This window comes from Eptatretus burgeri, chromosome 5 (genome assembly GCF_056783735.1).
Source record: "Eptatretus burgeri isolate ZD-2024b chromosome 5, Ebu_testis_v1, whole genome shotgun sequence".
Classification (NCBI taxonomy): Eukaryota; Metazoa; Chordata; class Myxini; order Myxiniformes; family Myxinidae; genus Eptatretus; species Eptatretus burgeri.
The window spans coordinates 11,662,898-11,807,076 of NC_140965.1; the positions used below are offsets into that span (position 1 = coordinate 11,662,898).

At 45.3% G+C, this 144,179-nt stretch overlaps 2 protein-coding genes across 25 annotated transcripts in view; both read right to left on the minus strand.

Annotated features, from left to right (window-relative positions):
• Window positions 1-5,947: 5,947 nt before the first annotated feature.
• On the minus strand, window positions 5,948-96,317 carry LOC147025850 (choline kinase alpha-like). Of its 17 annotated transcripts, XR_015058030.1 has the most exons (15): window positions 62,862-63,251; window positions 62,400-62,524; window positions 58,751-59,069; window positions 56,019-56,127; window positions 54,382-54,495; window positions 44,238-44,371; window positions 42,646-42,750; window positions 35,567-35,625; window positions 35,110-35,197; window positions 33,909-34,017; window positions 30,483-30,580; window positions 29,742-29,791; window positions 29,425-29,515; window positions 7,421-7,502; window positions 7,146-7,297 (listed from the first exon to the last, which is right to left on the minus strand). XR_015058030.1 is itself a non-coding variant. In XM_085880756.1 (14 exons), exons 2-14 carry the CDS (start codon window positions 62,443-62,445, stop codon window positions 7,241-7,243), a joined length of 1,212 nt encoding a protein of 403 aa, XP_085736882.1. In that variant the 5' UTR covers window positions 62,446-62,524; window positions 62,862-63,247; the 3' UTR covers window positions 5,948-7,240. The 17 variants fall into 17 exon arrangements, 11 of the variants coding, with proteins under 11 accessions (XP_085736882.1, XP_085736880.1, XP_085736888.1 ...); XR_015058031.1 differs by lacking the exon at window positions 29,425-29,515 and having other exon boundaries at window positions 5,948-7,297; XR_015058032.1 differs by lacking the exons at window positions 29,425-29,515; window positions 29,742-29,791 and adding an exon at window positions 7,861-7,961 and having other exon boundaries at window positions 5,948-7,297; window positions 62,862-63,250.
• A 23,215-nt stretch (window positions 96,318-119,532) lies between these two features.
• Window positions 119,533-144,179, minus strand: part of LOC147025851 (histone-lysine N-methyltransferase KMT5C-like) — a 32,711-nt gene continuing 8,064 nt past the window's right edge. For 2 of the 8 annotated variants that reach the window (XM_085880743.1, XM_085880745.1), the window contains exons 2-10: window positions 134,934-135,073; window positions 134,416-134,581; window positions 134,219-134,328; window positions 133,926-134,092; window positions 130,652-130,671; window positions 130,232-130,368; window positions 124,346-124,542; window positions 123,896-124,159; window positions 119,533-123,758 (exon numbers count right to left, since the gene is read on the minus strand). In XM_085880743.1, coding sequence (XP_085736869.1) covers window positions 122,899-123,758; window positions 123,896-124,159; window positions 124,346-124,542; window positions 130,232-130,368; window positions 130,652-130,671; window positions 133,926-134,092; window positions 134,219-134,328; window positions 134,416-134,581; window positions 134,934-135,073 — 2,061 coding nt within the window. In that variant the 3' untranslated portion in view covers window positions 119,533-122,898. Of the gene's footprint in view, window positions 123,759-123,895; window positions 124,160-124,345; window positions 124,543-130,231; window positions 130,369-130,651; window positions 130,672-133,925; window positions 134,093-134,218; window positions 134,329-134,415; window positions 134,582-134,915; window positions 135,074-144,179 lie in introns of all 8 variants that reach the window. The other 6 variants (XM_085880742.1, XM_085880744.1, XM_085880749.1 and 3 more) reach the window with 5 other exon arrangements.

Sequence of the window (144,179 nt, forward strand, 5' to 3'; positions counted from 1 at the left end):
TCTGGGCAGGGTTTCGGCCGTACCGGGAAGCCCGCCCACTCCACACGTGTTCAAGAAAGGTGGTGGTGATGAAACTGCCTCGAACATCCTCGAGATTCTGCCTCAGAGGGATGTACCTCAATAGGCTTTCGGGTTGGGCGAGCGAAGTGCTCGTTTAGGCGCAGGTTGATGGTGGGTCGTGATGGGGAATGGAATGGTTGTTCCTTGGAGGGTTCGTTGGATGTAAAGATTTAATAACCTAACTAAAAAGAAGTCGCAATGCACGTTTTTTATTGTGCCATAAGACAAAAGAAAGGGAATCTGACTACACATGTACTTAACGGGATAACTGACTTTTGTGACCTGTATGTTGAATGTAAATGGTTTCCAGATCCGTAACAATATCTAGACTTTTAGAAGGCATTTGATAAGGTACCACATCGGAGGTTGTTAGCCAAAGTGAGGGCTTGAGGAGTGGCTGGTCAGGTAGCTAATTGGATTGCAAACTGGCTTAGTGATGGGAAGCAAAGAGTGGCTGTGAGTGGGAGGATGTCTTACTGGGAGGATGTAAGTAGAGCGGTACCTTGGAGATCATTACTATTCATTATTTACATCAACGATTTGGATAATGGGGTGAAGAGTCAGCTTTCCAAATTTGAAGATGACACAAAGCTTGGAGGCAAGGTGGATAGCAGAGGAGGTGGTGATCAGATTCAGGAATGTATTGATACTTGCATAGATTGGGCAAATGATTGGCAGATGGAATTTAACCTGAGCAAGTGTAAGATGTTGGGGATGGGAGAGAACAATGAAAATAGAGATTACAGGATGCAAGGGGTAATTTTGGAGCGTTTCACACAGGAAAAGGATCTGGGGGTGGTAATAGATGTGGGAGGTGAGCAGGCAGCACAGTGCCAGGCAGCTATCCATCCATTGGGACCATATGGGACCAGGCAGCTCTGTACAGAGCGCTGGTGCTGCCGAAGCAGTTTTTTCCCCCCTTGTGGAAGGGGCATGGGCTTGGTTAAAAACACATCAACCACATGATCCCCTTGACAAGATCCCCACAATCACCCATCAATGCTCAAAAATTCTAGGAGTTGGATCTGGATCCGGATCTTCACAAAAATCCAACCAATTCGTCCTTGCCGCACACCCAACCTGCCCACCCAATTTCATCCGAATCCATCCACAACTGAGATATCCTGCACACAGACAGAAAAGGGTGAAAACATAACCTCCTTCACCTTCAGTGGTGGAGGTAATAAATATTGTATAAGCAGCTAAAATTGTGTCCTGGGACTTATGACTGACCCTGTAGAAGTCTTTCAGATGGAGGGGTTTAGCGATGTTGGCAGGACTTCTAGGTAGCCCGAGTATGGATGGGTGATTGTGTTCATCTGTGCGGAGTGTCGTCTGTGGAGGTCTCAATAGGTGGTGTGTGGTTGTTTCTCACCCCAGAACCGCCTTCACCCACTCCCCCTCCACCCCCCAGAACCTACCCAAAAACAATTGCTTTTTAAATTTAAATAATTGAAATAAATACATTTCCCCTTTTCTATTTTGCCACCCTTGGGATATCCCTGGGCATGTGACATTCTCATCCACATAACTCCCCTCATTCCCCCAATGAAATTGCATTGTTTTGAGATACAACTGGGCTGGGTGTTGTAGCACAGGCATGATGGGCCAAATGACCTCCTGCATCTCGTTTTGTTGTGTATCCTTGTGTTGTGAGCGTGATGGAGACGTTGAGATCCACGAGCAGGGCCATTGTTTGCGTGCCCAGCAAGATGAAACAGTGGATGAGCTCGTTAAGTTTAGTTATAGTAAACAAAATGCTGTTGTGAAGCATATATTTAGTTTCCAAGAAACCTAAATTCTGTCTCTTGGATCCTCTTCCCCATGGTGTTCCAAAGGGGTTGGGCTAATCAAGCCATACCCAGCTGAGTAACGGGGGATAATAAAAATATTTTGATGTTCTGAATCATTAATTTTGGGAATCTCATCTGGAATTTGAGGATTTTCAAACATTGGGCCTTGTGTCTGCGCTTAACATGCCGGGCCAAAGTGATCTTGTCTCCTTTGACGACCATGAATAGAATGAAAAGAAACATTCATGAAAACCTGTTCTGAAAATTTTATTAACGTCAAGTGTGTTCTTTTAACAAGAAACTTGCTATCACTTCCGTTAATTCAGTTGGGTGCAGGTGATGTGGTACAGTTAATTCAGCTAGTACAGGTGATGTGGAACAGTCAATTCAGCTAGTACAGGTGACCCTGAGACGGAAGTGTTTACAGACTCGCGAACTGACACCTACGGACACTGCTCGATCACACAAGCTCACTGGACTAAAGTCCAGGTGAGCTAATAAAAAAAACCATGATGGCAGTCTGGCAAACTGTTCTGGTCATGGGAATGAGACATAATACATAACATGCATCTTTGTTCCTTTTGTGCCAGACATTCCAACAGTAATAATCAAGAATTTTCGTTTGTCGGTTTCCAGATTTCATGGAGGTTCAATTCCCGTCACACTGAGAAACTCCATCAGAAACAGATGCAGTTTATTCTTGTTTGTTTAACCCTCCTCCACCCATGCAATGTTTTAAATGTTCAGGTGTTCATTTCTATGTTCTAGATAAATGGGAAAAGTATTATGCAACATCATAAAAGTGTCAGTAACAACACATTATTTCACTTTCCTTTTGCAGGTGTGTATCCAGACCAAGTTCACATAATGGTACCCACAAATATGATTCAAGAGCTCCCTGAAAAAGTGGCAAGATGTGACACGAACTTCTCTCTCAGTCTCCTTTGGCAAACAGAAACTGCCAAGCTGTTAGTGGAGAAGCCTGGTGTTCATGAAAAAGTTCTAAATTGTGTTCGAGAGTGCAATGGTGACGGCGACGGCCGCTAACCAGAGGTAAACAGACGACTTGGTGATGTCACATGAGGATCTGTAATCAAAGTCAGCCACATGGTACAGAAAATGCTCCCAGGACAGGCTTTGCAGCAGGGAAATAATTCGGAATGAAAGGCGAATAACTTCCAAGAGCAGCGGACACGCAATATATCTTCCAGTCACTTATCAAACACATTCACTCGCTTTCAATGAACTCCCTATAACAAGGACCTTTGTTTCTTTTGTGACAATATAGCAACATTCAAAAATCCTCGACATGCTCGTTACAACAAATGCCCGTCACTCACTCAAGGAAGCAATTGAGAAAAGTGGAAATGAGAAGCTTCGTGTTAAGCTCAGCACTTCCATCAACCCGACAGATGCTCATGCTATCGACGTCAAATCCCACAGGTGGTGTGGGGCAACATGTCACCGACATTGGTCACAGAAAAACATATCCATCACAAATGCAATCTTGTGTAACAGCTGAAGTCGCAGCAGAGATCGAGTTCCTGAGTTTGGCTCAATGTCGATTGCTGGATGGTAATGTACCAAACATGGCTGAACTGCAGGGTGTATAGACGAGCATCAGACCTGCAAAAGTCGTAAACCCAACGTGCACTCGCAAGCAACTGAAGAAACTCATCCATGGCGAGGTACCTGGTGAAGAATCCAACAAACCGAAGCGTGTCTATAAACCCAAATATGTGACCATCAAGAGCACAAGGGATGCTGCGATTCACCTGATGGAAGAAACCAATGATGGACTGGACACCGACATGGCCGTCCTCTACAATGCAGCTTCGATGTTGAGAAAAGCCATCATTTGCCACTGGAACTTTACATCTTCTGTCATTGGGTACTCCAAGGACCAAACACCACCCGATCGACTGATGAGAAGTCAGCACATGTCACTGAAACAAGTTACGATGCCAGACAGAAAAACATATACATGTCGCAAAGCAGGCTTCAGTGGTACGGATATTTGTGGACGTTTCGACCTGCATGATGAATGTGACAATGTGGTTCAAGGACACGAGGAGGATGAGCTGTCCATTTTAAGTTACCTCAAAATTTTGTCCTCTACGAGTACCATGAAAGGTACCCTTCCCTCCAGGCTTTCAAAACAGCTGTTCACCACCACCTCTTATCTTCCCCCATCCAAATCCTCGATCTCTTCTACCCCCGATAATCCACCCAAGCCCACTTCCTTCAATTCCCCTGCTTTCCTTCCTGAAAGTCTCTGTAATGTCCATCTTCTCTTCGCCATGTTCCCCATCCCATCCCCATCCCTCTCCCTTCCACAGTTCACCTAATGTGTCTGTTCCCCACTGTTTTGTCCCTTCCACTCCCGCCCCTCTTGTCTCATGCCCCCTTGCTGTGAGTTGTGTGTTAGCTCTCATACAAGCCTCGACATTGTATACAAAAAAAAAAAGATAAAAAAAGGTGTAATTGATGTGCGTGTGTGATTGCATACACACGAGGGGAAGTATATTTGTATTTTTAAATAAATTTGGTTTACTTGTAAATTGTCAAATAAATAAATAACATTCAAACTGATATTTTGGAGGTAAACTAAAATAATTCATTGCAGACCCCAAGACAGTTTTCCAGACTGCCATCATGGACTTTGTATGCTCCTGGACTATGATTGTCAGAATTACCTTTTCCCAAACTACATTTTCCAGATTAAAATACTATCTTTAATCTTTGTTTATTCATCTTCTTATTTATTTTATTCAACCTTGATGTCGGCTTTCCAATAAGGACCAAATACAGGGTGTCCCCAAAAAAAAAAATACAACTTCATCTGCAAAGAGGATGGCCATACATATATTTAAAAAAAAGATATATGGCTGGATAGAAAGCTGAAAGATTGAAGTTTATTGTACCAATGTCAAAATTGCCACCAAAATTTAAATTTTGGTATAGAATCGTCGTTTTCTTTTAGACCACATGTTCGATGTAGGCTCCACGTTGTCCGATCACTGCCTGCAAACGCGGTCATATTCTCCATCACTTTGGGAAACGTTTCCTGAGGAATGTTCTGGATTTGTCAGTGGATGTCGGTGCCCCATCCTGCTGGAACCACTGGGTTCTCATCGGGATCGGGTTGTTTCTCCTACGGGCCTGAGTACGCAGCTCAGGCAGATAGAATTCCTGAATCATTTCGCGATAGTTCCTCTGGTTTACCGTGTAAGTGCGTCCCTGGTCATCTTCAAAGAAGTATGGACCAATTATCCCATACCAACCAACTGCCACCCACATGGTGACTTTGAGAACAGATCGAGGCACCAGTTCCCCAGTACCGAAAGTTTTGCTTGTTTACCTCCCCGGACTAGTAAGCATGGCGTTCGTCCGTCATGTGAAGTTTTTTGAGGAAGTCTGCATCTTCCTCCAACTTTCCTGAGAACTAATTTGCAAAGTCGAGTCGTTTGTGTTTCTGTTGATCAGTAAGCACTGTTTCTGTTTGAATTTTGTATGGAAAGGCATGAATGTCTTAGCAAAGGATCCTCTGAAAGGTGCTCTTATAAATGTTTGTCTCGGCAGAAAGTCGTCGAATCGATTTTTTTGGACTCTGAACGACCGCCTGTCTCACCATTTCCACATTTTCTTCACTACGACCTGTCCTCTTCTGACCACTGTGACCCTTGTGAAGGTCACAGATGGTTCCCACATTGGTAAACTTTGCGATGGTGCACTTTATTGTCCGAAAGTTTGGTGCATGGCGCAAATGGATACCGAAATGTCTCAAGTTAAGACGTTGCACCTGTATGACACTTTTCGTCTGGTGCCAAAGTTCAACAATTTTCGTCCGTTGTTGTACGGTCAGTCTTGGCATTTTTCTGGCCCTTGTTTGGTATCAAAATAAACTTCAGGGTCTCTGCAACAAGAAATGAAGCATTAGTGACAAAATTACTGCTTTTTTAGGATCAAATGAAGCATTTTAAAAGTTGTATATTTTTTGGAGACACCCTATAGATATCTAGCCATCAGGGAATGTCATCATTACTCTTACGAAGATGGTCACACACCTTACAAATCACAGTTGAGGATAGAAAAAAGATAACTGCACTTTATTGTACAACAATCATTTTACAGGCAACAAGCAGATGTACATCTCAAATGAAAACATGGAACTCGGTGAAAGAAATAATAATTATAGTGCTTTTTCTGCAGTGATGCAACATTGATATAGTCATGCGATCAAGTATAAAGTCTGAAAAACTCTACAAAATAAAAATAAAAATAAAAAAATGTGGAAAGTAAATTTGTGTGTTCCTGCAATAGCAGCCATGTTTGTTCCACAGCAAGGACTTAAAACATTAACCATCGATGATGACGGGTCATAGTGACAACAAACAATGTCGATACTCCAAATGGCTTGTCTTGATCTGTTAGCGTTTGCACACCAAGAAACCTGAGCGACTTGACTGTCCAACGGACACTCAAGTCCATCACATCACAGACAAGGCTCGACAAGCAACTTCTTACATGAACAGCAAGCACATGCTATTTGGTAAAGCTGGTTACCCTTTTAGCGTTAATGGAATGAAACCAAAAAAAAAATAAAAAAGGGAGTCCGTTTGGACTTCAAACCAGGGAAAAGAAAGTGGATGCGTCCGTGTCGATCCATTGTATTTCCAATCGTAGACCGAAACAATGCAAACCACCCCTCGGTCACTTTCCTCTCAACAGCAAGAAAACCAGAAAATAATGACCGGAGTACCGACACGGCCTTTGGGAAGGTTGCACCAACAAGCTCATCAGTACCAGCCTCGCGACATCAACGGTCAAATTCACCAGTTTCCCACGACCACCCAGACAGATTCGCTTAAAGGTTTTGCGTTTATTCATCGTGGCGGTCACAAATCGATGCTTAATCGATTGGCTCCTACTATAGTGGGGTGAAAAGTGAAAACGGTAACCTTGTGCTTTCACTGGTCAAGTTTAGTGTATTTCATCAAAAGGCATCACTGCAGGGAGATCATCACAGCCTTATAAAACTTTTCGACTTTAGACATACCACCTGCATGAACACCGATGAATGTTATCCACGACCCCAATGAAGGAACGCGTTATCATTCAAAGGCAAACAAAAGTCTTCTCTTCTGACCTCAATAAGGTAGATATCAATTACATTTGATTGTTGCAAAGTCTCAACTCAAGTAGGTTGGGGGAGTGGAGGTGGTGTGGGGGGGAGGGTAGGGTGAAATTCCTGTGTCTTTTCTTTTCGAAAAAGGTTCAGTTGTGGTATAAAACAACATCAAAAGATGCACGCACGTCTGTTCATAAAGATTCACATCAGGTTGCAGAAGGATGGACTGTGTCCTTCATGTATGTATTTGCTCCTCCTATTCGAAATTCTTCTTGTGCTCAAAATAGGCTTCAAGTCTAGCAATGGCATAATCCTGAATAAAAAAAAAATTTAAAAATGAATGTTTCGGCCAAGAAGAACTTCACTTACAAATCCAACTGAACTAACAAATAATCGAATTGAAACATTCTTCAATTCTGCTGAATGTCCCACTCACCAGGTAGCCAAACTCTATGGTTGACATGCTGGCTTGAAGAAGAGACCATAAACCCCAAAAGAAATGTGATGTCAGAACAAACCTGGAAGAGAGCACAACAGACATTGGGCTTTAAATGACAACATTAGCACAGCATTCCAGAGGCTACAGTACAGCAACGAAAACCAGGAAGGAGATAAAAGAAGATAAATATACAAGGCTCAGGGAATGAGTGAGGCTAGAAAAGTGGTGTGGATAAAAAGGGTGGGGTGGGGAGTAGTGATAAAGATTCAGCCATATTTTACACTGGCAAATACAACCCGTTGCTTCGCTGACGGGTATATCAAGAGGGGGGGGGGAGGGAAGAGAAAGAATGAGGGTAGGGTGAGGAGGGGTGGCTGAATGCCCCAGAATATCCTGAAGATGTACCCTCAAAATGCTAATTGACATCCTGTACCCACCTTTTACCCCATTCATCCCAAAATGTTCCTGACACCATGTAGACCTCTCCCACCAAAGTTGAGAATTTTCTTGCCCAGCTCTACCTCTTCAACAACTGTTCCTGTAGGCACAAGTACTCTAATCCTCAGGAACTCAAATCCTTCAGTCTTATCATACCCTCTCTTCTCTCTCTCTTTCAGAGGTTCTTCTGGATTTCACAAGGCAGTGCGTTTCTCTCTTTCACATTCCCTCCATTTTGAAAACGTTGCAATCATCACTTCTATTCATACGAAAGGTTCCAAACCTGATCCACGAACTTAGACCTAACAGCCTTCTCCCCATAATAAGCAAAGTAATGGAGTCCATCATTGCAACCAACCTTAGGCACAAGTCTTCTGCAATTTGCCAATCTCTGACAACGAGTTTGCTCTCATGGACCTGGCTATCCCACCTTGGATGAGTCACGTCTGACACTGAAGTGTCGGAAGCAAAAGAAAGAAATTAGGCTTCGGGCTATATATATATATATATATATATATATATATATATATATATATATATATATATATATATATATATATATATATATATATATATATATATATATATATATATATATATATATATATATATATATATATAGTTACGGCTGTGGAAATTCACAAACCACCATTCAGGTCCCGTAGGTGAGATATCTCTAAGTACATGTGTAGATAGCCCCAAATCCGTTGTCGAGAGGGATTTGATGTGATTCATTCGGGCTGCGATGCTTTGAGTTAGGCGTTTTTCTGTTCTATCTTAATTTTGAATCAACCGCCACAACCATCAAACCACCACCAAAAACCCTCCACCATCCTCACCTCTCTCCTTCTACGGCCATTCCCGCATCACCTGTGAACCCTGAGCGTCAGACTGTCTTGGGCTCGTTCAAGCGATACGCACCGAGCCGCGAGTGCAAACTGCGGCCTTTCCGAGGGAAAATTCGGATCAAGAATGCTGCACGCCCACTTCTGATCCGTCCAATTAGCAAGCGCGGAGCGGCTTGGCCCCGCCTCCAGGCACGACCGTGTGAAATCGAAATATGCAAATTCTAGGATCATGGGAGGTTCACGCCCCTTTTCCTCCTTCCAATGGGCGAGCATGGCTCCGCCCCCGAGCTCATCCTGATCCGGAAATTTGCATATGGGTTCTCCTGCCGGCCTATAAAGCGCCGAGCGCAAGGCGAATCGGGGCAGAGTCAGTTTTGAGGCAGAGAGTTTTGGCAGTCAAGTCGGGTTGGAGAGCGGAGTGGAGTCGGGAGGCGAAGGCGTCAAGGTGGTTTCTGCAATCGGCTGAGGAGAATTGTGGGAGGAGGCCAAGGAGCTCGGGTCTGAGGCAGGGAGGACGGCGGTTGGCGACGAGGTCGCGGTGGGATCACTCGTCGCGGGACCCAAGCCAGCCAGCCATTCTACTCCCCCAGAGCATCAACAATTTCCCCCTTTCCTCCGCGCTGATAGTGCAAAAAGGGGGCCCCGTTCCCACCCCACTCCAAGCGGTGCCAACGAAACCCGTGAAGGAGCACGAAGTCGGGGCACCGCCGGGCAGCCACATTTTCGGCTCGTCACGAGGACGGGGGTAGGACCCACCCGGTCTCGCGGACCTGACCGCTCCTTCAGGTACCGCGCACACAATGGCCTACGGGCCCGTCTGCCCGCTTGCCTATGAGGGTGGCTTCTTTCCTTTGCTTTTGAGTAAATGTGTGTCGGCGCCGTCTGTGAAGTAAAACTGTACAAGTGTTGCCGTGTGTTCGCGTATTCGGTCGGAGCTCTGCATTGTTGTTTTTGTTTTAAATTGATATATGTGCATTCTGACTGTTTGACTGTATATGTGTGCTTTTCGTGGGCTGGGTAATAAATGTGCATTATGTTGAATTGTTCCCCGTTTCGCTGCGTCCTTTCCTTCGTTTGAATCTCCATCTTGCTTCACGTAAAGGGTTCGTAGTGGGCTTAATACGCCCGATAATTAATCGGAACCGCCGAGGCCGACAATAACACCGCACGGTTATCCCGATAGCACGGAACGTACCGCTTAAGCGGTTCGTGTCCGGAGTCGACCTGCGGCGAGGTACGATGATCGCCCAGTTTACCATCCGCGTGGGTACTTAGGTAGGTCGAGTTTGGCGAACAACCCTATCCTACGCGGGTGGCCGATTGGCACAATCGTGGTGAGGTCAAAAGGCCCACCCGTGACTGGCTCTGGGCGATAGTTCCCGGAGGGTCACGACAGAATTGTCCGTTCCGGTGGGCGAGGCGGCCGCCATTCGAGTCGAGCGGCCGATCGCATGCCGGCAGGCGCGAATGCGCAACACTGGTGTCTGGGAGTGAGATTCGAATCCCTCCCGCCTCCAAGCTAAATTCACGGGGAATCGGCTCAGGGGGGAGAGGAGCGACCCCCGATTCCCTCCAAATTACGAGCGATTTAAATTAACCCCTTACAAGAAATAAGATGGCGCCTCAAGGCGAGCGGGTGCCGGGGGTAGAAATGTATTTGTGTAGAAATGTAGGATCCATGGCCCAGGTCGGTTCTTTTTATCATTATAACCCCACCACTAACTGTGGCAGTGGGAGTGGCTTGAGCACGAACTTTGCCGGCAAACGGAGTCGCACAATGGCAGCGCGATCGCACCTCAGCGCAGCACGGAGCGGGCTGATATTAATAGCACAACTAACGGCACAGCACGAGGCGTGAGCTCCCAGTCACCGGTTCAAGCCACGTGGTCACGGCATGTGCCATGGCAGGCGTGGCAGGATGACTATGCGAGCATTGGCAGGCTTCAGGCACAATTGGGGGATGTCTTGGAAAAGGTGAAGCATTATGAAGAATATATCGAGGAGGTGCAAAGTGGAGTGGACGAGTCGCAACGGCACGCGGACGAGCTTCAGAAAAATTAAATGTACGGGGGGGACACAGCGATTGGATGATTTACTGGAACGAATTCGGTGGCAAAAACATGACTTGGCCAACAGAGTCGACAAACTATGTGGGAAAAAGAATTTGGTAGCATTTTATACCCGTCAGTTGGAATATGCGAAGAGCAAACTGAACAAAAGAATAGAGGAACAGCAGATTGGTATCTCCCAGGATAGGAAACAATGGGAGGAAGAATGGAAAACCGAGCTCGAAAAGAAACAAAAGGAGCACGACTTGGAAGTAAAACAACTAATGGAAAGATTCAAGAACTGGCCAGGGGGTCTTCTACTACTAATGGAAAGATTCAAAGAACTGGAGGGGAGAGTGAGGGAAATACAGTTGGAAAAGAAAAAATGTGAACACGATGGGGAGTTGGAACAATTGAAGGAAGAGATGAGAACAGGCAATCAGGAAAGAGAAAGCCGAGAACGGAAGATAAAAAGAGGAGAGAGACAGCTGGAGGAAAGGACGGAGGAATTGCTGGAAAAGGTCAGAACAGTTCAAGGAACTGCAGGGAGAATTGAGGGAGGAAGGAGAAAGGAAAACAAAGCTAGAAAAGGAAAAACGCAAACAAGATGGGGAATTGGAACTACTGAAGCAAGAGGTAAGGGCAAGCCAGTTTAAAAGAGAAATCCTGGAAGGGGAGATAAGAATGGGAAAGGAATGGCAGAAAAAACTAAATGAATACAGTAAAAAAAAAAGGACGAATTAAGGAGGGAAGCGGTGGAAAGAAGAGATGAAATGAGTGAAGAAGCATGCAAATTGAGAAAGGAATTGGAAAAGAAAGCTTGAGTTACAGAAACACCAAAACAAAGAGACGGAATTACAAAACGAGTTGAGGATGGTGAGAGAAGAAAGAACGACAGCAGAGAATGAAACGTTAAGGAACCACACTGTACAGATCGAACAGCTGGAAGCAAAGGCCAGATTAAAGAATGAGGAACAAGAAAGAGTCCTGAAAGAACAAGGAATGAGACAGGAGAAAGAAATCCGTCAATTAAAGGAAATAATGAGATTGCAGAACGAGGAACAAGAGAGACAGTGGAATAAAAAACTGAAAGAGTATGAATTCGAAACTGAACGACAAAACGAAAAAAAATAGGTTGGAATACGAGGAGAAGTTGAAGGAGCAAGGAATGAAGCAGGAAGGAGAAATCAGGAGATTGAAGGACACAACGAGATTGGAGAGGGAAGAACGAGAGGAACAATGGGATAGAAAACAAAAGGAACATGAAGCCGAGGTTGACCAATTGGAAGAAAAGGCAAGGCTGGAGTGCGAAGAGATAGACAAAGAACAGCGAATGAAACACAAAAGGTAAATTAACCAAATTAAGAAAACCACGAAACTGGAGAAGGAAGGGCAGGAGAAGAAACAAGGAAGAGTAATGAGACAGCAGCAAATGAAACACACGAAGGAGATTAACCAAATGAAGCAAACCATGAAACTGGAGAAGGAAGGACAGGAGAGGAAACAAGGAAGGGTAGTGAGAGAACAGCGAATGAAACACAGGAAGGAAATGAGCCAATTGAAAGAAACGATGAGATTGGAAAATGAAGAGCAGGAGAAACTGTGGGGCAGAAAACAAGAACAATGCGAGTTGGAAATTGAACAACTAAAACGGGGAGCGAGATTGGCGTCCACGGGGATTGAAAAACTCCGGAGGGAGAATGAAGAACTCAGAAAGTTTCGAGAGGAGGAACGGCTCAAAAGGAGCCAAGAAATGGAACAGCACAATGACGTGGGATGTATGACAGCACCACGGGGAATAATGTTCGTAGTGCGGGACTTGATTGACATCACTCGTCGGATGAAACAACAATTAGGGCAAACCCTGAAAATGGAGACAGTGGAAATAATAACGGGAGCCCGGGTGACTGAAACGTGAGATGAGACACGAGGTGACGACGTCCGAAAAAGCAAAAGAGACAAAGATCCAGGAAGAAACTAATAGACACGAGGAGACAATAGAAATAAAATGTATAGAGACTCGGGAGATAGAAAAATAGAGGAGAGACTGCATGATAAAGACGGGGTTAAAGGAACAGAACACACACACACACACGGAGTTAGTGGAGGACGATGAGGGGGGGCTTGGGGAATGTGTCGTGACCCGGTGCGAGCAGCTGGATGGCCTCCTCCAGGAACGAGGGGAGGGAGTTTGCCCCCTCGAAGCTGATCACGACCAGGTGGGTTCGGTCGTGCCAAGCGGAGTTGAGGGGAGGAGTGCTGCGAACGGGTGCACGCCGAGCTTGGGGGTATAGAGGCCCCGGAAACCCTTGGGGTGGCACAAATCCCCAGTGTGGTTGTCCCTGTGTGTTTGGTGCAAGGTGTGAGTGCGCCCCCGTGTGTGGAAGTGACCCCGTGTGTGAGTGGTGTGGTGGCAAGTATGCCGAGATGCGTGCTTCCCAGCATGCCGAGTGGGAGTGAAACACCGCGGGTGAGTGCCCCCACGTGTGTGAGTGAGGCACGGTGTGTGAGTAAGGCATGGTGCGTGAGTGAGCGGCCGAGTGCGAAGGAGACCGCGTGTGTAAGGTCGCTGTGTGTAAGGGAGATGTCGGTCGGCATGCGTGAGCATGCAGCCGCGCCTCCCGGTGTGAATGTAATGGAGAGGTGTGTGTGTCATGGCACACAGGTGTGTGTGGAGTGAATGGCGACGACGACGGCGACAGAGGAACGAGGGCCGAATAGCGGCCGTAGCTATTTTGGGGACTGCGCCGGGTTCACCCAGCAGCGAGCGCGAGGTCCGTGCTGTGCAACGCACGAGGCCCCCACGTGCTCGCTTGCGGGAGTGAAGCCCGGTCCGGAAACGCACGCGGTGGATTTGCCGATCCCGCGGACGGACAAAGTTTAGGCAGGTCAACGGATTTGGACCGGATGGGTTCTCCACGCGGGCGTGTGTTAAGCTCCAACGGGCAAAGCACATATATTCGCGTGGGGAACCCCTCGAGACGTGAGGCTTGCGTTTTTTTTTTTAAGCGCCGGGTGGCGTCATGGCACGTGTGGTTGGAATCCGGCAGGAGGATGAATCCCTGCCGGATGGTACCATCCAAGAGGGACGAGGGACGCGAATGGCTGCCATGACGTCACGCCACAGGTGCGCGGCTGTGAATTGCCGCGGTGGTGCGCAGGTTGCGAGTTGCCGCGCTGGTGCTGCGCGAGGAAGAAGAAAAAAAAAAAAAAAAGCAAACCTCGCTTTTGGGTGAACAGGATTCCCGGAAAAGGGGTGGAAGACCCCCTGGCCAGGGCACAGGATGACACTAGCTAAGGGGAAGGGTTAGCTTAGCTAGACCGACTTCATGGGGCAAGGGGTAAGTCCTCATGGAGTCCATGGAATGGATTAGAGGGATTGTAGTCAGATTTAGGATGGGGAATGGATTTAATGGGATTATTTGGAGACAGAGACAGACTTTGGATGTGTAGTGGGGACGTAGTTTAGCTACGTAGTGTTAAATGGAACGTGCTGTAGTTTAAGGGACGACGTGGGAGCACGAGTTAGTTAGGGGATGTAGTGAGAAGGATGGCAGAATTCAGCGGTGTGCGTGTTGAAGAGTTGGTGAGTTGTGTGGAGTCATGTTGAGTGAGTGAGGCCAGCGGGTCTGTGTGAGTGGAGCGAATGTGGAATGCATGGTGCGATGAGTGATTGGAGGGAGGAGTGATTCCCGCCCAAGGGACCCCGGGGTCAGTGTAAAGTGAGTTAGTGGGTTAGTTAAATTGACAAAATGGAGGTCGTTTTGTTGTTGGTGGGAGTGTAGGCTCGAAACCCATTTGGAGGGGTGCAGGAGCCCTGTTGACGGGCTGGGAGCGTGGCTGCGAAAGGTGAGTATCGCTGAGTGGGTACCCCGGGCACCAGGCTAGTCGGCCGTAGTAGGCCAAGGGCCCATGGGGGGCCGGGATAGCGTAGTGGACATGGGTGCGCCTGCATGGTGCGGGGGCCCGGGAAGCCAGCCTGCCACGTGAGCGTTTCAGGGGAGTCGCCAGGGAGGGCACTCCCGGGTGTTTAGGGAGCTGGTAGGCTCGGAGGCAGTGTAGTGCCCGGGGGTGCCATCGTCGGAGAATCGGCAGAGGGTAGTGCCTGCCAAGGGGAGCCACGCGTCCCAGCCATGAAACCGTGAGGGCACGGAAGGAAAATTGGGGGGCGAGGCCCGAAATTGTGAGGACACCAACACGGGCGACGGGAATCTGGGTTGTTAGAACCAATAGTTTAAGCATGAGGCACTTGTTGAAAGCCCCGGGGTAGTTTAAGAGTTGATGGTTAGGGTAGATTAGGAGATGCACGCCTCCGCACCATCCATCCCTTCGCTCTCGTTGTGGGCCGTTGGACCCACTTTAGGTTAGATCGCTGAAGTCTGGGGAGGCCATCCGGAGGCTTCGTTGGGCCTCGACACAGGAAGCAAGCTCTCCCTTGTTCCTCTCCGGGAAGGGAACGTAGGGGTTGGGAGAAGGCTAGGTGACAGAATAGGTTAGCCGAACAAGGACGATAAAGGGGGTTAGGGGACGAATTATAGTGGGAGGTATAGAAATAAAAAGGGGAAAAAATTTATTAATTGGGGCTAAATTGGGTTTTACAAAATAAGGGAGTGGGTATGGACAGTGACAGGCAAAGGCGATAGGTTGGGAGGGAGACCGTAGGGTAGGTCCGAACCCACCTTCCGAGTGGCCAGCACCACCGCACTCCCTCCACTGACAGGCAAAGGCTGGCCAGCTTCATCTGCTGGCTGCGTTGCTTCAAGGGCTGTGCCGGCCAACTTCATCGGCAGCTGTTGTGTTGCTGCACGGCCTGGGCCGGCCAGCTTCATCTGCTGGCTGTGTTACTTCAAGGCCTGTGACGGCCAGTTCGTCCGCCGGCTGTGTTTGCCTGCAACGGCCTTGTTCTGCAGGCTGTGGTTGCCATGCCATGCCCACTGCCTCTGTTCACCAGCCCCCGTTCTATTTTGCTTTGTCCTCCTCACCCCCCCTTGTTCATTGCCATGTGCGCCAGGATCATCAAGCAACAGTTTGCAAGCTGCAAGAACTGTCCTGTTGGCAGCTACAACACGGGCCTGCAGTGGCGGCCCGTGCACCGGTTTTCTTTTGATTTTTCTGCCTGCAGAGTCCATTGATCCTGGGCCATGGTTTCGTGTAAAATTTGTAAGGTTAAGATGTACTGTAAATATGAGTGCGCCCCCGGCATGTCTGTCTCGCGCCGGCAATTTTATTTAAGTCGTCTGAGTGAGTGGGTTTGTTTAGTTAGTTACTCAGCCCTCAGGTTATTTATTTTGGGGACACGAATACCATGAATGTCGCACTCAGGGATCCGAAGGTAAAACGTACTAGGGGAGAACTACACATGATGGCACACGAGAATTTGACGACTTGGGACAAGTCTGTAAAAAGGGGAGGGGGTAGTGTTACGGCTGTGGAAATTCGCAAACCACCATTCAGGTCCCACAGGTGAGATATCTCTAAGTACATGTGTAGTGAGCCCCAAATCCGTTGTTTAGAGGGAATTTATGTGATTCATTCGGGCTGCGACGCTTTGAGTTAGGCGTTTTTTTTGTTCTATCTTATTTTGAATCAACTGCCATAACCATCAAAGCACCACCAAAAACCCTCCACCGCCCTCACCTCTCTCTCCTTCTACGGCCATTCCCGCATCACCTGTGAACCCTGAGCGTCGGGCTGTCTTGGGCTCGTTCAAGCGATACGCACCGAGCCGCGAGTGCAAACAGCGGCCTTTCCAAGGGAATATTTGGATCAAGAATGCTACACGCCCACTTCTGATCCGTCCAATCTGCAAGTGCGGAGTGGCTTGGCCCCGCCTCCAGGCACGACCGTGTGAAATCGAAATATGCAAATTCTAGGATCAGGGGAGGTTCACGCCGCTTTTCCTCCGTCCAATGGGCGAGCGTGGCTCCACCCCTGAGCTCATCCTGATCCGGAAATTTGCATATGGGTTCTCCTGCCGGCCTATAAAGCGCCGAGCGCAAGGCGAATCGGGGCAGAGTCAGTTTTGAGGCAGAGAGTTTTGGCAGTCAAGTCGGGTTGGAGAGCGGAGTGGAGTCGGGAGGCGAAGGCGTCAAGGTGGTTTCTGCAGTCGGCTGAGGAGAATTGTGGGATTAGGCCAAGGAGCTCGGGTCCGAGGCAGGGAAGACGGCGGTTGGCGACGAGGTCGCGGTGGGATCGCTCGTTGCAGGACCCAAGCCAGCCAGCCATTCTTCTCCCCCAGAGCATCAACAATTTCCCACTTTCCCCCGCGCTGAGATAGTGCAAAAAGGGGGCCCCATTCCCACCCCACTCCAAGCGGTGCCAACGAAACCCGCGAAGGAGCACGAAGTCGGGGCACTGCCGGGCAGCCACATTTGCGGCTCGTCACGAGGACGCGGGTAGGACCCACCCGGTCTCGCGGACCTGACCGCTCCTTCAGGTCCCGCGCACACATTGGCCTACGGTCCCGTCTGCCCCCTTGCCTATGAGGGTGGCTTCTTTCCTTTGCTTTTGAGTAAATGTGTGTCGGCGCCGTCTGTGAAGTAAAACTGTATAAGTGTTGCCGTGTGTTCGCGTATTCGGTCGTAGCTCTGCATTGTTGTTTTTGTTTTAAATTGATATATGTGCATTCTGACTGTTTGACTGTATATGTGTGCTTTTCGTGGGCTGGGTAATAAATGTGCATTATGTTGAATTGTGCCCCGTTTCGCTGCGTCCTTTCCTTCGTTTGAATCTCCATCTTGCTTCACGTAAAGGGTTCGTAGTGGGCTTAATACGCCCGATAATTAATCGGAACCGTCGAGGCCGACGATAACACCGCTCGGTTATCCCGATAGCACGGAATGGACCACTTAAGCGGTTCGTGTCCGGAGTCGACCTGCGGCGAGGTACGATCGCCCGGTTTACCATCCATGTGGGTACTTAGGTAGGTCGAGTTTGGCGAACAACCCTATCCTACGCGGGTGGCCGATTAGCATGATCGTGGTGAGGTTGAAAGGCCACGACAGAATTGTCCGTCCGGTGGGCGAGGCGGCCACCATTCGAGTCGAGCGGCCGATCGCATGCCGGCGGGCGCGAATTCGCAACAATATATATGCCGGTAGGTGACGAGGGATTCGCTTGGATCGAAGCGCTGGAAACGATGCTTTTCATTCTGACCGATCCACCGACGAAGATTCATTACCAAGACGTATTGGTTCACATACAATTGTTCCTCTGCCTGGCAAGATTTTTCCTATTGCATATTTTGCCAACTGGCACTCCTCATAAAAAATGACGGTAAATAGACACCCTATTTTTGAAGGACTTCCATTTGAAAAATAATCGGTTTGCTGGCTTGTGCTGTGGAGCCTCACGTTGCAGATGCGCGCGCGCGCACACACGCACGCACGCACGCACACACACACTTCTCTCAATGTTCTTGTTTGACCACACCTGAGCCACACAATATTTTTCACAAGCCACGCCCACTTTCCTGAACCACTCCCATGAATAATAAATAATTAAAGGTGGTGTGTGGATCGTGGAATTGTTTACGGTAAATAAATAAATAATTGGAGGTAGTGTGTGGGTCGTGGAATCGTTTTCGGTAAATAAATAAATTATTGGAGGTGGTGTGTGGGTAGGGAATCGTTTACGGTAAATAAATAAATAAGGTGGTGTGTGGATTGTGGAATCGTTTACGGTAAATAAATAAATAATTGGAGGCAGTGTGTGGGTCGTGGAATCGTTTTCGGAAAATAAATTATTGGAGGTGGTGTGTGGGTGGGGAATCGTTTACGGAAAATAAATAAATAAATAATTGGAGGTGGTGTGTCAGGAGGAGAATCCGAAATGGTAAATAAATAAATAATTGGAGGTGGTGTGTGGGTGGTGGAATCATTTTCGGTAAATAAATAATTAAAGGTGGTGTGTGGGTCATGGAATCGTTTTCGGAAAATAAATAAATAATTGGAGGTGGTGTGTGGGTCGGGAATCGTTTTCGGTAAATAAATAAATAATCGGTTTGCTGGTTTGTGCTGTGGAGCCTCACGTTGTGCACGCACGCACACACGCACACGCACACAGACACACAGACAAAACCCGATAAACTTCTCCCAATGCTCTCGTTTGACCACACCTCCTGAGCAACACTATTTTTCATAAGCCACGCCCACTTTCCTACACCACTCCCACTTTTCATCAACCACGTCCACTTTCCCGAAGCTCCACCCACTTTCCTAAGCCCCTCATAAAAAATTACGGTGAATAGACACCTGATTTTTGAAGGACTACCATTTGAAAAATAAAACCTCAATCAAAAATCGGCTTGAGTAAAATTTTCTAAATATCTCGAAGTGTTTAATTCCGAAGTCTCGCTTCTCTACATTCAAAACTGAAGGACAAGTATTGAAAATACTGTACACGGTTTTTCGGCCGCTGCACAGCAGCGGATGGTTGCGAGGCAACGAAATTCAAACGCGCACATTCCCAACAAATACTGCACATGTTGGCAAAGTTTCATCGAAATCGGTTCGCTGGTTCATGCTGTGGAGCCTCACGTTGCAGACACACACACACGGAAAACCCGACAATAAGGGATATGTAGCATATATACAGTAGACGAGGTGTAAGTCGGCAGCGTGTAACTCGTCACTTCGCCTAAGTCGGCAGCGTCAAAAAGTCCCGAATTTATCTCATGTTAAATCCCTTTGAATAAAGGGTCATCCCTCTGTAAGTCGTCATCTCTAAGTCGTCACTTCGTCTAAGTTGTCAGATGTTGTCCATTCCCACGTAATGGAAACTCAAGTAAATTACCACTCCTAACTCGTCACACGGAACTGCTGCCTCGTGAGAAGCCCGATTTCATGGAATCGTGATGCTCACTCATTGGTGCACACCGCCAGTGATAGGCTATTTATAACTGTGTACACACGTTGATCGCACTGCAGGCAGGACAATGGCGACTAAGCGTAAGCTTACAACTAAAACCTACCAAGAAAAATACGACATTATCCAGTTTTGTGAGTCAAATCCACTGATGAAGAAAACAGACATAGCTGAGAAGTTGGACATCAAACGGCAGACATTGAACGATATCTTGAAGAATAAGGGCAAGATATTTGGACAAGTGGAGAAGATCGTGAGGCCGGTGGGAAGTGTGAAATGCGTGAAATGTGTGTCCTTTGAAAATGTCGATGACGTGCTCATCATCTGGTTTCGGCAAATGTCGGCTCAGCCAAATATTCGGTTTCGGCCGATTCGGCCGATACTGTCTTTCGGTGGAGGATTGCCCAGCCAACATCATGGAATACAATGACTGGTTTGAATCCTTTCTCATGCATCAGATGCCCAAGTGTTTGAGGCATTCAAACATAACGGATTACTTCACGAAGAAGTAAAGGATCGATCGAGCTTAGTGTTGAAGTCCGATCATGGTTTTATCTTGGTTTGTTTTGTACATTACCGCACTCACTTACACATAGGCATTGAGTGGTAATCATCACCACGATGACTGTGTGTCATGTAATTTGTCACCATACCATCACCGATGGTATACGAGTTGTCTTAGAGTTGTTCATTATCTTTACTTTTGATAAACTGATTCATGAATTCCATCTTTGCTTGATCACTTTCCAACTCACCAACTCACCCCCACCTATGCCCCGAGGATTGCGTTTTCCTTTTGGTACAATAGCCGGCTCTCACACATACGTGTCCAGGCCACGCGCGACTTCATCCTTCACCCAACAGCCATCATGAATGTTCGCATACGCGCAAGTCGTCACATTTCTAAGTCGTCACTTTTTTCTCGGTCCCGATGGTGACAACTTACGCTTAGTCTACTGTCTTGTGAATCCAATATATATATATATATATATATATATATATATATATATATATATATATATATATATATATATATATATATATATATATATATCCTTTGAAACGAATTGACATCCAGCAATGATTTTCAACTCATCTTCCCTTGGTATTCAGGGTCCCCTGCCCAATAGGTTATTTGGTTTCCTTCAAGAGTAGAAACAGAGGGTGGCCCTTGATAGTGTCCTTTCTGATTATTTGACATTTCATGCTGGGCTTTCAGAAGGCAGAGTCTTTGGACTTATGTTATTCTTGGTCTATGTCAATGATCTTTGGGGAAAAAAAATAAAAATAAAAAAAAATTAAAAAAAATCAACAACCATCTTGCTGACGAGTCCACCCTGTGTAAAATGATACCCATAAAAGGCTGGCCGTTTCAAAATCACTTTTGTCAGACCTGGACAAAATAAGCCACTTATTAATATACTTGTAACACAATGTTCAACACCGGCAATTCACACACATTCTAAATCTGCAATTGAACTATCGAATGCACTTTGCTGGACAGCCACTGGAAGAGCTGCAGTCCCTGGAATTATTTGGCCCCTCCATCTGTAATTATGCTTTGTGAGAGGATCATCCTCCTATTAATTTTCCATTAGTCACTGGCTTTAACACCAATCCAAATTTTTATTACAGACCCTACGCACCAAAAGCATGGCCTGCTATAGCTGCCCGTGCACCCCCCGCCCCCCCCTCACCACAACACCCCACAAAAAACCTGACTATTTTTCTGATGCCCCAGAGTATCCTGAACATGAAATCAAATGTCAACATTGCATAAGTTGGGATGAACTCATTGTGGCTCGATATGTAGAGGTACCCTCAAAATGCGACCGTGGTCAATTCACGTCGCAATCTATTTCCATGTTTCATACTTTGGTCATTTGTGGGGTCATTATAGGAGTAATACACAGAAATGAGGAAGCGAATGAAAGCTTAGCTTCTGCTGGTTCTTCTGAAATCAATATTATTGAGTTTCAGAAATATTTCATGCGAGTTAGTGGACCACATATGCCCGCACTCTGCATACATATCCGATACGTAACAAAAATGATCAAATTTCTACATTTACTCTTGCTTGACGTGCACATGTACGACGTTATTCATCCAAGTCATACTTTTAAAAATAAACTGTGTCCATATAGTTAACATTTGATACCACAACGATGATTCTGTTGACAAACTGATAAAGTTATGGCAGTTCCAGCACAAGAATTGTTGCGCTGAATAATTATTAGATACGTTTGTAAGTTTTAAAGACAGGGATTGTTTTAAAGACAGGGAAGATCAGGATGTGATTGTGGTCATGGTTGATGGTTGATCTCCTCATTCAATTTATTCCTTCCTACCCACCAATATGGAACAATCCTGATCAGTATAAGAAGTTGATGAGTTGATGGGCACCTTCCACCTCGTTTGCACTCATCTCAAGATGGGAGGCAAGAATATGGATGGTTCTGGGTTGTCTGATATCCTCCGAGAAGCAAGGTTCATTGCCTCTGGTTCGCAGCAAGGTGTAATGTCAGGAAAGCATGACAACATGGCGATGAATTGTCATAAAGTTATGCTGGAGTGCCTGGAAAGGTTGTTATTGGAACGATACATGGCTGACCAAGGTGAGCAGGATCTGCTCTCTTCCCTCCCAGCAGACTCGGTGAAGAAGTTGGCTGATAAGTTACAATCGCTCACAGCAACAAATTATGATGCAGTCAATAACTACATCCAGGATTACTTGCAATATAGAGTGGATGTCAGTGGATGTAGTCTCAGAAAAACTGGTCCACCATGGGCTTCCTACATGAATCATATATGGCAAGTACTGTCTCATGCACGCAGTGAAGTACGATGACTTGCTTACATATGCTCACCGTTTGCATCTCATGGGGAGACCGATGCTTCGCATTCAGTGGTCATAAATATGCACGCGACCTCACTTGCTTCTCTACCTTCTTGGCTACCATCGAGGAATCACAACCAGGAGAAATTCATTTGATCAGGAGAGGAGCGATGAGTGCGGATCATTTGTTCATTCCTGGAAACCAGTGCTGTCGCTAAAAAGATGGAGGAAACATTCACAAGACATGTCAAATCTCATGCTGGTGGTGGTGGGGGTGGTGTTAGTGATTCTGGGATTCTCAGCAACCATGCCACGTACGAAAGATGGGTGAGAACAACACACACTTGATCCAAATATGTCAACAACACACTGAACATAGCCAACATGCTGACAGACAACCTCAATGGAACAATGCATCATGATGTATTGTTGTGGAGCCGGGTATTGGCTGCGAGCACGACCGCGAAGTGGAGCAGTAGGGTCGACTCGACCGAACACCCGGAATCTAGATCGTACCGTTCAGAAAATTCCGAGGGTACGGGTCCCTTACAGGACCGTGAATCGTCAATAATTCCACTCCAATAATAATTGTATTCCAATAGTAATAATAATTCCGTCAATAATGGGACAGGGTTATTTGCCAAACTTCAAAATACCTAGGGAGCCACGTGGCGAGCTACCGAGTATTCACACCCTCGACGGGACTCGAACAGGACGAGTCGTTTCCGTGCTCGACCCGTGCGTACCCCGAGCGGATGGTTACCGAGGTCCCGTCGGTCCGAATGCACACAGCTACGGCAACAACGGCCTTCTTTAATTCCCCAACACGCACAGTGTTAAACCAATGAGGAAACACAAAAACGAGCTGATACATTCAACAGGGGATTTATTTACAATAGGGAAAGGGAAGCACGTAAGGGCAGTTATCACGACTAATAGAAATGCAAGTATGTACAAGGCAAAAAGAGCACTTAACAATTGCTACTTAAAGACGGGCCCACACCCAAAAGAAATGGACCCAAATTGTCTTTATTATCCCTTCGGCTCGGAGGGAAGCCGAGCTGAGGGACGAGAAGGTGGCAGGCTACCTGGCCGCAAGCGCGCGGCTGGAAGTCCACCCCCTCCCGGAGCTCCGGTCGCCAGAAGACTGACCAAGGCAGCCAGACGCAGACCACGCCAGCGACGAGATAAGTGCAGAGAGCCAGACCATGCCAACGACGAGACGAGCAGAGCCCAGAACAAGCGCTCGAGAAGACGGCCGCAGATTATTTGCTCTCTCTTTATTCATCCCCTTTTCGGGCGTGGTTCGCTCATTGGCCGCAAATGACGCCAAGTCCGCTGATTGGACCGGGGGGGGGGGCATGACGGCCGTCGCGGTGCACCGCCTCCAAACAGGCAGAGGAATATTATCCTGCGTGGGCTGTGCTCATTGGACGACCGCCGGGGAACTCGCTCGCATCTCCCTGATTGGGCGAGAGCGACGTCAGGGTCTCGTGAACTCCACCCACGTACGTGCTGACACGCACGTAGGCAATGGCGTCGGTGTGAGGAAGCGAGGTGAAGGCGTGTTGTTGTAAAATAAAAGAAAACCCTGCTATCAAAATAACTCTGTAGTTCATGAACATTTAATTTCCCATTAAGCAAGGTAAAGGGAGCTATCTATCCACATTTACTTATCGAAATAACTGAGCTATAGGACCTGTATGTTGAATGCTCATAGCGTCCAGATTCATAACAGTACAACCAGCAGAAATCCTGAAGAGTGCCAAGTATGGAACAAAGGCACAAGAACAAGAGGCAGTTTGAGAGTTTCATCAATCCATTCATGGTTAATGACCAGGACAAGCTCTTCAGTGTTTCATATGGAGCTGCAGCCACCAAAGTCATCACAACTGACGTACAAAGGCCAGAAACACCAGGAAGAGAGGCAAAGGAAGCTTTCCTCAGAGAGAGACTGGAGAAGAATGTCAACTTCTTTGAACCAGTAAAGCGGATGAACCTGAGAACGCTTGGTGACACGAACAAGGAGATGAAAGCAGAGACATGAACAAGTCACCTGAGCTAAGTCTGAAGTCCAGTGTCACGTCATAATGTCCTCATAATAGACCTTGGTTACGTGTAAGCCATTAATACTCAAAAGGTTTACACAAGTCTTGAGCTGGTTGTTTATAAGAGCATGTGTACTCTAAAATAAATGACAAGGGAAACTCAAACCCCATAAAGTCATATGAACGACTTGAAAAATTGTACTTTGCTGTTCCGTTGCTTGACATTCAGCATTTCAAAGGATAGAGCACAGTAGACAATCCCGATATGATAGCATCCATCTAAACCACATGTTTGATATAAGCACTCCTTTTATTCAGTGCCCCTTCAAAATGTTTATAAGCAAATAAGATCACTCTCAGTATCTCCGCCATGCTTCTGATAATGAAGTGAAGCACGCACGTGCAGAGTACCAGCAAGCTCTGCATTGACGCTCATTCGACGGCATAATGGCAAGAATGTGCACTCAAAACTCACAAACCATTACGTGTGTGTGTGTGTGTGTGTGTGTGTGTGTGTGTGTGTGTGTGTGTGTGTGTGTGTGTGTGTGTGTGTGTGTGTGTGTGTGTGTGTGTGTGTGTGTGTGTTAGTTTCATGACGAGCCATAAAACACACAGACCTAAAAAAAAAAAACACGGAAGTAGCTTATTGGGTTTGACCTGAGCAGCAGCAGTAACAACAATTCCACACGTACGCCGTACGGTATATATGCCAACTGAATCCACGGATGTAGAATCCATGTAATGAAAGATACGATAGCTCTACTTGCTTTTCTCCATAATATACATCCTTTGACTCTACAACACCCATGTATGTGCGATCGGAGGCTCCGAGCTGTACGGTAGAGCTGACAGACCTGGTTAATTTTGACTATTGTTTTGATTCGGTGGATCACACGGTCACTATTAATAAACTGTATGTGATGGGAGCAAGACCTTCCTTAATCTAGTTGATTTTCAGCTTCCTCTCAAACTACACCCAAAAAGTTCATTACAAGGGAGAATTTTCTATGCCCCTCTCAACAACTGGTGGTGTCCCAAAGGAATGCGACTGGGCCCGCACATCTTGGCCATCATGACGCTCTCCAGTAATCTGACATTTGGAGGTGGAAATACGTGGATGACCTAACTTTGGCAGAGTTGCGCCAAATAGACTCTCCATGTACCCTCCCAACAGCCCTTTCAGAATTTGAATAGTGGTGCACAGAAACCAAGATGCAGCTCAACACAGCCAAGTGCCAGGGCATGCGGGTGTCATATCACTCATTCGCCGCCAGCTGCCACCTCTGAAGATCAAACTTAACGTCAGACTGGAGGAAAGTCAGCAGGTCAAACTGTTGGGAGCCGTCAGCAATGATCTCAAGCGGGCAGACCAAATATACCTCATCAATTCTAAGGCGTCGAGAAAGTTGTGCATGCTTCAATCATTGAAGAAGTTTTGTGTCCCAAAAGAAGATCTCATCACTGTGTACGCATTTCTTACATCAGACCCATGTTCGAATATTTCTGCCCTGTATGGCATTCCTCACCGACACAACAGCATGCATTGATTGAATAGATGGAAAAATGAGCATTGAGGATTATTCCCATCACAATGTCTTGAGTAGCTGCCTGCTGAATTCACTGTTCGAACGTCGTAAACAACTTTGCATCTTCTTTGTATCGTAGATTCCAGACTGGCCACCACACAAACAATCATCACTTTGACAATTACGCCACAACAACAAATTCATTGAAATTAAGTGCAGGACTGAACGTTACAGTAAGAGTGCAATGCCTCATACAGTTAAACTTTTCAATGATATTGTTACGGTTGTGGAAATTCGCATTACACCATAAAGAGTCCTCAGGTGAGATTTCTCGGCAAGTCCATGTGTAGTTAGCCCAAACCCGTTGTACAGAGGGAATGTGTGATTCATCCGGGCTGCGACGCTTTGAGTTAGCCATTTTTTTCTTTCTCTATTGTTATTTTCGACAATTAAGCCGCCAACAACGCAAACAGCCACTACCTTTACCTTCACAACTCCATCCCGCAAACATCACTTCACCACCGTTCCCAAACGACACCATAACCATCAAACCACCACCGAAAACCCTCCACCACCTTCGCCTCTCTCCTTCACAACCAACAACCGCACCACCTGTGAACACTGAACGTCGGGCTGTCTAGGGCCCGTTCGGCAATTGGTGCCAAACGTACCAAGCCGCGAGCACGAATGGCGGCCTTTCCAGGAGAAAATTCGGATCCAAAACGCTTCATGCCCACTTCCCCTCTGACCAATGGGCGAACGCGAGGCGGCTTGGCCCTGCCTCCAAGCGCGTGTATGTGAAGTCCATTTATGCAGATATGCGGATCAAGGGAGGTTCACGCCCCTTTTTGCCTGACCAATGGCTGAACAGAGGGTGGCGTGGCCCCGCCTCCAATCACGTTTTGATCCGCATATTTGTATATCGGCTCCTCTTGAGACCTATAAAGAGACGAGCGCAAGGCGACTCGCAAGCGTGAGTTGGGAGAAGAGCAGGGCAGAGCTGAGTGGAACTGAGAGAGGGGGAGTCGAGCTTGGAGAGAAGTTGCGGAGAAGTTGCAGGGAAGACGACGGACGGCGATGAGGTCATGGTGTGGGGGGGGGGGGTCGCTCGACTCGTCGTGAGATCCAGGCCGGCCAGCCATACCCCTCTCCCTGAGCATCAACGATTTCCCCCCCCCCCATTCGCGCTGAGATAGTGCCGAGGGGGGCCCCTGTTCCCCCCCCCACCCTCAACGTGGTGCTAACGGGACCGCTTACGCGGAGAGACTCGCCGACCACGCCAGGGCACGGAGTCGGGGCACAGCGGCGCGAAAATTGCGGCTTGCCCGCCATCGCGTCACGAGGACGCGGGTAAGATCTTCCCGGTCTCGTGGACCTGGCCGATCTTCCGGGATTCATGTACATTTGGTCTACGGGCCTGTCTGCCTCCTTGCCTGTGAGGGTGGCTTTCTTCCTTTGCTTTTTGCGTAAATGCTTGTGGTGGCGCCGTCTTTCAAGTAGAACTGTGTAAGTGTTGCCGTGTGTACGCGTATAGTCGGTTTTAACTCTGCATTTGCTTTTGCTGCATAATTGTTTTGCTGTAAATATGTGCGTCTGTGTGCGTGCGTGAATAAAATGCTTGCTTGTTGAACTGTTCCCGCTCTGCTTCGTCTCCTTCCTTTTTATTGACTCTCCATCCTGCATCGTGTAAGATTTTCGTCGTGGGTTTAAAACGCCCGGTAATTAATCGGAACCGTCAAGGCCGACGATAACTCCACTCGGTTAGCCCTGCAATACGGAAAGAACCGCTTAAGCGGTTCGTGTTGTTCATTCCCGGAAATTCCTTAAGCGGTTCGTGAACCGCTTAAGCGGTGAACTTTAGCAAGTCGGCCTGTAGCGTGGTACGATCGCCCGGTCGACCACTCGCGCAGGTACTTAGGTAGGTCGAATTTGGCGAGCAACCCTATCCTGCACGGGTGACCAATTGGCACGATCATGGTGAGGTTAAACCCCCACCCGTGACTGGCTCCGGGCGATAGTTCCCGGAGGGTCACGACTGAATTGTCCATCCGGTGGGCGACGTGCCGCGATTCGAGTTACGTGGCCGATGGCACGCCGGAGGGCGTGAATTCGCAACAATATAAATGTCTCTGAAAGCAAGATCAATCTCTCCTTCCTTTTCAATCATAAATTCTCTTTTAATCACATGTTAGGTGCAATAATTCACGAGATATATATATATATATATATATATATATATATATATATATATATATATATATATATATATATATATATATATATATATATATATATATATATATATATATATACACACAATGGTTAAATAGTATTTTAAAAATATTGTCATAATGTCACCATCAATTTAATGGGTATGTACCTTTATCAAATCCATCAATTATTTTTATTTTTCACAAGTTATATACATGCCTGTTTATGTACTTCAACTTTTAAATTTATTTTTGTTTATTTGTAGATGTCATTCAAATCTATTTTTTCTTTCATTACCTTGATTTTAATTTTACATTGTACATCATTCACAATTCACCTTTTGGCTGCGATGATTTGATGATTAAAAACCATGAACCAAACTGAATTGTGCCGTACATGGTCGCACTCGAGTGCACAAAGTCAATGAACTGTGACACGTCCGCATAAAGGAGCTGTGTGTCAAGAAAGACCAACTCGACCCTTCAGAGAATGTGCATCTGGGAACACTACCACCATATATAAGAAGTCGAGAGCAGCACTATCAGATTGGAATCTGGAAGAGGGCCCATAATCGCAAAACCGGATATTCCTGATGGAACGGTCGGGAGGCACGGAGCAGGCTGGTCTCATCAGCAGAGATGCTAAGAATGCTATCGTGTGGGAATTTTGCAAAAGCTTGTCTGAGTGGTTGTTCTTAACTCATGTGGATGTGTCGTTTGAGGTATCATTGTGTGGTGTGACAGGACAATATGGGGGGGGGTGATTTCAGAGAGTTAAAAACAGAGGGATGATAGGGAGAAGAGACAGACACAAGAATGCAGATGGCTGGGGGAGGGGCCTATGTAGACACCTAATCATGGTCATTGCTAATTGGGGCTTACAAACACTCATCCAGAGATAACTGACACAAACAGCATATTCACATTCTTGTGAGACCCTCTCAGAGACATCACAATCATTACATACTGTATATACATCACCCATCTATAACAGAGCGACCAACCAGTTCAGCCAATACCCAAGTACCACTTCTCATTTCAATATCTATATATTCCTCTATCCCCAATGTTTCTAGATATTTATCAAATTCCAGTTTAAATCTATGAACTGTTTCTCCTGTCATCACCTTTCCAGGGAGACCAATCCATGCTTTAATTACTCCCTGAGTGAAAGACACTTACCTTACTACTGTCTTCACTCTCCTCTATGATTATGCTCCTATCACTGTCTGTTTTTGTAAACGAGGTCAAGGCTCACGGAAGAGCTCCAACACTGAATAGACCAGAAGGTACAGTAGAGAGAGAGGGGGGGGGGCACCAACATTAGGATTGAAAGACAAAATGGAGGAAGACTTGGACAAATAATGGTTGTGGGAAGGAAAGAATGGGAGGGAAGGATGCATGGGTTGGACAAGATGGATAGAAAAGCAAGCTCTCAGGAAGGAAAAACTGGAAATTTGGAAGGAGGTGGGGCTTAACATGGATAGAAAATATCATGCCTTTGGATGGGGGATGATCTGAAATGTTGATGAAAAGCTGTCTTGAAGACCTGGAGGGAGGAATGGGATTGAAAAGGGTGTAGAAGTTGGTTTCACAGGCAGGAAAAAAAACACAAAGGGGAACAAATGAGTGGAGGTGAGCAGTGATTCTGGATTTTAGGAGTTTCACCAGAAGGGGGTTCATGGTGGACTATGTGCACCCTGCAGAAACCTGGGGGGTGGGGGGGGCAGGGGTGAAGGTGGAAAAAAAACACAGAGAGCAGAGGGTGCAAGACCAGAAATGAGGCAGTAGAAAACAGATAAATCACAGACATATCTGTGATGGGAAAGTGATAGGCCCATAGACTCAGACTCAGCCTCAGCGTGGGAGATTCCAATAATCTTGACGGCCTTAGTTTCCACGGCATCAAGCTAAGCAAGGTTTATTCCAAAGAAAAAAACTTTTCTGCACTTGTTTTGTCTGTACCCTTCGTTATCTTACACATCCCCATGCTCATAAACACTTCCTTTGTGGTGTATCAAGTCCTCTCTCTCCCTCAACCACTCAAATCTTAGTCCAGCTAGTGACTAGCCCCATAATCATTCCAGTTACTCCATGCTGCACCCTCTCCATACCCTCTCTATGATACAGACAGAGATTGTGGTGTGCAGATCGGGAGAACCTACACAAAGGTGTTTTTGTTTTTTTTGATAATTTGCCAACCTGCCAATGGTAGTTTGCTCGCAGACCTTAACACTGACCTGTTGATTTCCTCAAGCAAGTCTTCTTCTTGTTTGACCCTTTCTGTCAAGCCGTTTGGACCATTCATCTGGTCCAGGTATTTTCTTATAAAATGTAGCTGTAAAACATACAAAAGTGTTTGTACAATTTCTATGTTACACCAGTAAAGGGGAAACAGACTTGTTTCAATTATGGCATTTATCATTGTTTCAATTATGAAACGTCAATTATGGCATTTGTTAAAAGTAGAACTTGTGCCATCATACATACATACCAATGGATATGTATTTTCAAAAAGGTCAGATATTTGCAAATGCGCACGCACACGCACACGCACAGTAAAGCCCTCTCAATCCAGAATACTTTTTATTTTCGTTTTGGTGGACAATAATACTGTACTCCAAAAACGATGCGAGAATAAACTAGAGCAAAGTCGATGGTGTGCCATTGCAAATCCCGATGCTTCCCAGCTAAAGGAAAGATGAATTAAAGCAAAATTGAAAAATGTAAAAAGTTCCACCAGGATTCAACTCAATATCAATTTTTTCCCCCCATTTTAAGCCATGTGACCCTAAGTCCCCATCCCCCTGGTAAATGAACCGGCGGTCAACTCAAAAAATTTGTTACATATTTCATGTATCCCCAAATGCTGATTGCATATACAAAGTTTCATTTAAAAATGTGCCCATAACTGCATTTTTCGGTATTTGTCCTTTTGACCCCACCTCAGGGGGTGGGGCCAAAAATGGCACTGCTCTTGCACATTCTTACCATGTGGTGATCATAACTACCAAGTTTGGTCAATTTCAGTTCAGCTATTTAGGAGGAGACAGACGGATCCGATTACAATATCCCCCCTCCCATTGTTTTTACAAAAAGCATGGCGATTTAAAAAAAAAACATTTTAAGTGCAACGCAAGGTGAACCTGTAGTGAAGCAAACTGGACCAATGCATCACAAACACCATTTGCTCTCGCATCAATTCTTCCCCAATTAATTGCATTTGCCCAATTTTACAAAACATTTATTCCCCACTCACTCTCATTGAATTACTAGTTATTCAAAGTAACTAGTTGGTCCGTTGGACCAAATTTTCATTGGTCTTCACAGCCGTGTTGCATACCTGCCTGCTGTACTGCTTGAGCATTGGTTTGCCTTTCACCATTCACAGATGTTTTTGGGCTAGCGTGGGGATGATATGTTCGTTATTATTACGATTGTTGTAAATATTATGAGTATTAATTTATGTACATCTTGTTACAATGTTATCATTGTTTTTGATATTCATTTTGAAATTTGAATGCCATGCCATGGGAGAAGGGTGTATTCAGCTGCTTTGTATACCTCAGCGTGATGTGCGTTTAAAACATGGGAATTCTTACGGACGTTTTTCCAGTTAATTAGCCAAATCTCCTCAGGAGGTTGACGATCCTTTACATCAGAATGTTCCAGTAAAACTCCACAAAAATAGGGGCAATACCCCTGAGCGCTCACCTGGTAGAATAATGATACTCAGGAGGAAGTCAATGTGGGACGGAATCAGCAAAATATACCAATGAAGCAATGTTATAGCAAATACCTATTTTGGGGAGAACACCACCCTCTCCCCCCCCCCACTGTAAATTCCCTTCAACCCCGATTTTTTAATGAGCATGAATAAACATTGGTACATCATGGGTGATTAAGGTTGTGGTCACATTTCATCGTAATTGTGTGTGTAGTTTCTGAGAAGAAATCCAAAACCTATTTTGAGGGGGCAACCCCGGTGGATCCCCTTTGGGCCTGATTTTTTTTTAATGCCATGAACAAACTTTGGTCCATACACAGTGATGAAAGTTGTGGTAAAGTTTCATCAAAATCATACGTGTAGTTTCAGAGAAGAAGATGCAAGTTTTTGTGGATGGACAGATGGACTGACTTGCCATCCCCCAAGCTCTTCGGAACTACGTTCTAGGTGAGCGAAAAATCAAATGCGCATGCGCACGCACACGCGCACACGCACACGCACACCCTCATCCATTTATAGTATATACTACAGCGAAGTTGATGGCACACCATCACAAAAACTCAAATCCCCACACTTCCCTTCTAAAGCAACTTTGAAAGACGGCAAAAAGATCCACCCGGAAATATAATATTTTGAGTTAAAAATCAACTTTCTGTTTTGAACATTGTGACCCTAACTCCATACCGACTGTGGCACAAACCGGGGATCAAATCACCCCCAAATAATTGCTACACATTTCATGCGTCCCTCAATATTGATTGCATATACAAAGTTTCATTTAAAAAATGTGCTCGTAATTGCATTTATGGTATTTGACGTTTCGACCCCACCTCAGGGCCCATCGGTGGGGCCAAAAATGACAGCGCTCTCGCACCTTCTTGTGATGTGATGATCACAACTACCATGTTTGGTGAATTTATACACAACCGTTTGAGAAGGAGACGGCCAGATAGACTGAGCCGATTAAAATACCCCCCCATCCCCCCACCCAACTCCGTTTTTTATGCCCTCCAATGATCCGATTCATACAAAGTTTTCACGATAGGTGCGATGACTCATGTGGAATGTTTTAATGACAACGATGTCATCCGTCACATGGTGTGGCAGCCATGTTGGAAAAAAAGAAAAAGCTTTGGACTTGTGCATCTCCAAAACCACACCAACAAAAAAATTGAAACTTGGCACATGTCAAGTACTCCCCATGGGAAACAAGTGACTTTTTGATGGGGTCAGAGATGGCTTTATGTCAATTGCATACATAGAACGCTTTATCCAATCAGAATGAAAATTGAGGGTCATCTCGGGCTAAACACCTTCAAAAATCTTCTCCAAAACAGCTGAACAGATCGAGGCGAAATTTACAGGAATGATCGCCTTTCCGTGAAAAACAAAAAGTTCTCCACTTATGACATCATCGGTCACGTGGTTTAGCAGCTATGATTTTTTTGAATAAACCTTTAAAAACCCTCTTCTTCAGAACGGCTTGACAGATTGAAGGGAAACTTCACCCACATGTTCCCAAAGCCTTGGGGATACCAGGGTGTTCACAAATAATTAATAGGTCACATGGTATGGCAACCATATTGGATTGACCGAAAAATATTTTTAAAAATTTCTCTCTCTTGCACCGCTTCATCATTTGATGTGAAACTTTACAATTACGATCCAATAGTCATGTGGAATATATGTTTTAAATTTCAAGCTGATCGGACGCATAGTCCGGCAGCCAGAATAATTTAGTATTGTGAATTTGGGTTCAGGGATTGAAAATAAACTTGGTACAAGTATGTATGTATAATGATGTAATAATGTGGGCAGAGGCATATCTGTCGACGTCACGACTAAGAGTGCCGTTCTAGTTTGTTTTTTTTTGAAGTGTGGGGATATCTCTCTGAGCGAAGCAACAGGTGAGTGAAGTCGAAGAGAAAAGCAAGCATACCTGTTTCTCACGGCTGGGGTAGTTCTGTGGATTATAGGAGAAGTAAGGCCAAGAAGGTTTGGTGTAGTCCATGGTCCACTCACAAAAAAAATTGGCTATGTCAAAGCCTCTGTGGAAATCAAACAGAGTAAATGAGATCTGTTTGGGGGAGCAATCATCTGTTAAATTGTTGTAATTGCACAGAAAAAGCAAGCTGATTGATGAAAAAAAAATCTCATGCATTTTTCCTGTTTTTGCAAATTCCCATTAAGCACAATCTGGCTACAAAAGTTACAAATTCTCAGATTTAAAATCACATCTGTTGTTCTGAAGTTGAGCAAATTTTAACTCATCTCAAACCGTTCCCTCTCACAGGAATAGCTAATAACAGCATGTACTGCTGACCAAACATGCCAGATGTTGATTTAAATGTAATTGTGTTTTACATTCAGGGTCATTTAACCCACCAAAGTTTCAAAGGCACTTACAATACGCCCAGCCAGGGTGCGTTCTGTTCAGCTGTTTATAGGATTCATGCAAAACATTACACTGAAAACACACGTGGGAAAGAACAGCACATGGCAAACATTCTTATGGCTGCCAACGCACTGCTCCAAATGCTTCTACAAGTTCGTGCAATGACACACACATGGATCATTCCATGCAGCCCAAAAGGGCCTTTGTCAAGAATAAATAAATGAATGAATGAATGAATAAAGACACTAACATTTGCATTGCTACCCGAGCAACATACCTCGGGAACAACTACTCAGCATTAGAACTGTACAGTGCACGACGTTAAAATGTCCTTTCATAATCACGGTAATTCTCAAAGCATTTGCAGTTTAACAATGACGAAAATGCAATCGACTCAAAACAGTTTCAGCTAACCATTGGCAAAAGTCAAAGACTTTTTAAGTGACAGGTAAGTGTCAAAGCAAATGTGAAAATTGTCCATAACATAAGCAAGTTTAGATCTTACAAAATTACACTGCAGTGTATCATCTTAAAAAAATTAGAAATGTATACAGTACTGCATTTCTTTTAATTATGCTTTCATCATGATAAGTAACAATTTGATCAAGATTCTGAATGCATTATATCCGAGATTAAAAGTCAAGGTATGTGAATCACAGGGATCAACTTCAATTTTCAAGATCAGGCTGAAAATGGCAATTAGGAGCCATGAATAGCTAATCCATGCCGGCAGGATTCGACATACCTGTAGTTGTAGCTGCTGTACTCAAAATCGATTAACATGAGCCTAGAGCCCAACATGTTTTCACGCCCTTCCAGCATCAGGATATTTCCTGCGGCAAAGAGCGAGACATGTGAGACGTGTGTCTGACAGTGAGACATTGTCATAACCGTGACCTTCTCACCAAAAGAAGGCAGCATCGTCACCCACAGCCCGGTCTTCTATGGACCGTCGAACAATTCTGATGTGGCAAAGTCAAGAACAAAGGGCACACAGGAAGGGTTATAACAACAGTTCATGCTCTAATGCTAATGGCCCCAGCATCAAGCTGGTCAGATCAGATAGCTACTCACATGTCCACACCATGTGTCTCATCGAACCCTAACCAAGGCAGAGAGGAGATGCCACCACACGAAGGTTCAAGTTCTTGATAAATACCATACTACAAAGATTGTAAATATGTGAGGAAAACTGCATTTACCTTCTTGGAGGTCGTTGTGGCAGTACACGACTGGGGATTGAACAGCAGAAATCAAAACCCTACAAAAAAAAAAGACAAGAAAAAAAAGAACATTTCAAACAAATCGGAAATAAATAAATAAACAAATAAATGAATAAATAAAGAACAAAATCAAAAAATATAAAAGTGAACAAGTCTGAAGACGATGGTTCACGAGCGGTATTTGACGATGTAGATCATTTCAGAAGTCAAGGATGAGACAATGTGATAATGTTTGACCAAGTTATAAAAATGATCAACATGATGTGGTACGAGTGACGGGTTATTAGCTGCAAAATGTCGAAAACCCGGTTTCGTTCAACAACTTTCAAAATTTGACCTTTGCATAACCTTTAAAGGTCACAAAACAATGTTGTGGACAATAAAATAAGGAAACAGGATACGTGCTATAGCTTATTGGAGTTAGTTCGTCGAAGGTCAAAAACCCGGTTCGATTCTCACAACTTTGAAAATTTGACCTTTGTGGCCTTTAAAGGTCAAAGATTATGACCTTTGGTGCAAAACTTCCTCTGGAACATTCCAGGAACAATACAACGTCATATAGGCTACATGGCATTTCGCACTCCAATTACCCATACTTTGATGAAACCAGCATAAAAACAAACTTGAAGGGAGCGCCATGGGAAAGGTGTTCGAGGATAGAGCAAAATGGTTTCAAGACTTGAGGTGGGGAATGACCTCAACATTATACGTAAAAAATATTGTCATCCTAGCTCTCAAAGTTTGGGCGGTCGTAAGATTTTTGTCAAAATTCGCAATTTTCTAAGTTTTGACCTCATGACCTTGACCTTGAGATGAAAATGAAAAATCGGACAACGACAAGTTTTAGATAATTCATTTTGCTATTCAAATACCAAAGAACCCATTCCATTCAGTCAATTCCCGAGGAGAAGATAGATTTTTAAACCGAATACCCCCTAAAAATGGCTATTTTTTGGGCATAGCACGCCCTCATCCAGGAAAACACAACTAGACATTGATGTCGAACACATAACCAAGTTTCATCAAGATCGGATCAAAGTCCACCGAGTTATGCTCTGGACAGACAGACAGACATAACGAATATAGTGGTCACTTTGGCTGGTGCTCATGAACCAACAAATCAGAACAAATACAAACAACTCACAATAAAGAAATCATATTGTTACGAAAATCATTTATGGAGGCTAGCAAGGGGTTAGTCAGCAATTAGTTCTTAATTACGTGTACATAAGACGTCTCGTACGACCCCAATTATTGACCGCCAGAGCCACATGTCTAGTCAGCCCCTCTTCCACCCACTCTTTGCTTTGTCTTTGAATCCCCATTTTTCTGATATTTTCACGCTTTGTAATGCCTCCAGGGATAATTGTTACCTGTAGCGTTCTTTATTTCTCTTCTTTTCTTTCTTTCCTCTCGTGAGCGATGAGTGTGGAAAATTCATGGGCACCATCGTACTGTTCGTCTCTTCTCATCTCACCGGCATCAGCTCAGTCTCCAGTCGGGGAAGAAGACAGGCAGATATCCAGGCATGGAATTCGGCTCAAAGAGCTCAGAGCAAGCACAAAATGGGTTCTGCGTGCGGCTGACCTCCCGTTTTTGTTTGTCCCCGATCGTCCTGGCTCGAGACCAGAGGACAACGTTGTTGTACTACATGAGCTGAGGGAAGTGAGTGAGATGCCCACACAGACTTGTATCTCTCTCTCTATATATATATATATATATCTCTCTCTTTTTTCTTTTTCCCCCTCATGTCTCATAACCCTTGAAAGAGTCCCTGTTTTCAGGCACGCTAAGAAGGCGTTGGGTGTTATTGTGTGGCTTTTACTTTTTTGCCCTTGTGTATTAAAGTTTCATTGTTATTATATAATAGCAGGAACCAGCAAAACATCTGCAGAATGTAAAATGACACTTCAAGTCCTCAACCTAACCCCTCTCAACTCAAAGGCTTCAATCTCCACCCCAGTCCAAGCCTTCAACAAACCCCTTCCACAATTAAACTCCCCCCCCCACCACTTAAAGTCACCAATCCCCCCCCCCTTCCCTCCAAATCTCAAGCACCCCCTCCCAACCTTGTCCCATCTTCGCTCTCCCCCTCCGAACCCTAACTCTCTGTCCTCCCCTAAGCACTCCCCTCTTCCCACTCATACAAGTGAAAGGGAATTCTTACATCAATCATTACATATAGTCATGGCCAAAAATATTGGCACCCTTGCACTTTTTTTAAATAATGCACCATTTCTTCCAGAAAATTGTTGATATTAAATAATATTTTGGTATTCACAAATGTATTTTTGGTTTGCACTGAATCAAAACAAAAAAGCTGAATTTTTTTATTTTTTTACTAAATCTCAGCTTATTCCACACAGAAATCCTAAAATAGCCTGGACAATATTATTGGCACCTTTTAGAAGTTGTTAGAAATAATGAGATTTCAAACAAGTGATTCTCCTTACTTTGGAATTGAACTCACCTGTGGTAAGTTGCAGGTGCCTGCAATAAATAAATAAAAATCACTCATTCAACCAGTTTGAATAGAGAAAAGGAGTCATTCTGCTGTTTTGTGTCACTGTGTGTAGCGCAATGAGCATGGAGAAAAGAAAGAAAACCAGAGAACTGTCTGAGGAAGTCAGACACAAGATTGTAGCCAAGCATGGACAATCTCAAGGCTACAAGTCCATCTCCAGAGACCTTGATGTTCCTGTGTCCACCATATGCAATGTTATCAGGAAGGTTAAGGCTCATGGCACTGGGGCCAACTTCCCTGGATGTGGCCACAAGAGAAAACTTGATCGAAGATTGCAGCGAATGATTGTTTGAATGGTGGAGAAAGCACCTCGATCAACTGCCAAACAGATTCAAGCTGACCTTCACACACAAGGTACGACAGTTTCAACTTGTGCACCATCCGTCGCCAATTCAAAAAAAGGGGTTCTATGGTAGGAGACCCAGGAAGACCCCACTGCTGAGAGAGAGACATAAGAAAGCCCGACTGGAATTTGCCAAAACACACCTGAACAAGCCAAACTCTTTCTGGGATGATGTCCTGTGGACAGATGAGACCAAATTAGAGCTTTTTGGTAAAGCACATCATCTCTGTTTACAGAAAACAAAATGAAGCCTTCAAAGAAAAGAACACCTTCCCTGCAGTCAAACATGGAGGTGGTTCAGTGATATTTTGGGGTTGCTGTGCTGTCTCTGGCACTGGGTGCCTTGAATGTGTGCATGACATCATGAAATCAGGAGATTACAACGGCATTTTGGAACACAATATTCAAACCAGTGTCAGAAAGCTGGGTCTCTGTCAAAGGTCATGGGTTTTGCAGCAGGACAATGACCACAAACACTTCCAAAAAGCACCCAGGAATGGTTAAACACAAAATGCTGGAATGTTCTGAAGTGGCCAGCAATGAGTTCAGATCTAAATCCCATTGAACCCCTCTGTGGGGAGATCTGAAAACAGCCGTTGGGAGAAGGCACCCTTCAAATCTGGGAGAACTGGAGCTGTTTGCACAAGAAGAGTGGGCCAAACTGCCAGTAGAGAAGCATAGGAAACTCATTCATAGCTATAGGAACTTATATAGTTATATATATATATATAAATAACTTATATAGTTATATATATATAGGAACTGCTCATCTTCACTCTTTCATTCCTCTTTTTTCCCGCCTTTGGAATAAACTTCCTCACTCTATTCTTTCCCATTCTTCCCTCCAGGCTTTCAAAACAGCTGTTCACCACCACCTCTTATCTTCCCCCATCCAAATCCTCGAACTTTTCTACCCCCGATAATCCACCCAAGCCCACTTCCTTCAATTCTCCTGCTTTCCTTCCTGAAAGTCCCTTTAATGTCCATCTTCCCCTCGCCATGTTCCCCGTCCCATCCCCATCCCTCTCCCTTCCACAGTTCACCTGTGTCTGTTCCCCAATGTTTTGTCCCTTCCACTCCCGCCCCTCTTGTCTCATGCCTCCTTGCTGTGAGTTGTGTGTTAGCTCTCATACGAGCCTCGACCAAGGTATACAAAAAAAAAAAAAAAAAAAAAAAAAAAAAAAAAAAGTGCTTCACTGCAGTTATTTTGTGCAATGGCTGTGCTACCACATATTGTCCAAGGTGTGAATAAATTTTATCAATGCCATTTCTTTTTATTTTCTGATTTAAAAGGACACATCAAGTTCTAAATCAAAACAAAGGTTCTGTAATATCAGCAGTTAAATAAAGAATCATGCACACCAAATACTTTGTCAATTTCAACTTATTTTTTGAGAAAATTGTGAGTTATTTAACAAAAGTGCAAGGGTGACAATATTTTTGGCTATGACCATCTTTAATATTGTCACCACAATCATAGAGTTTGAAGTTGTCTTACTTGGAACCTCCTTATCATTACGCGACAATAAACGCCTACCTCAGTATTCTGATGTATTTAGTGTCACTGGCAATCTGTCAAATAGTCTTTACCACATTTGGTAAAAGTAAATAAAAAAAAATAAAACCCACTCAGTACAAAAGTAAAACTCACTTCTCGACTGTACAAAAGTTTGCTTTGGATGGTGTGTAGTAGAATGCTGCCTCAATCACTCCCCCCAAGAAACCATGCATTACTGGTTGTAATCAGAATACAACTTTATTTCATGATAGATGATGAGTTGTTTAGTCTTCAAATGTACACGAGAGGCCTGAAGCTGAAGGCATGAAGCCTGAGGCCTATAAGTAGCAACAAAAAATGGTGATTGCAAGGTTGCAATTGTGGATTGAGTCAAGCCAGCTGTACAAACAATGGACGGAAAGAGAGAAACAGGTGGATAAATCCAGCTACTTAAATATATCGGTTGAAACTGCCAAAGCATTGGTGTGCACGAGTCACAAACCCATCCAATGGGTGGATATTAAAACCATCCTTGAAAAGAGCACCAAATTCAAACCACCCAGGCCACCTCAAAATAGCTCCCCATGGGGCAACTTTTACAGTGGCAGGTTAATCAAATGAGTCGGCCTGCTCCACCGTTAGGTGGATGTTACGGCACCAAATAGTGACAGCGGAATGGACATTTGGACAATCCATCTGAGTAGAATAATTGATACGTACGTACGTACCCCCCCCTCGCCGAAGCTTTCCCTCTCCCGCTCGGGATTTTGTGGGACTCGTTCCCGGTGTAGCCTGGGGTAGACCTCATGGGTCTGTGCCTTCTAGTTGACCCAAACCACTTTACAACACTCCTTTTTTTTTTTTTTTTTTTAAATATTATTGACAAATCGCTCAAAACAAATCCAATTAAAAAAAAAAAAAACTGATGAAAAACAAAACATCAGAAAAATAAAACAAAAACTACATTTGAGATACAGTACTGCAATGCAAAAGTACACAAAAAAATAGTATTTTCCAAACTCTGATGTATGCAGTTCTTGCATTTTCAAAATCGTACAGGGCTGATAAATCGGCCTCGTCATGTGGGGTGAGGGGGCTGATTTTAAAATTGCTTCAAAATCTTGTGAATTAGTTTTTGTAAATTGTTTTAACATGTGGTTCAAATTGACCAATGTCCTTACAAACTGAACTGCCAAAGAATCTGAATAAACTGAGCCTAATCCTAACTATGCAATTTCAAAATGTACCTTAAACGGCCCTTCTTGGGGACAAACACAAAGTTCTGAGAAACAGAACTTTCTGCTCAAGCACAGTACTTTCCCACAATCCTCTTCATTAAAAAGTATTAGAACTAAGTTGTCTTTGTTGTTGTGGATTATTACCTGTAATGACAAATGTTCTGACAATTTGCATGAATGATGTGCCGGTACAATACATTACATGTATGCCATTGAACTGGGACCATTCAAGTATTACGTGCACAAGTCCAACCCATTTCTCCCCGTGGACGAGCCCACTGTGTTCAACATATACATGGGGATAAATCTTGACTTTTCACTGGCATTACCTTGTCATGTAGGTTGGACTTGAATGTCCACACCTGGATCCACCAGTAACATCGTAATAATGTCAAAAGATTTATTCTCAAATCAAATTTAAAAAACTTTATTCGCTGCAAAGCTGAATGACCAAAAAAAAAATAAAAAATCTGAACAGTCGCAAATTTAATGAGTTTATTGATGCATTTCTGTCTCAACAAAACTAATTTATCTGCAAGTATCTCTCTCCAGTCCAATAACATAACAGATGCATGTGTTCAGTACATTCTGCCAAATACTAATTAACTTTAGTAGGTTTAGTATTGATGTAAATCTTCAGGCAGAAACCCCCAAAAGTCACTATCATCAGATAATTGTGAAAGAGATTCATCCCCTGAGCTACCTGAAGATAAGTCCACCACAACAGTATTCTCATCATCTGTGGAGATGGCTTCAACCATGTCATAGTCTGTTTCTCATGTCCAAAAGGAGACCAATGGTGTTGAACAAAGGTGTTTTGTTTTGCCATACAGGTAATTTTAGAGTTTTTTTTGTTTTTTTTCACAGCTTAATTTTACGGGGCCGATAAAAAGACCCCCTGAAAAATCGACCACCGGGTCGATCACAGGGGCGAGGCCGATCGGCCCCGTCAAAATGCAAGCCATGGTATGACAGGCTGGACGTTTTGTCCAAACAGGTGTTGAGGTTCATTTTGAACGTACCGTGGCTTTCATCCCGACTACAGAAGATGCTTTACGTCTTACATGGATCTTCCTGGGCGGGGTTACGTAAACACGAAGATGGCAGCATGGGCCGAAATGGTCTTTCAGACACATGAAGCTGGTCCCCCTCACAGGGAGCATTTTAAGAAGGTACAAACACCTGGTCTGAGATGAAAACCCCTCTATGATTAAAACAGACCGAATCGTTTGTCTTCAGAGGAACTCCAGTTGAACTCCTTGTGTGGAAAACTGCACAAGTGTGATCGACACATACCTTAGAGAAATAAATTCGACAATCAATAATCACCTAAAACGTTTACACAATGATCGTGAGAAATGCACAAAAATTTATTGCACTTTATAAAACAATTTACCATTCACGAAGGAAACATTACTAGCTCACTCGTAAAGGCTCAGAGACCGGCCAACTCACCTAAGTCTCTCCATTTCATGTGGTAGGCTAACCATGAGAAGCCTTCTTAACCTCTCTTGGTCCACTGCTTGCGTACATGTAACAGCCTTCACCTTCTCAATGTAGCTGAGAACACAGTTTATAAACATTTGGTGGTCTCACAGGAATGCAAACTTAGAAAGTTCTTCAGTATACGACACATTTGTAAAAAAAAAAAAAATATATATATATATATATATATATATATATATATGTATATTTACATATATATAGCTTGTGACATGTTTACAAAGCAAAATACAATAAATTGGCAACACATGGATGTAGGCACTTTCACATTTTTCATTGAACCAGTAATCCATGTAAACGACATGGGGAAGGATACCTTGAAATGCTGTTTTCTCTTGAGGAACGGCAACGCAAGTGGGATTTATTTTTTTATTTAAAAAAAAAAAATTCATTTAGAACAAATTGCAATTTTCCAGATTCACAAAATGTTATTACATTTGCAACATCAACTAAATACTTTTCCTCCTCTCCCACTCCAAAGATGAGTTTATTTTTAAACATTGCCAAAAACCTAACAAAACAAGAGAAGGTCCTTACTAATGATATCGCCAAACTTCTTCGTTAATATGCAGCACAAGGCTGCGGGGCAGCATCATTGGCTGAGGGCACAGCTGTGTCACTGATGCAATGCCCTCTGCTGGTCAGGGCAGGAATTTGTAACTTGTTCAGGGTGCTGGCAATAGATTGCCTGCTCTTCATGAAGCACACAATGGGATCTTTAACGCCCAACAAATGCCAGCAGACGGGACACCCACTTGAAGTCCATCCGACGAACGGCACACACATTGATGAATCACCTTGCCTGTGAAACACCGGGATGACAGTTTATAGCTGGGTTGGGATTCAAACCCAGGCTTGACAGCATAGAGGCGAGTCTGCGTACCTCAAGGCCATAATGTCAGCCCGAGCCCAAATAAATGAGTTTGACATTCAAAATAATTTGGCAATAGTTTTTCCAACATTCCAAATTGCCTTCCCAACTCAATTTCCTTTTGTCCAATCAATGAGTTGTTTTTAAGCTTTGTTAATTTCCAAAATAATTCCAACTGGATGGCACAGAGGTACAGCACCGCTATCTTGTCTGGGTTTAATTATAGGCCCGACATTAATAAATAAATACTAATAATAAAAAAACAAGACTGTCGAATTGGCACTTCGCAAGCGAGTCGTCAAATCGCAAACTGCGCCGTCCCTCAGATGGACATCAAGCCGGACGTCCTGTCTGCTGGCATTAGTTGATAGATGTTAAAGATCCCCACCGCTTCATTTGACAGAGTAGGGGAATCAACACAGACACCCTCAACAAATTACAAATTCCTGCACTTTCAATCGAACGTCAAGCCTTGCCGACTGGTTCAAGAAAGACTTTGGCCAAGCGTACACGCCTTAACCACCGACGCCAACTTAATGGATGGGAAAACTGTGTAAAGAGGAGAGAGTATATTTCCCAAATTCCACATGAAAACCATCCAAGTTGATACTTGGTGAATAAACATTTACTTTTTCCTGAAGAAAAATTCGCAGAGACGAGACCTGCTTATTACCTGCTCAGTGTGCTAAACAACCAGCTTGGCTGTTTGTTGAAAGGCATACACATTTGATGCAGGCCAGCCAGCTTAACAGCTATTTCTGCCGATATTTCTGGATCTCCCAATTCCTCGACCAACAGTTTCCTGCTCTGTACAGAGGATGGGAGAAATAGACAAAATTAGGACATAGCGACATCCAGTGGTTTGTGCACACATACTTTATTCCATGCAGTTGATACAAAACTAAAAGTGACCGTTCAGTCCTCGTACAGCGGCTAAGCACCAGAATCTTTCAGCTTTTGCAGAAGGCATGAAACTTTGCACAGGGATATTACTACCCCTAGTGATCTTTAAAAAAAAAAAAAAAAAAAAAAAAAATTAAAAATGGAGCCCAAAATCCGTGCCCCCGAGTGGCCACCATCTTTACTTTAAATATGGCTGCAATTTTTATTTTACTTTTTGTTATAACTTCAAAATTAAGCCAGATACGAAAGTTATTTTGAGGTCTAACCATACATTTAAAGGATCAAGGAACTCATTTAAGTCATTTCCATACAAACCTGATGTCGGGCATTTTGAAATTCAAGATGTCGGCCATTTTGAAATTCAAGATGGCGGCCACCAAATCGGAAAATATTGAATATCTCTGTTGTTAATCATGATAGAAACATAATTCAAACAGCAATTCCAATGTTTTCAGTGTCAATCAACCAGATGGCATCTTTTTCAAGGGCAACAGATGCATCAAATAACATGCTGTAAGAGGTATATCTGATTATGTCATACTAGATTCCAATATGGGTATTAAAGTGAAAAAGGTCAATATTCCATGTTTCAGTTTAATGCAAACAACTCCTGAATGCATCAATCATTTCAGAACAAACCTCGACACCTGGTCAAGGATGCCAGAGATTAATTAAATTAACCCCTATAGGTGCCGCCAAGTAGCAGAAAAATCACAACCGTGCCACCTATATAGGTTTTTCTGGTTTCTCATTGTCACTGACGCAGTTACCTTAATTTTCCTGTGAAGACAGTTATACTTCATAACAAGTGCCACCACATATGCACAGGGTAGTGCAAACTGGCTTTATTGTGGAATTTGTTCGATAACATTTGCAGTTCTCTCTGCAGGACTTGGTACACTTGTATGCATTAAGCTCGAGGCAAGCTTTCTCGGCAATAGGTATAACTGTCCACTTAGGTCTGAAATTGTCCTGATCGGTCTCCCAGCGCCAGTCAGACGGACTGGGAACTGTTGGCAGCTGTTCATGGCATTGTCCCCAGATATGTCCGGCTTGATATACTGATCTCCTTGTATGCTCCTCGAGGGCTGCCTTTGTAGGCGGAATGTTATCAAGGGTCCTTGACATTCTGGAAAAGTGTCATTCTTGCAGTGTTCACATTAACATCACTGGTACGACAGTACAGGAGCACAACAAAGTGTTCAAGTTTTTCCATGATATTCTCCAGTAGAATTGGTGACACTGGTGATGACAAGAATGCAAAACACTCAGTGATCTCTGGCCACGCACACCAGGTATTCCACGCAGACTTCTTGCCATTATTTGCAAAGGAGGATGTAGTGTCACATCCTGAGAAAGCATGAAAACAGGGCAAACCTTTTTCCATTTCAGGGCCAATTGCTGTTGCCATCTCATGCACGGGAATGTATCGGAATTCCTTTCCTGTTCCAAACGCTATCCATAGTTTTCAAGGTTTTCCAAGTTCTGAAAACGAGCCACAGCCAAAACAACAACGTCCGTGTCATCAGTCCTGATCATCACATCTTTAAAACCAGAATTCAGGGCATCTTTCACATGGAGTAGAATCCTGGTGTCAGCCTCCTCATGTGAGCAAGACTGTAGTCTATCCAAGTTGTGGTTCATATTAGAGCTGACAACTGACTCATGAAGAGTGGATATTATAACTCTGTCACCAGTGTCCTTTGACACACTCTCAGCACTGAGGAACTGGAAGAGTTCATCCTTGTTGTCATCATTGCGAAGGAAGTTTTTCCAATTTCCTGGCAGCTTCACATTTGGAGACACACGTCTACGAGCCCCTGTCCGTCTATTTTCTCTTGCTGTAAGCTTCAAAGTGTTTCACCGATAAACATCCAAAACAATATCGACTCTAAGAGACCTTTCTAGCTCTGAAACTACATATGGTACAAATACCTCCCTGGCATATTCTCCAAAGGTCCTGGATTCTCCAACTGGCAGAAAGTGCACCACTGCAGCACCATCAAGTATTCTTACTTCAGCAGTTGGGGTATTCAAGTAGGCTGATTTTCCGCTTGATTCAAGACATCCGAGAAGATCAGATTTCTTTCCTCGCCTAAGTTTCCCTGCTGTAGATAATGATGGTGGAAATTTCTGATTCTCATGCTTGAAAAATTCCTCTAGATTTCCTTCTCTTGACTGGCTACCGATGGACAATCTCGCAAAAAAAGAACAGTCACTCTTGAGTTCAGAGATCTTCTGCTTATCCTTCGATTGGGCCGCCTTATTCGGTCGACTGAATAGTGGAAATGTGTTCCTTGATATTGGTTCACTGACTGGTGTTTCATTTTTTAAGAGCTTGTCCTCAATGAAAGTACTGTACTGTTTTTCTGCTGTTGCATGAATCTGTTGGATAGTTTCAACAACAGTCATCGGCATGATTTCCTGGGTGTGTAATGTAAGAAAATCCTTACTACGATCAAGAAATGGATTTCCTAATTCTTCTAAGGTAGAGACAAGACCACAAACATCTTCAAAAAAGGATTTCTGTGAACTATGGGATTGTTCGTGATGCTTGTCATCAGCATCGTTACCATCATTGGGATCAAACTGTTCTTCAAATTCAGCTATTATGGCTGACAACTGAGGGCCAGCCACCATCCATCTCCGTAGGGCACCAGGGTTTTCGGTGAGGCCCATGGCACCCCCATCACCTTTCACACACGCATTCAGATGTTCATGGGCTTGGTCAAGTCCTATGGCAGAGAATGAATGTCCTGTTTTATTTGAAATAAAGACACCACACATGAACTGCTCATAAACATCTGGACATCTTTGGTGAAGAGTGGTCATGTCGCGTACATGCACAGGAACCCATCTAGCATAGTGTACATGATCCATTGGGCCAATTTAGCCAAGGATTCTGTGTATAAATCAAAATCAGATGTCCGAAGTGCTCTAATGAAAGCAAGCAATGTTAACTCAAGGTTCTTTGAATTTCACTAGGTTTGTTTCAAACGATTGAAAACCTATTCCAGTCCCTTCGGCATGATCTCGTCCTCGTCCTCGCCAGGGCTGGGAAAGTGATTCGGATGTTGTCTTCTGACAAAGAATGCACAAGGTCCAGTCTATTGGTGGCCTCTGGACTTCAGCTACATCACTTGCTTTAACGAGCTGGATCTCCATCATTCACACCATGTCATTGCAACCTGAAAATAAAGAACTTTTATTTAGTAATGTTATCTCAATGTTTTCACTTATTTCAATGCTAAATTTGTGCCATATGCCTTGAGATGCCAATTTTCTCACAACAAAGGCATGAAACAAAGAATACGAAATGAACAAATATTATATAGACATATATTCTGTGCTTAGAGCAGGATAAGACAACAAACATAGATGAAATGCCATATTTATAATCAAGATGGTGGCCACTTGGGGGCACAGATTTTTGGTGTCCATTTTTTTTTTTAAGATCCCCAGGGGTAGTAGTATCCCTGTGCAAAGTTTCATGCTTTCTGCAAAACTGAACGATTCTGGTGAAAATCCTGCCTTAGCCACTGAACTATACGTACTCGATATTCAAAGATCCACATCAAGTCAATCCTACACAGATCAATACATACATGCCATCTTCAAACAATTAAAGACATTAATTTTAAGTACCGAGCCGATTCATTGCAGGTCGGCAGCAAAATTTATACAATAGGCTCCTTTGAAGTAGGCAAACAGGCCACACTCAGAAAAACGTCCACTGGGTGTGCAAGACTCGTGGAATGAAGTGCGGCATGGCCACTGAAAGATGTGTGTCACTGATTAAACCGAGCACCTTATATTCCATTTTTGCTAATCAACATCAGGGCAATGCTCAAAAGAAACACAGTTTTGATATTTACCCTTGCCTACCATAGACCAGCCCCCACTCTCTCTCCCCCTCCCTCCCTCTCCCTCTCATTCTGTTTTCCTCTCTTCCTCAATGACTTCTTTGGGAATCTTCATGTTTCACTTTCAATTGGGATTTTTTTTTCTTCCTCCAACTCTATACAAGTAAAAGGATGGTATTTGCCTCCATTTCTATCTTCTCCCTCATAACTTGACACACCATCAGACTTAATAGGCATAAGTAGCAAAGTCTTACAATTTTCCTTAACGTATCTGGAATCAGCATCACGGGATTATTGTTGTTGTTGCTTCCCCAGCCTATCAAACGCCATAAGATCATCCACCCTAGACATTAATATTGTTACGGATTTGGAAACCTTGTGCACACAAACATTCCCCGTAGTTCAGTTATTTCGATAAGTATGTGAATAGTTAGAATCCATCCCCTATATCTAATAGGAATTTCGTGTGTGCGCTGTGAGTTATTTAATAGTTAGGTTATTTAAATATCCAGATCCCCTCCACTTGCGGCCACAGTGTCTTCAGTGCTTGCGCCCTCGCCTCACGGCCGTAGCATACGAGGCGAGGTCCTCGCATGCTTGGTTAGACTTCCTCAAATTGGTCTGCATTCCCACACGAGGTAAAATCGTTGTTTCTCTAGCAAGAGGGGTACAGACACGTAGAGGGGGCGGGGTTTCCCGGCTCAGCCATAACCCCGCCCAGAAAGGGTGGACGCATGGAGGTCCCTGTCCAATCAGGGCGATCAGCGTGTCAGCTCCACCAAGGCCCCGCCCCGCTCAGAGCGATCGATAAAGGACGACGCGACCCTCAGTGTGCGCGTGTGTGGAGAGTTCTTGTGCTCGGTTGAGTTTGGAGAGTTCAGAGTTCAGAAAGTTCTTGCGTGTCCTTGTGAGTTCTTTGGAGGGAGCAGTTCTCGGAAGGCAGTTTGGGTGCCTTTAATAATATTATTATTATTAATAACAGTTCTCAGAAGGCAGTTTGGGTGCTCCATCATTGCTGGAGCTCTCAAGCCTGGAGTCTCTGCTGGCCTTCTACAAGGAGTGACCCTGGATCCACTATTCACCGTCCAAGCTCCCACGGACCACGGGTCAAACACGTGCAGTCGTGGGCCAAGCTGCACGAACGTGGTCAGGTACCCTGACAGAACTCTGACCCCCAGCTCGACTATCCCCTTGGCTGCGGGGGTCGAATAAAGACCAATTGGGTCCTTTTTCTTTTGGGTGTGTGTCTGTATGTGGCGCCGTCCTATAAGTAAAACTGTTTAAGTGTTTATGATCATTGTAAATATTTGCTTGCATATAGTCGTGAATAAGTCTACACTTCGTCCCTTTCTTTTATTCCTATAAATAAAATAATTGTTTAAATGTTCCAGTTCGTTTCTGTCCTTTCTTTGATTGACCCAGCATGGCTCGGACTTGAGAATTAGTGAGGCCGTTTGGGCCGGTAAATTGTTAATTTGGTCCGGTGCAGCTTTGGGAGCTTCCGCTCGGTTACGCCGGATTCGAGTCGGTGATAGCATCTCGGTTTGGACAAAGTCGGTCGAGGGTGTGGTTTTCCCCGGTAGTTGGATGACGTGGGTACTTAGCTATATTGAAATTAGGCAATTAACCCTACCCCACGCCGTCAAAATATTGGCGACCACCGGTGCGCTAAGGGACCCGTGACCATTTGGACTTATCCGAGAGTCATGACCTAAATTCCGGGTGTTCGGTGGGAGACGACTCCACTGCTCCACCTAGTGGTCGTTTATCGCCACTGAACCCCGGCCCACAACAATATCAGCCTGATGGCACGGTGGTTCCAGTGCCATTCTGCGATGGTGTAGTCATTGTATGGTCATCCTCTCACCGTTCATTGATGGGCATATCCACTAGATTTAAAGTTTTTGATTTCTGTGCAAGCACCGAGCTGTTGGAAGATCACAAGACAAGATAAATTTATCAATTGATTCTGAACTTCAAATATATATTTATTTATTTTAAGGACTACCAGGGCCCGCATTTTCTTGCATTAGAGTCATTTAACCCACCAAAGTTGAACTGGAAACTATAAACCGACACGGGCTTGCATTTACATGATCATAAAAACGAACTGGGTCAAAAGCACACATTCTGCAAGCTTCACATGGCCTTGGTTCTCAGGCATTTTGAGAGTGGGTAAAATATTCCACACGTCATGGAGAAAAAATTTGTTGTCGATTTGTACAACTCAATGCCAGCAACAAGAGAGCAAAAGAGCAAAAAAAATAAAAATAAAAACTCACCAATAACTATTATAATCATTTAACATCAGTCCGTGTTGCCAGGAGGTACATGTTAAACTAGGAACCAGAAGCAAAATGAAAACAGCTGAACAAGTGCTGGGTTAGATTTAAACAAATCGGTGCCACTTCCATTTTTATGCATAGAGTTCAGAGTAAACCCAGACTTCAACACACTGAGCACGCTAAGGTTAGTCCTTGATTCCGAACAAACACATTGCAGCATACAGGTGCAAAGGGATCTGTCAAAACGATAAGCAAAGATGAGATAAAATGGATTTTGAGCCACCTTATGAAATTGCCACATCACAGAGGTGTGCAAAGTCCATCTACATGGCACCTGCAAGGGAATTTTTCACCATTCATTTGGTACAACACAAGCGACACACCGTACATGTTAAACAAAAGAGGTCTCACACAGAATAACATCAGAAAAGGAAAACACTGCAACGATATAAACAAACAAAATGTTGAACAAACTATCGTGTTCATAGAACACGTTATGCCACGCAACGTTCAAGTGTACAATTCAATTTAAATACAATAATGATTTTAAAGGTCGTATTAAAAAATAAAATAAAATAAAAACAGGAAGTTTTGCACTGTTCATGCAGCGTCTTCTACATCACCTTATTTAACATGTCCAAGTACTACAACACTGAAGGTTTTTGGAAGCAGTAAGAAGGAAATTTGTGTTCCACAGTGTTCAAGTATCGTTACTATAATTCACAGACCAGTGTTTGTAGCACTACTCCTACAGTTATGGGCCGATTACATCCATACTTGCTACATAGGATCAGCATGATGCCAAATACTGTGTAGGGGTGTTTTTATCATTGCTAGTGGGCTTGGGGGGACGCAAATTCTCTATGTAAATGTGTATTGTGTAACACTGCCTCCAAGTGGGAGAGGGTATTACAAGTCTTCACCATATACAGTGCAGTTTTCCTGTCCCCACATTTTCCTGTAGTGAGGTGTTTTGAACTATAAGCAGTAGGTATGTTTTCGCTTCTTACACGCAACCCAGGGTTTTTTTTCTGCCTATACATAGCTGTTACTTACCTATACACTGCCCAAATAAACATAGACGTCACAAGAACATGTTGTACACTTGGAACAAGATCGCCCGTCGGGCAGGTACTCTGATAGCATTATTTAATTGAAATTAATTTTTTTTTTATAGGTCGTGGAAAATTTTAAAATTAATTCCGGAAGTTTTCCACCATCGATGCAGCATATTGTTGCGAATTCGCGCCCGCCGGCGTGCGATCGACCACGTAAGTCGAATCGCGGCACGTCGCCCACCGGACGGACAATTCTGTCGTGACCCTCTTGGACCAACGCCAGGAGCTAGTCATGGGTGAGCCTTTCGGCCTCACCACGATCGTGCCAATCGGCCCCCCGCGTGGGATAGGGTTGTTCGCCAAACTCGACCTACCTAAGTACCCACGCGGAGGGTAGACCGGGCGATTGCACCTCGCCGCAGGTCGACTCCGGACACGGGCCACTTAAGCGACCCGTTCCGTACTATCGGGATAACCGAGCGGTGTTATCGTCGGCCTCGACGGTTCCGATTAATTATCGGGCGTATTAAGCCCACTACCAACCCTTTACGTGAAGCAAGATGGAGATTCAATTAAAGAAAAGACGAAGCGAAACGGGAAAAACAGTTCAACATAATGCACATTTATTCCGCGGCACACGGAGAGCACACATATACAATTACAACAATTATGCACATATATCAAATGCTACAAAAGAAACACAACAATGCAGATCTACTACCGACTACGCGAGCACACGGCAACACTTACACAGTTTTACTTTACAGACGGCGCCAACAACACATTTACTCAAAAGCAAAAGAAAAGGGCCACCCTCAAAGACAAGGGGACAGACGGGGCCTGTGGGCCGCGAGACCGGGTGGATCCTACCCGTGTCTTGTGATGAGCCGCAAATGTGGCGGCACGGCGGTGCCCCGACTCCGCGCTCCTTCGCGGGTTTCGTTGGCACTGCTTGGAGTGGGGTGGGAATGGGGCCCCCCTTTTCGCACTGTCTCAGCGTGGGGGGGGGGAAAGGGGGGAATTGTTGATGCTCTGGGGAAAGAGGATAGCTGGCTTGCTTGGGTCCCGCGACGAGCGACTCCACTGCGAGCTCGTCGCCGACCGCCGTCTTCCTTGCCTCGGACACGAGCTATCCGGTCCCCTCCGCAATTCTCCTCAGCCGACTGCAGCAAATCACCTCGACTGCGCTCCAGGCTTCCTCTCTCTGCAGCTCCCCGACAGACTCCGAACCCCGACAGACTGCGAGCTCCGACAGACTTCTCTCCAGACCCGACTTGACTCTTCTCAAACTCGCCTTGACTCTTCTCCAACTGACTGCCGCTGCCACACTCTGCTCTCCAAAACTGACTCTTCCGAAACTCACTGCCGCTGCCACACTGCTCTCCAAAACTGACCCTTTTTCGAAAACTGACTGCCGCTGCCACACTCTGCTCTCCAAAACTGACTTGACTCTTCTCCAACTCGCCTTGACTGCCCAAATTCGCCCTGCGCTCGGCGCTTTATAGTCCGGCAGGAGAACCCATATGCAAATTTCTGGATCAGAACGAGCTCGGGGGTGGAGCCACGCTCGCCCATTGGACGGAGAAAAAGGGGCGTGAGTCTCCCCTGATCCGAGAATTTGCATATCCCGATTCTACTCTGACGCGCCTGGAGGCGGGGCCAAACCGCCCCGCGCTTGCTGATTGGACGGATCAGAAGTGGGCGTGTATCATTCCTGATCCGAATTCTCCTCGGAAAGGCCGCACTTTGCACTCGCGGTTCGGCGCGCGTCCCGTACGAGGCCAGGACAGCCTGACGCTCGGCGTTCACAAGTGGTGCGGGAATGGCCGCAGAAGGAGAGGTGAAGGTGGTGGAGGGTTTATTGTGGTGGTTTATGGCCATGGCAACGTTTGGAATGGCGGTGATGCGATGTTTGCGGGAGCGAGTTGTGAAGGTTAAGGTCGTGGCTGTTGGCGTTGTTGTTGTTGTGAAGCGGCGTTGTGGTTGGTGGTTGTTGTGTGATGGCGGTTGAGACGTGGTTGGTTCAAAATAAAGATAGAACAGAAAAACGGCTATCTCAAAGGATCGCAGCCCGAATGAATCACATTTATTCCCTCTAAACAACGGGTTTGGGGCTAACTACACATGTACTTAAAGAGATATCTCACCTACGGGACCTGAATGGTGGTTTGCGAATTTCCTCAACCGCAACAATATATTCCACCACCCTAACACGTCAAGTTCGTTATTCGTGCCAGTTTGTGCCCTTCATGACAAGCTTAAAAAAAAACAAAACAGTAAGTTTCCTGTTTGGAATGATTTTCAATTTTGTTTCACTGCCAGAGTGAAAAAAAAAATAAATAAAAAATCTCACTCCTCTACGCACTTGCGATCAGGCCGATTTCAGAGCCAAAGTATTGCTAAACTCCAGGTTCATTTTCCGATTCTTGTTCAAAATATAACATTTGACTGAAATCAAGTTGTTCCTCAATCATAAACTGATGCTTGTAGACATAGACAGACAGAAGCGAACCGATTGCTCAACCCCACTTTTCGCTTCGCTTACGTGGGATAAAGTGCAGACCGGAGGGAAACATCCGGATAACCTGTACAGCTGTGATAACTACACAAACATCAGCAATCGCTTTGGCTACATTGTTGGTCATAATGCAATCAAAGAAATTGTCAAAATAAAAAGGATGGCATCTATTAGGCAGGTTGTCACGTACCGAAACAAATTCCTCGAGTCGGCCCTCGGGAAAAACGCCGTAAAGTTTCGGCCCCAAAGACCTCTCTGCTAAAATGGCGAACATCACACTCTCCAGAATGACCGACGACTCACCCTGGTAAGCACACGATCCACACCCAAGTTAATATGGTCCACACCAAGGACCAGTCAACAAGGTAATTTCATTTCTAAACGAGTAGAATTGTTCTGCTTCAGATCAACCACAGAGTCCACAAAACTGCACCAGCTGGAATCATCACACATTTTCAGCAATAACCGGCGTCATTTGAGACCTTAAGCAAGCGGTTCAAAATGCTACAATTAGCCATGTTAAGATCTGCACCCATTTTATAGGAAAATGTGAATTTTCGTGATCATCACAAACCGAGGGCACATGCTCCTCAGTTTTGGGAATGAAGCGTTTTACAAAGTATATCAAACTGTGGCTGGGGTTGGGTCCTCTCCCTACAATGTCAGGTTCATGGAGGACCTTGGATGTACATCACGTGCACACAAGAACAAGATGAGATGAGCATATTTCAAATGAAATGCAAGGGTGGTGGTGAACAATGGATAAAGCAACAGTACATGCGAGTTGAACGAAGGGTAGCAACTTCATGAGCCTCATCATAAATGCCCGGACAGGGAAAGTCATACACCCTGACTCATGTTAACCGTTTCGAAGCACTGAACTCAAAGGAAATTTGGGTGAAGGAAGCACTTACTATGGAAGACCAACAGTGTACTTATACAAGTGCAGTGTCTTGTTTGGTGAAATCCAGCCCAGTTCAGGCTCCAAGATTCAAACAAATTCTACATTCATGACATCTGGCACCGAAGGTGGACGGAGGTGATATTTTCATCCCCGTTTGTGAGCAGGATATCTCAAAAGGTTGCAGACGAAACTTGGTGGACAGGTTGTATGTGTGACAAGGACAAACCGATTCGATTTTGGGAAAGAACCGGATCCATGAATTTTGGTTTTTCACCATTGCGAGATAAGAGGGGAAAACGATACACAACATGATATTTGAAAACGTTGTGGACGGATTCTGACAAAACTTGGTGCACAAGTTGGGTAGGTGACAAAAACAAGCCGATTAGATTTTGTTTCAGCTCCAGATCCGGCCTATCAGTGGGATACAAAATGTAATCTGTTCATCCTGGCAGAGGTACGTACGCTCTACCGACTGCCGTTCTTGTTTCATATTGCATTAAAGTAGTAAATGAGCTTTATGCACAAAACACTTTCTTCTGGATTCTGCAATCTCCCATGATCATTCTGAAACACAAGCCTTGTTGTTCCCAAAATGAGAGACAAGTCAATGGTCTGTTTTCTACAGCCTCTCCTCAAACCAAAGTGGTGACTGTCTCATATCTAGCCATCTCCCACCACCTTCCCCTCCCACCACCACGCCCCTCATCCCACACACAATAAAGCACTCAAAGCAAGATCAAGATCACAGTAATATGGAGGGGAATAAATATGATGATGCAAGAATCCCTGCCATGTTTATTGAACCCAATGAACATGCATTTAATTCAGTGTGCTTAAAGATTTAAACATGCACAACGGAACAGGATGAAAAGAAAGTTCGATGGTCACCATACAAGCAATCACTTGGCAATAAAACTTGCCTGAAGAATCCTTCCATAAATGCGCAAAAGGACGACTCGAGGTTCATTCGCCACAGAAATCATCCCAGGAGGTAGAGAGCAGAGGTAGAGTCGGTTACTCAGGCCACCACTGCACACAACAGACAGCGTTGATAAACAACACAAACACATTCCTTTAAGGTCAAAGTACAAAGAGCCCTGGATGGGAGCATTAATTATAAAGGATAATTGTACTGCGAAACGTTGTAATGATAAATAAATAAATAAACATGGGTGTGAAGGTCAACATTTGCTGCAAAGGAGGTGATTGGGCCATTTGAACAAATTACATAACATTGTATCTATTGTTAAGGGTGATGTGTGGACGAAATAAACAAGATGTTGATTGAGGTGTGATAACTGCTGTGGGAAGAAAGGAGAAGCTGACATTTCAGGTGTTAAAAACATAGGGAGAGAGTTTTAAAAAATTTTTTTTATCTTCCTCTTCGTGTATTGTCTTGTATTATTCTGAATTCAGCATCTACAAAGGCTGTGATGAATATCCTATTAATACTCTCTCTCCCTTGCTCCCTGAGTGTATAGCTAGGGCGGTATCTCCCACGGTATCTCGACACCGCCTATTTTTCCCCCCCATTAACAACCGTTTTTTTTTTAAGCAATTATGCAAAGATTGATTTTCCTGTCAGCGAAGCGATGGGTCTTACGTTCTCGTTATATATTATACATACTCTGTCAGCCAATCACAGAATAACTGTTCAATCTACACTGATGAGCGATACGGTTTTTCTATAATACAGTGTCAAGGCTCGTGAAGGAGCTAGAACACAGAATGGATCAGGATGCAACAAAACAAAAAGAACAGTAGGGGAGAGAAATGAGGAATACACCAACAGAGTGGAGGGACAAAATAGAGGGAGACATGAAAATAAGGGATGTGGGGAAGAATGAGGGTTAGGAGAGGATACACAAGATGGATTACAACAGCAAAGTTCAATCACTGAAGTGGAAGGAGGACCAAAACCCAGAAAGATGTGGGCTTAGGGAGGAGGGGTTGATGGGGGGGGGGGGGTGGGTGGGTAGAGAAGACCTTGAGTATGGATTGGGTGGAGGGGTGGGGGGAGGATGACCTCAGATGGTGGTGAATAGCTGTCTTGAAGCACTGGAGGGAAGAATGAGATTGAAGAGACCAGGGAAGTTGGTTCCACAGGTGGAGGGGGGAAAGGAAGGAGAAAAGAGGAACTAATGAGTGGAGGTGAGTAGCAAGTCTGGATTTGAGAGTTTCACCAGATGGGGTAAAATGACAGACCATGTATGCAGTTCAGACACCTGATGAGGGTAGAAGGTAGTTGGGAGAAGACAGACACCACTCAGTGTGACCACTCCTCATTTTCATAAATGCCAAGGTGAGCCAATGAAAAAAAAGCCAAGAATTCACAAGGTTTCGGAAAAGCGATGATAATAGAAAACCAAGATGCTATGGTGAAGAACGAATAGCCAAGATCTTGTGAAAAAAGCCAAGGAGTGGTCACACTAAAACCACTGACCTCTCTGATGTGAAAGTGATCACCGCAGAGACTCAGCTTCATCACGGGAGGTTCTAATAATCTTCAAAGCCTTGGTTTCCAATGTCATACTGAACAAGGCATGAGGAAGGGCTGCCAAAGGGGAGAGTAGTACTGTACTCATCAAACTGAAGATGTAACTGCCTTGGAAGTAAACAAAAGTTCAGGTGTGCCAAGGAAGGACTTTGCATGATGGAGGATGCCCGGTCGGCAACTGACATTGGAGACAAACTTATAAATGAGGATTGGTAAAGAAAGGGCATGGCTGATGGTAAGGCCCAAATGTTTGAATGACTGAAGTTAAAGAGGATTGTGGAGGAAGTAGATGGGAGGTTTCACCAGATGGTCTTTTCTGAGAAATAGAATACGTCTTTCAATTCTGACCAATTTCACACACTCTTAGTGTTGGACCATCGGAATATTCTATCAAAGTCTGCAGAGAGGGAAGAGGCTGTTGTCCGAATTTCTGAAGAATGTTACGGCAGAACGTGGAGTCCTCAGCAAAGAAATAAAGATTTTCCAGCGAGTCAGAAAGTTTATCGATTTTGATTAGGAATTGGACTGGGCACAACACTGTCTTGGGGCACTCGAGCCTCGACAGGGAGAGATGGAAGGATCCCATTGAGAGCCACACATTGGCTACAAGATGAGAGGAGGTCAGTCAGCCATGTGAGGAGGTGGCCTTGCACACCAGAGGCAGAAAGTTTGGAGAGCAAGGAGAGTGCCAAACTGTATTGAATGCTCGATATATATTTAGAGAGATGGCCCTGATCTTGTCTGACATCGTGGGCCTCCATCTATTGTTTAGAGAGCAGAAGCAGTATGTCCCAGGTAAGGTGACCTGATCAGGAATTTAAACTGATGGTCAGAGTTTGGGGCCATTGGAGAAAAGGAAGGTCTGGATGGAAGAGTGGCAAGGGCATACAACCTCGAGGTTGTAAATTTCATGGATTTTAGGTTTTATTGACATTTAAGGGATAAACCCCCATGACACTTTGAAGTCTTTAAACAATGCTCAATTTCTCCAGCATTACTTGTCAATGCACAGTCAGTAAATTTGCTCAATTATGAATGAGAAGTCACCATGGATACATTACAACACCAATAGGTCTTCAAACAATAATAACCACCATGACAAATTTGAGAAACTGGTAAAGCAACAATTTCACAACTCCTGCCAGGATGACCCACCTGACTGTAGAAATGTGAAAATCTGGAAATTTCAGCCGCTTCCAAGCTCCAGAAAGATACATGTGGCACCAGAGGAAGGCCCGATTGCACGTTTCAACATCGACTGGCTCATTTTCTTCTGGGCTCACTACACCGTTCACAGGTAACACCAGCCCGTTCCCAAACAAGTGAGCCTCCGCGGCCGCCTCTGCTTCTGCCTTCTCATTATTCATAAGCATAGACAGTGGCAGCTTACCACTGAACACGCAAGGACATGAAGACTCATCTACCTTGCTCTTCATCTCGTCTCCAAAAACACAGCCCGAAAACGACTCCGTGACTGCAGAACAGAAGGAACACTTCAATACTCAGAATGAAATAAAGCAATTATTGCTAACAAATACCTACTGCAGGCTAATTGTAATGTTTTAAGAAACCAAAAGCCTTGAAATGTTATCCTATTGTTTTTTTGAGGGGGGTTGGAGAAGGGGTGAGGAATTAAGAAAAATGAATGGGGAAAGGGTGGTGAGAGTAGAAGTAAAAATGGCAGGTCGGAGCATATAGGAGTTATCGAAGATTGGAAGTTTGAGGAGATAGGTTGAGAATATAAATGATAAGGTGGGGAAAAAAAAAAGAAAAAAAAAAAAGAAAAGAAAAAAAAAAAAACACACACACACCACCTGTTGCTTCGCTGATCGCAATACTGAGAGGGGAGGAAAAAAAGAATAGAGAGAGTGAGGAGGTAGAGGGGAAAGAGAGGAGGGTGAGGCAGCAAGAAGGGGTGGAGCAGCGAGGAGGGGTGGGGCAGCGAGGAGGGGTGGGGGAGCGAACAGCAGCAATAGGAGGAAGGAAGGGAAGGCAGACATGCAGTGGAGCATTAATTACGATTCATACTGTCTCATCAAATTGTTTCTGCAAAGAATAGCAATGAAGATAGAAACAAAATAATTTAGAAATCCATTTTGTACCGGTCATACTATAAATACCGCCCAGAGACAAACACTGCCTGGACGCATCTCGAGACAAACACCCAACCGAACAAAACCACTGTCCAGACACACATGAAGATAATCACCATCCGCAAACGTCCAGAGAGAGAGACAGACAGAGAGAAAGAGACAGAGAGAGGGGTGGGAGGAGGGTGCTACATTGTGTTGGGAGGGGGTAGAGCAAGGATGGGACAAAGAGAGAGACAGAGAGAGGGGTGGGGGTAGGGGAGTTAGCAGAGAGAGTATGTCATACTTTATGAACGAAAAACACACAAACACACAAGAACAATATCGGCATTTTTGGGGGAATCAAAAGATTAGTCAGTGATATACAGTCCTGCACATGCACGCGCACACACGCACGTACGGGTCAGTTTCAGGCGGAGTTTCACCTACTTTCCATCGTGCTTTCTCAGGCCAAATGGTTTATTGGCCTGAGAACATTCGCTGGAAGCAGGTGAAATGCCACCCGAGACCATGTCTGCTCTCACTTGTTTTTAAACTTCGCCACCGAAGGTGGATGAAGGTAGTTTTTGTCTGTCTACTGTCTGTCTATCCAATGAGTAGGTCATCTCAAAAAGTTGTGAACAGATTCAGATGAAACTTGGCAGACAGGTTGGGTGTGTGACAAAGAGGAATTTATTCGATTTTGGTGAAGATCCAGATACGAGAATTTTTAGAGCGATTCTTCACCATTGAGAAATAGTCAAAACCAACATAAAGCTCAATATCTCAAAAAGTTATGGATGGACATGGACAGGTTTGGTGTGTGACAAGGAAAAAAAAAAAATCGATTCAATTTTGGTGAACATCCGAATCCAGATCTGGACACAATAATTTTTTTTAAGTCATTCTTCACCATTAAGAGGCAGCACCAAAAAAAAACGATATTTGAAAAAGTTATGGACGAGTTATGACAAAACCAGGTGGATGAGTTTGGAATAAAATAAGAACAAGCCGATTTGATTTTGGTCAAGTTATGAATCAAGATCTGGAAAATCAATGGGATACAAAACGTAAACCGTTCAGCCTGGAGGAGGTATGTTCCCGACTGCGTGCCGTTCTAGTTTATTCCTGGATTTGCAGAGTTGATACGTTTTGTCATTGGTTGAATGCACTCCACCCCCCATCAAAAAATAATAAAATCAATAAAACGTAAATATTTCAAAAGGTTCTTCTGCCAAAAATGGTTGCCTCGGATCCACGTATTAGGCCACTACATTTCCATGGGATTGCACTGCAGCCAATTTGTTAATTTTATCGACCAGTCCACCACAGAGAGGGAACTGGACTTGAACTATAAAATTATAGTTATGGAACTATATATATATATATATATATATAAATATAACTATATATATATAAATATAACTATATATATATATAAATATAACTATATATATATATATATATATATATATATATATATATATATATATATATATATATATATATTTATATGTTGTTCGTCTTTCGGCTGCTCCCGTCAGGGGTCGCCACAGCGGATCATCCGTTATGATCCGCATACTGATTTGGCACAGGTTTTACGCCGGATGCCCTTTCTGACGCAACCCTGGTCGCCTCTCACGACACAGGGATAAGGATTGGGTTTCGCCATGATTCCGGGCTGCCCTACACCCTCTCATAGCGTGGCCCAGTGCAGGGCTCCATCCTCAAGCGATCCTCAAACCCAAGCCTCCGGGTAGCTGGATTACAGGTGCACGCCACTACACCCGGTTATAGAACTATATATATATATATATATATATATATATATATATATATATATATATATATATATATATATATATATATATATATAAAAATAATGGGAAGGTCATTGCAATGGGGAAGGAGTGAAAATTCCACCCTGTTCCATTTAAATAATTGGAGATATGTGACTATGACATTTAAAATACATCAAGGCATTCAAGGGAAGAAAATTATAAATATCCAGGAGGGATTATAAGAACAAACCACTTCATACAATGTAAAGATCTATTGCAGCATGTGGTGATAATGGAGAATATGGGACCCATGATGAGAACCAAGGGTACTCGGTGGAGCAGCGCATACCTCCGACACACAATGCCTACTCCACGAGAACATATGGGGTCCAATACATCGTTGGAATATCATGCTATAATACAGTACGATGAGGTTTTTGGCTCCCCGTCTCTCAATGGTGAAGAGTCACTTCGGAAATTAAATAATTCTCGTAACCAGATCCGGATCCGGATCTTCACCAAAATCGAATCAATTCGTCCTCGTCACACACCCAACCCGTCCACAAAGTTTCATCCGAATCCTTCCACAACTTTTCGAGATATCCTGCACACAAACAGAAAGGGGGGAGGGGGGGTGAAAAGATAACTTCCTTCACCTTCGGCTGAGGTAAATATATATTGGGGTGTGGGAGAGCAAAATTGGAGAGAAGGTCGGCGGGGTGAATGGGGGGTGAATGAGGGGGGGGATTCAAAAGAATGCGGTTGGTGGAAAAGGGCAAGTTGGGGAAAATTGTGAGGGAGGGTGATACACGTAGGGAGGGTAGTTTGGGGGGGAAAGGAGGGATTACAGGGATTAAAACCTCAGAATGCAGGTAGGAGCGGTATAAAGAATCGAAGGGTAACAGGTAACCAGGAGATTGGTGGTTCAAAGCCGCATTACGGGAACACGTGTACCAAACAAAAAAACCCCCGTCATGACGGTCTGGACACGAGTGGCCATTGCGAGGAGACGAACGCTCACGGAACGTCCGAACTCGTCGAGCCCGGTTGGGGCTCGCGAACCCCGCTCGAGCGGTCATCTGAAGGCGCGAGCAAAATCACCTCAGGAAAGTTCATGACGTAAAAAACAAAACAAGGATAACTAGTTAACCACGAGTAGTTAACAGGCCACGAGTTCCCCAACCTAACGGGACTGCCAACATTTCCGCGAGGTCAAACATAAAATCTGAACCACAAAAAGAGGCCGCTCACCGCAACGATATTAACCACAACTATAACGAGTTACAACCAAATCGATTGGAATAAATCGACGACTTGAAGGAAAATGAAATAATAATAATAATAATAATAATAATAATAATAATAATAATAATAAAACGACGAAGCTTCAATTTCAAGAGAAAAATTCGACGTTACCTGTTCACAGGTGATAAGATGTTGCGAGTTTTGCAGGCAGCCTGCTGTGAGGCGGTTGCTGGGGGAATCTATAAGTGGTTTAAATATCTAACCGCACCGGACAACCCTCGGGAGAATGAAGGCGAAATGTTTTCTTTCTCTTTTTTTTTTTTTTCGTGTGACAAACGCACAGGCTTTAAAGATGGCCGCAATGATTGGGGGGGAGAGGGCAAGCTCGTGAGGAAACCGTTCGAGGAACAAATGCAACACGAAGCGCCGGTTGCCGTGAAATAAACGTAATAATTATCTTAAATCATTCGCCGTGAGCAACACAATCAGAAGCGAAAACCCTAACTGGGCGCGGGCGTGGTGATCACTACCCTTTTTTTTCTCCTGACGTCAACGGAACGACCCCGTGAACATACCGACGTTACCGCTTAACAGCCAATCAGGACAGAGATGTGGACGAAGCGTCGTCCAATCAGAGATGGAGTTAACTCGAACCGGCTCGAGCTGCCGCCCATCGTTGTCCGATCACCGGCGAAGAGAAATATTCAGAATTCTCTGCCCTTTCTTCTCCTCTCATTTTTGTCGCGATAGTGAATGACATTTGTCGTGTGTAAATATTTCACGGGGACTCGCAGGATGGGCTCGAGGTACGCACACATCGCCTCGAAACTGTCTAGCCTTGGTTCGAATCCCGACACAGATATAAACCGTCATCCCCGGTGTTTCACATGCGGGGAGGAGGGGGGGATTCATCAACGTGCGTGCCGTCCCTCGGATGGACGTTACAGTTGGTCGATGTTAATAGATACCCGCGGTGTCCTTCGCGAAGAGGAGGCGAGCTATCACCGGCACCTGAACAAACTGCTGTCTGAACTGCTGCTGCGAAGGCAATGGCAAAGCACCTAGTGTAACCGTTGCTTAAGGCACTGTCACACCTTGACGTTTTAGCCAGCGTATGGCAAGGTATCAAAATGTATGTAAAACGCTGGCGTACGCTGAACTATTGATGTTTTTTTTTAATTTTTGGTCGTATTCATAACGTGTTGGATGTATGCATAACGTATTAGTAACGTACACAGAACGCTTCAATCACATATAGATAACTTATACCAACGCATGCTGAGCATGTTGTCGGCGTTCACAACCTATGCCCAACGACAGTCTAACTTATGCAAAGCGCGCGGCAGCGTATCGCCGACGATCACGTGGCGTAGGCTATTCATCGGCTGCGGCTCGACGATTCAAATCATAACCGCACTAGACATCGAAGTGTCAAGCCGCTGTCACACCTTGACGTTTTAGCCTGCGTATGCCGACGTTTGAAAAATTTGCCGAACCATGCTGGCACAAGTCGAATACTTTATGGGTAAGTTTTGTATACGTTAAGAGCACGCTGAAGCAGCTGGTATACGTCGTAGTACGCTGGCATACGTCGTCATACGCCGAGTACGTCGAGAAATTTTCAGCATGTTGAAAATTTCTCGACATACTCGGTGTATGACACACGTTTCGCATACGCTGACCATAAGTGGTAGGCATGTTGCTTATAAGTTACTCATAAGTCGAAACATGTCAAGGTAATGGTTCGCGTCAGTGTTCCAGACTCCCTGTTTTTTTAAAATTTTTTTCTTCGGTATGACGGTCACGTTGACACACGTCGACACACGTTACTTGTAAGTTACTCATAAGTCGAAACACGTCGAGGTAATGGTTAGTGTCAGTGTTCCAGACTCCCTGGTTATTTTTTTTTTCCTTCGGTATGACGGTGATGTTGACACTTCGATTTCTAGTGCGGTTATGATTTAAATCGTTGAGCGGCAGCCTTTTAATTATATTATATTATAACCGCACTAGAAATCGAAGTGTCAACATGACCGTCATACCAAAGAAAAAAAAAAAGAAAAAAAAACCAGGGAGTCTGGAACACTGACGCTAACCATTACCTTGACATGTTTTGACTACAAGAGTAACTTACAAGTAACGTGTGTCAACGATCGCGTAACGTGCCTACAACTTATGGCCAGCATTATGCGGAACGTGTGAGTCATACGCCGGCATACGTCATAAAATTTCAAGCATGCAAAAATTTGAGGACAACTACAAAGTACAACGATTAAAGCCAGCATACTACGACGTATGGCAGTGTTTTTCAGCGTTCTCTTAACGCATGCAAAACTTCCCCATAACGTATTCGACGTGTGCCAGCGTTTTAGAAATTTTTTTCATAATTCGGCATACGCAGGCTAGATCGTCAAGGTGTGACAGCGCCTGAAGAAACGGCTTCAGCAGCTCCGACGCTCTGGAACAGAGTCCGGCACATCAGAATCAGAATCATATCACCGTTATTACGTGCAGGTGCAGATTCAGCATCCAAGGTGAGCTGAGCTTGTTTTCGTGTGAGTGTGTGAGTGTGTGAGTGTGTGAGTGTGTGAGTGTGTGTGTGTGTGTGTGTGTGTGTGTGTGTGTGTGTGTGTGTGTGTGTGTGTGTGTGTGTGTGTGTGTGTGTGTGTGTGTGTGTGTGTGTGTGTGTGTGTGTGTGTGTGTTGCGAATGAAGGCGAGATGTTTGGTGCGTTGCGATCTTTTTTTAGTTAGATTAATAAATCTTTATATCCCCACTCCATTTCATTGCAAAGGCAAATCCACGAGGACAGGTGGTGATGAAGGGGTAAGCGAGGACAGGTGGTGATGAAGGGGTAAGCGAGGACAGGCGGTGATGAAGGGGTAAGCGAGGGCAAGCGGTGATGAAGGGGTAAGGGAGGGCAGGCAGTGATGAAGGGGTAAGCGAGGACAGGCGGTGATGAAGGGGTAAGCGAGGGCAGGCGGTGATGAAGGGGTAAGCGAGGGCAGGCGGTGATGAAGGGGTAAGCGAGGGCAGGCGGTGATGAAGGGGTAAGCGAGGGCAGGCGGTGATGAAGGGGTAAGGGAGGACAGGCGGTGATGAAGGGGTAAGGGAGGACAGGTGGTGATGAAGGGGTAAGCGAGGGCAGGCGGTGATGAAGGGGTAAGCGAGGGAAGGGGGTGATGAAGGGGTAAGCGAGGGTAGGCGGTGATGAAGGGGTAAGCGAGGGCAGGCGGTGATGATGGGGTCAACGAGGGCAGGCAGTGGTGAGGAGGTAGCGACAGCAGGCTGTGATGAGGTAGCGAGGGGGTAAACAAGGACAAGCAGTGGTGAGGTGTAGCGAGGGCAGGCAGTGATGAGGTAGCGAGGAGGTAAACAAGGACAAGCAGTGGTGAAGGGGTAGTGAGGACAAGCAGTGGTGTGGAGGTAGCGAGGGCAGACAGTGATGAGGGAGGTAGTGAGGACAGACAGTGGTGAAGGTGCAGCGATTGAGATAGCTAAGAATGACACCAGAGAGAATTTGTGGTGGCAATGAAACTATAAGATATTGTTACGGTTCTGGGAACCGTATGCATACAACATACAGGTGTCTCAAGTCAGTTATTCCATTAAGTATATGTGTAGACAGATCCCTTCCTTGTGTTAAGTGGGAAAATTAAAGGGGTGCGTTGCGATGTTTTTTTAGTTAGATTAATAAATCTTTATATCCCCACTCCATTTCATTGCAAAGGCAAATCCATGACAACCCACGGTACCCTCTGCCCGCTTGCCCCTCCTCTCGCTTGCTACTCGCGTGTGGGCTGAACAACCGCGTGTTCACCTACTCGCCTAACCGGCGACTCGCTGTCCGAGGCAAAATCCTCTTACAGTAATTCCTTTTTGGTGAGTCCACACTTGTGGAGGGGGCGGGCTTCCCGCTATGGCCAAAATCCTGCCCAGAAAGGGCGGACCCATGGAAGCCCCGTCCAATCAAGGCGGACAGTGACGTCAGCTTCACCAAGGCCCCTCCCCGCTGAGGGAGATAGATAAATTACGACACCATCCTCAGGGTGGTGTGCTTGGAGTTCGGAGAGTTCGTGAAGTGCTGAGACAGTTAATTCGGTGCTGGAGTCTTGAGTTCTTTGGGGGTCTGGAAAATAAGCGAAACTGCAACAGACGCTTGGAAGCCCGAATCCTGTCCCAGACCAAGATTGTTTAAAGAAAGATCTGTGGAGGATCCAAGGAGTTCTTTGGGGGTCGTTCGTTGAGAGTGAGAGAGTGAGAGACCCAAAGACTCTGCCTCATCGCGGGAGATACCCAATGATCCTGGCTGCCTTGGATTCCACACACACACGAACTCCACACGTGTGGCTGTGGGCCGAGCTGCGCGACCATTGTCGGGTGCCGCACCACGGAGCATCCATTTCCCCGGAACTCAGGTACTGAGAACTGCGACCTCAACTCCCTCCCTCCCTGGCTACAAAAGTCCTTTGCCTTCAACTGGGTTTATTTTGTCCGAGTGTGTGTCTGAGTGTGTGTCGCCGTCCATTAAGTAGAACTGTATAAGTTATTCGAACCTTGTAAATCTTGCCTGTATTATTCTCGCGACAAGTCTGCTCTGTCTGTCTGCTTTACAAGTTGCTGTAAAATTGTCACACTACATCTTTTTCTCATCTTCCCCTGCATCACATCCCCAATAAACCTGTTACCTATACCACATAACTTTCGTCGCTTTGTTGAAAATAAATTATTGTAGAAATGTTCCCAGTTCGTTTTTGTCTTCTCCTCCATTGGTCCAGTATGGTTCGGATCTGAGTTTAGCCGGGTTTTTATACCCGATAATCTGTTCATCCCAGCCGGTACGTTCTTGGCGGGTCCGCTCGGCTGCATCCGAACCGGAAAGGTAGTTGGTAGTTGGTTGAGTGATCCGGTTCGGGCAAGATGTACTGAGGGCGTTGTTACCCGGTAGACGACACTGTGTGGTTAATTCGGTAAATTGGTTCCAGACAAAAAGACCCTACGTTACGTGGTGGAGGTATTGGCGTCCACGGTCGGTTAAGCGACGCGCCGCGTCACGGGACTATCCGTGAGCGACAGCCTACAATTCCGGGAGTCTGGTGGGAGACGACGTAACTTCCCCCACCTAGCCGTCGCTCTCGCCACCGGACATCCGGCCCGCAACAATAAGTTGTTTCATCATTCTGCAGGAAGGATCTTAGACATGGAGTTCTGTGTGGTTTTGAAGGAGCAGGAGTTAGGGACATTGAAGGAAGGGTAAACACAGATGCGATTTGACGAGGGGGATGGGGGGATTAAAAAAAAAAATAGTATTATCATTTTAATATACAATGTCAAGGCTCGCATAAGAGTTAACACACAAAACGTATCACAAGGGGAGCAGTAGACAAGAGGGATGGGAGAGGGAAGCACAAAACAGTAGGGAATAGACATGAGGAGATCTGTGGAAGTGAGGGGGATGGGGCAGGGTACACAGGGTAAACAAGATGGACTCCACAGGAACTTTCAGGAAGGAAAGTAGGGAATTTGAAGGAGGTGGGTTTGGGGTGAATTAACTTGGGTAGAAAAGATCATGGTTTTTGATGGGTGAAGATAAGAGATGGTGGTTAACGGCTGTTTTGAAGACCTGGAGGGAATAGTAGGATTGAAGAGTGTCTGGGAGTTTGTTGCAAAGGCAGGAAAAAAAGAGGAATGAAAGAGTGAAGGTGAGCAGTGATTCTAAATTTGGTAGTTTATCCAGAAGGGGGTTGCTGGCGGACCTTGAGCGCCCTGCAGAAATATGGGGGGGGGGACAGATAGCAGACAGAGCGGGGGAGGGTGCGAGGCTGGAGGGGAGACGGTAGAAGACAGAAAGACCACCGACCTGTTTGCGGTGAGAGAATGAAAGACCAAAAGACTCAGCCTCAGCACGGGAGACACCAATGATCCGAAATGCCTTGGTTTCCACAGTGTGAAGCCGAGAAAGGTGAAAGGCGGGAGCACTACCCCAGAGGGGAGAGCAGTACTCCATCAGGCTGCAGACCAAAGCTTTGTATGTGGTCAGGAGCTCAGTTGTGCCAAGGAAGGACTTTGCACGATGGAGGATGACCAGTCGAGACTGGCTTTGGAGATGTGGCTTTCCCAGTGAAGATCATGGCAGATAGTGCGACCCAAAAGTTTGAATGAAAGGACTTCTTCCAGAGGATTGGTGAAAAAGTAGATGGGGGGAGGGGGGTCCAGACGGTCCTTTCAGAGAGACATAGTGAGAGTGTGAGATTTGTCAGGATTGAAAGACATGTTCTCCATGTTGGACCAGTTTGTGATTGTATCCAGATCTGCAGAGAGCGAAGAGGCTGCTGCTTGCCGATCTGAGGGATGGCAGATGGTACGGCAGAGGGTGAATCATCAGGAAAGAGATAAAAAGGATTGTTATGGCAATGGGTACCGAGTGTATGAGGGGGTTAATCCTCGTTTCTCCTCAGAAGAACCGGACCTGGGGCCACCGCTCACAATGAACTTTGTGGTACGGTGGGATGCTGGGTGCTTAACAACCACGAACACCAATCAGTTAACCACGAGTTCCAGTGTCCACCATCTAATTTGCCGTTTAACTCGAGGTTACATGGCCTCCTGACCAGGGAATGCACCCTCGGCGATGCACCAATCTTATTTTGATTCGATCTTAAATAAGGCGGCCGAGCGTTTACCGCTGGTGCACGCCAACTATGACAGGTGAATTAGTTTGGGAATTACCTCCCAGTCTATCTAGCTTCAGACAATGTTGGATCAATGGAAGAAAATGACAAGCACGGACAGGTTGAAACGTCAAGGAATTTATTATTAAGAAAAATAAATAAACTGAAGAACTTTTTATTTCATTGTGGTGTAAATGGATGAATTCAAATCAATCAAAATAATCTCAAACGAAGAATTCAACAAGCATTTATCGAAAAATAGACAAAGAGCAGATGCTTATCACTATGCCTTACTCTTAACAATTAAATACTAGACATGGGTACCCAGCAGATCAATCAGGGGAAAACAAATCTGGTCTCAGTTTACCAAGGCAGAAGTTGTCGTGCGTCGATAAAAATGACCCAAAATGTGTTTGTGCCTTGGTCCGATGGCAGCGCCCTGCCTCGCCGTGCAACCACCCACAAACAGGCTCGAACACCAATCAACGTCACATTGTCACCCCCAGGAACCAGGGAAGCCAAGAATCAGGTAGGCCAAGAGCCAGGTACCGAGCAGAACCAGCAGGAACGGTCCAACCCCCAGGAACCAGGGACACCAAGAATCAGCTCCGCCAAGAGCCAGGTACCGAGCAGAACCAGCAGGAACGGTCCAACCGTCAGGAGCTATCAGGAGCCGAAACCAATGGGTAGGAGCTATAAGGAACAGTCAGGAGCTATCAGCAACTGCCAGGAGCTATCACCAACTGTAACCAACAGTCAGGAGCTACAAGGAGCTGTAAATAATGGGCAGGAGCTGTAAGCAACAATCAGAAGCTGTAAGGAACCGTCAGGAGCTATCAGCAACCGTAACCAATGGTCAGGAGCTATCACCAACTGTCAGGAAGGTGGTCCTCTCGTCTTTTTTAAAGGTGACCAGTGTGGGTGGAGCCTCAAGCAGACATCAAGCTTGCCTATTGGCGCATCGCTGCACGTGACCTCCAACGGTCTCGCTCCATCTGCGATTTGTTCCCACCACATTTCCACAGGGTGCTCAAGGTCCGCCAACAACCCCCTTCTGGTAAAACTACCAAAATCACGAATCACTGCTCACCTTCACTCTTTCATTCCTCTTTTTTCCCGCCTTTGGAATAAACTCCCTCACTTTGTCAATCCCACTCTTCCCTCCAGGCCTTCAAAACAGCTGTTCACCACCACCTCTCATCCTCCCCCATCGAAAACCTCGATCTTTCCTACCCCCGTTAATCCACCCCAAACCCACCTCCTTCAAATTCCCTGCTTTCCTTCCTGAAAATCCCTGTAGTGTCCATCTTGTATTCCCCGAGTTCCCTGCCTCATCCCTCTTCCTTCCACAGATCTCCTTATGTCTTTGTTCCCCACAGTTTTGTCCTTCCCTCTCCCGCCCCTCTTGTCTCATGCCCCCCTTGCTGTGCGTTGTGTGTTAGCTCTCATCCGAGCCTCGACAAGGTATACAAAAAAAAAAAATTGGTACAATCCATCGGAATAGTAAGCTCTCATGGGGTTGTGCTCCCCATCTGGATATGTTCCGATAAGAGGCTGAAAAAGGGGGTTTCGCCTCAAATTCATGCAATTTATTTTAAAATTTTCTCAGAAACCGACGGCTATCCAAACTTTTTATGAATCATAAGGGGATCGTGCCATCAACTTCAGTTGTGCTCCCCATGACCATACCACTTCACAAAGGGTGGGGGGGGCATGGCCCCTTCCCCCATATCCCTCATTTTCAGTCCGCCTATTGGGGAAATAACCGTCAGTCTCCCACGGGAAAGTTTACTCAGAGGTTTTGAAATATACACAGGATATTGGGCAAGCGGCTGAAAGCAAAGGGTTGTGAGGTCATGTTTTCTGGGATTCTCCCAAGATTAGGAAACGATATAGAAATTATGAACAAAGCAATATATGTCAACTAATGGCTGGAAGAATGGTGAAGGGAAGAAGGTTTTGCATTCACGAAGGAGCATGAATCATTTTGGGGGGCAAAGGGAGTGTTTCGAGAATGATGACCATATGTTGAATAGAAAAGGGGGTAGCAAGTTTTGCAGTGGGAATTGAGGAAGGAATTCAGGGTTTTTTAGGCTGGAAGAGAGTGGAGATGCTTTAAATGAAGGAATTGATGATGTAATTGTGATTAGTTAGGCCAGTCAGTGAAATATAATTACAGGAAGGCAGCAAATATGCCTGGTGTTGGCTTAATGGTTAGGGTGGTAGGGTTAGGATCCTCGGGTCCTGAGTTCAAATCGTGCTTGGCTGTTGAATTAATAGCAGGTGGGGTTGACAGCCTGTCATCCTTCCAAGGTCAGCAAAATGAGTATCAGCTTGCTGGGATGATTGAGCCAATTAGATCATGTGGAGGTGGGTCGGTTCGTTCAGTTTCGTTGTGCAGATCACCAATCTAAACAAAATTTACCCTGTACATTAATGAGAACACACCATTGAAATTCCTACTTGTTTCCATATGCACAAGTTGACACACCGACAGTTATTACCATTTGAAATTACCGCCGTGAAGTGGGCGTGGCATGCTTGTAATCGCGGAGGAAACGACCAGGAAACAACAAATCAAGATGGCGGCGCCCATGATTGTCGTGTGATTTCGAGTGATTTTTGGGCTTTCAACAACCAAATATGCGTTGTTTCACACTTGGGCGCGGAGGATGATGAGAAAGTGACGCAATTCACGGATAAGGGCTGACGTAAGGTATGTGAGTGTGCGAAGGCTTGGTGCGATGCCACAGATAGTGAAACTATCAACAAATGCCGTTTGCTGGCTGATCAAATTATGAAACTGCTGCCAATGACTGATCCTCCTGCGGATGCCGGCTGTCACCGGTTCTGCTATGCGTCGTTTTGTAACAAGGATCATATAAAACGTGCTGAAGCCAGGAAAAGGAAATCAGAAGCCAGCACTACTGCAGTTTCTGCTGGATCCAGTGAGGTGGTGGGCGGACTAGAAGAAGAGGGGCACTCATACCACAAAATACGTAGAAAATCCCTCAGAACCTCTGCAGAAAGGGTGGCTGGCAAATCAGCTGGTGTACTGCCAAGAATTTGTGTGATATGCCAGAAAAAGATAAATTCATCCGTGTCAAAGGAAAATCTCAATGTGATCAGTTTCCCCTGGCAGAATCACAGGATGGAGGAAAGCTGAGGGAAACTGCTGAGCAGAGGAGAGATGAACGTGATGTGTGAATAATGACAACTATAAAGGATAAAGACTTTGTGGCACTGGAATTTTGTTATCACCGTAAATGTTATTATGAGTATGTGAATGACACATACCACAGACAGAGTGAAAGTAAACTCCAAACTCAGAAAGTGAACTATGACTCAACATTTGACATTTTCTGTGATAAAGTAATCCAGGTAAGACTCATTGATGGAAAGCAATCTATACATGTGAAGAAGTTGTGTGAGATGTTCAATGACCTACTCAGGGTATGCGAAAGTCAGGATAAGGCTAACTACCAGGCAAGAAGACTGAAGAAAAGACTGCAGGAACGGTACCCAGACATGATTTTCTATCGTCCACCAAAAATGTCTGAGAGCGAAGTGGTGTACATGAAGAACATTGATATTGGTTCCATTGCTCAGGCTGTTGTTGTAGACAGTAGCTCTACAACAGAAACAGAGGATGAAGCCAGCCAGGGTCCACAGCAGGGTGACTCAGGCCTCAATTTACATGTTCTATACTCGGGAACACTCATGGTGAGGGATGACCTGAACAAACACCAAAGTGTGGACATTACATGGCCACCACTTGCTCCTGACTTTGACATTTCAAATGCTGAAAGAGCCGTCCCTGTTGCATGGATTGTGGGCCTGTCAGATGAGCCAACCCTGGAGAAATTTGTGGAACTCCCACGGCATATTCATCTGAAAATGCTCTCTGTTTTTCAAGACGTTTCTATAGCATCAAGGGGTCAGACGTTTACTCCGAAGTCCTATGCATTGGGCCTGACTGTGAAACATTGGACTGGTTCTACTCGACTGTTACGACTGCTCAACAAGCTTGGGCATTGTGTCTCAGTCAGTACCACACAGGCGTTGGAAACTGCTTTGGCACTGTTGCAGATTGATCAGGAGGGAAAACTGCCCTCAAACTACCTCAGAAATGTACCGACAATATTTGTGTACGATAACATCGATTTCAGTGAGGAGACCCTCACCGGTCATGGGACCACTCACCACACCAATGGATTGATGATACAAGACTCACCCTCTGAGCTGATTCAGCACGCTCGTCCAGTGACTCCAATTAGCCGTCGTCAGCGGTCATTAGTTGGTAAAACGCCACCCATTCTCAAGTATGGTGGCGGGAAAAGGCAAGGGACCACATCCTTTTTCAGTTGTGACATTGACATCAGTCCGTCACAAGAGGGCAGGCTATCGCTGGATGTGCTCTATTACACAATGAAAACGGTCCAGAAAACGGACGGGCGGTTGCCGACATGGACTGGGTACAACACCCTCCTTCGTCGGGATGAAGAGTTGACCAAGTCAGCCATCATCTACCTTCCCGTGATCGAGGCATCACCCACGGAACTGGACACTGTTTACACGGTCCTACCCCAAAACATCGATATGGCTGATAAACTGGAACGTGAAGAAGTAGTTCTAGTCTTCGACCTTATGATCTACAGTAAGGCGCAGGAGATTCGTTGGTTGCACCCGGAGTTGACAGAAAGGTTGGTAATTCGTCTCGGAGAATTCCACCAACTCATGAGCTTCCTAGGCGTGATCAGCAAAACATTCAGAGACGCAGGTCTGCGAGACCTCATAACAGAGTCTGGTATTGTCGCTCAGCGTTCTGCAAATTCAGTAATAAACGGCCACCACTATAACAGGAGTCTGCGCTGTCACAAGCGTGTCTCTGAAGCGCTCGGAAGACTATGCTTCCAGGCCTTCATGGACTCCCTCGCAGAGGAGACGTGTGTGCAATTCGAGAGGTGTATAGAGCGTCTCCAGGAAACGTTTCCGTCTCCGTTGTTCGAACAGTTACTGTCATCGGAAGAGGTCTCGGAAATGTTCACACGCTACAGCGACTTCAGACAGCAGCAATGTACAGCGAGCAAAACATTCGCATTCTGGTGCTCCTACTTGGAAATGGTGGAGCTACAACTCGAGCTTATACGGGCAACTCGTACTTCGAACTGGCCGAAACACCTTGCGATCACGAGAGCCTCAATGCCCTGGTACTTTGCGTACGATCACCTAAACTATGCAAGGTACTTACCCGTTTACTGGCTGGAAATGGCCGGGCTTGAGCACTCCCACACAGACACCTCTAAAGCGTGCATGGACGGCAAATGGACTGCCCAACGGCATACTCGTTATGGATTTAGTAGTGTTGCGTGCGATCAGATCATAGAGTAGACTTTAAGTAGGGACAGCAAGACCAGTGGAGGCATCATTGGTTACACTCAGAAAAGCACAGCTGTGAAGAAGTGGATCCTGTCCCAACCAGCACATGCGGAAATCGCAAGGAAATGTGAGTCCATAGCGGGTATCCACAACGAGCCCCGAACGAGAAAGGATTTGGATGCGTCGAGCTCGAAGAAGAACGAAGCAGTGGTGGTACAAGTGATGGACACAGTACTTCAAATGATTAACCCTTTCTCCGGCGCTCACCTTGAACTTGTCAATGTTAGTTCAGGTGTCATCGCACCGCCAGCCACTTCCGCGGACTTGATGAACGCGTATGTCAAGGGAGAGAATGCTGTCGTGCAATTCATGTGTGATCGGCTTTTCTCAGGTGAGGTCCCATTCTTCAATCCGATTTTGAAGGCCAAATTGGCAACTTTCTCGAAGGCGTGAGGCAAGTCGGCGACTCCCCACCAGCAGACGCCGAAGGTTGAAATTGCGAATGAACGTCGTCTTTTCACACGACTGCTGTTGATTGGCGAGTAAAGCAATGTAACACTCCACGATCTGCTCACATACCCACTGGCGAACATATCTTTCCCGCTGGCATCTGGTGATGGTTCGATTGCTAAGACGGACAAAGCCAAACTCCACAACCATATACTGAAACTGTGGCCCGATTGCCGTGTGGACGCTCGGCCTATCCAAGGTGCAACGATTGTGAATGGAATGGCCGTTATTCAGGCGATAAAGGCTGGTTCACTGCCTAACACTTTCGGCAAACTGGAAGAGATGGTGCTGAACATCGTAGTGGCCAAGGCACAACATAACCAATCTTCAAGACTGGACGTGGTGTTTGATACTTACCCAAGTATCAGCATCAAGTGCCTGGAGCACGCCAGACGAGCGAACAGGGCAGGCGATCTTCAGGTGTGAACCATCTACGGACGCGATCAAGCCCTTCCAAAACAGTGGGCCAATTATCTCCTGAGCGGAGCCAACAAGGAGGCGTTGATAGAGTTCATTGTCGAATCGTGGACGAGAAACATCTCTCCATCAAAACTGGGTGACATGCTGTTGTACGTCAGTCATGCTGGCAAATGTGAGAAAATCAAGGCGTCGAATGGTGTCATGACTGTGTCGTCAGTACCTGAACTTGAATGTGACCATGAGGAAGCTGACACGAAGATCCTGCTACATGCCGCTCATGCAGGACAGAATGAAGAGTCGGTGCGCATAGAGAGTTTCGACACCGATGTGTTTGTGTTGGCATTGGCTCACTCGAAGTCGATTTGGGCGCCAAATTTCCATCTGGTCACAGGAAGTCCCAAGGACATTATCGTCGTTGACATTAGGAAGCTGAGTAATGCCCTGGAAAGTTCTGTCTGCGATGCGTTGATAGGTATGCACAATTTCACGGGAAGTGATACCACCAGTGCATTCCATGGTAAGGGCAAAACAAGCCCATTTGGCTTGATGATGAAAAGTCCCCACATCATCACCTGTTTCTGGAGCATTGGTCGAGAATTCACGCTAGATCAGAATATCATTCACGACCTGGAACAATTTGTCTGCGCCATGTACAATCAGCCGACCATGAAGAGTGTGGATGAGGCTCGCTACAAGCTATTCTGCAGCCAGTCGCTGGGAGAACAGAAGTTGCTGCCTAAAAGCGACGCTCTGATGCTGCATTGCAAAAGAGTGAACTATCAGTCTGTGATCCACCACCGCGTGACTGAGAGGTTTATAGAAGCCCTTCTCCTACATTTCACGGATGGGTGGAACACAACGGAGCACTGACTGTTCACTGGCTGAGCAAACCACCAGCACCGAAGGAACTGTTTGAGGCGACGAAATTGCGTTGATAGGTATGCACAATTTCACGGGAAGTGATACCACCAGTGCATTCCATGGTAAGGGCAAAACAAGCCCATTTGGCTTGATGATGAAAAGTCCCCACATCATCACCTGTTTCTGGAGCATTGGTCGAGAATTCACGCTAGATCAGAATATCATTCACGACCTGGAACAATTTGTCTGCGCCATGTACAATCAGCCGACCATGAAGAGTGTGGATGAGGCTCGCTACAAGCTATTCTGCAGCCAGTCGCTGGGAGAACAGAAGTTGCCGCCTAAAAGCGACGCTCTGATGCTGCATTGCAAAAGAGTGAACTATCAGTCTGTGATCCACCACCGCGTGACTGAGAGGTTTATAGAAGCCCTTCTCCTACATTTCACGGATGGGTGGAACACAACGGAGCACTGACTGTTCACTGGCTGAGCAAACCACCAGCACCGAAGGAACTGTTTGAGGCGACGAAATGTAATTGCAAGAAGACGAAATACGAGACCAACCAGTGTTCTTGCCGGTCAAAAGGACTGTCCTGCACAGAGTGCTGTGGGTGTCAAAACTGCACCAACGATGAACAGACCCGTGCAGAAATGGAACTTATGGATGATGAAAGCGGAACTGACGATGATTCCGACGACGAACTGTGAATGCAGGTGTCACACTGCTTTTTGCTGTGTGATTTTTGCTGTGTTGATCTACTACACAGTAGTATTCAGGTTGGTTAGCATGTAATAGTGGACTTGAGTTTTGTAATAGCAGCAGTCAAGAGCCTCGTTCAGCAACCAGGAGACTGCTTCAGCAGCACCAATGCTCTGCACAGGGTATGGTCCCAATTGATGGATGGAAGGGAGCAAATGTGTAGACCTCAGAGTAAATACAGTGCCTCAAAGAAAGTCTACACCCCCTTTCAAACTTTTCACCTTTTGTTGCCTTGTAGCCTGGAATTAAATCAGACTTTTTTTTCCACCTTTATTTACACATCGTAACCCACAACTTCGAAGGGAAAAACAAATTCTACAAATATATCAGAAACTTAATTTAATATACAAAACTGGAATATATTGGTTGGATAAGTGTCCACCCCCTGAGTTAATACTTGTGGGTTAGCTCTCATACGGGCCTCAACAGCGAAGAAAGTGTATCCCCCCCCCTCCAAAATACATAAATAAATAAATAAAAGCACCTTTGACAGCAATTACAGCTGTGTGTTTGTTGGGTTAGTTCTCCACCAACTTTGCACACCTTGCTTGTGCAACATTTGCCCATTCTTCTGCACAAAACTTTTCAAGCTCAGTCAGGTTGTGTGGGAAGCGTTGATGGACAGCAATCTTTAAGTCATGCCACAGATTTTCAATTGGATTTAGATCAGAACTTGGACTTGGCCACTCAAAGATATTTATCATTTTGTTCCTTAGCCACTCTAATGTAGCTTTGGCTGAATGCTTTGGGTCGTTGTCATGTTTTAAGGTGAACTTCCGTCCCAATTTCAGCCTTCTTGCAGAGGGCAGCAGGTTTTCCTCTGGGATTTTTCTGTATTTTGCTCCATCCTTTTCCCCTTCTATCATGACAACCCTGCTGATGAGAAACATCTCCACAACATGATGCTGCCACCACCCTGCTTCACAGTCAGGATGGTATTCTTTGGGTGATGTGCTGTGTTGGATTTGTGCCAAACGTAACGTTTTGCATTTGGGCCAAAAATTTCCATTTTGGTTTCGTCAGACTACAAAACATTTTGTCACATGGCCTCTGAATCTCTGTAGTGTTTTTTTTACAAACCTCAAATGGGACTCAAGGTGGGATTTTTGGAGTAATGGCTTCCTTCTTGCCACCTTGCCATACGGGCCAGGCTTGTTGGAGTGCGTGGGATATTGTTGTCCAAATAACACCGTGACCATTCTTTGCCGTAAAGGCCTGTAGCTCTTTCACAGTTGCCAATGACCTCTTGGTGGCCTCTCTGATCAATCTCCTTGCTTGGTCATCCAGTTTGGAGGGACAGCCTTAGGGTCTAAGCAGGGTCTTGGTGGTACCATACACCTTCCACTTCTTAATGATCGTCTTGACTGTGCTTCAAGGGATATTCAAGGCCTTTGAAATATTTTTTATACCCATCCCCTGATCTGTCTTTCCACAACTTTATCCTGGAGGTCATTTGAAAGCTCCTTGGTGCTCATGGTTGAGTCTTTGCTGTGAAATACACTACCCAGCAGAGGAAACCTACATGAACATCTGATTTTATTCTGAAATAATCAGAATCACGACAATTTAACACAGATGGAGGCCAATTAACTTGGTGTGTGATTTTTAAAGGTGATTGGTTACACCTGAATTAATTTACAATTACCATTATCAGGGGGGGGGGGTGGACACTGATCCAACCAAGATACTGTTGCGGTTCTGTAAAACCACGTGCCTCCAAGACAATGACATACAACATACAGTGATCCCAAGGCAGTTATTTCAATAGCATGTGTATTAATTAGTCCCTTCCATATTGTGACGTCCACGGGACTTGAACAGTCCCGCCAACATAGAATGAGCCGAAACGATGGAGGCGGTTTATTTTTTATAACCCAAAGATGGCGGTTTTAATCGCTCTACAGCAAACGGGACGAGGAAGGTGGCACGAGTCGCTTTTCACTGAGTTAATAATGTTTATTTCTCTAACCAGAAATAATAAGACTCGGCAAGAGGAGGGAGCCGGGGCGATTCGACGGGATGGTGGTGTGGGTTCGGGCGTGGGGAAAACACAAACAATTCCAATGGATATACAAATCTCAAACCCTCTAAGGCACCAGGTACACACACACACACACACACACACACACACACACACACACACACACACACACACACACACACACACACACACACACACACACACAAAACATAGCTGGTCCTGGTGGTCAGGCTGGCCCGTGGTGTCGACGCAACAGTCCCTGGATTGGCGCCGGACGAGCTGGCGTTGCGCTCGTCAGGGGCAGGAGATACCGTGGTACTGTTCCTGGTGGTGTCGACCTCCTGGTGTAGGCCCAAGACCGCTCACAACTGCCAGGGAGCCAGTTCTGGCACCAAGATGCAAGCAGGAGAGGGAGGCAGGTCCGCCCGCCGTTCGGTCCCGTACTCCAGAGCCAGCATAACTCCAGAGCCAACCGAGGTGAGGCACAGCAAGGCCACGAGGCACGACGAATCGAGGAATGAACCAGCGCAATAAGAGAGCATGCTCCGAGACCAACAGCCTCGACCAGACGCTTTCTTTTTATGACTCTTCTTCCTCTTCTATTTCCCAAACAGAACCTTTTTATACTCGAGTCCTCGTCACTTCCAATCGAGCCGTTTTATTGGCCCTCCACCATCGCCTTCCGCCAATCGTGATCAAGGGGCGGAGCCATCCGCAGCACTGTCCTGTTACATCACGGCAAGCCTCCAGGGAATACTAAAAGGGTTTACGCAGACACACTTACCCTAACCCGTCTCCCTATCTAATTACGTGACAATTATCATTTCCCCCCCTTGAAGAAATGAACATTTACTAGACAACTTATCACCACTGAATTGCTACTTATTACATCGAGATCCTGGTAAACTCGAACAGTATGGCATACCTAATTAAACATCCTAATTACCCTTTGAATGCATACCCCCCCTCAGACATAACAATATATTATTCTCTTTAACTTCTACACCGGAGCCTGGTGTTGGCTTAGTGGTTACGGTGGTGGCTTGGAATCCTTGGGTCCCGAGTTCAAGCCCTGTTGGCCACTGAATTAATACACCAGGGGGTTGACTCAATCTGTCATCCTTCCGAGGTCGGCAAAATGAATACCAGTGTGTACTGGTCGAGGGGCACTGCATCAGCGACACAGTCACGCTTCCAAGAAATGATTGGTACCCCGGCAGCTAAGCTGCGAAGAAGAAGAAGAAGAAGAAGAAGGAGAAGGAGGAGGAGGAGGAGGAGGAGGAGGAGGAGGAGGAGGAGGAGGAGGAGGAGGAGGAGGAGGAGGAGGAGGAGGAGGAGGAGGAGGAGGAGGAGGAGACTTCGACACCCCTTTCTCTCAAACAAAACATGCAAGCAAGCATGCACACGGCCCAATAATGATGAAAGGAATGCAAAGAGCAACGTGGATCCTTTGCAGTGCGTGCGCCAATTTGCCATTCAAAAATTGTACACCAGTTCTCAACCACCATTTCGCATCAGACCTTCATACCGTTCACCACAACCACGAAAAATCCCCGCAACAACTCACACTTACAAACGCGACCTTTATTCACCATTCCATTACAAAACTTCAACCTCTTCCCCACAACACCACGTTACAATCCTCTCTCATTACGAATGCCACAACATGTTTGCACATCTCTACAACCGCTGCAACTGCCACATGGTCATCAAACTCTCACCATAGCCTCGAAGGACACGGAGACGTAGGTTGGGTCATAACTCGAAGCGTGAACGTATGCTGGAGCTCGTTTAAGGACCACCCGGTCGCACAGAGATTTCCCTAAAATTCCACGTTTGAATGGAGGCCAGCACTCGTTTCAGTCCGGAGAGCGCTTCCAAAAACCATGGCCCCATTCTAAACTCGGAACTCTGACGCATGACCAGGTCAGCGAGCGACTGAGCCACTTTTCATGTTCGGGGCCTGGCGGGGCGGGGCTATGACTGCTATGGACCAATGGTGAAGTGCGATATCGCTAACAGGCCCGTTTGATCCTATTTTTGGCTCCTCCCCTCGTCCGGGGCTCATAAAAAGAGCAGTTCGGAGCATAGCGGAGAAGATCGGAGAGCAGTTCGTCGTTGGTGGATTACTGGGGATAGGGAGAGGACGAGCGAGAGCAGCATTTGCCAGACATCAAACCTTACCAGGACAGAGAGAGAGGTGAATTTGCAGAGAAAATGTTATGCTTTATGAAGAAACACACGCACGCATGCACGCACGCACACACCGGCCGATGTCAGCACTTTTTCAGGAATTAGCAGATCGGATCCAGTGTGATTACTGGCTACAGTATGTACGGTATTCAATCCAAAAGCCGTGAGTAGCTTTCGCTCTTGTTTTGGGAGAATTTCTAAAAACAAATGATAAAAAAACAACGGTGTTATAGACGCTCCAGGAAGATGTGCATAAATATTAATCTTTATAAAACAGCTGCCAATCGTCATGTTTCGGGTGGAAAAAAAAATAGGTTCTGTAATTTATAAGTTAATTTGGCAAACTGCTCAGAAATCGGATGCTATCAAATATATTTTGCTTTGAAAACCACAAAGAGAAATCATATAACCTTTCTAAAGCAAACCCGGTTCATATAAAATAACCAATTGCTTTAGAAACAAACAGTCACGAGCACAAAGGAAAACCCGATCGTTCGAACGCTGCTGAGGTTAAGAGTTAAAACCTCTGCCACCAATCATTATAAGACACGGCATGAAACTTTGTCACCAAGGCACCCAAACCCAAGCATGCCGGCACACACACCCATGGAGAGTCCCTTTACAGATCCAAATCTACCCATATGCACCATGTCCGTGTGTGTTGGCGACGTACCTTTACGAAGAAACAACTGCTGACCGCACATCCTGATTGAGTCATGAACTGTACTGCTATCGACTGTAGGGCATTCAGCAAGTGGCTTATGCACTCAAGCAAGCACTCCAATGAAATGGTTGATAAAATAAATGAAAATGTGTGTCTCTGTCTCTGTCTCTGTCTCTGTCTCTGTCTCTGTCTCTCTCTCTCTCAAATGTACCGCAAACCCTTCAATCTACCTCAAGCAAGCACTCCAATGAAATAGTTGATAAGGAATGGCTGGCTTGGCAGGCGATAGCAAGCTGACTGGTAATGGCACTTCCCACAAAAAGCTAAACATCGCTGATTTCTTTACATGAAGATTTCACTCCAGATTTCGAGTTATTTAGGCCATGTGAAACGATTCTCCAACCTCAAATTACATTTTGATAATATTACTTAATTAGTCAGTGAGAGTAGATCATGGAAAATTGCATCACATAATGCATGAAATCCATCCAAGCTCCTCATTTCAAAACTACAGCATTAGATGATATGAATGAGGAAAGTGGAAAAAATAAAACATGTTGAGCGCTTGAATGCTCATAAACCGTTTAGGCCATCAGCCGTAACTTGTATCGTGCAGTTTCGTCCCACCTATCGGAGGGGGGATAGATAAATCCTGTACAGAATTATTCTTTATGATGAATACATTCTCAATCCACAAGATCTCCACTCAAAATCCTGCAGTTATTGCGTATTTCCGTCATGAAAAAAAAAAATCGCCCTTTTGTTCCACCCGCTGAGCTGTTTGTTCTTTGAACCAGCGCTAATTGATGGTCATGTGACCACTGAACAGTGAGCGTATTTCCCACAACAAATTAATTATTCAAGATGGCTGCGCCCGTGAAGCGGTGTGTTTTATAACATTTTCGTCGTTTTCAGACAAAATGTTCGGTTTTGAACCTTGCGAGTGCATAATTCATCAGCCAAATATAGAAAATGATGGTGCCCTGCCGTTTTCGGTGGCTAGGTGGGAAAAATTATGGACTTGTGCTCGGAAACGGATAGTTTTAGATGGTCATGAATGGAAGCTGGCAATCGAGGCAAGTGACTGTTTTCTTCAAACTTCCATGAGATGAAGTACCAGAATCCCTGGGCTATCACGACTATTGTTACCGTCGCTTCACTGATATCAAGGGGATACGTGGTGCTGAGAAACGTTGCGAGCAGAAAGCACATCTGTATGACAATGAAAATAACAACGAGGAAGGTCAATACAACAACTTGGTGAAGAATGTGTGCCTGATGATAACATTGACTATGAACCATTTCCAAAAAACACTGCGCTCAGCCTCTACTTACAAGTCCACCAGGAATGTACTTCCAGTTGTTTGCATTATTTGTAGTCGTACTGACCTGTACCGCACTGCTGCAGGGAAAAGGATCAAGGATCGTTTATGTCAAGCAGAAACACAATCCGCTGGTATGTAGTCATAAAGCACTTTTTTTTTACTCAGTGCTCGTTATCATGATACACATTTATCCATATTGTCCATATTACATACTTGTATAAATTCTGTAGTTGGATGTGGTAATGATGTTCATTCTCTAAATTTTCAGGTAGATTAATGGAAGCTGCTAGATCCAGGAATGATGTGACGGAAGAAAATCTCGCTTCAAATTTCTGATCGTGATTGTGTGGCCATTGATGTAAGATATCACTTCACCTGCTTCAGGTCCGACACTCGCTTCCTAAGTAAACCAACCAACAGGTTGGTGTCACCATGTTTGATTGGTCATCCATACATGTATCTGGTCAATATACCCTTTTCCAGGAAATTTGTTTAACTAGACATACATTATTTTGAAATTTTCAGTGAGCAGACAGCCAAACCATACATGCCATCATTCAGAGCATTCTGCACCAACATCATCAAGGAACGTCTCATTGAAAGGCAGGAGATACTTATAATTAATAAGCGGATGCAACTGGTCATGAAGTGTGTTGAGGACACAGAAGCAGCAGATGCATCACAATATCGGTGAGGCGTTTTCTGGCACTAAATACATTACAACATGGCGATAGAATCCTATATGGATTGTATTATTATGACTTCTGGAATTGCACCATGATTCTATTCATTAAATGAAATTCTCACAAATTGTCCTTTCTTTCATAGCACAGACAAACGGAAGAAAAGGCTGCAACACGACTATCCCCAGCTGAGATTTTACACACCCTTCCGGCGAAATAAGTGTCAAATGGTCTTCTGTGAGAATTTGGATGCAAGTGACTTGATTGAACAGCTTTCATCATCGGCGACAGAAACTGAAACCGAGACCGATATGGGAACTGAACACGAACGTGATGGCAATCAGCCAGTTTCACTACATGATGAAACAAGAACTTTGTTTACTGCTGGACTCATCTTACAACACTTCATTCAAGACGCACCTGATGCAAGTAAACCATGGCTTCCATCGTCTAACTGTCTGCACGTCAATACAGCGGAGGACTTTGTGTCCATTGAACTTTTCAATTTCATGGCTTGGTGCAGTGGTGCAAGTGATCATCCAACACCAGCTAAGCGTGTTAGTGTATCTGTTGACATCAAATTGAAAATTCTGTCATTATGTCAGGACATTCTCTACCTTTTTTCAAAAGGCAAAAAACAGACACGAAAATCCATAGCACTGGGTTTGACTGCACGCCATCTTACTGAGTCCTCAAATCTTGTTACCCTACTAAGTCGCCTAGGGCACTGTGCTTCTTGGGACACAGTTAATCGGTTTGAGACTACTCTGGCTCAGGTTCAGCTCCTCAATGCGGGCACAGTTCCGAAATATTTCTCAAAACATGTACCCACAACCCTTGTTTGGGCCAACATAGATTTCGCGGAAGAAACTCTAACGGGCCATGGTACAACTCATAACACAAATGGTATCATGGTTCAGCAAGTCTTTCAGGAACACAATGGTCCAACTGGGCCCTCCATCTCCATTCCTAAGAGTACCAGTCGGTCCTTTCAGGCGTCATCATCTGAGTTGGATGTGTACTACAGGAAGAAAAGGGTGGGACCAAGAATGATTGCACTGGGCACTCATCTCATGGATGATACATACCAACATGATTTGATCCCAGCTAAAACAAAGGATCTAGCATACGTGCGGGTGAAATTGCTGAAGCCTGCTCATTGTAATTGGACTGGGTTCAATGTCGCACTCCAAATGGGTAAAGTCCTGGAGAAATCGGCCATCCATTATCCACCAGTGATTGTTGCTTCCCTGACATAGATGACCACAGTCAGCACCATTCTCACTCGCAGTATTGAGATGTGTGACCACCTCGAACTTGATCATGTGGTTCTCATTTTGGACCAGGCAATTTACGCAAAGGCCCAGGAAATCAGATGGTTGAATGAGAACCTAAAAACACGTCTGGTAATTCGCCTTGGCGAATTTCACACATGCTGTGCATTCATGGGCATGATAGGGAAGCGATTTCTTGGTTCGGGTTTCTCCCCAGACTGTTATCTCTGGCCACAAGTACAATCGTAGTATCCGAGTGCACAAGATAATGTTTGAGGCTTTGCATCGATTGCAAATACAAGCCTTCATGGCGTCTTTGGCAGAACAAGATCATGATAAGTATTCCTCTCTAATTAAACGGCTGCACGCGACCTATTCAACAGAGGAATTTCATGGATTGCTTGAGTCTGGAGAGTTTGTTGCTCTTATGAAGCAGTACAATTCCTTCATCAAAAAACGCTCAGGTGAAAGCCCGACATTTGCGTTTTGGAATTCCTATTTGATCATTGTCGGAGCACTCTTGGTATTTATCCGCGCCACACGAGAGTCAGACTGGACCTTACACTTGGCAGCTGTTCGAGCCATGTTGCCCTGGTTCTTTTCCTATGACCAGGTATCTCCCTGTCTTCTGGATTGAGATGGTGGATCTTCAGAGGACACACCCTGCATGTCACCAGGAAATGCTCGTCACAGGGCAGTGGACCATACAGCGTCAATAATCGCCACCCATTCTCATCAATTGCTTGTGATCAGGCAATAGAACAAACGTGTAATCACGACTCGAAGTTTAGCGTAATTTCTGTACAAGGCATGGAAGGAATCTGCCATTGCAGATTAGCATCAGAGAGTGGTACAAGGGGTTTAAGGAGACTAGATATTGTCAGAAACAGACGTATCGGTCGACCAAGCACAAGTACAGCAGACGTTGAACGAGTGCGTGAATCATTTCAACAAAGTCCCAGAAAATCAATTTGACGTGCATCCAGAGAACTGGGACTACCAACAACCACTGAATACAGGATTTTGCATCAAACACTGAAGCTTTATGCCTTTCAAGTGCATGAGCGAAGCAGGGCATTGACAGGTCCATGCCAATGGCCTTGACTGTCTGGCCCTGTGCCTTGTTCACCGTCATAGAGAAGCAAAGAGGACATGGGAACTGGAGATGATAGAACTGGAATGGAAGTTCAGATGAAGATGGGATGAGTGGGATGCATGGCAGCATAACAACTTCTATATTTATGGGGACCACAGATGGTTGCCTCAATGACATTGCCGTGCAGACAACTGACCACACAGTGTGTGCCCTTCTTTTTTTTGTATACCTTGTCGAGGCTCGTGTGAGAGCTAACACACAACGCACATCATGGGGGACATGAGACAAGAGGGGAGGGAGTGTGAAGGACAAAACAGTGGGGAACAGAAACATTGGGAGATCTGTGGAAGGGAGAGGGATGGGGCGGGGAACACGGGGAATACAAGATGGACATTACAGGGACTTTCAGGAAGGAAAGCAGGGAATTTGAAGGAGGTGGACTTGGGTGGATTATCGGGGGTATAAAAGATTGAGGATTTGGATAGGGGATGAGAAGAGGTGGTGGTGAACAGCTGTTTTGAAGGTCTGGAGGGAAGAATGGGAATGAATAGAGTGAGGGAGTTTATTCCAAAGGCGGGAAAAAAAAAGAGGAATGAAAGAGTGAAGGTGAGCAGTGATTCGTGATTTTGGTAGTTTTACCAGAAGGGGGTTGTTGGCGGACCTTGAGCGCCCTGCAGAAATATGGTGGGGACAAATCGCAGAGAGAGCAGGAGGGGGCGAGGCTGGAGAGGATATGGTGGAAGACAAAAAGACCACTGACTAACCTGCGGTGATTGAGTGAGAGGCCCAAAGACTCAGCTTCATTGCGGGAGATGCCGATGATCCTAAATGCCCTGGTTTCGACAGCGTGAAGCCAAGAAAGGTGGGAGGCAGGAGCACCAGCCCAGAGGGGAGAGCAGTACTCCATCAGGCTATGGACAAAAGCTTTGTAAGTGGTCAGGAGCTCAAGAGGGCCGAGGAAGGACTTTGCACGACGGAGGATTCCCAGTCGGCGACTGGCTTTGGAGGTGAGGTTTGAAATGTGGCTTTCCCAGGACAGGTCATGGCAGATCGTGAGACCCAGAAGCTTGAAAGAAAGGACTTCTTCCAGAGGATTGTTGAGAAAGTGGATGGGGGTTTTCTAAATGGTCCTTTCAAAGAGACATAGTGAGAGTGTGAGATTTGTCTGGATTGAAAGACATGTTCCACGTGTTGGACCAGTTTGTGATTTTATCTAGATCAGCAGTGAGCGAAGAAGCTGCTGCTTGCCGGTCTGAGGGATGACCGATGGTACGGCAGAGGGTGGAGTCATCAGCAAAGAGATATAGAGGATTTTCCAGAGAGTCGGAGAGATCATTGATGAAAACCAGAAAAAGAACAGGGCCCAGAACGCTACCTTGAGGAACTCCAGCCTGGACAGGAAGGGGGGATGAAAGAACTCCATTTAGGGCCACACGTTGACTGTGACAGGAGAGGAAGTCTGCAAGCCATGAGTGGAGATGGCCTTGGATACCAGAGGAAGAGAGTTTGGTGAGCAGGGCAGGGTGCCAGACTGTGTCAAAAGCACATGATATGTCCAGGGATACGGCTCGGATTTCCTGTCTGGCATTGAGGACCTCCATCCATTGTTGGGAGAGCAGAAGCAGCATATCCAGGGTAGAGTGACCTGGTCTGAAACCAAATTGATGATCGGAAATCAAGCCATTGGAGAAGAGGAAGGATTTCATGTCTGAAGCGATGATGGATTCCATAACCTTGCTGATGATTGGGAGAAGGCTGATTGGTCTGTAGTTGCAGGGATTTGTTTTTGCAGCTTTTTGTGCAGGGCAGTGATGTTTGCTGATTTCCCAGGAGATGGCAGGTGGCCTTGAGCAAATGAGAGGGTGAATAGAACAGAGAGAGGGTGAGCAAGAGCAGAAGAGCAGGCTTTGAGGACACGTGGGCTGATGCTGTCTGGACCGGTTGCAGAATCTGAGTTGAGGTTTGACAGCAAGCTCTCCACCTTGTCAGGAGAAAAGGATACAGAGTCCAGGGACAGTTGGGTGCGACTGGGTAAGGTGGGTCGAGAAAGTGATGGGTTTTGGACACAAGATTTAGCTGCAAACACCGAGTTTAGGCATTCAGCTTTTTCACATGCCATTTGTCATCTTTGGGGGTTCGCGGGACAAGTTGAGTAAGGTGAGGAAAGATGGGCCAGTTTCTAAACAAAAACTCTTCCACCTTCATCTCCTTCTTCACTTATAATAATGGTGAGGCTCATTCATTCCTGGTTATCATATCGATTAGATTCAGAAAACGCTTGCTGTAGTCAATTTTTTTTCAACATTGCCATTTTGTTCATACTCGAAGCACCCACTCCCTACGTGAGCCGTCAAGGGGGTCATGTTATTGTATTTATGCCTATTTTACTCCAAGCGGTCCCAGGACTCCACACCCAAAAAATGGTTGCGATTGGTTCAGCCATTTTTGCGGGACTTGGGAACAGACAGACGGACAGACGGTGAATTATAGTAAAGAAGATTAACCCAAACACACAATTGCCCTATGAAACAGTATTTCTGATTATACACCACCTTTTGCTCTACTTGCTGCACAGGTAAGAAAAGGATACAAAAAAGAAAGCAGCCAATATTTCAATAATTTATTCGCATGATTTTTAAAGTGTGAAAGTTAATTTCGCCAGGTACCCTTTCTTATGTACGACATAAAACGCCGCTCCAGGTGAGAGAGGATATTACAGGTCATAAATGCCATGCCAATTCTGGAGGAATTAACTTATCCATAAATCTGGGGGGGGGGGGCGAGGATTGGAATGGAGGGTTAACCAGTCCGTAAGTCTGGGTTGGGGGAAATTAAACCATCCATAAGTCTGGATTGGGGTTAATCATGAGGACAAAGGGTTAAACCTGTCTGTACATCTGTGTGGGTACTAACCCGTCCATAGTCTGCGGCAGTTACTTCTTATTCTCTTTGTCCCGATGGGACACAAGGCTGCTACGACCTTTCACCATTTATCTCTATCCTTCGCTACATTCTGTGCCTCACACCTTTATAGACTCATCTTGCCCAACTCAGCTGCCTCACACAAACACCAAATTGTTTTTTGGTCTGCCTGACTTATTTTTTCCTAATGGTGTCCATTTCAAAAAACCTTGGGGATTCGGTCAGGGGACATTCCAAGCACATGGCCAAGCCATCGGAGGTGGTGACACTCAATTTCAAGGGCAATGATGTGGCTGCCAGCTCTTTCATGCATGTGTTTGTTGATATATTAGGTCAGAATATTTCTTTCAGACATCCTTTGTGGAAGGACTCCACCTTGCTCATGTCTGACTTGAATACTCACTGGCACACAGAGCCATATAGAAGAACAGACTTGACATTGTTGTTAAAGAGTCTTATGTCTTCCAGCTGTACTGCTTAGACTTCTCGATGTGACGAAGTCGAGCGAATGTATAATGAGCTTTGCAGAGTTTTGCCCTCGATGTTTTTCTTGACTACACTGTCTTTGCTGATGCCAGATCCTCAAGTCAATACAGCTTCACCATTTACAGTAATGAATGCAGAAGGCATGGCATTGATATTGTGGGGTCGATGGAGGAATTTCAGAGTAAAGGTAGGATTGTATAATGTAGCATGGTCCGTGGATGAGTAAGAGACATCTCTATGTAAATTACGTAGGGAAAACTGTGAGCTTAAGTTGTTACGTGTCACCACGTGGGGATGGTGCTGTGTTAACTCGGTAGGGTTTAAGGATAGTTTCTCTCAGTATGTGATTGCCCCGTGACATTTTCCTACGTTTTTGCATTTACAAAGCTGGCTATAAAAAAAGGAACCACATTCTTACAACAACAACAACAACAACAACAACAACAACAACAACAACAAGAGCTGAACGTTTCCGAGCAGGCAAAAACCCTGCCTTCCCACTGGCAGGCCACACCCCTGAGGTTGAGCATTGGTCAGTGTGACGTAAGAGGAAGGATGATGGTGTGGATACGGCGGTCAGAACACATAGGATCTCTCTGGCTTCTGGACACGGTCAAGAAGGCTGCACGATTTTCATCGTTCATGCTGTGTGAATTTGCTCACATGCTGGAACAGGATGCTGGCCGCTGCCTGTTCAGCTGGGTCGTGAAGTTTGTATTCTTTGAGGAGAAGGTGCAAGAGTAAAGAAGGGCAAGAGCAACAAGAATGTGCCAGAGACAAGAGGGCGGTTGGAATCAAAGCATGAGGCTCTGGTCCCTCTCGACACGACGAAATAGCAGCGTGATTCTCGTTGTTCATGCTGGAGCAAGACGCTAGCCATTGACTGTTCGGCTGGGTCGAGAAGTTTGCATGCTTTGAGAATTGCTGGCTGAAAATATGGTTTTACCCCAAAAAAAATTGCTGCAAAAGGTTTCTCAATGGTTTATTGTAGTATCAGGTGTGCTTAATAACATATCAAGTCAACCACAGTGTGACCACTGGAAAGGTCTAATTTTCAAGCTGGCGTCCAGGATGGCCGCCAAATCCTTAAAATACCCTAACTCCTTCATTATTCATCCAAGACAAGTAATTTTGGTGTCTAACCCCATGTTTTTGGGGCCTAGGAATACATTTGGCTTGTTCAAATTGCAGTGACATGATTACATAATTGTAAAATCCAAGATACAATTTGCTTTGTGTGACTATTTATTTATTAACTATTTATTAATGACCTTCTGTTTTGCACCTTTTCAGGCCTGACCACAAGTGCTAGCATCGTAAACCAAGAGACTTGCCCCATCTGCCGTGAAGACTTAGGAGATGCTTCTGATGTGGTTGAAGTTCGTTAGAAGGGAGCTGATGGAATCAACAGTGCGAGTGTGCAAAGAGGGGATGACGTAGTCGTTTCAGCTGGTGAAAAAGTACACTCAAAATGTCGAAAGCGGTACATCAATCCAAAAAGCATTGAAAGCCAAAAAGGAAAGAAAGGTGAGCCACCAAAGAGAAGTGCCAGAGTATCATCCGGTCCTTTCAACAGCCAGACGGATTGCCTTTTCTGTGGGACTACGGTAACACCAGGAGGTGCAGGCTTTAGTTATGTAAAGACCGATACGTTAGTGAAGACCATTCTTGAGTGTTGTGACAGTCATTCAGATGAATGGTCCTTCACTGTGAAAGGCAGGATTGAATATTATTGCTGTGATCAACATGCTGCGGACTGTATTTACCATCACTCATGCAGTGGTAATTTCCGGTCTGGGATTCGCACACCACTACAGTTCCAGAATGTCCCAGAGGCAAAGCGCAGAAAGTCTGGCCGGCCCAAAAACGAAGATCAGGAGCAGGCATTCATGGACGCTTGCTCTTACCTTGAGAATAATGATGAAGAACAGTTGACAATTTCACATTTACGAGATAAAATGAAAATTTCTGACAAATACAGATTCCGTACCATTTGGAAATCAGTTTCTCAAAGGAAAATTGAAAGATAAGTTTGGGGACAATGTTCATTTTGCTGAAGGGGAAGGCCTCCATGACATAGTAACAATGAGGGGAAACACATCACAGATACTGAGATCTTATTTCAAAACCCAAGCAAAGGACGAAGAATCACAGAAACAGGCGATCATTGAAACAGCGGCGTCACTCATTAAAAGTGATATCAAGTCCAATGTGCCGTCCCTTACAAATCAGTATCCAAGTGCAAAGTCGTTCAAGCTTGATTCTGCCCTTTCGTTTGTTCCTCACACTCTGCGGACATTGTTGAATGGTCTTTTCGTGGGTAAGGAGACAAGACGAAAGGTTGCAGGAATCGGACACGCAATTGTCCAGGCAGTTCGACCACGTGCCGTTGTAGCTCCCTTACAAGTTGGCCTTGCAATGCAGGCACATCATTTGTATAAGTCACAATTCCTCGTGGATACCCTTCATGAAATGGGATTTAGTTCTTCTTATAAAGAAGTCATGTGTTTTGAAAAGAACGCAGCGGATTCAGTTGCTCCAGATATGTTGGCAGATGACATGGCACTTCTTTTCGCCGGGGACAATGTTGACCACAATATCCTTACTATCGATGGCAGGGGGACCTTCCACGGAATGGGGGTCATAGCAGCACTCATCGCAGAGTGAAAGAAGGATCGTGTCATTCCAAGGAGAAACGTTACCAACCTTGGTTTTTCAGTGCAAAGTAAAATTTCAATAATCAAACAACGCTTCGCAAAACCATTGTGTTTGAACAACTCCCGGCATTGGTCAACTATGATAGGACAATTGATGTACTGTGGGAGCTCTCACTAAACTTCAAAAAAGAAACCCCTGGGTGGCAGGGAATGATGCATATCATTCATCAAGGATGAGAACACCCAGGCCAATCATCAATTGTGTTCTTGCCGATGATTGACAAGACATGCATTCTGTCCATACTTGATTTTGTTTGCGATCTCGCTATCAAACACCATGCTCCGCCCATTATTACGTTCGATCAGCCCCTGTATTGGAAAGCTGCAGAGATCATCATGGATGCACCACAGAGTAGCCACTTGAAAAGCATCGTATTGATGCTTGGATGTTTTCACACATTCATGAACCTACTTGGTGCAATAGGCACACTGATGGAAGGCACAGGACTCAGGAACATTATGAAAGTTGTCTATGGTGGAAATGCCGTCCAGCATATGATGACTGGAAAATCAGTGCAAAGAGCTTTCCGTGGACATTTGCTGGTGGACAGATGTCTCAATCACCTGGTTGTGTTGGATCTGCTGGAGGATAACCCACAGTTCGAGTCATTGGTGGACCAGCGGGAGAAACGCACTCATCGTTGGTGGCGAAAGAAACGACTTTGGAGAGTGCTGTGGCATCGGATATGTTGATCCACATCAAAGAAAAGATTGACACAAAGAAGGCAGAACTTAGCACAAGGTCAAAAACCAGTCAGCTGTGGATAAACTATCAGAGAATGCTGCAGACTGCCCGAGCGGTGATCAAAGCGGATCGCACAGGATCTTGGATGATGCACTTGCGCGCAGTGTCGGACTGCCTGCCAATATTTGCCGCCGCTGGGCACTACAACTATCTGAAATCTGCATATTTCTACGTCCAAGAAATGTGTCAACTCGAGTCCAGACATCCTGATGTATATGTCAAATTTTCCAAGGGTTTCCATGTGATCCGCCACAGCAACCAGTTCTGGGCAGGCCTTAGCTCTGACCTTGTCATCGAGCAGACATTTATGCGGTCCTTGAAGAGTAGTGGAGGCTTGACTTATGGAAGTGGAATGACCGAAGAAATGCGCACGTTGTGGACCATGTCCACACCCATCACATCTGAGTACAACGGCATGCAGCAATTCAATGACCTCACCTACACGACCAGCGAGCAACACCGAGAATCAACAGAAGCAAGGATGAAACGAGATCACTCTGACCTGGAAAAGATCAAGGAAAAAATTTCCACTTGCACGCCATTTTCTCCAGACCCATCTCTGAGAAACAGCGTTACTGGTATAGTCGCCAAAGAGGATGTGAATGTGCATGAGTTTGAGACTGTTGGGAGTGAGATCGTTGAAAAAAATGGTTGGAAAACCTGTTTGTTGGATCTCATTCAAACAAAGACTGGGCAAAACCCTTGCAGACCAAAATTACTTGTCGAGGATGAATAATGAAGGAGTTAGGGGATTTTAAGGATTTGGTGGCTATCTTGGATGCCATCTTGAAAATTAGACCTTTCCGGTGATCACACTGGTAGACTTTTGCTATGTTATTAAGCACACCTGATACTACAATAAACCGTTGAGAAACCTTTTGCAGCAATTTTTTTAGGGCAAGGTGGCTTTTTTTTCATATATACAACCAGCAAGAAGGATAAAAGAAGAAGAGCGCATCTCTTGGCCTTATCTCGGAGTCTCAGCAATCGCCTTGTTGTATGATCAAGGACAAAGGCGGCGCCATATGGTGTGTGTGGACCTGAAACTTAGAGGGAGCAGTGTGGCAATCTCAATCGTGAGAAGAAACTGCACGGGGGTTCATGGTTCCTGACGTAGAAGACAGTCCGTGCCACACCTCACGTACGTGAGTGTGGAGAGCGACTTCACGCCATTTTTGTGCGTTTCCCACACAATGGCTTCAAGGCTTGACGACTGAGGCTCCTAAAGGTCATCTCTGGACACACGGCTAAGTGCCAGCATGAATGGATTTTCTTTTATTTTTATCTTTCCCCTTGTCTGTTTTGGTGACTGAATGGAGACATCTCAAATTAGGATTTGATTTTACTTCACATTTCATTATTACCCTTTGATTCATGTTCATTAAACAATCGTTTGTTGAATTTACTTGGGTTTGTTTATTCATTGTGGGTTTGAGTATAAACCCGTGCGCTTATGTCTGGTACGCGCCTTCGCCACCCTCCATCCTGCATGCGCCATAATCTCCAAGAATTTCGGTTGTTCGCCTCCAAGTGAAAACCGTTCAGCTATCCGTTCAGGCTGGTGTGAACCTGACTGAACACAACTGGGTCAGGAGTGGGATTTGAGGCAGATGGAAACTGACCCAGAGAGAATGATCAAGTGTATACAGCAGAAAGAGGATTAGCAATGGCAACAGAGCATCTTTTTAACGTGTGAACTGATGCCGTCTGGGCTTATCAGGACGCAGGGGGGAGGGGGGAGGGAGGAGAGGGGCCTGGACGTGGGGGGATACGAGAGAGGCCGGGAAGGGGGGGGAGAGACGAGAGGGGCCGGGACACGGGGGGGGGGTGAGAGGGGCTTTTCTAACTTTTGAGTAGGCCTGCTCCTTTGTTTCATTCTGAGAAAAAAAAGTTTCTCCAACTAGCAGAAGTCAAGCTCGAGAAGTTCTCATTTCGAGAACTCGAACCATCCCAAAGACGCATTTCAAAAGTGGAAAGGTGTAGAAGCCACAGTTTTGTTTGAAGTAACTGTTGTCAAAAGGGTGCAACATGAACTTGGAAAAAAACAAGAGAGACAGTAGCGCAATAGTTTACAACATGTTCAGGAAGTGATACTATATTTGGGGAAACAAAACGATGCTTCTAAGACACACAGAGAATCACCTGTTTGGGAGAATGAAAATCTGGCAATTTCCCTGGTCTTGTGAAGCTTCTTGGGAATAATCAACCAAAACTTCAAAATCATCCAAAGAGCATCTTGGACAACAAAGAGTAACTTACCTTCCTTCAGAATTTCAGGACAATGAACCTGCTGTCCTATTTTGTTTCACTCCTCCATTAGTCTTGATTTCTGTATAAAAAAAAGAAAAGAAAAAAAGAAAGTCATTGTTTGCTTCATCTCCAACTGTGGGTTAGAAAAAAAAAAAATCAAACCTCAAAATTGTTTTTCTTTTTCGAGAAAGTACCGATAAATCGTTAATAATGTATTAAAGGCTCAGTAATCTGAGCTTGATATAACTTGCTCATCTCGATGAGAAAAACAAAGCAAAAAAATAAAATAAAATAAATAGAAAGCATCTCAAAATGCAAACCCAGTCAACATCAGCTTTGTATTCAAACTAAAAAACAGCTTTTTAAAACAAGTAACATTTATCAACTGGTGTTGTCCATATTCTCATAAAGATTTGTTGAAAATTTGACGACGAAAGTTCAAATGGCAAATAAACACAGAGGCGATGAGAAAAAATCCCCTCGATGTCTCACGCTGCGTAGCAGTGGATGGGTAAAAACAAAAAGGACTACATGTACTTACTGTGACTTTGTCCTTTGACATTTTGACCCAATTATCAATTAGTCTTCTCCACACTCTCATCATCAAGGTTTGTTGAAAATTTGATGATTAAAAACTCAAATGGTAAAAAGGTTATGGCCTTCACACACGTACAAGTGATTGCAAAACCTCTTCTCCCACCGTGCGGGGACGGGCTAATAAACATTGCAGGAATGGAAAGAGCGAATCTGTCCGAAAAAAGGGAACATGATGTTACATACATCACTGACATTGCGTTGAAGAAGCTTTCTACGGGATCAGGGCTGATAACACAAGGGGAAAGACACGAAGTCCATGCCCTCAGAGGTCATATTGCCCTCAAAGCAAGGTTATGAATCATTGTCACGCAGGGCATGAGGTCTGGATCGACTCAATGAAAGCACGGTCATGTTTTCACCCGTATGTCTGTCTGAGAGCAGGATATCTCAAAAAGTTGTGGATGGATTCAGACGAAACTTGGTGGACAGGTTGGGTGTGTGACGAGGAATTGATTCGATCTCCGTGAAGATCTGAATGTTGATCCGAATCTGAGAAATGTTTTCATCAATTCTTCACCATTGAGAGATGGGGTGAGAAACGATATACAACGTGATATTTCGAAACGTTGTGGAAGAGTTGGTTAGGTAACAAGAACAAGCCGATTCAATTTTTGGTTTCGGTCCAGGTCCTGATCCGGCTCATCAGTGGATACAAAACAAGCTGTTCAGCCTGGCGGAGGTATGCACTCCAACAAGTGCCGTTCTAGTTAAATATGCATTTACTTAAAATATTATTCAGTCATGGTTAATTCACACATAAAACCAGCAATTACGCATCCTCCTTAAAACGAGGTAAAGCAATGCCGGCCGATAAATCATTCACAAACTGTGTAGTCAGTGCCCCCCCCTCCCAGTCAGTGCTGACCTCCTTTCCCACAATCATTAAACCCCCTCCCAGTCAGTACTGCACCTCTCTACCCTTTCCTAGAGTCAGTGACCCTTCTTCCACATCCACATGGTCCAAGAAGCCACCTTGACGTGGTTCACGAGCACTTGTTTCCACGTAGATTTGTTGAAGATATGGACCCATTTGCCACACGTAGCAGCCTGTCCCACCCAGGCTTCCACGTGGCATCCAGATTGGACCCGGACTGTGCAACTGTTACTCACGGGGTCGCGTTTACTGTCTGGTGGAACATTTACTTAGCATCTCGTGGGTGTGCTCATGGTTCGAAAGCTATTCGCTTTCTAAAGCATCCATGGCCCTCTGATCGTGTTTGTGAGATTATATAAAACTTGGCTTCACGACATTCCAGCATCCCGTCGATAACAATGGAAATGAGACAATGTGATCAAAATTGCTTTGTGCCAGTCTCGTGGGCCTTTTCCCCCCAAAAATCCAATTCCAAATGTTGATGTTCCCAAAATCTAGGTGCTTATGGGAGAAATGAATAGAAGCAACAAATCAGCATGATCATAATGAAAAGGTCGATGAAATGAAAAAAATTTATGTTTTTAAAAATGAAGTGATATTGGGAATAAACAATGAACTTGTGTGTGTTATGTTTTTACAATTATTTTTAGATGAAGGGGGAGGGTGGGCTTAATTGGAACATGGGGTTCATCGAAACATTGCAGTTTTCGAAGAAACCAAGGATGATGATGTTTTGATGGTGCTGCCATGTAGAGCGGTCGATAATGACATTAACCTTCCATCATATCGTTTTCAATTCAAAAGAAAAGGAGTTGTTTTTCACAACTTTGAACAAATATTTATCTTTGAGGAAAAGTTCTGTTATCTTAATGATGGTGTTAAAGGTCAGTACCTTTTATGTACAGTATTATAGATGAAGGTACTAAACCACAATACGAGGCAAAGTAGATCTTGTAACTAAAGCACTGTGTTGTGTATTTCACACCATATCGTCACATGGCCATTTGGGGTTAGTTGGAACAGAAAGCGTGGGGTTAGTTGAAATATGTTACAACTAACCCCACGTCCGAGAAGTTGCCCATCAAAGTTTCTCAGACACTAGTCCAGTAGATTTAGCCCCAGAATGGCTGAACCTGAAACAAATTGCAATAGTTTTTTTTTTTGCTGGATCTTGTTCAGGGGGTCACTCTGAATGTCCCAATATAAAATAGGACAAAATAGGACCACCGGAAGTGCCCTAATTTGCATATGTTCTAAATGGCCGCCATTGAGCACTTGGGGGGGGGGGGGCTGATATCTCCTAAACGGTGCGTTTTAGACCCCATAAATGTATTAGCAGATAGGAAAGTGACCCCAAGGAATCCAAATATGTCGTCAAAATTTGTATGATGTCATATATGTCAGAAATGATGTCATGGGCATCATATATGATGTCATAGGTGTCAAACAAATTCAAAAGAGTTTATTTTCCCTTATCATATAGTATACATCGGGATTGACAAATAAACGATGCAACACAACAACCCCCCCCCCCCCCCAACCAGGGTAACCTACACCAGCACATTTCACCTAAGGTAAATGGACTCAACGGCCAGGTGACTCTTTGTTCAGGTGATCATGAGTGTATCTGTACAATAAATCATATTTATGCGGCTATTTTTACACTGTGGGCATGACTGATTTCATTTTGCGTGCTTTGTGTAGTGACTGCTGTAGAGTGTACTCTGTATATGGTGTTTGGTTCAGATTGTTTGTGTGGGGTATTAGACGTCGTATATACGCGCATAGCATTAGGTAAACTACTTGACTGATTTTCGTGGAATTTAGCATAGCTTTGACAATATCCTAAAAACTAATTTTCCATCCACAGGGTGACATCTACACCATGGATGACACAAAGTGTGCCATGTGTGAGAAACAGCTTGATGATGGCCGACAAACGTTTACTTTGACAGAGAAGGGTGCCCATAGTGTGAGGGAAGCTGCAAAATCAAGAGGAGTTGCCATCAATGTGAGGTGGGGCAGAAGTTCCACTCTGAATGCAGACTAGACTTTTGCAACAAGAAATCTATACAGTTTTCGTTAAAACGAAAGTTTCGGGAGGAGCCAGAGCTGCCAAGTCGCCGTTCTATTGAACCCATATTTAACTTTTTGGAACACTGCTTCCTTTGTGGGATGTCAGCAGACACCAACTCTGATGATTCTTATCCTGTTCGAACGTGGGACTTCCAGAGGTCTATCTTTAAAGCATGCGACCAAAGGCCCTCAAACGATCCTTGGGCAGAGAAAGTTCGGGGACGTTTGGCATCTTGCATTGACCTTCACGCAGCAGATGCCATTTACCACATAGTTTGTAGTGTAAACGTCAGAACAGGGAAGTAAATACCACTCCGTTACAGAAGATGGGTGAAAACGGCATCAAGACCCTAAGCGCAGATGCTGATGTCTTGATTGTGAAAACGGCTGTAAGGTGTTCAACGTCTGCTTGTACGCAACCAATAGGAGAAGATACAGATCTTCTTGCACTGTTGTGTTTCTATTGCGGTGATGATTGCAAAGGACTCGTCTTCAGGTCAGAACGCAAGTGTGGGGAGAAGGAGGTGAAGAGGAGAGTCTGGGACATTGTTTGCCTCAAGAAGCAGTTGGGGAAAGAATTGTGTAGTCTCTTGCCAGTGATCCATGCCATTGCTGGATGCGACACAACATCCAGGATATTTGGGATAGGGAAAGGAGCGCCCGTAAAGAAATCCCAAAATCATCATGAGTTTAAGTCACAAATTCTAAAGTTGGCTCAAGAAGGGTTGGGGGTAGAGGACGTAGATAAAGCAGGAGAGAGCGCTCTTGTCTTTCTATGTGGTGGAAAGATGGAAGAAAGCCTGGATGACCTGTGAGCCAGGAAGTTCTCGGAAAAGGTGGCCACCAGTGCTCGCAGTGTCCAAGTACAGACGCTACCTCCAACATCCAACGCAGCAAGATATCACTCACAGAGAGTTTACTATCAAGCCCAGGTTTGGATGGGGAAAGAAGAACTGAATCCAACGGATTGGGGGTGGCATTTGTCAGATGGTCGAATGCAGCCAAGCAAGATGGACTTGCTTCCTGCACCGGAATATCTGTTGAAAATAATCCGGTGCCAATGCAAGGGTGATTGTGACACCCTACGTTGCAGCTGTCAGAAAAATGGCTTGGAATGTTCACAATCATGCACGGGATGCAAAGGGACATCATGCACTAATAAGGGGGATGTTGCCACCGATATTGATTCAGACCAAGTAAAACCTCATCATGTGAATAAGCCAGGACATGTATAGGACAGACTCTGTGGAGGTATACAATTGAATTTGAATTTGTTAATGTACAAGGCATAGCTCATGGAACATATTTCAGACTAGGATATTTCAAAAGAACGTCATACATGTACTTCCTACAAAAACATTGAGGAAAACATAAATTTAACATAAATTATATAAATGACGTCATTTCTGACATACATGACGTCATATATAAATTTTGACGACATATTTGGATTCCTTGGGGTCACTTTCCTATCTGCTAATAATACATTTATGGGGTCTAAAACGCACCGTTTAGGAGATATCAGCCCCCCAAGTGCTCAATGGTGGCCATTTTGAATTTATGCAAATTAGGGCACTTCCGGTGGTCCTATTTTGTCCTATTTCATATTGGGACATTCAGAGTGACCCCCTGAACAAGATCCAGCAAAAAAAAAAAAACTATTGCAATTTGTTTCAGGTTATAGTGTAATTCTACTGGACTACACTGCAGCCATAACGAGGCACAACGCTGAGTATCCGACATTTTAATTCCGGCTTTGTGGCGGTACAAAGCATTGCTGGCAAATACTCGGCTTCCCGGTAAATTTGTCTGCCGACAACCTCGAATAATCGTGTCAAAACCAATTGTAATCAACTTATCTATCTGAGAATAATTCATTATTCTGTGGTTTTAAGGCTTTACCTAAACTTCAGTTACACTAATAATTATTATTTGAGTGAATGAAGTTTCGGTTAAGCCTCTGAAATTGTGGTTGGTTACAACTTACCCAAAGGTGCATGCAGCACGCATGCCCCCTAACCCCACCCAACACCAAAAGCAATCATTTTTACCTCCACCACCGAAGATAAAGGAGGTTATGTTTGTTTGTGTACAGAATATCTCAAAAGGTTGCGAATGGATTTGGATGAAATTTGGTGGATAGGTTGGGTGTGTGAGAAGAAAGAATTGATTTGCTCTTGGTGAAGATCCAAATCTGGATCTGATGATTTTTTAAAAGTGATTCGTCACCATTGAGAGATTGGGCTAAAAACGATATATAGCACGACATCTCAAAAAGTTGTGGACGGATTTGGACAAAACTTGGTGGGCAGGTTGGGTGTGTCGCAAGGACGAATTGATTCGATTTGAGTGGAGATCCGAATTCAGACCCGTCCACAACTCCAGATACGAGAATTATTTAATTTTTAACGTGATTCTTGACCATTGAGAGACGAGGCAAAAAACGATATAGCATGACATTTCAAAAACATATTGGGCCCAATATGTTCTCGTGGATCAGGCATTTCGTGGCGGAGGTATGCACTCTTCCAAGTTCCCTTCGAGATTTAATATGTATTGAGGTGCGAATAACAGAAGTGGTCTCGGAATGTGGGATCACCTGATATTGCTGAGAACACAGCTGATGTTGACCACAGCATTGAACATGGAACAGGTTTGTACCATTCAGTTTTTTCCCATGGTGGATACTTCCATCCATCCATTGGGATCATACTCTGTACAGAGCGTTGGTGCTGCCAAAGCAGTCTCCTTGGCTATTGGGCACAATCCTGGACGGGTCGCCACTCTGACATGGGATACCAGCAAGCTGGGACTCATTTTGCCGACGACGGAAGGATGACAGGCAGTCAACCCCAACTGGTATTAATTCAACAGTTGAGTGGGATTTCAACTCAGGATCCAAGGATCCCAAGCCCACCACCCTAACCATTAAGCCAACACCAGGCATGAGAGTCCCTATCATTCTGTTTGAATTTGGCACTCCGTCTGTTTTCAAGACTCAAGAACATGCCTTTTTGACCGTGGGGATTACTACAATAGGCATCAAATGTGTTGGAGAAGAAAGCTTTGGTTTGGGTGATTCACATAATCGAGATGAAGGCAAATGTTCAGCTGATGGAAAAACCGTCATTCTGATCAAAGGTCACTTTCACGTGAAACCTTGTTTAATACGTCAGACATTGATTTCTTTTGATCATCGTGTCATTTTTTTTTCATTATATGCAATATCTGCTTTTCATTCAGTAGGATTTTTTATTTAAGTTTGGTGAGCGAGGGGTGAAGCAAGGTGAGATGCCGTTGGAAATTGGCACGCAGATTTGAATGAAATAATGGCGCGCCATGCGTGTGCTGTACAGTATCTATTGTGCTTCTGTCGATGCCCAGCCATGAGAGGCTGCTTGCTATTGTGTGCTCACATATATATACAGTGGGGAGAACAAGTATTTGATACACTGCCGATTTTGCAGGTTTTCCCACTTACAAAGCACGTAGAGGTCTGTAATTTTTATCATAGGTACACTTCAACTGTGAAAGACGGAATCTAAAACAAAAATCCTGAAAATCACATTGTATGATTTTAAAATAATTAATTTGCATTTTATTGCATGAAATAAGTATTTGATCACCTTCCAACCAGTAAGAATTCCAGCTCTCACAGATCTGTTAGTTTTGCCTTTAAGAAGCCCTCCCATTCTCTACTCATTACCTGTGTTAACTGGACCTGTTTGAACTCGTTATCTGCATAAAAGACAGCTGTCCACACTCAATCAATCAGACTCCAACCTCTCCACAATGGGCAAGACCAGAGAGCTGTCTCAGGACATCAGGGACAAAATTGTAGACTTGCACAAGGCTGGGATGGGCTACAGGACAATAGGCAAGCAGCTTGGTGAGAAGGCAACAACTGTTGGCGCAATTATTAGAAAATGGAAGAAGTTCAAGATAACAGTCAATCTCCCTCGGTCTGGGGCTCCATGCAAGATCGCACCTCGTGGAGCCTCAATGATCATGAGAAAGGTGAGGGATCAGCCCAGAACTACACGGCAGGACCTGGTCAATAACCTGAAGAGAGCTGGGACCACAGTATCAAAGAAAACCATAAGTAACACACTACGCCATCATGGATTAAAATCGTGCAGCGCATGCAAGGTCCCTCTGCTCAAGCCAGCGCATGTCCAGGCCCGTCTGAAGTTTGCCAATGACCATCTGGATGATCCAGAGGAGGAATGGGAGAAGGTCATGTGGTCTGATGAGACCAAAATAGAGCTTTTTGGTTGAAACTCCACTCGCCGTGTTTGGAGGAAGAAGAAGGATGAGTTCAACCCCAAGAACACCATCCCAACCGTGAAGCATGGAGGTGGAAACATCATTCTTTGGGGATGCTTTTCTGCAAAGGGGACAGGACGACTGCACCGTATTGAGGGGAGGATGAATGGGGCCATGTATCGCGAGATCTTGGCCAACAACCTCCTTCCCTCAACAAGAGCATTGAAGATGGGGCATGGCTGGGTCTTCCAGCATGACAACAACCCGAAACACACGGCTAGGGCAACTAAGGAGTGGCTCCGTAAGAAGCATCTCAAGGTCCTGGAGTGGCCTAGCCAGTCTCCAGACCTGAACCCAATAGAAAATCTTTGGAGGGAGCTGAAAGTCTGTGTTGCCCAGCGACAGCCTCGAAACCTGAAGGATCTGGAGAAGATCTGTATGGAGGAGTGGACCAAAATCCCTGCTGCAGTCTGTGAAAACCTGGTTAAGAACTACAGGAAACGTCTGATCTCTGTAATTGCAAACAAAGGTTTCTGTACCAAATATTAAGTTCTGTTTTTCTGCTGTATCAAATACTTATTTCATGAAATAAAATGCATATTAATTATTTAAAAATCATACAATGTGATTTTCAGGATTTTTGTTTTAGATTCCGTCTTTCACAGTTGAAGTGTACCTATGATAAAAAAATTACAGACCTCTACGTGCTTTGTAAGTGGGAAAACCTGCAAAATCGGCAGTGTATCAAATACTTGATCTCCCCACTGTATATATATATATATATATATATATATATATATATATATATATATATATATATATATATATATATATATATATATATATATATAAATATATATATATATATATATATACATATATATATATATATATATATACATATATATATATATATATATATATATATATATATATATATATATATATATATATATATATATATATATATATATATATATATATATATATATATATATATATATATATATATATACATATATATACATATATATACATACAGTCATCCCCCGCTTTTATCGTGGCCCCGCCTCCAAGCGCGTTTTGATCCGCGAATCTGCATACAAGCTCCTCCCGCAGTCTATAAAAGACGCGAGCACAACGCAGCTCGTGTGTGCAGAAAGTGGCGCTGGTCGGAAGTCGTGGAGTCTGAGGCGTGTGTTTGCGGGGATCAGACGGCGAAGGGGACGGAGCTCAGAGTGGAGGTCGAGGGACAAGTCGCGGAGTGGAGCAGGGATGCAGAAGAGGGCTCAGGGGCGAGAGTTCGCCGGAGTCGGTGCGGTCCCGGGACCCCGCTAGCGGGGTCCCGGGGCCGGAGTCGGTGCGGTCCCGGGACCCCGCTAGCGGGACGGAGCGTCCGCCATTCCCCTCTCCCGACCCTGAGCATCAACAATTCCCCCCCCCCATCCGCGCTGAGATAGCTCCGGTAACCCCGTCCGTTCCCCAACCCAACCGTGGTGCCTGCGCGACACACGCCTGGAGGAGCTCACCGACCATACCAGGGGCACGGAGTCAAGCGCGTTACGTGGACATTGCGGCTTGCCCGCCATCGCGCCACGAGGGCGCGGGCAAGACCCCTTCGGTCTCGTGGACCTGGCCGATCACCCAGGTCACGTTCATTTGGTCCACGGACCTGTCTGCCTCCTTGCCTGTGAGGGTGGCTTGTGTTTTCTTTGCTTTTTGTGTAAATGTATGTGTGGCGCCAGTCTTGTAAGTAAACCTGTATAAGTGTGCTGAAAATAATTGCCTTTTTATTCGGTAGTAACTCTGCGTATTGTTCTTGCTTTGACTGTTATATGTGCATTTTTGTATGGCTGTGAATACGTGCTTGCCTTGTGTGTGTGTGTGTGTGAAATAAAGTGCTTGCTTGTTGAACTGTTTTCCCGTTTCGTTGAGTCTTTTCCCTTGTTGGAAAGTTCCATCTTGCATCACGTAAGGGATTGGTAGTGGGTTTAGACACCCAGTAAGTAATCTGAACCGTCGAGGTCGGCAATAACTCTGCTCGGTTATCCCCTTAGCACGGAACGAGCCGCTTAAGCGGTTCGTGTCCGGAGCCGACCTGCGGCGTGGTACAACTCCTCGGTACACTACCCGCGCGGGTGCTTCGGTATATCGACATTCGGCGATTCACCCTATTTCGCGCGGGTAGAATGCGGACTGGGTTGTGGTGAGGTTAAACCCCCACCTATGGCTAGCTCCTTGGCGGTAGTTCCAAGAGGGTCACGACTGAATTGTCCGTTCCGGTGGGCGACGCGTCGCGATTTGAGTTACGTGGCCGATCGCACGCCGGGCGGGCCAGAATTCGTAACAATATAAAATATAAATTATTTAAGCAATAAATTATAACGCGTGGTGCTCGAAGAGTCACACAACGCACGAGACAAAGTTTCGCTTGTGAACTTCGAATATTTTTTACGTTTTTTCTCCAAGCCCCATGATGCCGCCCAAACGCCCTGCACCTTCTCAGGCTTCTGGCAAGGAACCGAAGCGCCAGAGGAAGGTTCTGACGCTCCAGGAGAAGGTTAAGGTGCTAGATATGCTTCGGGAAGGAAAAAGGTTTGCCGCGGTTGGACGAGCACTGCTCGTACCCAGCACCTCAAAACCGACCAGACCAGACGAGTCGATCTCCAGCACCAAACACACAATCACTGCCAAACCGACCAGACCAGACGAGTCGATCTCTGGCACCTCAAACCCAATCACTGCCAAACCGACCAGACCAGATGAGTCGATCTCAGGCACCTCAAACCCGATCACTCCCAAACCGACCAGACCAGATGAGTCGATTTTTGGGGGGAGGCGTCCATTCATCGCGGATTTTCACTTAGCGTGGGGAGGTTTGGAACGTAACCCCCGCGAGAAACGGGGGATTACTGTATATATATATATATATATATATATATATATATATATATATATATATATATATATATATATATATATATATATATATATATATATATTGTGGTGTGTTTGCTTGCTTGTTTGATTTCTCCCATGGCTAAAAGGAAAGGGTTGGAATAGAAATCAGAATAGAAGATAGAGATAGTTAATAGACTTAGCTATTAGACCCACACAACGCACTTCATCCCGTTAACCCACTCGGCATGAGGGGCAGATCTGACTGCACAAAGACTAACAAAATAACTGCCTGAGGATCACTATGTTGTGTGCCATTGCTTTAAAGGCATGTAGTTTTGCAGAACCGCAAAACACACACCACACACACGTTTATAGATAAATCGTATTCATCATCAATGCAATGCTCTTTATTAGTCCCCTACTGGTTTCATTGGAGGGGACCAAGTTTTTTGTCCTCCGTCTGTCCCACCTGTGGCTTTTCAGACTTTTGTATCCCCCCCCCCCCCACTACCCTTTAACATATCCAACTGAAACTTTACATAGCTTTATTATAAGTTCCAGAACAAGTTTGAGTTTCAGGGCATTTTGTCACTTTTTTCAGTTCTGCCCTTTTTAAACTGAGGAAAATATCACACATTATGCATGGGTCAGTTTTCAGCTGCCCCACCTCCACCCCACCGTTTTACATCAATTGGCTCGAGAGCTTACCTGACTCCACCCTCATAAAATCACCCACAATTGCACGAAGCATCACAGATCAGCAGGCCTCAGGCCCCAGGCCTGGGTATTAGTCCATGGCCCAGTGCAATTGGAATGATCCCAGGTATATAAACACGCTGTATTGTTACAAATCTGGAACCCATCGCACACAACAGCCAGTGTCCCTATAGAACAGTTACATCAATAAGTCTATGTTTCCAGTCAGGGTTCCTTCCCCTTTGTTTAATGGGTGAATAATTGTATGTGAGCTGTGAAGTATTTTATAGTTAGACCTTTTGTTTCATCAATTACTACAACAACAACATCCTCCTTCATTTCTCGTCCCACCATCATCCATCGGCACCATTAAACACGTGCGTGTCAGCACGTGCATGGGCGGAGTTTCCTCGGCCACCAGAGCTCCGACTCCACCCCAGAGATGGAATGTTCCCCGCGACCATTGAGAGGTGAGACGTCTCAGACGGCGAACTTTCCCACGGCCTCTCGACCAATGAGAGGTGAAACGTCTCAGACGGCGATCCTTCCGACACCCCAGCCCGCAGGAGAAATGCAATATAAGGAATGCCAGGGCCTTGGAAAGAGAGTCAGTGTTGGGCGATCGGGTTCGAGGTGTCGGAGATCGACTCGTCTGGTCTGGTCGGCTTGGCAGCGATCGGGTTTGAGGTGCCGGAGATCGACTCGTCTGGTCTGGTCGGCTTGGCAGCGATCGGGTTTGAGGTGCCGGAGATCGACTCGTCTGGTCTGGTCGGCTTGGCAGTGCTCGGGTCATCTCTCGTCTCGTCCACCTGGCATCCGACGCTTTTCCTCCGTCCCTGGTGCTTGGAGTGGCATCGTTGCTGTGGGTTTGAGTCCCACTGAGCCAGATCGTCGAAGACCACATGAGGTGGACAGGTCCAAGCTCAGGCTCTGGTCTCTAGCTCACCTGTCCTCGAGCTGGAGGCCTTCAATAAAGACCATTGGGGTCCATTTCTATGTGTGTGTGTGTGTGTGTGTGTGTCTGTGGGCCCCGTCTGTAAGTAGAAATTGTTAAGTGCTTGGTCTTTGTACATTGCATGACTATATTCGGGGTTAATTCTGCTCTGTGTCTCCCCTTTCCCTATTGTAAATAAATCCCCTGTTAAATGTATCAGCTCGTTTCTGTGTTTTCTTCATTGGTTTAACACGGTGCATGTTGGGGAATTTAAGAAGGCCGTTGTTGCCGTAGTTGTGTGCATTTGGACCGACGGGACCTCGGTAACCATCCGCTCGGGTTACGCACGGGTCGAGCACGGAAACGACTCATCCCGTTCGAGTTCCGTCGAGGGTGTGAATACTCGGTAGTTCGCCACATGGGCCTCTAGGTATTTTGAAGTTTGGCAAATAACCCTGTACCACGTGGTTGATTTATTGACGATTCACGGTCCTGCAAGGGACCCGTACCCTCGGAGTTATCCGAGGGTGACGATCTAGATTCCGGGTGTTCGGTAGAGTCGACCCTACTGCTCCACCTAGTGGTCGTGCTCGTCGCCGATACCCGGCCCACGACAGTATTGCCTATGCACGTAAGCCAATCGCATGTTTTTGATTCATGCATGCACATCTGGTTATTTTTAATATGAAATAGGCAAAACCAAGACAGATGATACACAGAGGGTTAGAAAGGTTCTTCTGAATTTTGGTTCCGTATTGGGTTGAGTGTGCGTTAAAGCAAACAAATTTTTACCTCCGGTTTGTTATCCCAATTGCTTTTATTGGTTTCTTGTCTACAAAAGATATCAGTAAATGAAAATTGCTTTTCCTTTTATTTTACCAAATAGACCCAAACACTGTGGGTTATAGGGTTTCTTCTTCATTGGGACTGGTAGGGGACATGGATTGCAAAGCAATTCTCGCTCTCGTTCGCTTGTTAATCCCTCTTTTGCTCACGATGTAATTCAGAACAAGCAGAGAAGAGCACCAACTTTTTTGACTCCAACAGGGATGCATCCTTTTTACATTTTAAATAGTTTATGAGACCGCATGATTCAGTGCGATATCAAATGTTCATTCGAACAAAATTTTTAGCCTTCAAAACACCTCCAAGAGAATGTAAATCAGTGGCAAATATTTAATGCATCAGATGTGGCAATAAATGTGAATTGTTGCTCCCAGCTTGCCAGCTCGATGACAGAAGACGTTGTTTGCATTTTTGCCGGTAATTAAAAGGGAACAAGGAGCTGACACACGAGTTCCCCCACATTTTAACGCGTAATATGAAAGCTAAATCTTGAACGGTTTTGGAAATATCACGTACACAAGCAAAGTTCCTGAGATGGTTGCCATGGTAACATAATTCAGCCAATCATAGCCATGATCTGATGTCATGATGAATAGATATCTGCAATATGAAAGCCAAATGTTCAATGGTTTTTGAAATACCACGTATGCAAAAGGACATGGAGGATGATTGGTCGGACGGTCGGAGTCCATTTTCACGTCCACCATCTCCGACCTTGTCGAAGACGTGGGGGACAACAAAGGGGTTTTCACTGGCGATGTAGTATTGTTGCGGATTCGGAAAACCTATTGCACACAACATTCAGGTCCTATTGATTAGTTACATCGGTAAGTATGTGTTTTATAGATATCTTCCTTTCCCTTGTCTAATGGGTAAATAAACGTTCATGCGCTGTGATTTATTTTTATAGTTCGGATTCTTATAGGAAAACAAATCAGCAACGACAACAGAAACGACCGTTACAACAGTTCTGCAGAGAACAAGGACAACCCTCTGCTCTGGATTCTCCACGGGCCGAGTGGGGGAGGGGTCGAGCTGGCGAGGGCACAACAGAAACGACCGTTATAACAGTCCTGCAGAGAATAAGGACAATCCTCTGCTCCGGATTCTCCGCGGACCGAGTGGGGGAGGGGTCGAGCCGGCGGAGGGCACGACAACAGAAACGACCGTTGCAACAGTTCTGCAGAGAACAAGAACAGCCCTCTGCTCCGGGATTCTCCGCAGGCCGAGTGGGGGAGGGGTCGAGCCGGTGGAGGCACAAAAAAGGGGAGGCAGAAGCTGGTCGAGGCAGCTAGAGAGGAAAGAGGCATCTCCCGACCTGGACATCTCGTCTTGCTGGAGCGTTCGTCTCAGGGAGCCTGTCTGGCCGGTGGTGGTCAACGTCGTCCTTGTCCTCTTCACCACGACGGAGAGCTCGAGCGACACCAATCCCCGCAGGAACCGCAAGGGTCGCCCGCCGGTGTCTGGGTTTGGCTTGCCTCTCGTCGGACCAACCAGCTTGAAGACTGCACGATGCGGACAGGTCCAAGATAGGTCTCAATAAAGACCATTTGGTCTGGTCATTTTGGGGTATTTGTGAGTGCGTGTGTGTCTGGGGCCCCGTCTTTTAGTAAACTGTTAAGTGCCTTTGCTGTATATACTTGCATTTCTTATATTCGGTTTAGCTCTGCCTTTACGTGCTTCCCTAGTTCCCCCCCCCCCAATTATTGTATAAATAAACCCCATTTGTTCAATGTTTCAGCTCGTTCGTGTACATTCTTTCATTGGCTTAGCATGCTGCGTGTTGGAGAAATAGCGGTTACAGCTGTAAGGGGAAATTTGGACCGACGGGACTTTGGTGACCGTCCGCTCGGGTCACACACGGTTCGAGTACGCCAAGCGGCTCGTTCCGTACGGGAGCCGTCGAGGGTGTGAAGACTCGGTAGATCGCTACGTGGTCTCCAGGTATTTTGAAAATTGGCGAATAACCCTGTATCACGTGGCCGAAATATTGACGCTTCATGGTCCGAAAGGGACCCGTACTCTTCGGACTTTTCCGAAGAAGTATGATCTGAATTCCGGGCGATTGGTCGAGCCGACTTTGCAGCTCCATCTCGCGGTCGTGCTCGCAGCCGACGTCCGGCCCCGCAACAGTATTTCATGACATTCTGTCATAAGAACATTCAAAAATGAATAATAATTTTTTAAATGCCAACGACTTGAAATTACACAACATACAAATAGAAAATGTGAAGATATAAATATAAAACATGTCAGTTAAAATGTCTTTCACATGAAATATTTACTTGAAAATATTAAAAGGCATGGATATAATCAACATGCCTGTGACTGTGATATGACAGATATTTGAAATGAGTATGAAAAATTACCCCTGTGTGGGGGTGACGGTCATCTCCATAATACTACAAGTTCTCAATGTTCAGTTATGACTGAAGACTACTGCGCAGTTTGGTTAAAGATGACTTGGCATTTTGGTGTGCACGAAAGAAATTATATTTTGAAAATAAATGCCGACGTTTACATTTCGGGTTTTGAAACTTTTGCACCTTCGGCAGAAAATGTATAAATATAAAAGGCTAAAAATGTGTTTTATATTTATATTTCATTTCTCCTTCCTTCCTTCTTTGCGAATCGCATCGGCGTTTTTGGCAATCTTCCAGATCACGTGACGATCAAACGGGAAAGAAATTCAAAAATCTGTCCGGTTAGATACAAGATAATATTTTTTACTATCATAATCAATAAACAGTTACCGAATATCTTGTAGAATGGCAGACAAGATAGGTTTTGAAAATGGCGATTTTTATAACTTACGTGACCTCGTGACCTTGACCCTGACCTTGAACCTGGCCAAAAGTTATATCGTTGTGCAACTTGAATTTTTTTTCTAATATCCAGATACGGATCTTCACCGATAACGAATCGATTTGTCCTTGTCACATACCCATCCTGTCCACCAAGTTTCGACAAAATCCGTCAACTTTTCGAGATATCCTACTCGCAGACAGAGAAACAGGAGGAAAAACATAACCTCCATCCACCTTCGGTGGCAGAGATATTGAAACTGGAGAACAAAATGGAAAATTATTGCCAATCAAAAGTGCATTTTCGAAAACGACAGTATAATGTAGCATCTCATTTCCGCTCAGACTGCACTCGGGTATAAATTACACTTTTGATACAGCATTTGTTCTGTGGGCAGACACCTCCTGCAGGTCATACACCTGACCTCGCCTCACCGAGACAGACACGTTTTGGTCCTCACCTGCCATTGAACACACAAAGCCAAATGACCAACGTACATCTGTTCACCCCAATTTACCAAGCCACAACATCTAATCCTCACGTCCTAGATCCCATGACATCAAAAAAATATGAAGTCCAATCACGTGACCTTCTCAAATCAAGGTTTCTGTGGGCACAAGTTTGCGAACTGAACACGTGAAATAGAAAAAGCTAAAACACTCCGACACAACAAAATAATCTTCTGCAATTGCACATTGAAAATCTCCTCTCCAATTACTGATGAGTTTCATTTGCACTCCCATTTGAAATTTGAGATGTTTATCCTCCTGGAGTACTTGAGATGGAACATCTGTTCTTTAAATACCACCCGACATTGAGCTTGCTATTTTCTAATTTCTGATAAATCTCATTTTCTCCAGTTCCAAGCCATATTCTTCCACCACTGTCCTTCAAAGCTGCTTTTCACTACATTAATACAAATCCCGATAGCATAATTTCCTCACACTCAAAACATTCAATCTAATCCACTCAGCTTTGACTGTTCTTTTTCCACTACATTTTCTGACCTGTCTTGCATCATGAAAAATGTTCATAAGAATTGTGACAAAGGCCAACCTGCTCAACTACAAACCAATGGGCCTTCTCCTCAAAAGCAAATGAAACTGATACATGGAGCCTTCAGAAAGCATTCACACCCCTCGACTTCTTCATATGTTGCGTTACAGCCTGAATATAAAATGGATTAAATATAAATTTTCAAGTCACCAATTGACACAAAAATAGCCCACAATGCCAAAGTGGATTTTCTATAATTAAATTTTTGAAAATTAATGAAAAGCTGAAATGTCTTGCATCAATAAGTATTCAACCCCTTTGCTATGACACTCCAAATTGAGCTCAGGTGTATCCAATTTCCGATGATCATCCTTAAGATGTTTCTCCAACTTGATTGGAGTCCACGTGTGGCCAATTCAATTGATTGGACGTGATTGAGAAAAACACACCTTTCTTCAGTATACAAGATCACAGTTGACCATGCATGAAAGAGCAAAAACTCTACCATGAAGTCCAAGGAACTGTCCATAGAACTCCAAGACAGAAATGTGAGGCATAGATCTGGGGAAGGTTAAAAAAGAAAAACCCAATTTCTAGAGTGTTGAAAGTTCCCAAAAGCACAGTGAGCTCCATCATAAGGAAATGGAAAGAATATGGAACGACCCAGACTCTTCCTAGAGCTGGTTGTCTGACCAAACTGAGCATCCGGGCAAGAAGAACCTTGGTCAGGGAGGTGAGTGAGAACCCAATGACCACTCTGACAGAACTACAGAGTACCTTGGCCGAGATGGGAGAACCTGCCGGGAGGACAACAGTCAATGCTTCACTTCACAAATCTAGGTTTTATAGGAGAGTGGTCAGAAAGAAGCCACTCCTAAGAAAAAGGCACAAGACAGCACACCAGGAGTTTACAAAAAGGGCATGTGAAAGACTGGGAGCATGAGGAAACAGATTCTGTGGTCTGAGGAGACGAAAATTAAACTCTTTGACCTGAATGCAAAGCGCTACATCTGGCGAAAACCGAGCACAGTTCATCACTCATCGAACACTACCCCTACTCTGAAGCATGGTGGTGACAGCATCATGCTCTGGGGATGCTTTTTCAGTGGCAGGGACTGGTTGACTTGTAAGGACAGAGGGAACAATGAATTGAGCCAAATACAGGCAACTCCATGAGAGTCTGCTTCAGAGTGCAAAAGACCTTAAATGGTGGTGAAGATTTATGTTCCAACAGGACAATGACCCCAAGAAGACAGCCAAAGCAACACTGGAATGGCTTCAGAACAAGAATGTGAAAGACCTTGAATGGCCCAGCCAAAGCCCAGACTTGAATCCCATTGAGAACCTGTGGAAAGACTTGAAGATTGCTCTTCACCGACACTCCCCATCCAACTTGACAGAACTTGAGCAAATCTGCAAGGAAGAATGGGGGGGGGGGGAAATCCCCAAATCGAGATGTGCAAAGCTGATACAGACATACCCAAGAAGACTCGAAGCTGCAATTTCTGCCAATGGTGCTCCGACAAAAGTGTTGATTCAGGGGGCTGAATACTTATGTAATTTAGATATTTCTGTATTTCATTTTCAATTAATATGTAAAAAATTCTAAAAAAAACATGTTTTCACCTTGTCATTATGGGGTATGCTGTGTAGATCAGTGACAAAAAAATTAAATTTAATGCAATTTAAATTCAGGCTGGAACACAACAAAATGCAAAAAAGTTGAGGGGTGTGCATACTTTCTGAAGGCAATGTAACTGGAGCAGATCTCAACTGTTCCTTTGAACCATCAGCTTGGCTTCTGCCCAAGACATGCTGCTTCTTAAATCAGCAATGGTTAGATTCCCTCAACCCCAAATAATTCTCGCCCATCTCCCTGGAGAATGTACATCTCCCATGCGTTTGGCTGAATTCCAAACTGCAAGTTAATGATCATCTGCGTTGCCTTCTTTATTGGCTATCAGATGTCCTTTTCGCTCACAAATGGTGGGGCTTGCCTTTGGATGGAATACTATCCCATGCTGTACCTGTAGAGACTGGTGCCCCTTCAGGTAGTGTCTTGGGGCCAATCAATGTATTGACATCAGTCATTGCTCTTCCCTACAGGATTTCAAAGTTGTCCACCATCTGTCCATCATCACTTCAGTCTGGTGTCCATCATCACTGCAGTCTCCACCATTTTCAAAGTTGGCCTCCAAAACTAGACTTGCACTGGGGATCCTCCGTTGTGCAGTCCTTCCTTGGATAGAATACTGTGCTCCCCTTTGGGCTGATTCCCCTGCCTCACAGCTTACTCAGCTTGACGTTGTAGAAACCAAGGCCTTCAAGAGCATTGGAATCTCCCGTGTTGAAGCTGAGTCTATGGGCCTATCCCTTCGTCATTGCCGAGAGGCAGGTGGTCTCTGTCTTCTTCCGCCTCGTTTCTGGTCTTACATCATCTACCCTCTCCGTGCTTTGTCCCCCCCCTCCCCCCCCAGTATCTGCAGGACACATGTGGTCCACCAGCAACCCCCTCCTCATGAAACTGTCCAAATCCAGAATGACTGCTCACCTCCACATATTTATTCCTCTTTTTCCCCCCCTACTTACGGAACCACCTTCCACACTCTTCATTCTCATTCTTCCCTCCAGGTCTTCAAGACAGCTGTTCACCATCATCTCAAGTTATGCCCCATCCAAAACCATGATCTTTTCTGCACCCGTTAAACCCTCCCAAAATATTGCTTATTTTTCCATCTTGTCCACCCCTTGTGTTGGTCTGTTGATCTATTGCCCCTCCACCATTAGCCTTGATGCATATGTAAAGAAAATAAAAAGGAATATATTAATTTCTTTACATAGGTAAGATTGATTTCTATATGAATAAAAGGCAATGTGTATGTGTGTGTGTGCTTTGAGGTCTTTGTATTTGGTTGTTTTCTTGATTTTTGCATCGTTACTCCAAAATCACCGGTATTAACACCTCAATTAGCAATGCCTTTTCTTGTTTTTGTACCCAAGTATGATAGCTGGTCACAATGCTTTGTTTTCGATGTTCACGCCTGATGGAATCATAAGGTCGTCCGTGAGTAATTGGTACTTCAATGTTTGCAGTGATTGCTTTGAGTTCATTTTGCCACAAATTTTCTGGAACTGGAATATTAAAGTTTTTGCAGATGTGCCAGCAGATTACTTTACAAACTATGTTGTGTCCTGTGTGCAGGTGTTCTGCCACTTTTTTCTTTTCTTTTGTCGTGTTTGGTCATTAAGCGTCACAGCTCTTTGCTCACCCCACCTCCACCCCTCCTGTTTTTTTCCTCTCTCCTCCACCCTTTTCTCTCACTGTCCACTCATAAAGTGCAGCACTCTCCTCCCACACCTTTGTCGGTGTGTGTGTGTATGTCTCACACGCACCCTCCCTCCCACAGTGAAGAGCAACGTTTGGTGAGGTGTCGCTCTCCCCAACTCCCCTTTCACCATCCTCTCTACCTCCCCTTCCCCCCTCACCCTACACCTGCCTCCTCTCTCTTTCTCATCCCCCCCCCACTTTATTGACCCATCAGCAAAGCGATGGGTTGTATTGTTATTGATTTGGCGGTGGCAGGATTCGCACACTACTCTTGACAGCCAAATGTTGAAGATTCGGCATCACTTAACAGCACCGCCGTCTCCGGGGTTATAACGCCGGCGAGTTCGGCACAGGCCTCGGATCGCGATACCAACGTACACCTAGGCCTTACCAGCTGGGGAAATAGACCCCGGCTAAAGACTGGGTTTGTCAGAGACCGAGCAAAGTCTGCCAGTCCGTAGTCCGTTTGGTTTTAAATACATATTGAGCGGACTGTTCCTCAGCACGGCACGAATAAACTCAAGGCGGCAACTTTCGTATAACTTAGCCAGATTTATTGGGGACACGACACAAGCAAAGCATTCATGACAATGTTATAATTAATCTATTACCCGCTCTTAACTAGGGAGCTGCGGATACGGGTTTCAAGGGGAACCCTAGCGAGATAAACCTTAGGCCTGGACGACATGCAGACATGCAGACAAGATACGGAGTACTTGGTGATGCCTCATGGACAAGGGGAAAGTGTCAAAGGCACGAATGCGGCTCGTGAGAAGCCAATGTCAACGGATTCGAGCGCCCAAGCTCGAGCACACTGCGTGGCAAGATGCGCTTGTACTCCTTCTCCCGGCACTGCTTGCGCACACAGCGTCGGTGCGTCCAGCCCCTGTAGAGTCGACGGCACAGGAGCGAAAGATCTATGGTGTGTTCCAGCTGGTTTCTCAAAAGGTCCAGTATACAACTCCAGGCCTGGCCAGACAAGGCTAGACCTGTTCACCAGACTCGGCCAATCGGGGTGTTGGGCTCCGCAGGCGGATCGATGGGATTACAAGACGTGTCGAGCCGTGCAGCGAGTAAGGACAGTCTGAGGCTCCGTCACTGGACTCCGGATGAACCTATCAATGAGCTCATAAAAGTCGATCGCCGACTCCCCTCATGCAGTTCCTCCTGCCTTCCTGGGGCTCTCTCTTCTCACGAAAGCAGATCCCAGACTCACAAAGCAGCTAGTTTCTTTTTACAGCCGATCGCAGACTCCCACTGGCAGTTTCTTCCTTGCCTTACCGGCGCTCACTCATCCGAAATGCCTCCGGGGCTACGCGATTGGTCCATCCCTCCAGTCTATAGCCGCTCTCCACCAATGGGCTTCAGACACGTCTCGCCGACCGACACTCAGGCGCCGGGTCGGGGCCAGCTAAGAGGGGGGCAGGAAGAAGGAGCCGCCTCTCGGTACACCACCACTGTACAAACACTGGACAGCCTGCTACACCTCCTGACCCACATGTAATGTCCGATTACCAAACAACCTGGCTAAACATGCATTTAAGGGGGGATCTGGGCTAATCCTATATTTAATAACACACTAAGGGCCATTCCCGCAACAGTATTTGCTCTTATAAAAATAAAAGGGATCCATCAATTAATACAGCCACTCGACAGGTGAGGCTCAGGTTTGACGTTTTGACCACCGTGGTCTTCATCCAGGATTGTGCAGGCATCATGTGCCAGGCTTCAAGCATTTTCCCAATGGGAAGGTGGCATCATTTGACTGCAGTATACAAATGGTTGTCATTTCATGTGCAGCCTGTGGCTGCTCGTTGCATAATTTCTGGAAGCACAGCTGTGCCACTGATGCAGTGCCTGTTATCAGTAAGCTGGTACTCATTTTGCTGACCTCGGAAGAATGACAGGCTGAGTCAACCCACCTGGGAGTTAACTTAACGGCACGACAGAGGCTCAAACTCAAGACCCTAAGATTTCAAGCCAGCTACCTTAACCCTTAAGCTAACACCAGACTTTGCTGTAGATGGTGAGACCCAATGTTGTTTTAATCATATTTACATGGCAATGATGAGGACCTGTCTCAAGCATCCCTCACGACAGAGGTCCCCCATTTCATCAAACGGTTCCAACAACTCAATATTATCAAAATCGGCAAAGCCAACCGGATGTCAAAAGTGTTTTGTCTCGTTTTCAATCCTGCATTTCTTGAAGCAATTCTTAATAAATTACACAATGTGGCTCTTTTGTTTGTTTGTAGTACAGGCACTCCTCACGTAACGACCTACCTGTTTAACGACCGCCCGGACTTACGACCAGTCGGCAGCGGCAGCGCATCACCCTTTTTTTTTTTCTTTTCTTTTTTCTCAGTCTCAGTCTCGTTCCCGCAGTCGGTCGGTATTCACTACACTAGCGTTCGCAATCTCCAAGACTACATATTTCGTCTATAAATTTGTACTTTATTGTGCACCCCATAGTACAAGATGTCGGCGAAAAGGAAGTGTTGGCGGTGTCGATGTCAAAAATAAAAAAAAAATTGTGGAACTTGCTAACGTGCTTAATTTAGATGTTGAAGTGGAAGATATTGAAGAATTAGGGGAATATGTCGAGGGAGAGCTACTAACGAAGATTTAATAGAGTTGGAAGTGCAGCAGCACTTGGAAGAGGAAGAAGAAGAGGAAAGAATGGAAGAAGTACAAAAGAAGTTCACTGTAAAGGGGTTAGCTGGTGTGTTCTCGAAAGTGAATGCGGCTATATTAGAACTAGAGGGTATGGACCCGAATGTGGAACGGCAAATGAATGAACTTTTACGATGCTATCATGAAATTTATGAAGAAAAAAAAGAAAATTACAACGCAGACCACACCAACGGGATTCTTCTCGAAAGCTACACCCAGGACCCCTACCCCTACAAGTCCTTCCATTTCCTCACCATCAACGCCCTTACCCGGGGCCTCTACAGCTCCTGATAACTCTGATGATGACCCCGAACCACGACCACACTTTGAAGGATTCAATGACTAAAATGTTAATCTGAATGTCTTTTTTTATAACTTAAATGTTTTTTGGTACATCATTTTTATAATTTTTGCTGATTGTATTTTTATGTTCTGTAATATGAAAGAGTTATGGAAATTAAAACAAAGTTATCAAGTTGGAGTTTCCTTTAGACCTTTTCTTTATTCAGAATAAATAAAAACGATTACCTGTATTTACAGTATGCAAACCTAAGTAATGTATATTAGAGGTGATTCCCTCTATTCTGTTTATTACAGGAAGCAGTACACTACTGTATAAACATTAAAAAATCCTCGCAAAAAAATAAATAAAATACTCATTAAAAAAAAAATACTGTATAAAAATAAATCCTCGCTTATCGACCAATTCGCTTAACGACCTAGTCGTAGGAACGGAACTCGGTCGTTAAGTGAGGAATGCCGGTATTGCATAAATGACAATATCATTCAAGAGTCTCACCTTGGTAGGAAATCGGAGAATGCAAGCAGAGGGCTCACTCCAGTCTCCACAATCACAAGACTGCAGGGTTTAGAAAGTACTGCCCAGGAGTCCAGAAGATAGCAAAATGAGTGGATTGTGTAGCAGAGTTTAATCAGAATAATTACATTTGATTTATAAACATATTTACATAAACAGTCAGAGGTAGAAATACATTTGAGAGGACACCCCCCCCCCCCAAAAAAAAAAAAAACAGATAATACTTCACATACAATTGAATGTCCAAAAGGGGGTGAGGGAATAAATAAATAATAATAAAATAAAATAAAAAACAAAAACAAAACCTTCCACTTCGAGTTCAAACTTTCAACTTGATGAGAAACAAATGTATATGAGCACAGTTGTCCAATTAGCATGGAGCTAAATCTCGATTTGCACATCATAGTTTCACAAAAACAGAAATTCCACCAATATGGTGATTGTAAATGCCTTGTGACCATAATTATGTGCACTGTATTGTATTTGAAAGTCAATTCAAAGCACTGAGCAAAACACAGGTCCAAAAAAAAGATAAAATTAAATAAACAAAAAAACTCACAACTCCAAGACTCATCACAATCACCAACCACGCTCAGGTGATGGAGCAACCATCAGAGAAAGCTTCACCACAACTAAATCAGGAGAAATTCATTCAGAAACCTTTGATAATGACCTCTCAATAATTACCAAACATGTTATCATTTCGTATGGCTTTAATAGATAAAGCTGTTCTATAAGCTTATTCTTCTTCAAAGGAAATAATTCTGTAAAATAAAAAGCATGAGAACACTTGTAACTAGCAGCAAAAGCTGAAGAAGAATGCAGCAACAAAAAAAAAATCCGTTCAAAAGTGAAATAAAAAACGAGGTTCAAACCCAGTAACTTGGATGGAGCTTTTGCAGGATCCTCCTCAACTCAGACATCATGCAGCTCTACAACCCTACAGGCCCTGTTCAGCGATGTGGTCTGGCTGCCGAATTGGGAGCAAATCAAGATATGCATCAAAGAAACATTTGAGCCAAGTTTGTTTGCTTGAAAAATTATGCAGGCCAAACAACACAAAAAAAACCAACAACAACAACAACATTTACCCTGTCCTGTTGATTGGGCTTGCTGAGCATCATTTGTTGCCATGGTGGTAATTCACCAAATATAAAATTAATAGTCTTGAGACATTGTCGTAGATCTGACCATGAACTAGCTTTCCAAGTTCAGCTGAGCTTGAAAGGCACAGTACGATTTGTCCCACGTCAACTTTTCCCAAAATTATATAAAAAATAAAAGAAATTACACTTTCACCGTGACAAGGAAGTGCAAACACACACACACACAAAAAAAAGAATAATACTTATTTCACAAACTGCGGAACCTCGAGTCTTCCAGTCCAACGAAGGAGCACCATGTTAAAGACAACATAAACGCGATGCAATCGGACTGTAGGATGCCCTTTAGGAACATTTCCGAAAATGCCTGCGCAATCAGCCTGGCTCGATGATCGAGCGAGAAATCGAGCTTTTAACCACTCCAGCAAAGCAGGTCACTCCTGCAGCTCATTTATAAAATGTCTTCAAGACTTGGAGAATGAGAAGACAAAATAGGCAAAACAACAGAAAAAAAAATCAAAATCTGACAGTTTTAATAAAAGGTACAACTTGCAAGTTTTGCACAAACATGGTGATAAAGAAAGAAAATTTTAGAAAATAGTGCAATTTCACAATGACATTTTCCCCTCCCTCCAGAAGGAACGTCAAATGAAACAACCTATCCATTTCCAGTTAGGCACTGGAAGAGGTTCGGTCTCACCTTTAGCTGTGACCTCTCCTGGGCCGACCATCTATCAAGATGGCCTGCAAAGTCAGACGCAGACTGGGCACCCTCCGTCGGTCCAAGTCATTCCTTAAAAAATCATATATACTCCCAGCCTACAAGATATTTTTCTGCAGCTCAAAGTCTCCCCCATGGGTTGATGTTCAAGCATCACATCTGTCTCTTGTGGATTCTAAAGAACCAAAAGTTCTTAATACAAGTTGCATTCACTGCAATGAGGCAGAAGCACAAGGCTTGTCTTCTACCTCCCCCGTTCCGATAGTGCACCCACTGATCATTCCGTTCTTTGTCCCCCTTTCCCTCCCTCACATTTCTGCAGGGTGCACAAGGTCTGCCAACAAAACCCCTTCTGGTGAAACTCCCAAAATCCAGAATCACAGCTCACCTCATTCTTTTCAATCTCATCCTTCCCTCCAGGTCTTCAAGAAAGCTATTCACCACCATCTCAGATCATCCACAATCCAAAACCGTGATTTCTTTACGACGTTAACTCTCACAAGCCCACCTCTTTCCAAATGTCCTGTTTTTCCTTCCTGAGAGTTTGCTTCTGTATTCATCTTATCCAATCCCTATGTCCTCCCATCATCCTCATTCTTCCCTACATTCCTAATCTTTAGTCTCCAGTCAGTCAGTCTCCCCCCCAATCCCCAACTCCCTCTGGTGTTGTGAGTTTTCCCTTCTCCTGCTGTACACCGATCCGTTCTATCTCCAAGAACCTCAACTACATATATATATATATAAAGGCTTGTCAACACTTTTCTTTCCACGACCTCTCCTCCTGTCTTGCCCCTTTAAACCACCGACCACCCCAGCTCCTTTGGAACCCACACATTTTTGGGTTTTTTTTCAGTGATGCCCTCCCTGATTAAATTTCCCAAATCCAGGCATAATGCATACACCTCCACTCCTTTGTTACTCTTTCTCCCATTTGTGGAACCTCCTGCCCGAGCTTGATCAATCCCGCTCTTCCCTCTAAGGCTTCAACAAGCAGGGAGTGCACTACTATCTCATATAATCACCATTTTATACCCCACCCCCATCAACCATACCTTAACTAACCCTCTTACTTAACAGTTAAGCTTCCTCTCCTTCCCTTTTCCTGTCCGCTCATTCCCTTGTTTGTTGAATCTGCCTGTGACCCCACTGCTCTGCTGTTAGTACATGGCCTTTTTGCCCAATGTCACTTGATTCTTCCATGAGTCTATATCTATATATATATATATATATATATATATATATATATATATATATATATATATATATATATATATATATATATATATATATATATATATATATACTAAAACAGATATGACTGCAAAAAATAAAAATAGAAGAAAAAAAACAGAAAAGGATAGAATGAAAATGGTAGAACTCAATTGGATGAGATGTTATCCTTCAATTGGTGGTAAGACTTGGGATTAGATGCCTCAAAGATAGTGTGCAGAGCTATACCTGCCCAACATGAGTCTCCTGCCATTCTGACCAAGCCATTCTCGTAGAAACAATGATCTTCCCACCTGCCATCACCTGCTCGTCGATCCTCACCAGCAGGAGTCCAGGTGCAGCATGTAGCAACGCATGCCTTTCCCTGCTATTGGAACTAAGACTTCCTGCAATGGTTTCTCCACAAATCAGACCAAGTGAACCCATGGAAGCAGAGACTTCTGGACAATTCTTTTGACTTGTGCCACACTCCTGTGTTTAACCACCACACCACGTTTGACACATAATTCATTATCAATCTGAGATTGCAAACTTGAACTTCCTTCATGGCAACCTTGGAGTGTCCCAGCACCTGAACTGATGAAACCTCTGTCCTCATATACAGTTTTATTTCTTACACTTTCGAGATGAGACTGTTGCGATTCAAGCCCACGCCATTTACAAGTAGACCCCTGCCTGCTGAGCTGGTATGCCTCACGAGAGGCAACCAGATCAACTGTGCATGTGAGCATTTTGCCATTAATCCTAGACATGTGGATCTCACAACTTTTGCGACAGTTCTGCATTGTTCTCTTAGACAGCTCAGAGCAAGTATCAATAAGATCATTCAAATTATCTTTAGCAACACCTATCTCACCGATTGTGCCATTGACATTCACAGTCTGGATCCCCACCTTCTTCCGCTTATGGTGGTTGTTTGGATATCTGCCATTATGCCGTATGGATGATGAAGTGGTCGGGTGTCCAGATGATGCTTCTGCTTTAGCAAGCACCCGAGAATATGACATCATGGTGTCACAGGCAGTAATCATGTCACGGGTTGGCAAACAAGGACCTTCCTCAGCTTCGAGTGCATGTAGAGGTACAGTGCAGGCACGCAACGACATTGTCGGCATGCCACGGTTAGAGCCAGCTTCAGCTGCACACGGAGGGGATGGTGAGCGGCCATCCGCATCAGCCTGACATCCAAGCAGTGCCTGCAGTTGTCTCTGTGCTGGCAAAGTTGCCTCTTTAAACTCCCTTGAGACATGCCGCTCAACTTCAGGGTCTTTGGGAAGAAAACAAATGTTGAGACATTTCAAGAAATGATTTAAAAGTACAGAAATCTAAAACTAATAAGTAATAGCATTTAGCAATTAACTAAACCAACAGCCAGCATCACTGTATCTCTGGAGCCTGCCTTACCTTTAAACAGCAGAACAACTGGCTCCAGAAAGAGCTTTTCAGGTGAAATGCCAGGACTTCGCATCAGCGAAACACCACTGTATGTGCCAAACTGTGAGCACAGAGAGGGCATGGTATAACAGGATGGTGTAGACGTACAAGCCATCCCACTTGTTGCAAAACTGTGTCGAGATAGAGTCGACTTCGATGTCCGTGAGCCTTCGGGAATGAGGTCTTGGCACGACTTGGATAAGCATCTTTGTCGCGGACGAGCGATGCAATCATCTGTTTGGACATAAGACAAATCAAAAAGCCTTTACACGAAGCAAAGTTGAAGGAGTCTTAAACGTAATTTCATGCACATGAGAAGTTGGGTTGATGACACTTTAAGGTCATGCACCTGAGCTAAGGAACTTGATGCCCAAATAATGTATAATCAAATGAAAATTGCCATCGTTCTTCAGCACTCACGTCGAAGGTGAACACATCTCTGCGCTTTCCGCCGAGTGCGAAAGGAACTACAGTTTCGGCCCAAATGTCTATCAGTCCCTTGGCAGTCATTATGTAGTCGACTCAAACGCCGGTCCGTCTCGCGGAGGCTGTAACCACCAGAAGGCTGGGATGAGGGAATTGCACCATCTTTGGGGCGAAATTTACCCCGACTTTGTCTGTAAGAAAACAATTCAACAGCTGCAGGGTTGGGCCTCACATTCATCCAAAAAAAGGTTATAAACAGGGGTTCATATAATTAAAAAAAAAAAAATCAGGTTCTCCAACGAGTACCAGCAGAAATGGTTTGGTACTCACAAAAAAATTGTCAGCTTCGAGTGTGCTCGTCTGCTTTCCCAAGCGCCATTCCAATATTTAAAGCACCTCTCAGCTTTGTATGCATCTTACCCCTTTGCAAGTGCTCTCAGAACATCCACTCCAGCCGACACTCGCAAGCTCCTCTGTTTTTTTTCCTTCCGGATGATCCTGAACCTCCTCTTCCTCTTTGCTCGTGTGTTCTCCATGGATATTTTTTTATAAGTCATAAAGTCATAAACTTACAATATAACTGGAAAAGTATATTGTTAGAATTTATAAACTTAATTTTGTGCACTTAAATTTTGAAATCGCAGTATATCAATTACCACTGAAGAATCTTACTTTCACTAGCTGAGAAAACCTTCCATCAAAAGCCTCTGTTGTGGTAGTATGCTTCTGAGCTTTCTTATCATCTTTGAAGTACGCATTTAGGTTTTTTTAATTTTAGAACCGCACTTGAGTACCTGCATACCAGTTATGTGAACCCCTGCTTATAAACATTCCATCATTAATGGCATTTCTACAACCATTTTTCTTCCTGGACTAATTGGGTACGAAACCAGAGACTGATTGAACAAAGTAAACATGATTGAAAGAAAGAGAGAAAGAAAGAAAGAGAGAGAGAAAGAAAGAAAGAAAGAAAGAGAGAGAGAAAGAGAAAAAGAGAAAGAGAGAGAGAAAGAGAAAGAGAGAGAGAGAAAGGAAGAGAGAGAAAGGAAGAAAGAGAAAGAAAGAGAAAGGAAGAGAGAGAGAAAGGAAGAGAGAGAGAAAGGAAGAGAGAGAGAAAGGAAGAGAGAGAGAAAGGAAGAGAGAGAGAAAGGAAGAGAGAGAGAAAGGAAGAGAGAGAGAAAGGAAGAGAGAGAGAAAGGAAGAGAGAGAGAAAGGAAGAGAGAGAGAAAGAAAGAGAGAGAGAAAGGAAGAGAGAGAGAAAGGAAGAGAGAGAGAAAGGAAGAGAGAGAGAAAGGAAGAGAGAGAAAGGAAGAGAGAGAAAGGAAGAGAGAGAAAGGAAGAGAGGAAGAAAGAGAAAGAAAGAGAAAGAAAGTGAGAAAGAAACACACACAAACACACAGGGCTTTCAACAAATTACAGAAGGGAAGGGTCATGTTTAATCTGCTTCAACACAGCAGGACACCATCACAAAGCTGATTTATATTAGAAGACCACAAGGGGAAAACCAGAGATGTCAGGATAAGTCAATTTTGAAGAAACTGAAAAACAAAGTTTCAAGACTTTGGTGGACTGTTTAATAACTGTCATATAGATTTCTTTTCCAGTAAAAGGAAGAGTGATCATTGGCCGATCAAATTAAGCATGTAGCATTTGCCAAGCTTCTGTGTTATTCAATTTAAGAGCAAAGAACGAATCAATGTTGCAAATTGACATCACTGGTTATTCCCTTGTTCAATAATTGCCATGCAATTTTAACCCAGGATGTGTAGCAAATTCATGTTTCTTGGTTATTAGCATACATTACATGACTTTGGTGATCACAGATTATTTTTTCAACATTAAACGGTCATTGTTTTTTTGTTTAATTGGTGTTCAACGCCATACTCAAGGGTATTTCGCTTATATGACGACGGATTCTCCATTTCTTACTCCGTACTACTTAATATGATGGAAAACCGGGAGGAAACCAAGGAGAAACCACCCCCGTGATAGCTGAAGTCATCTCATGTGACTCCCTCATATACCTAAGCAGGTTGATTGGGCGGTGGGTACATCAAATGAGGATGGGTACTCAGACGTGCTAACCATTAAGCCACGGCGTGGGTCCCATAAAAGTCACAATAAAGGTTTGACCAGGCTTGAATCACGATATGCACCAACTACGGAGCCCATGATATAACCAAATAGGCCATTGTAGTGCTCAGAGTTTATGCTGTGAAAGTTTTACAACCTTTCATTTTTTAGTTTCTCAACTCTGAATATTATGGTGGAACAGTTAACATGAATGAAAGGGAGATAACCAGGAGTAAAGTACTGACAACTCTGGATTTCTACTTGTTCAGCTTTGACAACACTTGTTTTTTCATTGCACGGCTAAACTTTATACCATATAAATTATGTGACACCCCTGGTTATTTGTTAAAGTAATATTGTGAGAGGAAACCTTATATTGCCAACTATTGGCAGGTGCAATAACCCTGAAATTTATAAAAAGTGACATCACCGGTTTTCCCCTTGTGGTCTTCATTTATTTTACATGTTTATTTCAATAGGGATATCATGGGCGTCCGCAGAAAAAAAATGCAGGGGGGGCAATGTTATCCTGAGATCGCCGTGTGAAGACATCTTTTTGCTAAGATTACTGTTAAGAACAGCTTACAAGACATTTTTAAGAAGAACAGAACAGAACAAAATGTTAACAATTCTTCAGGTAGAAGACACACGATTGATCGAATGTCATATTTGGCGTGGAAGATAGTGTTTTTTCGTTCATTCCTTCTGTGTTGCGGCTATTTATTTTATTTCAGTAACAAAACTCATGCAAAATTTCTACGTTGGATTTTATACAAAATAATCAAACGAAATGCTCTTGATTTGATTGTTATAGAGTCTGGGGAAGACCAGTGTATTAAATTTGTATTGTTATGTTAACCTCATTTTTCTTATTTTTCAGGAATGTGAAATGGATATCAGGAGGTTCTTTAAAAAAACGTAAGTCTGATGACTCTGACAACAATCAAGAAACCCCGGGTACATCGGAGACGCATGTTGAACCAGCAGAGCAGCGCAGAGGGGGACACCACGAGCAGTTACTCACAGCAACTAATGAGATGCCACCCCAAACACCACTTGCGAAAGTGGCCAATGACTTGCCTCATCATCTGGACATTAGATCATACGTCAAAACCACAGAACATTTGACCAATAATAATCGAAGATATGACCTCCTGATGAACACATACGTCCGACCAACTGATTACAGCTATCAGAACGATTCACAGGGCTCCCGATGTTTCCGCCACACGCGGATAAACCAATATTCTCCATGGCTGGCCTACTCAAGTCACTTGAAAGGTGCTCTGTGAAAATACTGTGCGCCGTTCCCTCAACCAGTGCACCGAGGTCTAATGGGTGCGTTCATCATGACTCCTTTTGTTACATACAAAGACTTCAATGAGTGCGCGAGGAAGCACATGCTTTCCTCCTGGCACAAAGGCGCACTGCAAGATGCCAACAATTTCCTCACCACCGTGCAAAGGCCAGAGTTGACCATCGTGAGCCAGATGGACCGAGCAGTCAACAAAGCAGTCACTCAAAACCGAGAGAAACTGTTCCCCATACTATCCAGCATTCTGTTCTGCTGCAGCCATGAAATTGCATTGAGGGGGAAGGAGAGTACATCGGGGAACCTCTGTGACCTACTGTGATTCAGGATAGAAGCAGGGGACACGGTCCTGAAGGATTCCATGGAGGGCGCAAGCAAAAATGCGAGATACAAATCATTTTGTGTGCAGAACGAGCTGATAGTTCTCTCCGAAGAAGTAGTAAGAGACAATATTGTGAAAGCTGCAAATGAATCAAATGGATTCTCTACCATTGCAGATGAAACTGCTGACATATCAGGCACCGAGCAACTGTCCATTGGAGTACGATTTGTTGCGCTGCAGGAACAACGGAATGACTCAGCCACCATATGTGAGGAATTCCTTGGATTCATTCCACTGGAGAGGGTGGACACTGCAACAATTGCAGATACTATCATCGACAAAGCAAAAAAATTTGGTCTTAACCTCGACAAGCTCCACGGCCAAGGCTACGATGGATGCTCAACCATGGCAGGAAAACACAATGGTGTACAGGCCCGTATCAGGAACACCTATCCCAAAGTTGTTTTCGTGCACTGCTCTTCACATCGACTGAATTTGGTGGTTCATGATCTGAATTCTGTCGCAGATGTGAGGAATACAACTGGAACTGTGAAATCTATCAATAAATTCTTCTGTGACAGTCCCAAGCACAGGAGACTGGTTCCACAAATACCTTTGTTGTGTGAAACCAGATGGAGCACAAAGTACAAAAGCATCCGCATCTTTTCAGAGAACTTTTGTGATATCTATGCGCAACTGGAGGCAAACCAGCACGAGTCACAGAGTACGCGTCAGACGGCGTATCAGCTGAGGTGTGCTGCAGGAACCACAGTGTTCCTCATCTGTCTGAAGATCATTGCGAAGTACTCAGCAATGTTGGAGCCAGTGACCCAACAGCTGCAGGCAGTCGACATGGACATGATGGGAGTCCGAGATCACATCGACCTGTTGATGAAGGCTTTCCGAGCTCACCGGGATGGTGCAGACCGTGTGTTCTCAGAAGATGTCATCCCTGAGATGAAAACCTTGGCAGAAGAACTTGGCATAGACTTGACTATGCCTCGGCGATGCGCACGCCAGGTCCACCGGCCGAATGCAGGAGGCTCCATTGCGGAGTACTATCGCCGCACCATCTATGTCCCATACATGGATTCCTTGATCCAGTCTCTGGAAAGTCACTTTGGTGAAAGCAACACGCCATATTTTCACATTTTCGCACTACATTCGAGAGAAATGCAGCAAACAGAAAGAGATGAATTCAAGAACATCGTTTCATCTGTCAAGGAAATGTATGGTATTGACAACCCTGTAGAAGAAGCTCTAGCGTGGTATGACGTGCAGAAGCATAAGCCACTGGATGACAACTCTCTGGGTATGATCGAGTTGGTGAAGCAGACCACTCTGTTCCCTGCAGTGTGCAAGGCTATCCTCATCACACTGACTCTGCCTGCAACATCATGTACAGTGGAAAGGTCCTTCAGCACACTGCGCAGGGTGAAGACCTGGTTAAGATCAACGATGAGTGATAAACGTCTGTCCAGCCTCTGCATGCTAAGTGTCCACCGCGACAAAGTGAACAGCCAGAAGACCGAGCTAATGAACAGGGTCATTGACAATTTCAGAAGAGATCCCCAACGGCTCCAATTCCTGTTCCAAGAGTAGTAACCTGCTCTAACTGAATGAACTGTTGAGAAATGTTTATGTTATTTTATTCATTTTGTATTTTCCATGTAATTTTTTTCAAATTTTTGATTTTCCAGTGGGGGGGGGGGGAAATACCCCCCCCCTTGGCCCTCCCTGCAGACGCCCATGAGGGATATGTCTATTTTTGGATGTCACCACACCTTCCTCAGTATTTTCTGGAAGCTTGGGAACTTATCCAGTTTATTACCGTACAAAATTGGTTTTAACTATCATGGCATTTTCGAGGAATGTAACCCCCGTGATATTTGAGGGTTTACTGCATACACCACAAAAAAATGACAAGGGGGAGGGTGGGGGAAGGAGGGTATATTTTATGGTGGTGGGTAGTGAGAGGGAAGGGGTGAAAATGTGGCATGACCATAAAGTTAACTCTGCCCATCACACAAAACCAAACAAGAACCCCAACAATTAGTGTGCTTTCCTCAGAATTAAGCAATTGAAGGCAGGCTAATCTGACAATCGATAAAGTTGCACATCGGAAGGACAAAAAGTTGGAAAAGTTCAGATTGCATATTGTAACAAAACTCACCTCTCACATGTGTAGCATTCACAGTTCTCATTGTTTTCACCAAAAAAACCATCTCCATAGTAACATGTCACCTCCTCTCCTGGACCCATGTCTCGAAGGACTTGAACGCAGGCAGAGTCACGCCCAGTGGACACAAACTGCAGATGATTGCAAGAAGACATGACATCAAAACAACACAACAATTTGGCTTTGGCATTCACAGCTCAAGAAATGCAGTTTCTTTTTTGTTTTAGTCAAAATGTAAACTGAAGACTAAAAAAGTAGAATGTAACAATCTGACAACTATTTCAAGAAAAGGTCATAATACTTGGTGAGCAGCAAAGTATATTTGGAGGACATATCAGTCCTTGGAATAACAATGGAGAGTGCAGCCTTTCCAAGGATATTTTAATTTAATATAAAGCCAGTATTACAACGCACCTTGCAACTTGGACGGCAATCTGGCAAGATGAAAAGAAAAAGAAAGAAAAGTTTTAAAACATTGAAAATCAATTTTGCAGGGATTAAAAAAAATAAAAAAAGACGTACAGAGACAACAATTAACAAGAGGCACGATGCTATTTAACTGCAGGAAGTTATGGCCGGGTACCATCCTCCACCCCACCCACTTTTATACAACCACACTTCGATCGGACATCTGACCAAGGTCCTGTTTATCCAGAGAAAATATTAAATTTTTTCCTTCAATCCAATATAACCACCAAATCACGTGACATCACTTCTTCGTCATCACCTGCCTCTTCCCACCCCTACCCCTTCCCCCTCCCACCACAGTCCATCCGGAGTCCCACCCAAGTCCAGCACGAAGAAGCAGCATGAGGAGAGGGAGAGAGAGAGAGAGGGGAGGGAAGGGGAAGGGAGGCGGCACGAGGTGAGAGAGGGGGAAGGGAGGCGGCACGAGGGGAGAGAGGGGGAAGGGAGGCGGCGTGAGGGGAGAGAGAGGGGGAAAGGAGGCGGCGCGAGGGGAGAGAGGAGGAAAGGAGGCGGCGCGAGGGGAGAGAGGGGGAAAGGAGGCGGCGCGAGGGGAGAGAGGGGGAAAGGAGGCGGCGCGAGGGGAGAGAGTGGGAAAGGAGGCAGCGCGAGGGGAGAGAGTGGGAAAGGAGGCGGCGCGAGGGGGAAAGGAGGCGGCGCGAGGGGGAAAGGAGGCGGCGCGAGGGGGAAAGGAGGCGGCGCGAGGGGGAAAGGAGGCGGCGCGAGGGGGAAAGGAGGCGGCGCGAGGGGAAAGGAGGCGGCGCGAGGGAAGGGAGGAGGCGCGAGGGGGAAGGGAGGAGGCGCGAGGGGGAAAGGAGGCGGCACGAGGGGAGAGAGAGGGAAGGGAGAGAGAGGGGGCAGGGAGGCAGCGTGAGGGGAGGCAGTGCGAGGGGAGAGAAAGGGGAAGGGAGGCAGCGCGAGAGTAGAGTGAGAGGGAAGGGAGGCAGCGTGAGGGGAGAGAGAGGGAAGGGAGGCAGCGCGAGGGGAGAGAGAGGGAAGGGAGGCAGCGCGAGGGGAGAGTGAGGGTAGGGAGGTAGGGCGAGGGGAGAGAGAGGGGAGGGAGGAAGCGCGAGGAGAGAGAGAGGGAAGGGAGAGAGAGGGGGCAGGGAGGCAGCGTGAGGGGAGGCAGTGCGAGGGGAGAGAGAGGGGAAGGGAGGCAGCGCGAGAGTAGAGTGAGAGGGAAGGGAGGCAGCGTGAGGGGAGAGAGAGGGAAGGGAAGCAGCGCGAGGGGAGAGAGAGGGAAGGGAGGCAGCGCGAGGGGAGAGAGAGGGCAGGGAGGTAGCGCGAGGGGAGAGAGAGGGAAGGGAGGCAGCGCGAGGAGAGAGAGAGGGAAGGGAGGAAGCGCGAGGAGAGAGGGAAGGGAGGAAGCGCGAGGAGAGAGGGAAGGGAGGAAGCGCGAGGAGAGAGAGAGGGAAGGGAGGGAGCGTGAGAGGCGGCAATGGGAAAGCAGCGTGAGAGGCGGCAATGGGAAAGCAGCGCGAGAGGCGGCAATGGGAAAGCAGCGCGAGAGGCGGCAATGGGAAAGCAGCGCGAGAGGCGGCAATGGGAAAGCAGCGCGAGAGGCGGCAATGGGAAAGCAGCGCGAGAGGCGGCAATGGGAAAGCAGCGCGAGAGGCGGCAATGGGAAAGCAGCGCGAGAGGCGGCAATGGGAAAGCAGCGCGAGAGGCGGCAATGGGAAAGTAGCGCAAGAGGCGGCAATGGGAAAGCAGCGCGAGAGGCGGCAATGGGAAAGCAGCGCGAGAGGCGGCAATGGGAAAGCAGCGCGAGAGGCGGCAATGGGAAAGCAGCGCGAGAGGCGGCAATGGGAAAGCAGCGTGAGAGGCGGCAATGGGAAAGCAGCGTGAGAGGAGGGAATGGAAAAGCACTGCGAGGGGAGGCAATGGGAAAGCAGTGTGAGAGGAGGCAATGGGAAAGCAGTGCGAGAGGGAATGGGAAGGCAGCGCGAGGGGAGGGAATGGGATGGCAGCGTGCCAGGGCATTAAAACACGTCCAAACAGCAGCGTTTTCTTTATAACCGCAGTGTTCTACATAAAAGCAGGTGGCAGCATTTACAAATCAAAACTAATGCTATATCGTAAATTTTTCAGGCTGCTAGGTTTTATTGTTTTGGAGTTATGGAGGAGACACACTGATCTCACACGCGCACGCGTACACACCCTTTTATTAGTAAAGAGGATAGAAGATGTACATGAGGCCTTTAACCATACTGAATTATATGAAGAGAAAAATATGGCCACGATTTCTGGGTGGCTGGAGGGAAAGGCGTGGCCGAGCTAAAAGGTGGTGCTTGTGACGTTTGTAGAAAGGAGGGAAGGCGGGGCCTGCAGAATGGGCGGTGCTTATGATCCACCCACACATTGACACAAACAGCTCTATGCAGTGGATAAGATATGATTTCTTGGGAATGACAAAATAATTATTTCTCTGAAACCGAATAACCCATCAATACTGGACTATGCAGTTGTGATGCACTACCCTTGCTGTATACATTTTATTTAACAATGACATCATCAGTTACATGGTTTGGCAGCCACATTGGTTTCACAGAAAAAAGAAAAAAAAAATTGGAAACCGTTTTAGCTATGGATTTTAAACTTTGCAGTTATGATCCGCTCCCGTTGCTCCATGCAATGTGATGCGATTCATATCGATGCGTTACGCAGTTGCAGAGAAAACGGGTTTGAAAGTTTCGGTTTTCAAACGAACATGGCTGTCACAAAAAAAAAAAATTGCGCTCTGCCCATGATTGAGTGGAGGATCATGTGTGTGAAGTTTCGTCTTGATCGGATAAGGTTTATTTTTCTATCCAATATGGCTGCCACACCACATGACCTATGATATCATTTTCACAGTGGATACAGCAATGGTGGTGGATGATATTTGCCAAATTTCACTTTGATTGGATAAGCGGTTCCCAATCAAAACAAAATTTTATTAATAGTGTCGAAACTCTTGCAATCACTCAACTTCAGATGTGCATGTGTCTCGGCATGGGGGTTGGCATGGGTAAAGGGCAAAGAAAACCCAAAAATGTGGGGGGAAGGGGGGCAGGGGTAAATGGCAAAGAAAAGCCAAAATGATGGGGGGGGGCAATTGAGTCTGGGGTTGACAGTGTACAGAATAAAGTTTATGGTTCAGGAAAAATTGCAAAATAAATCACGATAGTCGTTGAAAGAAGTGAAGAAGAAGCCAAGTGAAAACGCAAGTACAGATGTCACGTGCCATGGTTAATGAAGGCGGCTGGCCCGAGCCAGAGTTGCGCACAGTGTTTGCGTGTGGAGTACATGACGCTGAAATCGTTCTGTCCATGCCGGAGAATCGAGCTTTCTTCTTCTGGGGACATTTCTGCAATGCAGCCAACCAGAAACTGCATCTTCTCGTTCTTTTTCCTGCCACAGACAAGGGACAACCTCAGGAAGTGACTTTTGGCAAGCATAAAACAACCATAAAAGCCCCAATTCCCACACATGTAAAGTTGTAATTCTGTGTCACATAAATACAATGTTCATTGGTACCATTGCCTTGTAACAAGCACTTTGGCTCCATTCTTCTCAGATGAGTAGCGGTTGCAGGGTCGTATCTCGAACCCGCTCGCATCGGTGAAAATGCGAAGGTAGCGAAGAACCTAAGGAATGAACAGAACTTCAATCAATTCCGTGCCGAGACATTTTATACATATTCAGACAATACTCGTTCCGCTCAGAACACACACGTGTTCTTTGAAGACTTTTTCCTGGAGTTTTGACTTGCGAAGAAGGTGCTTGTGTAACGTATGGTGGGCTGTGAGAGCCAAGAAGGCATCATCCAGGTCTCCACTTGCCTGCAGGCGTTCTAAAATTTTCCGTAGAACCTCTTTTCGGATGTTGACAGAGCGAAACCTTTTGAACACGCAGATAATCAAGCAGAGGGCAGTCTTAGATTTATACCATCACAGTAAGCTAACTTTTCCAACAACATTTTGTTATCTACGTCAACGTGTTATTCCCGCCAGATTACCATAAATGTACTTGCTTCACAAAAAGATGAGTGCCTTGCCACTAAAGCAATGTACCAGTTACGTCTCAATAATAAGGCTGGCTCAAAATAATTGGGATTCCCCTGTTTGGTGATAAAGACAAGGTAAAGGCTCATCATTGGTGATATACTGAGATGAGGACATGCTTACAAAGGAATGGTTTAACTGCATGTGTTAGACTTCTCATTCCGTTTTACCTCAAGTAGGAAAAATACCGTGTATTCATCTTATGAGTCTGGAAGCCAAGAAAAGGATCAAGCACGAGGCTGGTGGCGATGTCGTCGTTGTCACACAGATTCCGTGCAGCCATTTCTTCTGAGGGACAAGTCTCCAGCATCAGTACAAATTGGTCCACCTGCAACACCCCGTGCTCGATTTACTGTCATTTTCGATCCAATGCGATATTGTATTGCTCACTCTTCATGGAGCCTTGTGGAAAATGGACACAATTCACAAAAGTTTTGCAGTTGTAATTTTATCTGGAAATTTAATTTACGATTACAGATCTCAGAGGTGAGCAAACCACAAATTCAGTTACACTTTAGGACTGGATGTGATCGTGCATTCGTTTGTTCGTGTTCAGCACGTGACTGCCGATTCACATCATTGAGAATGAGCATGATGGTACTGCCGACGTAGATTAGGACAGGAATTTTAGACTCTGTCCAGGGTACTGGCGATAACTGACAAACTCTAGGTGAAGGACACTGTGGGATCTTTGACATCCAACAACAAATGTCAACAGACAGGGAATCCAGCTTTATATCCATCAGACACTTTGAGACACAAATATGAAACAAACAAAAACAATAATAAGTGTGTGTGTGTGCATGTTACATCTCAGAACAGACAATTATCACACGTTACAAGAGAAACTAGAGAGTTCATAGAACACTTTAACCTATGCAGTCTTGGGAAGAGTTTTTTTTTTCCAACTCTTGCTTTGCCTTTCCGAGCACGATCGACATAATACCTTTGTTCATGAATTTGAATGACGGATGCAATGGCAACCATAGGAAGTCCAAAGCTGAACATTCTGCCAAAGCCACCCTCACAATGCGCAGTAATTTGATTTAAACTCTTGCTTTGCCTTTCCGAGCAAAGTAATTTGATTGGTTGAGACGGCGTAAAATCTTGGCCAAGTAAGTGCAAAACTGAACGTTTTTGTAAGTGCAAACAAAGGCGATTTGTGTTCTCACAAATATTTAATTTAATTTAATTAAAATCAAACTTAAAGGCTGCAGGAGGGGGGGGGTAAAACAAACAAAAAACCCCCACATTTCTTCAGAAGTTTCCCACCTTATTTAGCACGTTACATTAGTTATTCGTGCCTGTTGTCTGTGTCCTTTATGAGGTCCCTAAAAACAGTGAGTTTCCTGTTAGGAATGATGGGAGCTTGCTCAGGGTGAGATTCTGTACAATTTGCCAAATTCATAGCCAAAGTACTGATAAACTTCAGGTTCATGTTCCGATTTGTGTTCTCGTGTTCAAAATATAAAATTCAAAAGAAATCAAGTAGTTCCTCGAAGCGATCATCGATTGAAGTCTGTGGTCAGACAGACAGAGTGAGCCAAATCCTTAACTCCACTTCACGCACGGGGTAATCATCAGAACAGTGGGGCACAGAACGTACTAATAGATCCAAACAGCTAATCAGACGCATGCCAACATCGGAAGCTTTAGTTAGCAGATTAAAAGTGTTCTTACAGGTCACAGATACAATATCAACAGTAAAACATTGATGGAGCATTTAAGCAAATATATTTGAACATATTGTCACGGGGGTGGCCCGCCCAGGGACGTGTTCCCAGCATTATTGCCGATTTTGAAATATAAAAACATGGGGTAGGGAGGGTGGAAATCACAGAGGGGTGACTACATACTGGGGAAGCTTATTCTTAAACCCGAGCTAATAAGACACCACCAATAAGACACCAATCGTGTGGTGACACGAAACACTTAAGCTCACAGGTTCCCTACTTTGTTACAACGAGATGCCTCCTACACATCCATGGACCAAGCAACTCCAAACAATGCTGTATTCCCGATTAAATTCTCACATCTACCCTTACACCATAATAATCCAATATTCAATGGTTGCTCGGTAAGACGCGGTAATGCAGTGACGAGGGAGTGCAGAACAACACATGGAAAAATCCATAAAAATGACAGCTTCTGTACATCAATAAAAGCTGAATTCAGTGGTAAGAAAAATGTATGTACGGTACTGAGTAATATGCATTGAAGTTGCCAGGTAGGGTGTCCATGATTTACTGGTAGTACATGTATAACTCGAAGGGCACTCGGTGGAGCTCGTACACTTCTGCCGCACAATGTCTGATACAGTAAAGCATACAGGCCCAACAAATTTTTGAAGAAAAATTATATCTATCTATAATTCCAGCAATCTCTGTGTGTGTGCGTGTGTGGGTCTGTGACCACTGGTCCGATCTAATTGAAAGTTTCCAGGTATATTGCTGGGGCCCTGAGGATGTGCCTTTTCAAGGCTTGATATTAATCGGACAAGTGCTTCCCAAGTTATGGCCATTTATTTACCAAACCAATGACAAGACACGTTGCGTGGGCGTGGCCGATGGGGAAGGGAAGCTCAGCTGCGTTCCCCATTACGGGTTACAACGTACGGACTTCCGGAGAGTGATGACTTCGTGTATTCCAATAATTTCTCGATTTCTTATGCGCATTTATAGATAAACACAATGCCGCAAGTTATGATCGTTTTCATGAGAAGGTGCATAAATTTCGGTAACATCAGTGCTGGTATGCTCCGAACCAGGAAGTAATTTTTTTCTCTCTTCTCTTCTCTTTTTGTTTTTCCTTGCGATGACATTGCAAAAAGGCAAAATACGTTGGTGCTAATTGAATAATTGGCCATTAAAACCTAAATTGCGAATCATCGTAACTGTGATATGCGAACTTCCACGCCATGCACGTACGGGCACACGAGAGTGAAGAAACGGCCTGTGTGGTTGTTGTTTGTTGCTCGCGGTTGGAATATTTATTTATTTATTTTTTACCGGCACGTACTAGTATATATAAAATCGTTCTTTGGCACAATCTCCCAACAAATTTTTGAAAATTTTATACAGTGGGGAGAACAAGTATTTGATACACTGCCGATTTTGCAGGTTTTCCCACTTACAAAGCACGTAGAGGTCTGTAATTTTTATCAGAGGTACACTTCAACTGTGAAAGACGGAATCTAAAACAAAAATCGTGAAAATCACATTGTATGATTTTTAAATAATTAATTTGCATTTTATTGCATGAAATAAGTATTTGATACATCAGAAAAACAGAACTTAATATTTGGTACAGAAACCTTTGTTTGCAATTACAGAGATCAGACGTTTCCTGAAGTTCTTAACCAGGTTTGCACAGACTGCAGCAGGGATTTTGGCCCACTCCTCCATACAGATATTCTCCAGATCCTTCAGGTTTCGGGGCTGTCGCTGGGCAACACAGACTTTCAGCTCCCTCCAAAGATTTTCTGTTAGGTTCAGGTCTGGAGACTGGCTAGGCCACTCCAGGACCTTGAGATGCTTCTTACGGAGCCACTCCTTAGTTGCCCTGGCTGTGTGCTTTGGGCCGTTGTAAAGCTGGAAGACCCAGCCACGCCCCATCTTCAATGCTCTTGTTGAGGGAAGGAGGTTGTTGGCCAAGATCTCGTGATACATGGCCCCATCCATCCTCCCCTCAATACGGTGCAGTCCTCCTGTCCCCTTTGCAGAAAAGCATCCCCAAAGAATGATGTTTCCACCTCCATGCTTCACGGTTGGGATGGTGTTCTTGGGGTTGTACTCATCCTTCTTCTTCCTCCAAACACGGCGAGTGGAGTTTAAACCAAAAAGCTTGATTTTGGTCTCATCAGACCACATGACCTTCTCCCATTCCTCCTCTGGATCATCCAGATGGTTATTGGCAAACTTCAGACAGGCCTGGACATGCGCTGGCTTGAGCAGAGGGACCTTGCATGCGCTGTAGGATTTTAATCCATGACGGCATAGTGTGTTACTTATGGTTTTCTTTGATACTGTGGTCCCAGCTCTCTTCAGGTCATTGACCAGGTCCTGCCATGTAGTTCTGGGCTCATCCCTCACCTTTCTCATGATCATTGAGGCTCCACGAGGTGAGATCTTGCATGGAGCCCCAGACCGAGGGAGATTGACTGTTATCTTGAACTTCTTCCATTTTCTAATAATTGCGCCAACAGTTGCCTTCTCACCAAGCTGTTTGCCTATTGTCTTGCAGCCATCCCAGCCTTGTGCAAATCTACAATTTTGTCCCTGATGTCCTTATACAGCTCTCTCTCTCTCTCTCTCTAGTCTTGCCCATTGTGGAGAGGTTGGATTCAGATTGAATGAGGGTGGACAGCTGTCTTTTATGCAGATAACAAGTTCAAACAGGTGCAGTTAATACAGGTAATGAGTGGAGAATGGGAGGGCTTCTTAAAGACAAAACTAACAGGTCTGTGAGAGCCGGAATTCTTACTGGTTGGAAGGTGATCAAATACTTATTTCATGCAATAAAATGCAAATTAATTATTTTTAAAAAAAATCACACAATGTGATTTTCAGGATTTTTGTTTTAGATTCCGTCTTTCACAGTTGAAGTGTACCTATGATAAAAATTACAGACCTCTACGTGCTTTGTAAGTGGGAAAACCTGCAAAATCGGCAGTGTATCAAATACTTGTTCTCCCCACTGTGTATGTGTATGTATGTATGTATTGTTGCGGATTCGCGCCCGCCGGCGTGCGGACGGCCACGTAACTCGAATCGCGGCACGTCGCCCACCGGACGGACAATCCAGTCGTGACCCTCTCGGACTAACGCCGGGAACTAGTCACGGGTGGACCTTTCGGTCTCACCACGATCGTGCCAATCGGCCCCCGCGTGGGATAGGGTTGCTCGCCAAATTCGACCTACCTAAGTACCCACACGGAGGGTAGACCGGGCGATCGCACCTCGCCGCAGGTCGACTTCGGACACGGGCCACTTTAAGCGACCCGTTCCGTACTATCGGGATAACCGAGCGGTGTTATTAGTCGGCCTCGACGGTTCGATTCATTATCGGGCGTTTTAGCCCACGACCAACCCTTTACGTGAAGCAAGATGGAGATTCAATGAAAGAAAAGACGAAGCGAAGCGGGAAAACAGTTCAACATAACTCACATTTATTTCGCGATGAACGGAAAGCACACATATACAATTACACCAAAAGCACATGTAAAAGGAGAAGAAACACAATATTACACAAAAGCAAATATAAAAGAAGAAACACAATGCAGAGCTATCCGACTACCGAGCACACGGCAACACTTATACAATTTTACTTCACAGACGGCGCCGACAACACGTATACCCAAAGCAAAAGAAAAGAACCACCCTCCAGGATGAGGCGGGCCTGGGGCCGAGACCGTGTCGGGCCTACCGTCTGATGATGAGACGCAAAGTGGCGGTGGCGCCTCAACTCCGCGGGCCTCGCGGACAGTGTCTGGTAGGGGGTGGGAAAGGGGCCCCCTTGTCGCACTATCTCAGCGCGGGGGGGGAAACAGGAGGGGGGTTGTTGATGCTCGGGGGATGGCGGATATCACCATCTCGGGTCCCGCGACGAGCGTCTCCTCCTCGACCTCGGTCGCGTTGCTGGCCTCTCCCTCTGCAGCTCCCGGCATCGACGCGAGCACCCCCTCGTCCACCTTCGCCGCCGCCACCTCTCCACAGCTCCGTCTAATAGCCCTCTCCGTCTCCTCTCTTGGCTCGTCCCAACTCTTCACTCTTGACTTCTCCCCTCCCAACTGAACTGTTTGGCGAGCGCGGCCGTTTATATCCCCCGTGGCCTCGCTCCCCCACCTTTGACCCTTTACCTCCGACCCTTCACCTCCAACTGGCTCCCCATTGGACCGAGGAAAAGTGGGCGTGAATGCTTTTTGATCCATGAATTTGCATATCGCGACCTCACTCCAACGCCCTGGAGGCGGGGCCAAATCGCCCCACGCTCTCCGATAGGACGGAACAGAAGTGGGCGTGAGTCGTTTTTGATCCGTTTTTTCTTCGGAAAGTCTGTGATGTCTCTGAACATGCTGCTCGGTGCGCGCCCTGCACGAGTCCAGCATCGGCGCCCACAAGTGGCGTGGGAATGACGGTGATGCGATGGTGGCGAGTTGTGACGGTAAAGGTCGTGGCTGTTGTTGTGAAGCGGCGTTGTGGTTGGTGGTTGTTGTTGTTGTTGTGAAGCGGCGTTGTGGTTGGTGGTTGTTGTTGTGAAGCGGCGTTGTGGTTGGTGGTTGTTGTTGTGATGGCTGTTGAGACGTGGTTGGTGGTGGTAGTAATGGCGGCTGGTCCAAAATAAAGATAGCAAAAGAAAAACGGCTATCCTGAAGAGTCGCAGCCCGACTGAATGACATTTATTCCCTCGAAACAACGGGTTTGGGCCTAACTACACATATACTTACAGAGATATCTCACCTAAGGGACCTGAATGGTGGTTTGTGAATTTCGTCAACCACAACACTACCCCCTCCCCTTTTTACAGACTCGTCCCGAGTCGTCAAATTTTCGTGTGCCATCATGCGTAGTTTTCCCCTAGTACATTTTACCTACGGATCCCTGAGTGCGACATTCATGGTATTCGTGTCTCCAAAATAAATAACCTGAGGGCTGAGTAACTACCTAAACAAACTCACTCACACGGACGACTTAAATAAAATTGCCGGCGCTAGGACAGACATGCCGGGGGCGCACTCATATGTACAGTACATCTTACCCTTAACTTACAAATTTTACACTAAACCATGGCCCAGGATCAATAAACTGCAAAAAGAAAGCAGTTAGCAGGGAGCCAGGCTGCTCGCATGCAGTCTCTGACTCAAACAATGCAGGTGACAGGGAACGTGGCCGGCTGCTCACACGCAGTCCAAGGCCTTCCCTTTTGAACTGAACGCAGTGAACCACAACGGTGCATGGGCTGCACAAACATAGTCTCCGTGCCAGCTCAAGTGGCACACGCAATGAACACAACGAATGGATGGATGAATGGTTTGAACTGAACGCAAACACGGTGCACGGGCCGCCACTGCAGGCCCGTGTTGTAGCTGCCAACAGGGCAGTTCTTGCAGCTTGCAAACTGTTGCTTTTACGATGATCCCGGCGCGCATGGAAATGAACAGGGGGGGGGGGCAAAGCAAAATTGAACGGGGCTGGTGAACAGGGGCAGTGGGCATGGCATGGCAAAGGTGATCAGGCAACACAGCCTGCAGAACAAGGCCGCTGCAGGCAACCACAGCCGGCAGACGAACTGGCCGGCACAGGCCTTGCAGAAAACAGCTGCAGACGATCCGGCCGGCACAGGCCTTGCAGCACAGCAGCTGCAGACGATCCAGCCGGCACAGGCCTTGCAGCAAAACAACAGCTGCCGATGAAGTGGGCCGGCCTTTGCCATGCAGCAACGTAGCCAGCAGATGAAGCTGGCCAGCCTTTGCCATTCAGTGGAGGTTGGTGGAGGGAGTGCGGTGGTGCTGGCCACTCGGAAGGCGGGCTCGGACCTACCCTACGGTCTCCCTCCCAACCTATCGCCTTTGCCTGTCACTGTCTATACCCACTCCCTTAATTTGTCAAACCCCAATTTAGCCCCAACTTATTTTTTTATTTTTACTTCCCCACTATAAACCGTCCCCTAACCCCCTGTACTGTCCTTGTTCGGCTAACCTATCCTGTCACCTAGCCTACTCCCAACCCCTACGTTCCCTTCCCGGAGGGGAATAAGGGAGAGCTAACGTCCTGTGTCGAGGCCCAACTCAAGCCTCAGAATGGCCTCCCCAGAGTTCAGCGATCTAACCCAAAGTGGGTCCAGCGGCCCACAATGAGAGCGAGGGGATGGATGGTGCAGAGGGGTACACTTCCTAATCTACCCTAACCATTAACTGTTAAACCACCCCGGGGCTTTCAACAAGCGCCTCTCGCTTAAACTATTGGTTCTAACAACCAAGATTCCCGTAGCCTGTGTTGGTGTCCTCACAATTTCGGGCCTCGCCCCCAAATTTTCTCTCCGTGCCCTCACACGGTCTCATGGCTGGGACACGTGGCTCCCTTTGGCAGGCACGACCCTCTGCCGAATCTCCGACGATGGCACCCCTGGGCACTACACTGCCTCCGAGCCTACCAGCTCCCGAACACCGGGGAGTGCCCCCCATAGCACCTCCCCTGAAACGCACACGTGGCAGGCTGGCTCCCCGGGCCCCTTTCCGAGGGTCACCCGTGCCCACAACACTGCCCACACGGCTAATGGCGCCCCGGGCCCCCGCACCAAGCAGGCGCACCCGTGCCCACTACGCTATCCCGGCCCCCCATGGGCCCTTGGCCTACCACGGCCTTCTAGCCTGGTGCCCGGGGTACCCACTCAGCGATACTCACCTTTCGCAGCCACGCTCCCAGCCCGTCAACAGGGCTCCTGCACCCCTCCAAACGGGTTTCGAGCCTACATTCACACCAACAGCAAAACGACTTCCATATTTGTTAATTTGACTAACCCACTAACTCAGTCGACACTGACCCCGGGGTCCCTTGGGCGGGAGTCACTCCTCCCCCCAATCACTCATCGCACCATGCATTCCCCATTTGCTACACACACACAGACCCGCTGGCCTCACTCACTCACCAAGCACATGCTTCCACTTCACTCACCAACTCTTCAACACACACACCGCTGAACTCTGCCATCCTCCTAACTACCTCCCCTAACTAACTCGTGCTCCCTCGTCGTCCCTTACACTATAGCACGTTCCTTTTAACACTACGTAGCTAAACTACGTCCCCTCTACACACTCACAGGTCTGTCACTGTCTCCAAATAATCCCATTTTTCCATCCTAAATCTGGCTACAATCCCTCTAACTAATCCATTCCACGGACTCCATGAGGACTTACCCCTGCCCCATGAAGTCGGTCTAACTAAGCTAACCCTTCCCCCTAACTAGTTTCCATCCTGTGCCCAGGTCAAGGGGGTCTTCCACCCCTTGCCCGGGAATCTTGTGCACCCGAAAGTGAGGCTTGCTTCTCTTATTTTTTTTTTTTTTACATGCGCAGCACCTCACAGCTCGCGCACTTTGCACCTGCCCGTGACGTCATGCAGCTGCACGTGTTCCTCGTCCCTCCTTGGACGGTACCATCCGGCAGGGATACCCCTCCTGCCGGATTCCAACCCCACGTGCAGCCATGGCGTCACCGTGCGCATAAAAAAAACACAAGCCCCACGTCTCGAGGGGTTCCCCACGCGAACACATGTGCTTTGCCCGTTGGAGCTTAACACACACGATCGCGTGGAGAACCCGTCCGGTCCAAATCCATAATCCTGCCTAAACTTTGTCCGTCCGCGGGATCGGCAAATCCACCGCGTGCGTTTCCGGACCGGGACTTCACTCTCGCAAGCGAGCACGTGGAGGCCTCG

Excerpts from the sequence above, each read along its gene's own strand:
- LOC147025850 (XM_085880751.1), bottom strand. The coding sequence starts at position 62,445 with ATGGCCACTCGTGTCCAGACCGTCATGACGGGGGTTTTTTTGTTTG. Across the intron at positions 35,198-35,566 it reads CCACAACGACCTCCAAGAAG|GAAATATCCTGATGCTGGAA; the intron begins GTAAATGCAGTT and ends TCTTTGCCGCAG. Across the intron at positions 7,298-7,420 it reads CCATAGAGTTTGGCTACCTG|GATTATGCCATTGCTAGACT; the intron begins GTGAGTGGGACA and ends TTTTTTATTCAG.